A 142248-nucleotide genomic window follows, 5' to 3' on the forward strand; every position below is an offset into this window, starting at 1 on the left:
TATCACAGTGAAACTAGATGCCTTGCCACAGTTTAATGCGAGCGGAAATCAAAAGATTATTTAATTTGATAAAAAATAGCACATAGAATTATATGGCTCATTCTCTCATTTGGTACACTGTGTGAGCTTTAAAGTTTAGTAAAGAGAAACCAGCACACATGTAAAGCAGCATGGTTAGAAAAGACCGTGTGTCCTTAATCCAATAGAAACCAGCTTTTCAATTGCTACACAGCACAGTGCCAATTGTTTAATAAATAATAGAGACAACACAGGTTACTTTTAATGAACAGTGTCATGTAAGCAGCCTTTATTATGATGGACTAGGTGGACTACCAGGTAGTTTTATAAATGCCACGGCTGTGCCCCGTTTCTACAACTAGAAGCAGTCTGCTTCAAACAAACAGCCCGGCTCCCCCACACATGAGCACTTGGAGATACCAGAGCTGGCTGAGAACCACCAAGAAACTGCTCGAGCCCGACGGTGGAGCTGGAGGGGGGGGGGGGGGGAATCTCTGCTCTGCTAAACTTGATCTGCAGCCATGTTCCAATGCAATCTTTCATATAGAATAACAAGGAGGAGGTACGGGATTGCCTCTCATAACACATACACCCCGCTCCATGTCTTCATATTGCTCATATGTGAAATGTGGGTGGAATGTGTCCAAACTGGCCATTTTCAAATAAGAGCAAATGTTGTCATGTTTCTAAAACTAACACTTCACCCACAGATCGATAAATGTAAGACTGGATTACAAACAAAGCCAGAGCATGACACAGGGCCCCAAAGGTTCAATGTGTGTCGAAGGTCTTTGGTAATTTGATTGATTTCAGAGTTGTTGGCACCACTAAAGTTGAATACCAAATAAGGCAGGTCCTGCATTACAAACATATTTTGAGATCGCAAATCTATTTTATTAGTCGATGCCATGGCCAGTGAGAATACTCCATTCTGATTGGCAGGTGTGGATTAACATTTAGTAGGCGTGCTGTGGAACCAGACACGCAGGTGCTTGTTGCCATTCTCTTGTATACAGTCGCTGAGGATAAACTAGTTGCTGGACGGTCAGTAAATCACTCCAAATAATCATAGGCCTGCCCGCTTGTGGAGCCAAAATGTCTCCATCTATACTTCTACATGTGTTAGATACAAAAGCTGCAACACGTGGGTGTGGAGCATTCGCAGCTGTTTAAAGGCACCTTTGACGGAGCTGTGCAGAGTGACAAAAGTGAAATAATGAGTCACGTGAATTACTTTTGCCGCTGGGTAATTAGTAAAGTTGTGCAATTGAATTATGAGTAATTGATTTCAAGATATTCCACCATTGTAATAGACTTTGCGGAGGCTCATCGTGTTAGTATGGAAAAAAATTCCTGCAAGAAATGTTGATTAATAAAATTACCACAAACTGACACACAGAAAAACCAGAGAGGACATTTGTGCCCAGGCTGGTTCATCCGGCCGAGTCACAGTGTCCTCACAGCATGTTCTGAAACGGCTCACTTTAAACAGGGACTTGCGGTGCCATTGGTTGTTACAACAATATCAGTGAATTTATATTCAATGCATTTTGACGTGTTTGAAGGCGCTAAATAGGTCATTCCGAGCATTTATATTGACGCTGCATGTCTCTCAACATGGTGAAGGCTCTGATGGAGCTAACAGTGTTTACCTGAGGGGGAACCGGACGGTGGACAGCACACACAGGGAGACATTACTCCTCTATATCTGTACATAGATAGTTGTTTGCTGCTATGTTGATGCTCTGAATGTTGTATAGTGAAGACGCTAGAGGCTGTGGTCATTTTAAACCCTCAGTCCTGGTTAACATTCACTTCCAAAGACACACTGACAATCTTGCAGCTTTAAAAAATAAAGATGCATGCTAATCAAGCACGTAATTCCTCTATGGTGGAAGTAGTTGTAAGTCTGTGCTCCAAAGCATCAGAAAAAAATCAAATAATCATAAATCCATCACTAAACCAGAGGGGTGTAGTTAGGGCTCCACCAAATCCTGCTGGTTTACACAGAGCGTCATCGGTAAGAATAAGGACTGGCAAAGCATTTCATGTGTAGAATGGCAGTTAAAGCAGCACAAGGCAACAGTTCTAAAATAGCACGACGACACCTGCTTCAGGAGCAATTTGCTCTCCAGGCCATAACTTCCCACACACAGCCTTTCATAACCACATCATATCGTAACAATAATTATTATTGTGCCACGTTCCCGTTGTCACATTTGCAAAAGGATAACAAATGCTATAGCACTGTGCTCTCTTTTAAAAGGCGTCCACATGTGTTATTTTAACATCAGTAACTGATGACCACATTCATTTTGAGACATTACCATGGTTACTCAACAACAAAACCACTGCTGGGATGATTGGCAGCCCGACCAGACTTCACACTGCATTTTACATTTCGTGAAACTGACAGGGATTCATAGGAAAATCTTCTGGCTTGCTTCCCTTTCCGCCTAAACAGAGCTAAATCTGTCTCGTGTTCTCACTGTGACAAATGGTGGATGGGAGTGAGAGCAAAGTGGTCTCCAACAAGGCTTTACTCTTCAGTAAAGCCAAAAATGCCACAGATGCCAGGAGACAAAGCAAAGGGGATTATGGGAGATGAAGTCACTAGCACTAAAAATACCAATGCGAAATGAGACAAAGGCTATCAATCATCTCAACCGAGGTCTCATTGTTTTTGGCAATTTTACCAAGCTACCTGATGATAACGTGATGTTTAAATGAAACAGTAGAACCTCTAAATGAGTGTAAGACTGCATTTACGATGAGCATTTGGCTGTATAAATACAATTAAACTCAGCCATTTTTATACACACCACTCAGGCAACACTTTCCACTTAGAAACGTAGAATATAGCATGTATCTGCAAGCATATTGCTCAATTATTACATTCACATTTTAAAAATCAAAATGATAAATAAAACGATTTATTTAAATTAAATGTTATTACTTAATCCTTTCAATAATAATTATAATAATTATTATAATGATTATCACCATAACTATCTCAATGTTTCAAAATATATTATTGACAAACTGTTAAATACACGTTAATGTTGGATGCGATTATAAAATACGTTATATACTTTAAAGTTTAACCTAGTAAGAGCAGGTATTAAAGGGAAGCGTTACATGGGGAAGGAAGTGTAATTTGATATAAGGCCTGAGACACATTTACATTGTTTGATCTTTATAAATGGATAACGCGATGGCAGACAATTCTTTTCTCCAACTGTAATTATTTTCATGTGTTTATGATAAATTAATGTTTTTAATACAGTTGAACGAGTCAAATCATTGAGAATGCCTCATTGGTGAACTAGGTTTTAAGATGGATTTTCGTTGTAGTTGTATATATCCTGTACAGTACATTCAATAGAATAAATAAAACCCACAGAACTATTTATATTTCTTATTTAGATAGAGAATAATGTGTTTTTACTTTTTGTTAAAACCCATTATGAATGACACTGTGCATATCTTACCCAAGAGTCAGTGGCAGTTTTTCCACATAATTTCAATCTGTGGGTTTATGTTTCGCCTGAGTCTCACACTGTCTCAAACTTACAATCTCCAAGATCTCCGTTTCCATCTCCATGGCGATAAGCGGTAATTGCACATGTGTTTTGGAATCTCACATCCCAAAGATCCAAACAATGTCCGCTTGTGATGTTCCCAGGGAACGTCGCTACGGACACCATGTTCGTAATGCTGCAGATGAACGGGCTTTTCATCAGTGGGCCATAGGTTGAGTCCCATTGTGTTGGCTTATCCGTCAACAGACAGTGACTGAGCAGATATTTATTCAAAAACTTTGAGATAATTACTTCAAACTGATTATATACGATAATGAGTAGGCTAGTCTAAGAAAATGCAACAATGAACTAGTCTTGCAGCCTTTAGTAGGTCACAAGAAGGCAATGGCAGCAGCTAGATGCAACATTCTAAATTTACAGGCAAAAAATCTCCAGTGGTTCCAGTTGTTTATTCTCTTCTTCTTCTCTTGGCAACAAACTAAGCTTCAGGCAATGGAAGTACCTCCCAAATGGTTTGCACGAGAAAAAAACCCATTTCCTTCACATATCAACCCGAGGACGAGGACGATGACGACGAGGACGATGAAGAGGGTCTATGGGTCTCGCCCCCCCTCAGTTCCGAGAACCCTACCAATGATGTCGCTTCCTTCTCTTTCTCCTTCCTGCTTCCTGTGCAGACGGACCTCTGGGCTGGTCTAAACTGCCATGTCACCTTCTTCGCTGTCGCCGACTGCTCTGCCGATGTCGCCCGTTTCACCGGCGTGGTGACATGCTGGGTCGTCACGGGACCGGCCGATGTATCTGCCGAGCCGTCGGTGACCCCGGTGACCATCCCTGCATTGCCGTTGTTGTTTTTGTCCTGTTCCGTGAAGAGCTCACTCAGCACTTCGGCTTCGGTGGTTTCTCCAAACAAGTCCCAGCCAGGCTCAGCAGGCAGCCGCTTGGACCGCCCTACGTCGGCAGATTTGTTCCCAGCAGCAGAGATCCTGGGATCGGAGTCGGACAGGTCCGAGTCCCAATCGCTGTCGCCTGCCACCGAGCCACAACCCAGCACTGACAGATCAACAGGGCCGGATCCTGAACTCTCTGAATCTGACTCCCTGGAAAAACAGACAGAATCTGTGTGGAATAATTGAACCATAGTAATATTGGATTGTAGTGACCAAACAAAACAACTCAAAATATTTTTCTAGTATCTTCATTCTTCTATTTATTAGAATGGTGTTAAAATGACTACGTTCAAAATTGCTACATAACATCTAGACTCTGTCACAGGCAATATTCACATTGGAGAAATTACATTATTACTAGTGCTAATATTTCATACTGACTTCGTAATGGAAATGAGATGACTGATGGTTGTGAAAGCATGCTTTTGCATGGAAATGGAATGAGCATCAAACACAATATCCTGCATTCTGGAAATATCTCTGCATCAATTTATGGTGGAAATGTGTTTGATTATGGAAAGGAAAACAAAAAATTATGGCAGCAAAAAAATTTAACTATAATTAGCATAGCATTGCGTAATGTACCTTAGCTTAGCGTAACATAGCATAGCGTAACATAATGAAATGTAACGTAAAAGAGCCTCCAGCCAAGGAAATCGCCTTGATGGAATAAAACTCACAATGTGTCCACATAAACGTAACTTCAGCCCCGCTGATGAAGTGCCAGACTGTACACCCCACCACCACAGATAGCTGTCTTATTGATAGCCGACAGTTTCAAGCGGTTTATATGCAGAGAAACTGTGGCCGTTTTAGGAAATAAGGACAGAGGCCTGGACTTTAGTGACCTCATGGCTGTTGTGCTGTATTAAATATTGGTAGATTTTTAATATGTCTTCCCAAAATATTGCAAACCTAGCCCTTGATGCTAGTGCTCCTTCTAACAGCCCAGTGCCCTCCGTCCTGGTCAGTAGTTCTCCCCTTCCCGGTTCAAAACATCCTGGGTTGAGCCCTGTCTGCTCTTCCTGAGATGTCTGAAAGTCTTCCAGAACCTTTTTAAAAAAAATGTTTTTATATATACTTTATTGATGTTAATACACAATATGACATACAGGGATCAAAGAACAAGTATTTCCATTTTTGTGTATGTGTTTTACAATAGTAAAGAAGAAAACAGGAAAGTAAAACAGAAAAAACAAAAGTAAAGAAAGAAAGAAAAGTTAAGAAAGAAAAGTAATAACAAAGGCAAAACAAAATAAAAAAAGAGTTATAATAATAATGAATAATAAAACACCCACCCACAGACCCACCCCCACACATGGCCTTCACATTCTTTCACATAGTTTGCATAGTACAATATTGTAAAACTAAAGTTAGACAGATATGGGAAGGACAGAGGAACGGATACGTAGATACAAATTACCAGACGTGCCTCATTCAGTAGGCAACACTGACAGATTTTGAAAATATGAAATGAAAGGTTGCCATTTCTTAGGCAAGTTGTCATTACAGCCTCTACGTGCATATTTAATTTTTTCAAGACTCAAGAAAAACATCACATCCTGACTGAGATGGTGAACTTGGAGACTTTCAAGCAAGAAGTATTCTACAACGTGGCAGAAGAGTGTTAAAGTCAATAATATCCAAGTCTTTGGTACAATATAGGATGGGTTTGGCTGGGATTCCAAAGATTGCCATAAGGGGGCACGGTTGTACCTAGATACTAAAACTATAGTTAAAATATTAAAAACATAGCACCAGAAATGTCCAAGTTTAGGACACGCCCAAAACATGTGTAATAAATCTGCTTGAGGATAATCAACGGTTACATCCTGCGTCATGGCCTGGGAATATTTTAGCTAGTCTGTTGTTGCTAAAGTGCATCCTATGGACCACTTTGAACTGAATAACACCAAGTCTGGCACAGGACGTAGATGTGTTCACCCTCTTCAGTGCACCCACCTACCAATTCTCTGTCAGGTTCATATTCAACTCACTTTCCCATTTGGTTTTGATTGTAGAAAAGGTATCCGTTGTAGTTATGATCTGGTTGTAAACTTTAGAGATTCGCCCCTTCTGAATTGGATGCGTGTCCAGTAGGCTTTCCCAAAGTGTTTTGCATGGGAGGTCGGGGTATGACGGGAAGAGCTTCATTACTAAGTGGCGGTCCAGGTCACATCTCTTACAAAGAGAGGCGAAGCTAGAGAACTGGCCATTGTCATAAAGATCCCTGAAACACTTCAGTCCTCTTCTTTTCCACTGTGAGAAAGTTTTGTCCACTACAGACAGTGCGAATAGATGATTATTACTAATCGGACCCAGAGAAGAAGTGGTTTGAAATTTAAAGTGACAACAAAATTGAATCCAAATTCTAAGTGTAGCGAGAATACCCGGGTTAGAAGAGTGGCTGAACAGTTTTATCAGAAGAGATGAGTATACCAATGCAGGAAGAGAGGAAGAATAGCATGATTGAGCCTCCAAGAGAATCATTTACATACAACAAAAGGTCATCTGCGTACAGTGATACACAATGTTCTATCCCACCTCTTTTGTTTTGATAATCTTTTATAGCCATGCTTCTTCCTATTTATTTGTTGGAAGAAGTGTGTTCTAGATAAGTTTGATAGCTTATATGTATTTATATGCCTTGGAGAGTCAGTCTTATCAATAAAGACTACTATACCTGGAAAACCCTGCCTCTGTGTCCTATGTTCTGCCTGGGCGTGACAACATCTTTATCAGAAAGCAACACAGGGTTTAGCATGAGGGACAATCTTTCTGATTCAGGGTGAAGGAGATGTCTAATTGTAGAGGAGCATGGTCCGAGATAATAATGGGTAAATATTCCACAGATTTAACGTAGGGTATGAAAGCTCTGTCTACAAAGAAGTAATCAATTCGTGAAAAGAAGGAAAAAACTTTCGAGCTTGGGTTAGAAAGCCTACAAGGATCTACGCATCCGTTGTCATTCATAAACATTGAAAAGGATTTGGACATTTTGGTGGGAGGAGCTCTTCTAGAAGATGAGCGGCCAGGTTATGGTCCATTACACAATTTAGATCACCTCCAAGCACCAGTTGTGTGTATTTAGACTTGGAAAGGAGGCCAAAAGTCGGTTAGCAAAGTCGACATCGTCCCAGTTAGGAGCGTATACATTAACCAACAAAACAGGTATAGTGAATAGAGAGCCTGTGACTATCACATATCAGACGCAGGAGTCTGAAACAACATTTGTTGGAGTGAATTGTATTTTTTTGCTGACTAATATTGCAACCCCACGTGGCCTGGTATCAAAATCTGAGTGTTTTTTAGGTGTCCATTTACCCCTTTAACATTCCATGAGATAAATCTGACAGAGTTATCTCCAACCCTCAGAGTATCAGAGGAATTGCTAGTGTTAGCCATGAACAGTTTGTGGTTTGGAGTAGAGGTACAACAATATGAGTGTTAGAGAAAAGATTGTGGTTAGATTAAAATAATGGTTGGAAAAATGAGAAAGAAGAGCATATCTGGTTCTGCCCTTCAGTTCTGTCCTTGTAATAACTGTATTCATTAGTTTGTTTCCATTACAGTGTAAATTGTAGGCCAAACCCATATTACCCCAAAACCCAGAATAACAATACGAACGATCCTAGGTCTACTTCCCCAAACGAAGAGAACAGCAGTAGAAAACTAATTGTCCAGTGCATCAAATCACTCACTACCCTAGCCTGAACAAATGGGTGGCTCCTGTACAACAGTTAATCAAAATGGATTAACAGGTTACATTTTATAATAAACAATGTCAGTATTAATCACATTGAGTACAGATACTAACTGACAACATGGAGAGGTATGATGACATAATAGTAACAGAAATATAAAAGCTGAAATCTACCAGTGTAACAAAATGAAGCAGAACAAGATGTCAACAACCGTCCCACACAAGTTCAGTCTGTTCCGACTGTTACTCACAGTTTACCAGATGCTGGTCATAGAATGTTTGAGCGCATCCTAAAGCTAAATTAACAAAATTGCTTTGAAATGCTGTTTCTGTTATTTTTCTCGGACCCCTCACTTAATAACACACAATGGAATGCACTAGAGCAACAATGAACACACACACACACACACACACAAAATACACATACCTGCCGCTGTAGGGTGTGGTTCCTGCAGGGCCGAGAAGGAGGCAGGCGGGAGCGGCCAGGTAGACAAAGCTGTCAGTGCACAGGAAGTCTCCTTCCTCTGGTTTTTGTGGGGTAGGATGAGTCGGCTTGGCAGTCCATTCTGTATTTGACTGGTCAAGGTGTGTTTTTGTGCTTTCCGAATGGTACTGCGCAATGTCGTGTTTTATACCATAGCTGGGGACTTCTGTCAGTGTGGCGACTTCACCCAGGGAGGAGGCAGGCCTTGCAGACACGGCAAGGTAAACAAAGCTGTCCGATTGGACAAAGGGATCTAAGTCCCCGCAGTCTAGTCCTGAGCTTCTGATTGGCTTCTGATAGGGATCTAGAAGGTGTTCGATTGGTTGTTTTGAGGGAGACAGGGGAAGAGGGAAGTCACTTCCCATGAGGGTCACTTTTTTCCAGGGTGTTGCCTCTTCACTTTGTGGAGTATTTAAAGTCGTGGAGCCCTCAATGTTTGTCTGGTCAAGTTGGGTCCTAATGATTGAAACCGTTCCTATCTTACCAACCCTCCTTGCACTCTCACATTTCCCTCTGTCACCATTTCTCTCCTTCTGTCCACGCACTGCCTCCTCTCTTCCGCCATCACCTCCTACGTCCTCATGCGCGGAGGTGTTGAGAAGGGACGGGTAGCACCACTGTAGCTCTGCACTCTCCTCCCTCCCCCACTCCTTCAACCCGCCGCCCTCGTCCCCGTCTTTCTCCAGCGACGTGCTGCTGCTGCCCAAGTCAGAGCCGCTAATCGGCTGGTCACTGTCAGAGCCGGCCTCCTCCTGGCTCTGGTTGGATAAGGAGAGGAAGACGCCACTGGAGTCGGACTCCAGCGTGAGGTTGGAGTCTGGAGAGCTGTCCTCCTTAGTGGAGCTAGAAAAAAGACAAGGCAGTAAAATGACAGCTGGATCCCCATGTGCCACCTGAATTATAATGCTCTCTCACTCTCTCTCTCTCTACCACTATCACTGATGCCATCAGACTTGTCATAACCTACTTTTTCGAGGTCAAGGTTATCGATTTGTCTTAGTTCCCCTGCAGAGCCCTTTGATAAAGTCTTTGATTTGAATACTAACCCAGATTGGATGATGGACACTTCAATATGGATACATAAGCCCTCTAATTATTTGAGGACTAGTTGCTTTCACACCTATTTAATTTGTTGCAAATCATTTGGGACTTTCATAAATTACAATTGTTTAAATTGATGATTTTATCTTGGCTTTTACCGTCTTTTAATGGCCAGTAAACAGGACAAAACTGTCCTGCTCACATGTAACAAATGCGCCTGTTCTCATCCCAAACTATGGGCACACACTCTGCTCTACCAGCATGAGATGTTCATAATAATGAGGGTTATGAAAAGCAATGAAATAGCAACATGAAGCATTTGGTAGTCCATCGTAACAAATGTATGAATGTTCTCCCGCTGAATCGGCCACATGTAGAAACACATCACTTAAAAGGTGGAGTCAGCGATTTCAATCCAATACACTTTTTGTTAAACTCAGCGAATATCCCGTCACGGTCTGTGAGCTGTCAGTTCCCTGTGAAAGCTGGCAAACAATCTGGTATTCCTCCACAGCCCTGGCTGGAAGTGGGAAACCAACAAAGGGACTCAGACCAAGCCGCATGACACTATTCTAGCCGATCAAGAACATGATTAGGGCAGGGGGGAAATGTGTAGAGGCAGTGGGAGCGATCTGGATTTGTTTGGGTGTTAAGTACAGTGTGAACAGGTTCATAGTGATCACAGTTACAGTCATCAACCGCCTATATTGATCAAAAAGCTTGAACCGAATCAATCTTATACAAATGCTGTTCAATTATTATCAGGCCTCCTTCGCGATGCCTCTTGCCTGGTGGGCCGGCCTCCTGCCATGGCCCTGCTGTTTTTTTTCTGTTTTTTGGGGAGTTTTCCCAAAATGAGGTCCTGGGACAGGGATGTTGTATGTGTACAGATTATAAAGCCCTCTGAGGATAATTTGTAATTTGTGATTTTGGGCTATACAAAATAAACTGAATTGAATTGAATCGAGGAGTGCACTTACATTGTTCATTTTGGGTCTTTACATACATAATAAAACATAGAAAAACATTTTAAAACTACTGTAGGCTAAAGTTAATTAATTTTTTTGTTTGGTTGTTTGACTTTACTCCCTTGATACTTTGCCTCGCAGTAACTGGATTTTGTGTGTGATGAACCTTTAGTCACCCAGGATGTGCGTAAACTTCTGTTGGAGAACAGAATCAATGCTGACCACAACATGGAATTACCTTGTGCCAACAGTGGAAGTTCCTGCAGATGTGGTTGACCAGTCCACAGGAGGTCTGTCTGTGTCTATTGCTGGTGAGGCCATAGCACTGAGCTCCAAACTGACCTGGGATCTGCTCACCACTCCTGGAAAATATAGCACAGATTCAACACAGTTAAAAGATGAGATTTGGGAGCTATAATCAAAACATCACCATTCATGTTACTTCTGGTCAATCCTTTGGATATTTGATCACAGCCAGTGGATCAGTGTTTGCCATCGTCTTGTGGCTGTGGTCACATTGTGAATTTTTTAGCTATGGCCTTTCTGATGTATAAGAAAAGTGAAGGTTTCTGAGAGCATAACGTTGTCAGTTACAATGCCGGAGTTAAAAAATCCTGATCTAGGTCATATGGTGGAAAATACGTAGAGCTGAGGTAGAACAAGCAAAAAGCAAAACACACAAACCACGCCTCAGACCCACGACAATCAAGCAAACAAATAATAAATAAGGTGTGATGGATTGGAAAAAAATTAAAATGTGCTTGTAAACTGTCTACTTGTGAAACATTCTGGTCGTCTCTCAACTCCAACTCCAATTCCAGTATCGCATCTCAAGTTGCTAAGCGGACCATAAACAAGCACTGGCTACACCGAACCCCAGAAATAGAGGTCGTTGCCCCTGGAGCGTATCTATCATCAGACCGATAACAGATGGGTTCCAGATTGACATTAATAACCCGTCGATGAGGCTTATCCCAGTTATACATGATAAATACTAGTAACCCAGTTACTGTTGACCACATTCTATAAGCACTGTGATGTTTGCAAAAAGAAACACAGACAGTACAATAAGTCCTGCTCACATTGCTCTCCATTGACTCGGTAGTGTGGGAAGGTTCTGTTAGCAAACACCATAAACATTCCTATAGACTGCTGTGTGGTGGGATGCACTGCCAACAGGGTAAAGAACCCACAACTAAGTTGTTTATAGTCTAACAAACCAAGAGCCTTTAAGGAGACAGATGTGAGGAGGAAGAATGGGAAAACTGGGGGATCCATGACGGTCTGCCAACAGTGCAGCAAGCATTTTGTCCAAATGTCAGTTTTAGGCTAGCTATATTTCTTTAAGTTGAGCTAAAGCATTTATAACATTATGCAACTTGTGATATATATGAACGTGAAAGCTATGCAGTATTATGTCTGCTCACACATAGCTTGCTCACACATAGCTTGCTCACACATAGCTAACATTAGCTGAAAATGGGCAGCCTCTATCATTACTGAAAGATAAAACTCTGTTTCTTCGTCACTCCAGATGTTCGTTGCTGCCATTGTTCTGTTACGTCACTTGGGTGAAGCTGCACCTCTGCATATGGTCAGTGGGGCTTCAGAACTATAGTACTTTGCCTAGCCTATTTGAGAATCTCATAAACAGGATAAGGGCATTACAAAACAGGGATAGAATATACTATATTTATTCCTGTGATCCTGACAGAGGCTATCCCTTACCAGGCTCATAATTCCTTTCTCAAGTCATATCACAGCACTGTCCTGATAATAATCAGGAGAAATACTGGAAAACAATGCCTTCGCCTGGCAGCTGATTAATACATGAATTCACAACAATAAACAGTTGCACTTTGCTGGTAATTCACAGCCAGTAAAATCACAGACAAACAACCTCGATCAACTGCTGAAATCAGGAAAGCGTTCCATACAATACGACAACACTGCTCTTTCAACGGGTCACATAATGTAATAAACATTAAAAACATTGACAAACGTGAATTAATGGGTTTCATGTATCGATCTGTGAATATGATGATGAGATGGTTGATATTTCAGCTTATGCATTTATTTGTATCAGAACTGTGGGCATAAACTTGTGGGTAAGGCTGGATTTCAGCTTGTCAATTGTGTTTTGTCAATTAGTTTGAATTAAGGTGTGTCCTGCATTGTTAACTGATTGTGTGACCTTGTAGAGGATTATCACCAGTAATAGTTTAAATTAGTTTACAGTATATTTTGCTCAGTGGTCCATATTGGCAAATTATGTTTGATTAAATTAGAGCAAACTAATTTACACAGAAATCTGTGACCAGGTTTGGTTTTTGAAGCAAAGGGTTAGTTTATAGTCCCTGGGAAATGTAAGATTATAAGATGTTAATGATATGCAATGTGTTATTCTGACTGAAAATAATATGGGAAAAAGGAAAACAATCATACACAAAATGCAACAATTGTCTACCTGTGGAGACAGCAGCTTTCTCCCTCTGTGGCCCAGGGTGTGTTTGGTACATGTCAGCTCTCTGTGGCTCCAGCAGTGTTTGGTAGACATCCTGGGTGTGCCTGTGGGGCTTAGACAGGTCTAGGTGCTCCAGGTCAGAGTCCAGCTCCCTGGCTCTCCTTTCCAACTCTGTCAGGCTGAGCTCCGAGGCTGCCGAGGAAGGGGGGTGGGAGCCCCCAAAGCCAATCGGGGGCCGGAGAAGAGGCCAACGTTGCAGGGAGCCCGAGAAAGAATCTGTATCACCAACTCCAACCTCTCCCCCTTTCTCCCAGCCATCCTCCCACAAAGTATTGACCATGTCAAGGACAGTGTCCCAACCCTCTATCCCTTCCTCTCCAAATGTGCCTCCTTCTTCCTCCTCCACTTGGCTTTCTTCTTTCTTTGATTTAGCCTTCTCCAACTCTTGTACCTGCCGCTCTTGTATTCCATCCTTAGTCTTCATTCCTCTAACCTCCACTTTCACCCCGATAATTTCTACATCCCTTGCCTTTTTCACATCTTCCTTTTTGTTTCCATACTCTTGCACCTTCACTTCAACCCTTCTCTCTGACTTTTCTCGTTTGGTTTCCTCCTCCAGCCCCTCACTCACAGTAACCCCAACTTTCTCCTTATCCACTTTCTCTTCCCTTTTCGCTTTCTCTTCTCTCCTGGCCTTGTCTTGCTTCTCTTCCTTCCCTGTCCTCTCTTCCACCTCAGTCTTCTTCTTGCTCTGCTCCCTTTGTTTCTCCTTGCTCCTGGATATCATGGATTCCTCCTGTTCTCTGCAGACCCTCCAGTGCTCCAAGTTCTGCTCCTTTAGAGAAGCCCTGCCCACCCCACTGGCCCCTGGTCCTAATTCCGGATGGGAGGGCTCTTTAAGTGAGCATCGGCCTACCATACTTGAAGCATTCATAATGGTTGATAGCGGGTTCTCTGAAAAGTGGCCTGGTCGGGGGAGGAGGTGGGCATGAGGGCGCCTCTTCTCCAATGCTGAGAGGACAGAAGGGAGTGGGGGGAGAATAGGCAAGTTATGGAGTGCCCCACCCTGCCGAACAGTCCTCTTTCTGACCATGATTCGGCGAGGCCAGGTAGACTCAATGCCCTCCGGTGGGCCTGTTGACTCAAGGTCTGCAAACCCTCTACTTAGTCGAGGGCTGACCACGCCTGGTCGGAGTCCTGTGGCTGTGCCAGGTCGAGACCGTGAGCTGGACTTGGATGATTTGGACTTGTGGGACCTGGAACCTCTCTCTACATGGCTTGATTCAATTGTAACGTCTAAAAGCTTTTTCTCAACCTGATCTGCAGGGACAGTATCCGTTTTTTCCCCAGCCACAGTACTCATCTGGGCTTTATCTGTAGTCTTGTTGCTGTTCTGAGTTTCATTGACAAACCCAGTCTCAGTGTTACTTTTAGTTTCTGTTTCCTTACTGACAAGAGCCTCAAATACTTCCTCAGGATCAGCTGTAGGAGCAAGCTTAACTTCTGTATCAACTTGAGCTTCCACTCTGGACTCTGCTCCTGAACCAACCTCATTGTTAATGGTAGCTTCCCCTCCAGTGTCTGTTCCAGTCCTATTCTCCTCCTGCTTTGAACTGGCTTTGGCCTCAACCCCTGCCTCTATCTCTGGCTTCATTCCCGGACCGGGTTCATCTCCAATCTCAACTGTATCTGCTGGCTCAATCCTGTTCTCATTGTCAGTCACAGTTGAAGGTATAGTCTCAGCAAAAGGTTCTGCCTTAGCCACACCCCTTACATTTTTTTCTCCACTCCTTGTCCCTCCCCTGTGTCCCTCCTTGTTCACAGCTGGAGCCATATTTTCTATCCCAATCCCAGACTGAACTTTTCCTTCCAGATCCCGTCCCCCTGGTCGTGTTTTCACCTGGGAACCCATTCTTGTTTCAGACCCATTTTTTATGCTAGCCCTGGACCCGTTGTCATATTTGTTCCAACTTTCAACTCTATGGTGTTCTTGTATTCCAGCCCGGATTTCAGTCTCTGACATGTTTCCAATTCCAACTTCACTTATTAACCTCGCCCCACACCCAGATCTGCTGTCAACTAACACCAAACCCACACTCCCATTGTCAAACTTTGAAACCATACCTCCACCTACACTTTCGGGGCCAACCTTAGACCCGGGTCTATTCCTACCCACAGCTCCCGTGCCCATTCTGGGGGCAGCATTGGGTGAGGGGGAGGGCTGGGGGAGCAACAGGGGTGTTGTGTCTAGAACCTGGTCGGACTCTAAAAACACGGAATCTCTGTCTGAACGCAGTGGAACTGGTCGACCATATCCAAAGGTCCCAAACGTTGATGTTTCCCTCCTCTCCCTTTCTCTGGCCCTCTCTCTCTCCAGCCTCCCCCTCTCCCGCTCTCTTTCCCACTCACGCTGAGCCCACCCTCGCTCCATCTCTCTTTCTCTCTCCCTCTCCCACTCCCTTTCCCGCTCATTTCGGCCCCATCCTCCCCCTCGTTCCCTCATTTCCTGCTCGAGGTCATGAGCAGACAGTTGGACCAGGGGGGCACGGTAGGGGGACCGTCTAATCTCCGGCGGTGGTGACAGTCTGAGGCTCTGGGTTTGGGAATAATGCCTCGGCTGGGTGATGTGGGGAGGTGAACATCGCAAACTCTGAGACTGACTAGGGCGAGGTTTGGCAGGGGAGAAAAATACCGGAGTATGGTAACCCGAGGAGAGAGGTGAGCCTGAGAAGGGGGAAATGAGAGGGGATGCAAGAGAGGAGGACTGGCCCCCAGGGGGAGGGTATTGCCCAGGGTTCAGATACCCTCCTCCCCTGTCCATCATTTCGTTTGTAGTAAGCTCCAGACACTCCAGGTGTTTCGGAGGTGTTAAGACTTTCCAGGAATGGCGGCCATCTCTGCTGTCTCCATGGTGATGAGGGTGTTGGTGATGGTGATGTTTCTTGGTTGAGGAAGACACTCCAGGTGCTGAGAATGATGACACGGAGGGAGAAACTGATCGGTTGAAACATCCTGGTGAATGGCAGCTGCCACCATCGACATCCTGAGCACCGAGCTTCAGTGAATCGTAGATGGCTCTTTCATCCAGTCGTCGAACAAATGAGGGGTTCGGAGTTAGAGAGCGGGGCTGTGGATCGAACATGTCAGCCGGAGACCTGCTAACCCTAAGGGAGCCGCTTGCAGAGTAGCTAAAACTCCCCTCACCTCCAAGGTCTCGCCTAATGGACCCTCCTGGGTGATGGTGATGGCTGTCAATCTGTTGATTGATGCACATGGTATCGTAGATGGATCGTTGGGGTACGTAGCCGTCTCCGTATCCTCCTTCCAGTCCCCCAGCTCGCCCTCCCACTCCCCCATCCCCAGGTTTCTCAAGGCAGCAGGAGCTCTTCCTGAAACACCCGGGACGGCTAAGAGGCTTGCCCATGATTGGTCGGATGGCTGATGGTGGGAGGGGTTGGTGGGAGACGCGTCTGTAGTTTGAAGAGTGAATTGTGAATTTGGTAGTTTTACTAATACAAAAAAAATTTGCTCGCAAAATGTATTTCAGAATCTGCTGGATGCATGGCAACTGGTTTTGAGTGGGTCATGGCAAAGTAAAAGAAATGGAATAATGTCCAAAAAAAAAGAAAAAAGTCTTGTTCTTTGATATTAAAATACTGAGGCATATTGCAATATTGTGATTGTGTTGCAAAAAAATCTACTTTTCAAAAGCTCCATGACATAAAAACAATGTCCAAATTGAAATATTCCAACCAGAAATTGAAGAAAAACATGAAGATACAGTATAAGACAAAATATGTCCAGTTTTTATGTCCACAGGGTTACTGTTCTTAGCTCAACTTCTCGCCCCCTCTCTTCCAAGCATGGCTGAATTTGTATTTATTCTGGTTGTTTATTGTTCTGGCTGTCCTTTTAGGGCCAATTAAGTCTTTATCCAGTGGAGCGTGAGTCAGTCAGACACAAAGCCACTGAGTGCAGTGGATGCAGCATTGAATCCAGTCAAAGCTTCTCCTCTCATTCTGGCTGTGTTTGTTGATTTCCATTGTCTGTCTGTGGAAAACAAAGCAAACAACAAAAGATCTGTATGGGAGACAGCTTGAAAAAGTCTCTCTATGAATATTAATGTAGGTGTATAGTAGCATCAGTATATTCAAGATATTAGTTAACAATCACTGATATCATTACATGTCCAATTGAAGGGGTTGGCACTAATTTAAAAAACAAAACTCAGATTACATTTCACTGTCAATCAACCTGGGAAAACTATTGTATAATGTCCTCAAATATGAGAACGTAACCCTGATGATGTCATCAGAGTCATCTCAAAGTCTTGTTACAAACTTTAAATGGGAGGTTTGATCGAACAAGGAGGGTCGACAAAAAGACTATTAAGATGCATTATGTGAATTATATGATCCAGTGTTGTTTGGAGCCTGACCCATATTACGGAGTAAAAGTAGCAAACCAATTCCTCAGTCTATTGATTAGTATCTCGTTATTTGTATAGTATATATCTCAATATTAATATTGAGTTTCAGAATCACTTATCCTAAATAATGCAATGAGGTCAAACAGCACTATGAACTCCATCCATCAGTGAGTTACCAATAATGCTGAAGGGTGAAGCCTTGTGCTGATTGGGGGAGAACCACGTGGATTTTTTAAATTGTTTCTTTTAAACCTTTTTGGACTCAAACGGCATTCACTTTTTGTCATTGGAAGTGAAGCCATCACTTCAAAAGTGCCCAACTGTATGCTTCCAGAGACAGAACTGTAGCCCTAGGACATATTACATATCACTTAGTAGGTAAGACAATATACCATTTTTTAAAAAGGATGAGTTTAAAACCAAGCCCCTATTAGCAAATCCCTTTGGTCTTGTAGAAGTTATATTTAAGAACATATAACATACCAGCTGAAGTTGAAAGGGTTAGAAAAACTGTCCACAGTCAACACAACAAATGATTACAATAAAAACCTCAAACAAGTCAGCAAGCATTTTTAATTTGGAAAGATGCAAATACGACAGCCTGCACCAAGCAGCCTTAAAGCACCATGCAAATGTGGTGCCAAAAATAAAGTCAAGGTGACGTCAATATTCCCTCAAAGCTGTTCCCTCCATCAATACGAGAAATCAGAAGCTGAATGACAACATGTCATCGTACGACATTGTGGCAATTTGGTGAGATGCATTCCTGCTTTAGATATCAGACTGGTTCATCTACAGCTGTGAGCCCCTAACGCCATAACAACAGTACTTAGTCAAATGATTAACTCCAAGCATTAGCTGACAGGAACACACACACACACACACACACACACACACACACACACACACACACAACCTTGTAATGGCACTGACTAAATTAACCAGTTGAGAGGGGAATAAAAGTTGAAAGAGGAATGAAAAATAAATTACTTGTTCAAAAACTCCATTGAGTTATTTTTCTCACATAAAGAGAAGAACAGATTGACATTCACTTATCAGAAAAAAAATCATCTTTAGAATGCTTTCCGCTACAGTGCTGAAGTATCCACACTGATATCCATCCCAAATGTAGTATCAAAGAGTCACAACTGTCTAATTTGCATGTATTAGTGATGCCTTCCTCACAAATTAGTTAAGCTCCATCAAAGGAGCCTATTGATAGTTGAGAATCATTCCTGGTCTCTCTATCTCGTTCCCTATCTTTTCAACGTGCCTTCGTTCTTCAGCATCCTCTCTCCCCTCTCCTTAGCTCTCTCTCTCTTTCATCACTGCCGCTGCCACCTGCTTTACCCCCCCCCCCCCCCCCCCCGAATCAATAGAAAAGCCAGAACCTTATCAACATGGTCACAGTCATTAAAAGGCTTCAGTCAATCCAATCCGTCGATCTCAGTCCCATCCTGTTAGCGTCTTGTCATTCTGTCTCAAATCGGCGTCCTCATTTGTTTTTCTTACCGGCATCTCTGCCCCTGTCGTCTCTCTCTCTCTCTTTCTCTCCCTCTCCCTCTCTCTCTCTCTTTATCTTTGCCGTTTTTCGCTTTTTTCCTGACGTTTGTCTCCCTCTCTCTCCCCCTCTTTCTCTCCCCTCTCGCTCTCTCTCTCTCTACTGTGAATCATGCCTTCTGTCAGAGGAAGGTTTTTTTGACAAGCTCTCTCTCTGCCAACCAACACACCAACGCAAACCCTCCTCCTCCTCCTCCTCTGCCTTTCACTCTCTCTCCCTTCTCGCTTTTCTTCTCCACAATTTAGCCTGCCTCCACCTCTCGTTCTTCTCCATCTATCTATCCATCTCTCTCTCTCTCCTCCCATCTACACTCCACACAGCTTTGGGGCTTTAAGAGCTTTGGAGCTGTAAAGAGACCAACTTCTCCTCTGTAGCTGCTTTTCTTTTCTCTCTTCCTCCATCTCATCACTCACTCCTCATCTCACTGTGTTGCTACCTTTCTATCCCCCCCCCCCCCCCCCCCCTCCTGGATTTAGTTTGACCTGAGTTTGTTCACTTGGGAAATCATCACCATCAGACATTTTGGAAATGAGGTAACGAAGGAGAAGAGGAATGAAGGAAGGATCTATTTATCCATCTATTTATCCATCTATCCATGTTTCAGTCTCCCACACACACTTTTCTTCTCTGGCTCTCTCCATCCCTCTTGTAGCCCTCTCAGTTTGCCCTCTACCTCCCACTCTTCACCTCAGCGCTAATGCAACACGCAGCACTGTGGAGGCGGCAGGGAGAGTGAGAGAGACAGAGGAAGAAAGAGCAACAATGGGCATTCACATATACCGTGCAGTGCAATGTAAGCAGCGCCGTCATCAGCAACATCATGTCACCACGCACGGCTGTGGCGAAGAACGGGTTATGTTTTTAATCGTTAAGAGATGTTACTGTGATGCAATCATAATGCACCTTTATGGTTACATTTGGTGCAAACAGAAGAGGAAGAACAGACTTTCTAGCAATGAGTGCCACTTACAAAAACACAAACTTCAACATTCTAAGGAAGGTGTGCTGCCCACATAGTTTGATGGAAACGTGTAGAGATTAATCTCTTGGAAATCCAGTAAACCATAGCAGAAAACACAATATCTTCGATCATTTAAATGACTGAACAACCATGACAACTGGGAAGCTGCATCCTCTGAGGAAGCAGCTCCAGCTACTAAGTGGTTCTTCTTCACTGCAATGTCTGCTCTCTTCAAAAGCAACCTCGTGACAGACAATCATCATTATATGTGTTGGCTAATGTTGGCCATGTTGTATTATTTCAAAATCCTATTCAGGAATATCAGAGCTTTGTAAGAGGATGAATTGTGCAAAATGTGAGCGTCAGTCATCATATTGCTGTTACACCACCTCTAATACACATTTCTATGCTTTTTTTATTTGCAGGATTGCTCGTCTTGTGGTAATTGTGCATGTGTTTTCTAAATTTGGGTTCAGAATAGGTTTATGAGTTTTATGAAAATGATTAAAAAGAAAACAAAAATAATAGGTTTGGAATTTGTTCCAATCTCTCAAAGTTTAAGATTTGTGAGCTGAAACTTGAATTGGCCACATGGTGGTGATATTTCATCCACATCTGCAACAAAGATTAATCCAATACATTGTGGACAATCAAATGCCACTGAAATATTTTAACTAGTGAGCCACTTTAACTATCCTGCTAACTAAGATTAAAAAACAACAACAAGGTTCCTTAATGATTAATATAAACGATGATATTGATGATGAAAAGGATGAGTATGAGTATTATACTTATTTAGGTTTGCTAATCAGAGTTATAACAACAAAGGTGTTACATGTGTCAGAAAGTCTGTACGGACAATATGCATTCAAATGATTTAAATAAAATTGAATAAACACAGGGAAATACTATGAAAATACTACGAGACGTCTAAAACTCCTGGGTTTCAAGTGCAAGCTGTACCTCGGTCAAATTGGACGAGTCGTTTCCATGACGTTTCGTCTGATTGACAGAGACGAAGACTGACTCACACTCCCCTTTAGTATGCTTGTTCGCTATGTGAGCTCAACTGGTATTAACTCTGAGTGTGTGTGTGGTGTGTGTGTGTGTGTGTGTGTGTGTGTGTGTGTGTGTGTGTGTGTGAAAAAGACAGACAGGAGATAGAGAGAGGCAAGCAGAGACAGGGAGAAAGATCTCAGTCAACACCCTGAATTGTCTGAAAGAAAAGCAGTGAAATCTGTGGCTGTGATTTTGTTCCTTTCCAGACTGCACAGCCTGGTGTGTCTACACCGGGCAGCTGAGCATGTTGTGCTTGATAAGACCAGCAGCTGTGAGAAGATGAAGCCTCACAGTTAGTATTTCTTACTGGTTCTCAAGGTCTATTTTGCCATTGAGGGTAAATGTTTGACCGTAAGCTCACGCCTTGTTCACACCAAACGCCAATAACATTTTCTCCTTGCATTACTTCAGCGAGTTTGACACCAAACGGAACGAACCTTTGCCCTGAGTTACTTTGAATCATTAATGTTCATTTGCGTCACTACGCGATAAGCGGCAGAGAGGATCTCCATGTCGATTCCAACAAGGTTTTGTCAACCATGTAATAACCAACACTGTTGCTTTTAATTCAATTCAATTCAGTTTATTTTGTATAGCCCAATATCACAAATTACTAATTTGCCTCAGAGGGCTTTAAAATCTGTACACATACGACATCTCTGACCTTTGACCTCACATCGGATCAGGAAAAATTCCCAAAAAATAACCTTTCACAGGGAAAAAAGGGAAGAAACCTTCAGGAGAACAACAGAGGAGGATCCCTCTCCCCGGATGGACAGATGCAATAGATGTCATGTGTACAGAATGAACAGCATTTACAAAGTTACATAAACACATTACATGAATATGACAATGTATGAATGGAACTCCAATCCATGAAACAGAAGGAGGTAGAGAGGAGGGGGGGCGAGGCGCATCAGCAGGGGCCATGGCAGGAGGCCGGCTCACCAGGCATCAGACACCTCCAGGTCCAATGGACCCTATGAGACGTGAAGTCACAACGACTCCGGGGAGGAAGCAGAGTTAATAAGGTGCAATGGAGAGATGTAAATTCATCCATAAGGAGAGAGAGAAGAGGAGATAGGTGCTCAGTGTATCCTAAAACATCCCCCAGCAGCCTATAAGCCTATAGCAGCATATCAAGAGGCTGGACCAGGGCAAACCTGATTCAACCCTAACTATAAGCACTATTAAAGAGGAAAGTCTTAAGTCTACTCTTAAATGAGGTGACTGTGTCTGCCTCCCGGACTGAAAGTGGAAGCTGGTTCCATAAAAGAGGAGCTTGATAACTGAAGGCTCTTGCTCCCATCCTACTTTTTAGGACTCTGGGAACCACAAGTAGCCCCGCATTTAGTGAGCGCAGCTCTCTAGTGGGGCAATATGGTACTACAAGCTCCTTAAGATATGATGGTGCATCACCAATCAAGGCTTTGTAGGTGAGGAGAAGAATTTTAAATGTGATTATTGATTGTACAGGGAGCCAGTGCAGAGCAGCTAATACAGGAGTCATGTGATCTCTTTTCTTAGTTTTTGTGAGTACACGAGCTGCAGCATTCTGGATCAACTGGAGGGATTTAAGAGACTTATTAGAGCAGCCTGATAATAAGGAATTGCAGTAATCTAGTCTGGAAGTAACAAATGCGTGAACCAACTTTTCTGCATCTTTTTGGGACAAGATGTGCCTAATTTTTGAAATGTTACGTAGATGAAAAAATGCAATCCTTGAGATTTGCTTAGTCCCGTTCAAAGATAATGCCGAGATTCTTTACAGTGGTGTTGGATGCCAGGGCAATGCCATCTAGATAAACCACATCACCAGATAATTGATCTCTGAGGTGTTCAGGGCCCAGTAAAATAACTTCAGTTTTGTCTGAGTTTAACATCAGGAAGTTGGAGGTCATCCAAGTTTTTATGTCTTTGAGATATTCTTGAATTTTAGCGAGCTTGTTGGTCTCCTCTGGTTTGATCGATAGATATAATTGAGTATCGTCTGCATAGCAATGAAAGTTTATGGAGTGTGCTTTGTAGCTACATATTGTCGAAGTCCCAGCTATGTCCGGAAACCAAACAAAGCTGTTGTGTCGAGGTTCATTACATCTTCCAGAGGTGCCCGTCTTCACTGCATCCAGCAAGCGGTATGAAGGGTTCGGGTTTCATTACAGACCAAAAAGATGCCGAAATAACTCCGTTATGATACCGATTTGTAAAAGGTCTGAATTCATGCATCCATAAAAAGCTTGTTTTCGGAATGCAGTATGGCTCGATCAGGGCTCGGCTATGCTAAGATTGTAGCTGCTCCAGCAACACTCAAAATGATCATCTGCATAAATATGGACGTTTTTGTTTCTAACAGTACAGAGCTTAAAGTACACAATAACAGTTTATATTTGTATGGGCAACCTTGTTTGCCTTTACAGTCTCTCTCGAATTTATGTCCATTAAGTCTATTTTTCCATTTTCTGCCAGCCTGTCCTCAGTGTGAATTCAATTCAGTTTATTTACAATCTCACATCGGATCAGGAACCCCGCCCACACACAAAAAAAAATGCAGATAATCTAAATAAGAAAGGTCAAGAAAAAAGAAATATACACATTTCATTAGCATGTAAGAAGGGAAAGGTTGTCAAGAGTCCGTGTTGTGAGGATTCATCTCTGTCTTGTACATAACACATTTCAGTATCGTCACGAACCGGGCCGCACAAAATGTTCTGGCTAGGTTCTGGGATCTGGGTATATGCGTATGTGAATGTATATGAATGTATATGGCCTCGTATATCTATATGGCCTTGACTTAATTATCGCCCTCTCCAGCACGAAGAAAACCAACACAAGCTTTATGAGCAGAGAGCTGCGCAACTCATTCATTGTTACTCATTTAATACCATCGGGAAAATAATTTTGAAAGACATTCAAATCCCGCAGCCAGCTCCTGGTAAACAAATGAATCACCTGAATCAAATGCTCAGGGTCTATTTCAGCTCCAACAGAAAATGGCGGCTGTATTCAGAAAGCAGATAAAAGACAAAGTACTGGCTAGGAATGTCTTCAGAAGCCCCGCGGCAGGCTTCTGGCACGGCATATAGGGACCTGGAACTGACACAAATAGTGCAGTTAGCTTGCCAAGTAGAGTGGCCATCGAATACAAAGTCTATTGAAATGTGGAACATAGACCGTTTGGAAACAATGACGTCAAGCATGTGATGGCCATTGGCCACCAAAGATGGTGAATGCAACCTAAACAAAGAGACGTTGTGATATGTGTGATATTAGTGAGTGGGTAGAATATTTAGTGGCCAGATTTATTCATACATGTATTTGGTGAAGAAAGCTAGCGTGTAACGTTACAGCAGCGAGAAGTTAGGAGCAAACACTTCACCAGCTGATCCAACTCTGTTATCTGTGGTCATGTTCAGAAGGTCAAACAGCAAGACAGAGACTCGGATCGAGTTTTAGAATTCAGTGGGAGTCAAAATCTTTTAGTAGCTTGCAGCCAAAGTGCCAACACTTGTTATCTGTTATTTTCTGATGACTGGTATCGATCAACAAACTCGCTAAACTGTACGATAAAATATGGTCACTAAATGAAAGACAAGGTTAACATAACACACTGAAAGATAGCCTACAATTCAAATTAGGTCTAATGAAAATAACTAATAAAGGCACTAATTGGCCTTTTAGGATTTGGATGTATTTCCCAGGCCTCCTTTTTTCTTTTTGAAAACGGCCATACTTTAAACATCGTTAGGTTCACAAACAAGGTTATATCTGACAGTATTAAATTCTTGGACGATAAAATACTCTTTCAAAAGAAAATTAGTCGGGGTGTTTGCCAGAAGCTGTTCATGACATACATCTGTGTTGAGTTCAGATGATGGTAACTATGGAGGAGAAAATCTTATTCAATTCAGTTTTTTTTGTACAACCAAAATCACAAATTTGCCTCAGAGGGCTTTACAATCTGTACGCATACGACATCCCTGTCCCAGGACCTCACATCGGACCATCATTTACTAAATGAACATCATGCTGTATTGAAGAAGACTTGAAACTAGACCATAAACTCATGTTTACTGAGGTAATAAATCAAGAGGGAAGTAGAGTCATTTTCTCATAGACTTCTATACAATCAGACTTCTGTTTTGAATCACCCAAGCCAAGGCTGTGGTTGGTTCAGATGTGTTGTGGCTACACCATTGTACCTCGCACTTCTATCATACACTGAGGCAGTCAAGATGAGCATTTTATGAGAACAGTTGTGACCACAGTTATATTTGAATGATCCAGGTTCCATCAACAGTGGTCATGTTTCATGGTGCGTAACGGGCCTTTGTTCTATAATAGTCCACCACCATGACTACTGTAACTATTGTGTGGAAGGAGCTCCCTCCAGTGGTTGCTCACCGCTCGCCACGTTCAGCCGAGCAGACTCCAAGCATGTGCGACCACCTCTGTTTGCACAGGAAGCAGCTGCACAGCTATCACACTTGGCTGCATTGTGAATGCATGGCTGTGTACGTGTGTGTGTGTGTGTGTGTGTGTGTGTGTGTGTGTGTGTGTGTGTGTGTCTTTAACCACAACTGCATGTCCACGCAGACATTAAATGCAAATATAAATGAACAGAAGGGAGCTTGGTGACACAATATTCAGGTTTTTGTTATCAGCTCTGAGTGTTTTAATGCCTGCAAAGTATCAAGTCACTCCTCCGGATTCTGATTCTTCTTGAAAAGCCTCTACAAGTGTCTGGACACTTTACACTGAAAGCTTCACACCAACATACCAGTCCAACCACAAGTGTGAGCTACTTGGTAAAAAAACAGAACTTGTGTCCGCAAATGAGAGACGGTGGGAACCGAAGACAAGACCACTAAAGTTGTGAGTTTTAATTGTGTGTAAAAAAAAAAAAGGGGGAGGTTAGAGAAGGCAGGGAGAGAGGGAAAAGGGAGGGGGGGGGACATCAAGTTGTACATTCCACAGTTTGAACGGGGGAGCATCTGGAAGTCTCTAAAGGAGAGGGGAGGAGGAGGAAAACTGAGAATCTGCTGAATGTAGGCCACATCGACAGACCTCGAGCAGGGCTGCGTTGTGTGTGTGATCCCGTTCGACTACGAGCAGCCGATGACGTCTATTGGAGGATTGCTTCACTTCATGGCTTAAAAAAAAGAAAACAGAAGTAAAGCAAAGTAACAACACTGTCAACAATGGGACCAGAAAGCATGACTGCATGAGAAGGAAGTTGCACGAGAGTCGGGCCTTGGACAAAAAAAAAGAAAAAGAAAGACAGAGACGAGAAGAGAGAGCAGGGGAAGTCTGACCAAAGACTGACGAGCAGCTCAGGAAGTTGAGGCAGAAACGGAGGGGAGGGCTGACAGAGAAGCAGAATTTCCCTTTGCCTTTTTTTCCCCTTATTCAGCCCTGCTCCGATTCAACAGCAGGAAGAAAAGAGGGGTGGGGGGCAGAGGGAAGGCGGAGTTCTTGATGGAGCAGAGAGAGAGAGAGAGAGAGAGAAAGAGAGAGAGAGAGAGAGAGACAGTGACAGAGAGCAGCCGAACAAACATTGTGTGGAAATATGATGGAAGCCAGCGTTGTTTGCAAGGACACAAGGTGAGTGTGTGAGGGGTCTGTGACAGTGTAGCTGGGGGGCAATACAGCGGAGGAACTGTACTCTGTCAAGACCTCGGGATGGGGGGGGGGGGGGGGGGGGGGGTTGTCGTAACTTCCATGGAGGGGAGAGGGGGGGGGGGGGGGGTTGAGAAGTTAGACAGCCAGAGCAGGAAAAACAGATGTGATGACTCACTGACTGATATTGAGGTCAATACATTTTCGCCAAATCAGAGTTCTGCGACATAACTTGCACCCGAGACGGGAGTAACCATTTTGTTCTTGACATTTGGAGCTTGTTTCATTTGGGGGAATAAGAGTAGTTGAAAGTTGTCAGTGACCTCCTGAAAAGGGAAGATCAGCCGGAAGTTTGAATGTCTTTAAACTTCAGACTATGTTTTTGTTGATTGTGTGATTTAGGATTCCTTTCTAGTAGATTATTAACAGTTGGACTTTGGGACAGTTAACGCGTTGAGGCTGCTGCGATTATATTTCCTTCTTTATGAATAAGGTTATTAAACAAGAACAATGACATTTTCGAAATCTATTTGGTGAAAGAGCTCGTGCCAGGATTGTGTTGCTTTTTTTGTTGTACTTTTATCGGAATGTGATTATCCGAAAGGTCATGTTAGGTCAAGCAAAGGTCTGGGGTGGATGAGGCATTCAGATCCCTTACTTTAAAGTTCTGTAGTATAAAAATACTCAAGTAATAGAAAAATGTCACTTTAGTAATAGCACTAAAGTATTATTAGCAAACTGTACTTCTAAATAAAAGTAATGCAGAATGATTTCCTTTTGAATGTTTAATAATGATCATAAGTAGCTTTTTGTTGCTGTTGTTGCTGGAAAAGGCATATATTTTTTTGCTATAAAGATCTAATTTTGTAATGAATCTTGAAAGTAACTAAAGTTGACAAATAAATGGAGTGGAGTAAAAAGTACAATTTGTCTTTGAATTGAAGTAGAACTGAAGTATAAAGTAGTAGTTTGAAATAGTCACGTAATATCAACTCCTATATCTATAATTTGTACAGAAGGTAATGCACTTAAGTAAAGTGATGGCGACTTATCCAAAGGATTGCAAAGAAAGCTCAAATCACACATTGAAAACAATTGCTTGTTGACTCTTTGGGTCCATTTGAATATATTATTTCTAACATCTTCCTGACTATAACAATAAGCGCTAAATATAAGAGTATGATGTCACCAAGTGGCAATGAAGTCCAATACAGTGTGTTCCAGGATGAGTGTGCTGAGGGTTTCACAACAGAGAACATTTAGCTGACCTAAAGCTGATTCTGCCCCTTTCCTGTGAGCGAGTGTGACGTCTACAGACATGTGATTTCCTCAGATTGGCCGGATATTCCTTTTCCATTCACAGACGAGTGATCTGACTCAAACCAGGATTCTGTGTGGCTTCAAGAGATATCCAGTGGTTCAAGCAATAAATAGTTCGAAGAAGGCAGATCTTAAGTAGGACGCCAACTCAAATATCTGGTCGTTTCAAGGGTTGGTTCACCCAGATGACATAAAAACACATCATCTCACGTACCTTGTGTGGTTTCTATACATCCAGAAAGTTCCTGTTTAATTTGCTCAGGTGTTGAGATTTCTGACAAATTTGTTTGTGATGTTTTTAAAAAAAAGAAATTATTTAGTTGAACCTTTATTAAAAAAAAAAAAATTCTAAAAGAGCTATGGTCCATTAATAGTCGACTCCATAAGGGTTCTTTCCTGTGTTTTTCAAATGGAAATGCCCACTCAGCTGTAAGCTAGTCAGTAAGGTTGTACAAAAAAACGGGAACACTAGCAATATCTGAGTCAAAGGTAGATTTCGAAATAACTGAAAGAGTTAGTTTGGATTCATTAAAGTAGGTTTGTATGTATGCTCCCCTGTTCTGTGAGTTAAAATTACAGGTTTTTTTTTTTTTCAATAGTCATGTTGCTCTGAAGAGAGCGATATAATGGTTTTAGTTACCGCTTACCGGAAATGCTGCCGGACGGCGAGGTAAAGCAGACGAGGACAGCAGAAACACAAATATTAGTAACCTAAAGAGAAGACCCACCTTAAAAATCTGTTAAAGTGTACTCTATATTTAGAATATTTTCACCACTTTAACTTGCCATCAGACAGTTTTTTCCAACTGGGAACTGAAGGCGTTATATATCGCACTCTGCAAATTGAATTGACAAAAAACGTACCCGGTTGTGCTCAGGGTCGTCCTTCAATCAGAGGATCGGTGGTTCGATCCCCGGCTCCACTAGTCCATGTCAATGTGTCCTTGGAGCAAGACACTTAACCCCAAATTGCTCCTGGAGCTGTGCCTATGGGGTTTGAATGAGTGTGGATGTTAGTTAGTCCTGATGGGCAGGTGGCTCCTCCCATCAGTGTATGAATGGGTATGAATGGGTGAATGATGTCATGTAGTATTAAAGTGCTTTGAGTGGTCGGAAGACTAGAAAAGCGCCGTACAAGTACAGGTCCAGAAAGAACATCCAGCGTCCTCCCGGGTCCAAAGTCCAAACTTCAGAAGTACACAAGTCTGTACTTGGCGTAGGCCTGATTGGTATTGAGAAGCTCGGCCTTGAAAAGCTTGACACAAGTATGGTGCATTTACCATTTACCTCTCAGAATGAGTTGCTGGTCTACCGCTGCATCAATTAAATCACTTTTTTGTGTTACTGTGTGACTTACAGATCTAACTATATTTCAAAGGTCAACATTCACTGTATATCTTCTTCACGCTTGAGATGGGGTACTGTGATTTGTGCTAGCTAACGCTACAAAAGGAGAAGTAAGCACTCTGAACAGAACTGGAGGCCACTGTATGAAATCTAAAATGGGGTGAAAGCATCAGACCTTGGGGATGGTCTTCTCTGCCACCTGAAGGCAAAGTAGAGTTAGTCGATTGCTGGTTGTTTTACGTGACTGACAATGCAGCAAAGAGTATGAATTATAAATATCAACATGACATTATTGTGAAAGTACCCTAATCGAGTTAAGCCACGTAACCACACTGCTTCCTATTGCAATAGCGGCGTTGCACTTGACCCTCTTCTACAGACAATTGTGTTGTTTTCCATCCCCCTAACATATACGTATAGATACTGTGTATACCAATGGGATACGATACAATTCACCCCTTATACGATTTCAGACGATTCAATGCGATACCGTGCAAATGGACATGATGCAATACAATTCCGTGAGGAGCAGGGCATTTTATTTTATTTCTTTGGTTCTTCTTAGGCAAACAGCAAATCATAAATCAATTTTTTTTTTAAATGTGTTTATCTAGTACTGCAATTCAGTACGCATCTCATTTCTGCACTTAAACACTTGGCATTTCCACAAACACGTCCGTCACAAGTCTTTGTTGTGAAAAAACAAAGACACTGGAGAACGCCACTGGATTTTGTCTAGTGAGCTGAGGAAGTCATAAAATAACTAACCGTCAAAAGAGTGGACAACCAAGACGTTTCACAAACCAATCACAAGGTGGCAGAGACCAAAAACATACACAGATCAACCTGAATCTAGGGGGTCTGCAACAACTGCAAAAAACACATCAAAGAGCCACACTGTTGCACTGGGTGACATCTTTCTTTAAACAATGAACACACACACACACACACACACACACACTGTAGTGAGTTTGGACCCTGAAGACAAAAATACTCAGGAACACGTGCAAATTTATCTGAAAACGCCTCCTTCCTGTTTGACTGATGTTAATCTAACACCTCAAATTTAGATTGCATTGCAACAGCAGACTGTCTTTCTGTTTTGTGCCATAAAGCAAAACACTGCAGCAGATTCCTCAAAGCAAATGGATGGCCCTCGGCCCTCCCAACAACGGTTTCAGTTATTCCCAGTGATGAAACACATCATGTGTCACGGGGTGAGCTTCAACTGTCACTTCAGTGGTACCGGATGCTCCTTTCTGGAGGCAAACTGAAGCAGAGACGAGATATAAACAAATTACTTCCTTCCCTGACCTTTAGCCTTTTTTCTCCTTCACAGCCACGCAAGCCCTCTGACAGGATCACTTGACACTCCATCCATCCCCTCTCCGGCCTCCGTCCCTCCATCTTCTCCCCTCTCTCCACCCTCCCTGCCCTCCTCCAACCCTCCGGTCCGGCCATGTCGACCCAAACCGCCCCCTCCTGCAGCGAAGCCCTCCCAGCTCCCGTCGTGTCCTCCTCTACCTGCGTCAACTCCTCCGACCCTTCCTGCCGCTCAACCCCCCGTCTCCAAACCCCCTCCTCCTCCCATCTCCAAACCTCCTCCCCCCCTCTCCTCCGTTCCTCCCCCTCTCTCCCACAACCCTCCTCCCCTCTCTCTGCCTACCCCTCTCTCCCCAACTCCCCTCTCTCCCCTGCTTTCTCTGCAGCCAACTGTCTCCTTTGATGATACTCCCTCCTTAACTCCTCTTCCCGCGCCACTGTTGCCAGCAATCCCATCCCCATCCTCCTCATCTCCTCCTCCTCCTCCTCCTCCTCCTCCTACCCCTGTTATCCCACCATCACCTCCAACTCCTCCATTGCTGAGTCCTATAGATCGGCTGGTTGCAAGTGTCTCCGTATGGCAGCCAAAAGGACTCAGCCAAGACCAAACCACGAGTATAATGGAGAAAGAGATGGCTGGGGTGAGACACACGCACACATACATTTACACATCGTTCAACTTGAATTTTGAATTAGAGCTTGTATTAATACCTCTCTTGGTTTTCGATATCTTCTGACAATCCACTGGAAGGCTTTAGCTTGTTGCACTAAAGAATCTCAAGCTTATACTGCTAATGAATTGGAAGTTTGACAACTAAACACTGTCTCAGTTTCCTCTAAAGACAGATTCTTTTCCAGGACTCATCCTATGAATCTACAGTTACACGTCGTTTTATATATGGAAACTATGGGACGTGTGAGAATACCAGCTTTTGAAACCCATATTGGTGGAACTGTAATTGCTGTTGTCAGCTTGTGCTATAGAAAAAAGTGATACGATATATCTGAAATTGTTGTCACAAAACATACTGTATCTGTTTGTGCACATACTTGATTCAGCACTTTTCAGTACATGTTCTCCATTCTGAGCTCAGAGTTGTAACCCCATGTCGCAGGCGTTCCTGGTTCACGGCACAGAGGACAAGGCCAGGACGCTGTCAGTACGCCTGCCTGATGAGCAGGGGGCGCCGCCGGTACACGACCTGATGGTCAAACAGCACAAGGCGTGTACGTGTTACACACTCATACAAAGAGCTGCTCTGGAAATACAAAATGCATATAAATATATATATATATATATATATATATATATATATATATATATATTTATATATATATATATATATATATATATATATATATGCGTGGCGGAGCACTGACTGCAGAGTAGTTGGTGATTCACTCTGAATATGTTTTCTGTCACAGTTCTCCACTTAGATGGTTCCTCCTTGATGTTTGATGACCTCTTCAAACTGATCTCGTTCTACTGTAGCAGCAGGTCACACATACTTGCACACACACACACACACACACACACACACACACACACACACACACACACACATATATATATATATAGAGAGAGAGAGATATATACACACATTACCACCATAGAAATTCTATGAAACACATCTACATACACACACACCGACTGTGTAATGTCATACTATCAAACTCCCTGCTTACACTAAATGCTGCTTTTCTTTCTTCTTTTTTACTATCAAATCGACCCAATAGAGACATTCTGACCATCCCACTGAGATTACCCAGCGCTATTACCACAGCAACTAAGAGAGAGGAGCTGGAGGTCATCTCTGCTAAGGGTGCAGGTAAATATATCAATGTCATTAGCACATTAAAGTTAGGTCAATGCTGCAGCAAAGAGCTGGAAACGACAATGGAAGATAGAAGATAAAAGAACTTGCATCAATACAGCTACTCAGCAGAAATGAAAATGTTGAAATACAAATATATGTGATATATAATGACAACACGTATGAACATATACAGACACAGAATGTATGTAATACATTCTGTGTCTGTATATGTCTGATAAAAGACATTTTATTTTGACACCGACTGCATGTGTTGTAGATTTCTGGATGTCCGATCTGAACCAGCCGGCAAAGGACCAGGACCTGGCTTTGGATCAGAACGACAACAGACTGTACTTGTATGTCAACCCAGTCACCGTGGAGGGGAGCGCCAACAAAGACCGAAACTACTCCACTACCTCCAAACTTGATATAGTCACAGCTCAAAACCTTACCTCCTCCCTGCAGAATGGAGAAGTCCCACAGAAGATCAGCACAGAAGTCAATGGTCAGGCCAAAACCACGCCCGCCCAGGACATTAAATACAAGCGCCCACCACCACGACCCCCCAGCCTGGGCACAGGGTCTGGGATGGGCCTCCTCTTCTCCTCTCCCCCCTCCCTTCACACTTCACCTCCAGCAGCTGAGAGAAATGAGGAAGGAAGGGGTGGAACGGGCGAGAAAGAAGAGAGGAAGACAATGTCCACATCACTCACGCCATCGAGGCCTCCTGTTCCCCTGCAGAGCAGAGCTGCTCCCCGGCTACCTCCTGCTCCTCTCCGTCGCACCTCCTCCAGGAGAAGCACTGACCGAGAGGTGGGAGAGGGGACGGAGAGAGAGAAGGGACAAAATCCTGCAAAGATAACTGAAAGAGAGGTGGGAGGGGAGGGAAGTAAATCAGGTCAACTGGATGAGGGAGTTGAACAACAGAACTGTAGCCAGCGTCAAGAGAGTGAGGTAATAAAGGACAGAGGAAACATAGTGAGAGAGGATGAGAAAGAGGAAAAAGAGGTGAAAATGGATAAAGAGGAGCTCAAACAAAAATCCAGCTCCCACTGTGCGCCATTAGTGAAGAAACCGTCCCGTCCAGTCCCTCCGCCGAGGAGGAAAACGTGTTCCCCGGATGCACCTGTGTGCCCCAACCAGGCGGGAGGAGGATCAGCCAATCAGACTGCTGGGATTAGAGTGCCCCCTCCCTCACCGGCGAGGCGTCCAGATGTGTCTTTGTACTCACCACAGGGGGGTACTGTGCTGGTGACCGATCCTGACTCCTGCTCCACCAGCAGCACAGAAGAAGACGGCGAGCCGAACCAGGAACAGGAGCCAAACCACAAGTAGGTCTGGGCCGGCTAGCCCTGGGCTCTGTTCAAAATCACATACCAACCTCCTGTTCATACTTAATTACTATTCATACTTACCTAGTATTCATACTAATCTACTATTGATACTAATCTACTATTGTTACTAACCTACTATTCATACTTTCCTAGTATTCATACTAATCTACCATTCATACTTACCTACTATTCATACTAATCTACTATTGTTACTAACCTACTATTCATACTTACCTAGTATTCATACTTAGCTACTATTCATACTTACCTAGTATTCATACTAATCTACCATTCATACTTACCTACTATTCATACAAACCTACTATTGATACTAACCTACTATTCATACTTACTTACTATTCATACTTACTTAATAGTCATACTTACCTACTATTCATACTAATCTACTAGTCATACTAATCTACTATTCATACTTACCTACTATTTGTACTAATCTACTATTCATACTAATCTACTATTCATACTTACCTACTATTTGTACTAATCTACTATTCATACTAATCTACTATTAATACTTACCTACCATTTATACTTACCTACTATTAATAATTACCTACTAGTCATACAATCTACTAATCATACGTATCTACTATTCATACTAATCTACTATTCATACTCATATAATAATATATAATATTACAATAGATATTTAACACTAAGGATAATCATTTTAATTTTCCTTAAAAGAATAACATAGTGGATTTACATGTGTGATTAGAAGATATCTCGTACTGGTAATGTGATCGTTACAGTCGTTGTGATGAGAAGACGTATTGCTTTAGTGTGAACTGTCAGCTGATAATGGCATAGTAGGCAGTATGCAGTACATACTGATTGATTATGTACACAGTACTGTATGCTACTGTAGAATGTGATTTAGAACACGTCCCTGGTTAAATTGACTCCTTTAGTTACTGGTTGCAGGCCTGTCAAGCTGTCCATCCTCACACTGCACATATATTAGGTCAGAGACAGTTCTCTGTACCTGTGTCACATGGGTTTTACCACTAGAAGACTACCACTAGGAGACTTCCACTAGGAGACTACCACTAGGAGACTTCCACTGGAAGACTACCACTAGAAGACTACCACTGGAAGACTACCACTAGGAGACTTCCACTGGAAGACTACCACTAGAAGACTACCACTAGGAGACTACCACTGGAAGACTACCACTAGGAGACTACCACTGGAAGACTACCACTAGAAGACTACCACTGGAAGACTACCACTAGGAGACTTCCACTAGGAGACTACCACTAGGAGACTTCCACTGGAAGACTACCACTAGAAGACTACCACTAGGAGACTTCCACTGGAAGACTACCACTAGATGACTACCACTAGGAGACTTCCACTGGAAGGCTACCACTAGAAGACTACCACTAGGAGACTTCCACTGGAAGATGACCACTAGAAGACTACCACTAGGAGACTTCCACTGGAAGGCTACCACTAGAAGACTACCACTAGGAGACTTCCACTGGAAGACTACCACTAGAAGACTACCACTAGAAGACTACCACTAAGAGACTACCACTAGGAGACTTCCTAAATTGACTCCTTTAGTTACTGGTTGCAGGCCTGTCAAGCTGTCCATCCTCACACTGCACATATATTAGGTCAGAGACAGTTCTCTGTACCTGTGTCACATGGGTTTTACCACTAGGAGACTTCCACTAGGAGACTACCACTAGGAGACATCCACTGGAAGACTACCACTAGAAGACTACCACTGGAAGACTACCACTAGGAGACTTCCACTGGAAGACTACCACTAGAAGACTACCACTAGGAGACTACCACTGGAAGACTACCACTAGGAGACTACCACTGGAAGACTACCACTAGAAGACTACCACTGGAAGACTACCACTAGGAGACTTCCACTAGGAGACTACCACTAGGAGACTTCCACTGGAAGACTACCACTAGAAGACTACCACTAGGAGACTTCCACTGGAAGGCTACCACTAGAAGACTACCACTAGGAGACTTCCACTGGAAGACTACCACTAGAAGACTACCACTAGGAGACTTCCACTGGAAGGCTACCACTAGAAGACTACCACTAGGAGACTTCCACTAGAAGACTACCACTAGAAGACTACCACTAAGAGACTACCACTAGGAGACTACCACTAGAAGACTACCACTAGAAGACTACCACTGGAAGACTACCACTAGAAGACTACCACTAGGAGACTTCCACTGGAAGGCTACCACTAGAAGACTACCACTAGGAGACTTCCACTGGAAGACTACCACTAGAAGACTACCACTAGGAGACTTCCACTGGAAGGCTACCACTAGAAGACGACCACTAGGAGACTACCACTGGAAGACTAGCACTAGAAGACTACCACTAGAAGACTACCACTAAGAGACTACCACTGGGAGACTACCACTGGGAGACTACCACTGGAAGATTACCACTAGAAGACTACCACTAGAAGACTACCACTAGGAGACTACCACTGGAAGACTACCACTAGAATACTACCACTAAGAGACTACCACTGGGAGACTACCACTGGGAGACTACCACTGGAAGACTACCACTGGAAGACTACCACTAGAAGACTACCACTAGGAGACTAACACTAGGAGACTACCACTAGAAGACTACCACTAGGAGACTACCACTGGAAGACTACCACTAGGAGACTACCACTGGGAGACTACCACTGGAAGACTACCACTGGAAGACTACCACTAGAAGACTACCACTAGGAGACTACCACTAGAAGACTACCACTAGGAGACTACCACTGGAAGACTACCACTAGGAGACTACCAAATGTAATGTAATGTAACTACCACTGGGAGACTACCAAATGTAATGTAATGTAACTACCACTGGGAGACTACCACTGGAAGACTACCACTGGAAGACTACCACTAGAAGACTACCACTAGGAGACTACCACTAGAAGACTACCACTAGGAGACTACCACTGGAAGACTACCACTAGGAGACTACCACTGGAAGACTACCACTAGGAGACTACCAAATGTAATGTAATGTAACTACCACTGGGAGACTACCACTGGAAGACTACCACTGGAAGACTACCACTAGAAGACTACCACTAGGAGACTACCACTGGGAGTCTACCACTAGGAGACTACCACTAGAAGACTACCACAAGGAGACTACTGCGAGGAGACTAGCGGCATGTCCTGGGTCTATTCATTCCAATGGGAAAAGGGAACAGAGATTAAGACCTATTTTTTCGCTCCATAGTCACCAGTAAATATTTGAACCATTTTTCCACAAGCCACATATCTTCCGAACAGATTTAACCAACCACCAGTATTATAATGGGAATGAAAAATGTAAGTTCAGAGCCACCGTTTCACCAAGCTGGCTTCATTACGTTTAAACTATCCGTCATCCGTAAGCGCTTAGCCTACTCAGGGAGGCCACTTAAAGTAAATCATAAGATTACCCGGCTACATTCACAGCCCTTAGTACATAGTTAAGTACATAGCAGATTGCACCTGGTTGCTTGCTGTATATTAAGACAGACAGGGACCATGTACAGAGTTGAAATCATCAAACATTCCAAGCTATGCGTACTAATTCATCTGTGTAACACTTCCCAGCACTGACGGTCTTAGACGAGACCCGACTGGACCTCATAATCAATTGGCACCACCATGTTGATCAAAGAACCCAAAGTCACGAGTCAAGCTCGACGGAAACACTGAATCAAACCCCTGTGGTGGAGAGAGTTGACCCACAAGTAGATGGGAGGAAGACTCACTTTATATGTCTCTTCCAGTCGCCCTGCAGAGAGCCGCAGCCCCAAGGCAGCAGTGAGGAGAACCCCCACCACTATTATGTTAGACCGAGCCCGCTACCGCCTGTCCACCGTCCTCACCGGCCTCATCAGCCACTACCGCCGCCTCACACAGCGCCTCGTGGAGCTGGCCAGGGACCCACTGACCTACTTTGGTAACCTGGTGAGTGCACTGAGAGGGGAAAAAGATCCATTTTGGATTTCAACATCCGGCTGATTTGGATATCTCTGGAAGAAGTCTAAAATACAAATGGAATGTTTAGCTTTCGTGTCTTGCATTCAGGTAAAAGAGCACCGTGCATTCACCTTGGAGAATATGTCCAAGCACTCCTCCTCCATGGAGCTGTTGCAGGAGATCAGACAGATGATGACTCAGCTGAAGAGTTACCTGCTGCAGAGCACGGAGCTGCAAGCTATGCTGGAGCCACAGCATCAATATACACAAGACAAACTTGGTAACTTTAAAACCTCTTTCAGTTGAATTCCTAAAGTGTTGTACCAGCTGTATGGGGAATATTGGAAATATGTTATGTCCTTTCTATATTTTACTTCTTTACATTAGCCTGTGAAAAGCCGTTGTGTCATGTCATCTATCTTTGCAAAATCTGAGAAAAAGACCCTGGTGATGTCACAAGGGTCTCAGTTTGGGTCTGTAAACTAGGACATTTATGTGCCACTTTAAAGAGCCGGAAGCTTGTTTAAGTACATGTCTTCAGCCCATGATGAGGTGGAAGAGAATACAATTCATTCATTAAAGGCTGTTCAATATTGTCATAACTAGTAACTGTCAATGTATCAATGTAATATAACACCTGTGCTGTCTAATAGAACACAATAGAGCAAACTTGTAGTAGTTGTAGGTTTTGTGAAGCCATTACTTCGTGCTTCGTTTTTGTCAACACGGTTTCACCGAAGGTGTCAATTCAAATACACGGTAATTTTCAAAGGCGTACTTAGCGGGGTTGTTGGAAAGTTAGAAACCGTTTGAAGTAATCATCCATGTGTGTGTCCGTGCAGAGAGCATCGTAGAAGCTGCTCTGTGTAAGAGCGTACTGAAGCCACTGAGGGAGCCAATTTACCAGAGTCTGGAGAGACTGCACACCAACGACGGCAGCCTGAAACAGCTGGCCCAGAACCAGGTAGGGCTGGACAGGATCACTCCTGCAGGAGACGACACACGGCTGCTGTGCAGTGCATTTATATCCATACCCGTAGTAGCAGTTGTGATACTGACGGTCTGTGTGTGTGTGTGTGTTTGTTGTTGTGTGTGTATCAGTCCGGCGTCCTGGGCAGCACCACCACGGCTTTGGGGGTAACCACTGCCGTCCCCGAGGCCTCTGCCATGGAGAAGATCAGCATCAAACTGAACAACCTCCATCTGGAGTATTCCCCCCAGAAAAAGATTGAGCTCATGCTGAAGGCCTGCAAGCTCATCTATGACTCCATGTCTGTCAGCAGTCCAGGTCAGACGGTCATTAACACTTGGACCCCGAATGCTATTCTAATATCACTATTGTTTTGTGACCCCACAAAAAAAAGGAGTAAAACAGGAAATAAACTTGCCACTCACCCTGATGTGTCCCATGGGTTTGTGGACGATGGTGGTGAAGCCTCGCGTTCTGCTTATTGGCCTTAGCCATCTTGGTGATTTGGAGTGACACGAGAGGGTGGAGCGAAGTAAAATCAAACAATGAATAGGACATTTCTAGGTGACCAAAATCAACTTTCATGAACTGAAATATCATTGTGAAAGGGTTTAAGTTGTAAGATTAAAAAAAGACAACTCACAGACCGGAAAACGTCTTGGAAGAGGCCTGTCAATCAAAAGGTAGGCCCACCCTAAAACGTAGTCTACTTTATGGTCCGTTTGATGGACATCATCTAAATGTAATTAATACTATTTATTAGCATTTGTGTCTCATTAAATTAGTTGTTCACACAGTCTGTGTGTACTACTACTACTACTGTCCAACTTCTATCTGTGGACATGTTTCTACAGTCATGTAAGCACAAAATACCAGACTTCCAAACCAAACCCTGCAGTCAAATCGGGTGCGTCGTCATTCCCGGTACCGCCATTTTTTCCATTTTCCATAGTCAATGGATCACTTTTCAGGAAACACGTTTGCTGCTTCCTGCTTGTGTTCCATTAATGTACTTCTTCAAGATGGCATTCACGACAAGCAATTTTGACCACTAGGCGCATCACGTTTTTTCTGGCCTCCTCACGTGCCAACGCCGTTCCTCGGGGTTTGCCCTGTGGTGCCCTCAACTGACTCAAGACAATCTTGAATGAAGGTAAATTCAATGTGCTGTTATGCTGTAATTCCCTGTAATTGTGTGTTTAGGGCGGGCCATGGCGCTGATGACTTCCTGCCTGTAATGATGTACGTCCTGTCCAGAATCAATCTTCTGCTCTGCAGTTGGATGTTGAATACATGATGGAGTTGATGGACCCATCGGTTTGCACTAGGAGAAGGTACCCAATAAATACTTCAAACTAGTTTTCCTTGTTGAGGTGATCTACGTGTATATCACATTATTGATCGTCTGTGTGTGTGTGTGTGTGTGTGTGCGTGTAGGTTCCTATTATCTAACCACCACCTACGGCGCTCTGGAGCACATCAAAACTTTTGACCAGCAGAGAACAGCAACACGGCAGCTCAGCAGAGAGGTTCAGGACTCCATCCACCGCTGGGAGAGACGACGCTCACGCTCTCAACCAGGAACGCATGTCGCAAGGATCTGTGCAGGTACACATACGCACACACAATCATCAACTCAACAATGGCACGCTGTATGATCTGAAAAGGTGAAAGATAATGAGGATTAGTGGTATTTGATGCTGCCAGTATTATAATGTACTGTGGCTCAAAGCACATGGTTCAATTCAATTCAGTTTATTTTGTACAGCCCAAAATCACAAATTACAAATTAGCCTCAGAGGGCGTTACAATCTGTACACATACGACATCCCTGACCTTTGACCTCACATCGGATCAGGATAAACTCCCAAAAAAACTGAAAAAAACCTTTCACAGGGAAAAAAGTGAAGAAACCTTCAGGAGAGCAACAGAGGAGGATCCCTCTCCCCTGGACAGAAGCAATAGATGTCATGTTTACAGATGAACAGCGTTGCAGAGTTACAACACATTCAATGATTATGACAGAAATTATGAATAATGAGTAGTAGGCATGGACCACGATCCAGATAACCACGATCCATTAAACAAAAGGAGGAAGAGAGGAATAAAGAATAAAGAGGAAAACACACTGGTAGATGTGTGACGTGTTGTGCTTGTATTTTGTCAAACAATAAATGCCAGCTGTCTCACACTCCCCTAAAGAAACAAGCGGAGATGTTTCCATACAGATACCTCTCAGTAGCTTCCCCTGTGTTTCTGTTGGGCAGGACTTTCTGACCGTGTGTTGTCCAGAGATTGGAGCCAGTCCAAGAACTCTGGGTGTCCTCCCCACCACCACGATGCAGCAGCTAGCTGAGCAGTGTGCTGCACACTTCGAACAAGGTAAATGTTTTACACTTTCACTTGTTCCAATAAGCAGAATTCAGTTCCCAGCTTTATATAAAAGAGGTGATTATATTGTGTTACTCTCAAATCTCAAAAGACACAGCAATTTGATGATGCACAAGTTGGGGGACTTCCGAGGGACAAATAATAAATAAAAAATAATAACTATCAACACAGATCTAGCAGAGGATGACATATCCTGACTGCAGGATCCCAGATATCCCACAATGCAACTCAGTACATCGTCAGGGTTACGTGACAAAGCTGCTTCAGTCACAGAAGACATTAAAATGATGATGAACTGATTTCACAGGTTGCAGTTCCCTTTTAATTGTTTAAGTATAAGTTAGTCACAGAAATTAACTTATGACCTCACGTATGGTTAGCTAAAGTACATAATTTAAGATAAAGATAAAGAGGTTTTATTGTCATTGTCACAAAGATAGACAATGTACAAGATAGAAATACACAAGGGTAAATAATGTACAAGATAAAAATAGAGGAATAAAAAAAAAAGAAGATAAAATGTGTGTGTTTGTTTTGGTAGTGCAATTGTGTAGTGTCAAGTGTGTCAAGTGTTTCAGTAAGTTAAGTTAGGTAACAAACACACTTACTTGATCCCAAACCATGAGCTCTCAATTAACCTAACCATCTATTTTGATTGCCTAAACCTTGCTTGTTAAACTATTTTAATTGTTATATTACCACGAACACTCAGCTCGAGAGACCATGAGAGTGGTGTTTGAGGTCGCCAGTGTCAAACATTTGTCCTTGACTACTGCAGCGACACATCACGCAACGCATCCTCTTACAGCGGTTCCCATGATATCTTAAAAAAATGTCACCCCTCATTTTTCAAGTCCAGCAACACGTGTCAATTTTGTGGGATATCTAGGAATTACAGCGGATTACTTTTCGCAGCCTGTATCACTACCTCGTTCTCTGGGTAACGTCACGCCTCCTTGTTTCTCTCCCCCAGACTCCTACATGCTCAGTGTGTACATGGATGGCGTTCACCAGCTCCTGGCTCCCACAGAGCTGGCCCTCGGTGTGAAGAACAGTTCCCAACCCGGAGCCTACTGTTTTGTCTACCACCCGATGGACCAACCCGTCCAGCAGCCCGAGCTCGGACGCAGCTGCCCCACTGAGCCGCCTCCAGCTCCCCCTAAGGAAGACTTGACCACAGCTGACCTTGCAGCTGTGGACCCTGTGGAGCCAGAGGTGGAGCCGGAGGTGGAGCCGGAGGCGGAGGTGGAGGAGAGTCTGATTAGCTTGTAGCCGGCCCAGAATCACAGCGGCACCTGCTGTATTACCATGGTAACTACATCACTGTGGCGACGGCATTACTGTGGAGAGTGTTGTTATTGCAGGCCTCACTTGAAATGCTGACTCCTTTCTTCTGAAATTCATTTTAGATGCATCACCTGACTAAAAAGACAAAGACAAAAGAGATCAATGACTGATTGTGTATCTCAACACGGGGTCTGGAACCCCGGAGACTGCAGGAGGAAAGGATTTTATAGAATGTAAAAAATACATGTGCATATATGATCATGTTTTCTACTGTTTCTATGCTATGATACTCAAAGCTACTCTCTCCTATGTTCAAGACTGTCTACAGAGGTGGACTGTGCGTTACTGAACATGGTTTAGAAATTGGTTCTGTAATTTCTGTTGTGGGGGTGGGGTGACAGCTTTATGGACTACAACTTCCAATTTCATTCCAAAGTATCCAAAAAGCATAATTTCATTCCACGTGTGTCTGTATACTAATACGGATTGAATTGTAAATAAACTGGCTTTTACAATTTGCCAATGCTCTTTCTTGTTTAAGCGGACATTTCTAGCCTAAAGGAGTACTCAACTATGTCTTTTCAGTGTATAATATCTCAGGAAGGGTTCCGATGTCAAACAACAATTCACAAATGCTTTATAGATCAGTCATAAAGCCATCAATAAGACCAACTTTTGCGTTGGTCTTCCTGCACAATCAAATGAGACTTTAGGCGACTAGCTAGCCCCACTGGTGTTTGATATCTGTGGGCAAAAACTTTGTTTTCATTTCCAAGTCAATGTGGCCGAGGTCTGATTCATTCAGGTGAATCTTGGAACAATTTTAAACGGCTCTGTGTCGCTGCAGAGCCGGCAGTACAGAAGATAAACGCCGGACGAAGCAACATGACTAGTGTGCGTATGGAGGTATATATATATATATATATATATATATATATATATATATATATATATATATATATTATAATAAGAGTTGCAGAGATCTCTTACAGTTTAGCATTCTGTGTGATCTCAGCTCAGCGTTACGGCTTATCACGATGACAGAAGGGTAGGCTAAACTGTAGCATAACATTTCCTCTCCATCACTGAAATGCTTTGCTGATATTGTAGCTCGCATCACAGTTTGTCTTAGCAGACCGTGGTGATGCCGGGGCTGTCAACAAGCGTTTAACATCGAAATACCACGATTCACTCAAGTTTCTCCAGGATTTGATCATTGATTGAATGCCATTTCAAACAGTTCGGTTTGATGGGAGTTGATGGAGTTTCTGATGAGAATACAGGCGGTATGAGGTGACACTACTTTGTGTGTGACGCTTGTTACCTTAACATCAGTGTGTCACACAGACATTGTTAAGGCCAGCTGCTTCCTGTCTGCAGGTCATTATTTCCAGCAAGAGCCATAATGAGGTACTTAAATGGCAACAAGCTTCCTGTCGGCCGAGAAACCTCCGATTCTCCACCACTTTTGATATTGTTTCCATTCTGGCGAGGTATCAAATACACTTGTGCGAATGGACACATCACATTTTTATTTCATCACTTCCAGTAAAGTGTGAATGTGTTAGTTTGATATACTAACAAGGTGTCTATGTAAAGCAGTAAATCTACAGATGCCTTTAGTCCACAGATGTTCCCATCAAGGTTGTCTTAGAGACAGTGGACACATGATGGAATCATTGTTGTGTCTACTAGATGCAGTGAACACATTTGTGTGATGACCTTCAAGTCTGTAACATTAGTTATTCACACTATGGTATGCTCAGTGACTACAATTCCTACACTTGAAAAAAACTATTGAGCCACTCAGACCTTTATATGTGCAATTAAGAATGGGGAAGTCCTGCAAAATTGCCATACAAATGCTAACAGCCATTTATTTACTATTTACTGCATGTAAAGATACAGCGGAGTCTACCTGAGCAGAGAATGAAGTCTCTCTCTTAACTTAACCTTTAACAGTACATAAACTTTTCATATCAGTATTTGTGAATAGTTTTGCTATGATACTTCACGATGCTGCAAATAAAAGTGTGTCATTGGGTATAAATTGTATCGATTCCAACACTGCAGGGTGCTGCTGTCCCAAGGCTTTGGGTTCGGGGTGGGAGCTGAGCTGAACTGAAAGGCACAGCGTTTCATTTACAGGTCCATCTCGGTTGAATTGTCTACTTTGATCCCTGTTCTCTAGCGCCATCATCAGGTCAAAATGTATCTGGTCTAATACTGTACCTTGGTTTATGACTAAATATCTAAAAAACAATAACCTCAGCTGTACATTGTGTTTAGTGCTAATTATCAAGTGTTAGCATGCTACCACTTAAACTTATATTATACCCGCTAAACATCAACACGCTAAACACTAAACAACACATTTGAGTGTGCAGTTACTCTTTATTGTCAAGCACAGTCTCACAAGCCGTTAGCACGGTTGTAGATTCCCAAATGATCCATGTGTTAAAGGGCAGGTGGAAACAAACACAACTCCAAATCAATTCTAATAAATAAGTAGCTGTATGCTAACAAGTTCGCCAATTCAAGCTTATAGTTGACAACACAGTGTCTAGTCAAGTCCGTTGTTGTAGGTTGAATTTACTATTACTTTATTTATACTCTTCCTGTACACCGTTAGTCAAAAGTTTCTACACCAGATGTCTAACTGACAGTGCTGTAGCTACATTTAAAGAAGTGATTCCTTCTGCATTTGATTCAATACCACGTCTCAAAGTAATGGAGGACTCCTGTGCTAACTTTAGTCCGTCCCAGATTGATCATATTGTCGATAGTGCTACAGGCTCACTGAGAATGACACTAGACTTGATAGCCCCACTGAAGAAAAGGACAGTGAGGCAAAGGAGGTTTGCTTCCTGGTATAACCCTCAGACCCGCAAACTAAAGCAAACATCACGAAAGCTTGAAAGTATATGGCGTTCCACCAATCTGGAAGAATCACGCTTAGTTTGGTAAGATAGCCTTAAAACATATAAAAAGGCTCTCCGTAATGCCAGAGCAGCCAATTACTCATCAGTAATAGAGAAAAATAAGAACAACCCCAGGTTTCTCTTTAGCACTGTAGCCAGGCTGACAGAGAGTCACAGCTCTGTGGAGCTGTGTATTCATATAGACCTCAGTAGTAATGACTTCATGAACTTCTTCAATGAAAAGATTTTAACTATTAGAGGCAAGATTGATGATCTCTTGCCCTCAACTAGTGCCGATCTGTCAGCAAGAGGAGTGGCCTTGGAAACGGCTGTATGCCCTGGTGTATATTTGGATAGCTTTTCTCCCATTAACCTAGACCAATTGTCCTCAACGGTTTCTACTTCTAAACCGTCTACCTGTCTCTTAGACCCCATCCCAACGAGGCTGCTTAAAGACGTGTCGCCTTTATTTGGCAGCTCTCTGTTGGATATTGTTAATGTGTCTTTGCTAACAGGCCATGTACCACATTCCTTCAAAGTAGCTGTAATTAAACCTCTCCCACTCTTAATCCAGAGGTGTTGGCTAACTACAGACCAATCTCTAACCTTCCCTTCCTCTCTAAGATCCTTGAGAAAGTAGTCGCAAATCAGTTGTGCGACTTTCTACATCAGAATAGTTTATTTGAGGAGTTTCAGTGAGGATTTAGAAAACACCACAGCACAAAGACAGCACTGGTGAAAATTACAAATGACCTCCTAATTGCATCAGATAAAGGACTCATCTCTGTACTGGTTTTGTTAGACCTTAGTACTGCGTTCAACACCATTGATCATGACATCCTATTACAGAGATTGGATCAGTCGATTGGCATTTCAGGTACCGCACTAAGTTGGTTTAAATCCTATTTATCAGAACGATCTCAATTTGTATTTGTAAACGATGAAGCCTCAATGACCACCAACGTTAATCACGGAGTTCCACAAGGTTCTGTGCTTGGACCAATTTTATTTACCTTATATATGCTTCCTTTGGGCAACATTATCAGGAAACACTCCATAAACTTTCATTGCTATTGTTAGGTTGTAGTGGATTTTATATACACTTGCACATGTAGATAAGAGAGGTTATGTTTTAAATTAATACATAAAGAAAGATATGATCATTAATTTGAGGAATATTCTGAGGAATGTATTATGAAGCATAAGAGAGGATCACTGTTTTATTATTCTGTTTGTTAATGACAAATGTAATGATTCATTGTATGATGCATGGGAATGAATGGATGTTTTATTGTTTAGACAGTAGTTAAAGGGATGCCGATTGAAACCTGAGATGTTGCTTTTATTCTGTAGGCAGGATAATAGGGTTTTATTCTGAAGAGGAACTTCCTGTCCTTGACCGGAAGTGTGATCTTTGACCCCGCTACTTTACCGATTTGAGGCATTCTTTGAAGTGGCCAATGGAACTAACCCTCAGGTGTGAACCTTATGTCTTATTCGCTGGTCAGCGTAGCATGCTGTGTCTCTGAAAGGTATTTGCATGAATACCTCCACTAACCAATGGGAGCTTAGCTCAGCGAATGGACTGCGAATAAAACTAATTGTGAGACGTGAATGTGGTCTCTTACGTGGTGACGCCAGACAGAAACTGTTGGCTACGTCAGGAGACTGTGGAAGTGAAGCCATGTGAGCGCGTCCGGGCCTGGACCATGTATGTATACAGATGACTCTTGTTTGTTATGATTAAATAATGATTATTATATATCTCTGGCTTCGGAGCTTCTTCTTCCAAGCACCAGGTAGCTCGAGATTCTTTGAACTCTTACACTATGCAGATTATACTCAATTATATCTATCGATCAAACCAGAGGAGACCGACCAGCTCGCTAAAATTCAAGAATGTCTTAAAGACATAAAAACATGGATGACCTGCAACTTCCTGATGTTAAACTCAGACAAAACTGAAGTTATTTTACTCGGCCCTGAACACCTCAGAGATCAATTATCTGGTGATGTGGTTTCTCTAGATGGCATTGCCCTGGCATCCAACACCACTGTAATGAATCTCTGTGTTATCTTTGACCGAGACTTGTCCTTTAACTCCCACGTTAAGCAAATCTCAAGGATTGCATTTCTTCATCTACGTAACATTTCAAAAATCAGGCACATCTTGTCCCAAAAAGATGCAGAAAAGCTGGTTCAACGCGTTTGTTACTTTCCAGACTAGATTACTGCAACTCCTTATTATCAGGCTGCTCTAATAAGTCTCTTAAATCCCTCCAGTTAATCCAGAATGCTGCAGCTCGTGTACTAAGAAAAGAGATCACATTACTCCTGTATTAGCTGCTCTGCACTGGCTCCCTGTACAATCAAGAATCACATTTAAAATTCTTCTTCTCACCTACAAAGCCTTGATTTGTGATGCACCATCATATCTTAAGGAGCTTGTAGTACCATATTGCCCCACTAGAGCGCTGCGCTCACTAAATGCGGGGCTACTTGTGGTTCCTAGAGTAGTAGGATGGGAGCAAGAGCCTTCAGTTACCAAGCTCCTCTTTTATGGAACCAGCTTCCACTTTCAGTCCGGGAGGCAGACACAGTCACCTCATTTAAGAACAGACTTAAGACTTTCCTGTTTGATAGTGCTTATAGTTAGGGCTGAATCAGGTTTGCCCTGGTCAAGCCTCTTGATATGCTGTTATAGGCTTATAGGCTGCTGGGGGATGTTTTAGGATACACTGATAACCTATCTCCTCTTCTCTCTCTCCTTATGGATGAATTTACATCTCTCCATTGAACCTTATTAACTCTGCTTCCTCCCCGGAGTCTTTGTGACTTCACGTCTCATAGGGTCCATTGGACCTAGCGGTGTCTGATGCCTGGTGAGCCGGTCTCGCGTTGGCCCTGCTGATCGCCCCGCCCCCCCCTCCTCTCTACCTCCTTCTGTTTCATAAATTGGAGTTCCATTCATACATTGTCATATTCATGTAATGTGTTTATGTAACTTTGCAATGCTGTTCATTCTGTACACATGACATCTATTGCATCTGTCCAGCTGGGGAGAGGGATCCTCATCTGTTGCTCTCCTGAAGGTTTCTTCCCTTTTTTCCCTGTGAAAGGAGTCACAACCGCATGGGCTGCCAGGAATGTGGATGGCGAGAAGAAGCACATGTGATCACCAAAGAAATTCAAGATGGCCGCTTGATGGCAGCCTCGATTTTTCGCTCGTGTTTTCGCGTTTTTATTTTGCTCATGTGTTTTTCACTTCTTTTTTGCCTGTTTGTTTAGGTTGCTAGCTCTGTGGTTACAAACACTAGAGTATCACCTTGAATATATGTAAACACTTGACTAACCTCAACTGAACTGAAGAGTAATTAGCCCGCTAGCCCCAAGACTTCCGGGTTTAGTCCAATTGCTGTCGGAGCTTCGCGGCTTTGATAACCTCCTGCGCCCGGACTGCATTGACATTCTGAAACAACATTGAATACTTCACCGAGGCCATCCTTCACACAGAGGCTCTGGCCGCATGTTCACCTACAACTTCACGTCCCAAAACTCCATCCCATCCCTGTGGTCCTGTCGCAATCGTACTTCCTTGTTACGTCATCACAACATACCACACGTGAATTGGTCCAATCTCCGTCCCCTTCCTCAGTCCTCACAATGCAACGTCACCTGAAACTGGCCTTGCTCAACACCCGCTCACTCAATAACAAAAGCCTCATTCTGAATGAATTCATAACGGACAGTAATCTTGATTTTCTCTGCTTCACTGAAACATGGCATAAACCCCTGGACTATTTCTCACTAAACCAGACCACCCCCACAGGATTCACATACACAGATAAACCTCGTCCAGAGTGGCGGGGAGGTGGTGTTGCTGCTGTCCACCGGGAGGACATTAAAACAACCACCATTCCCATTCCTGCCATTCATTCTTTTGAACATATTGCCCTCAAACTCTCTGGTCCGACTCCTCTGGTAATTGCTGTTATTTACCGCCCCCCCAAGCCAAACCCCTCCTTCCTCTCTGACTTCTCTGATTTTCTGACCCAGCTCTGTGCAATTTCACCTGCCGTTCTCCTCCTTGGTGATTTTAACATCCATATTGATGACACGGAATGTAAATCTGCCATAGAACTCATGGAACTGCTACAATGCTTCAACTTCACACAACACATCAACTTCCCCACTCACAGCCAAGGTCACATCCTGGATTTGCTCCACTGGTCTCACAATACTTCAGCTCTCCAGCCTCAACCTCAATATCTCCGACCACCTGGCTATCACCGTGGACATTGTCATCCCTATCCCCATCCCAAGAACCAAGCACAACATATTTCCCCCACAACTCTTTCAGCCTCTCTTGCCAGTACCATGTCGGCCTCCCCTTTCCCACTGTCTGATAATCCCTCCGATCTCGTAAATTACTACAATAACACACTCTCCTCCTGTCTTGATCAGCTTGCTCCCATTAAAACCAAAACTGTCTCATTCACTCACTCAGCTCCCTGGTATACTCCTGATCTCCACCACATGAAATCCCGTAAGTGCCAGCTTGAAAGACTCTGCAGGAAAACTGGTTTAACAGTCCATCTCCAAGCCCACTCTGACTACTTTCAACAATACAAAGATGCTCTCATCTCAGCCCGGACCACCTACTACTCACACCTCATACACGCTGGCTCCTCCAACCCAAAGGCTCGCTTCTCAACAATAAACAAGCTTCTCAAACCCAGGGACAACACCTCCAAATCCTTTACAGTCGACAAGTGCAACTCTTTCCTTTCATTTTTCAATACAAAAATGTATATAATTTACAGCAACCTGAAGACCTCACCCGCCCTTTCCATCTCTCCATCCGCCCTCCCCATATTCACCCCTCAGCCCCTTTCTCAGTTCTCCCCTGTCTCCCCTTTGGAGCTCTCTTCATTCACAACAGGAATGAGAAGCTCCACCTGTATCCTGGATCCCATACCATCTACTCTCACCAAGGAATGTCTCCCAGCCATCGCTCCACTCATCATAGCAATAATCAACTCCACCCTCAACTCCGGCTCAGTCCCCGACACACTTAAACTGGCTGCTGTCACCCCCATCCTCAAGAAACCTGGACTCGACCCTGAGACCACGAGCAATTTCCGGCCCATCTCAAATCTTCCCTTCCTGTCAAAAATACTGGAACGCGTCGTCGCTGCACAACTCAAAACCCACCACCTCATTTCCAACGATCTGTTCGAGCCATTTCAATCTGGTTTCCGCTCACAGCACAGCACCGAAATAGCCCTTCTCAAAGGCACCAATGACCTCATCCTCTCCTCAGACTCTGGCCACCTCAACATTCTCCTTCTCCTGGATCTCACTGCAGCCTTCAACACCATCAACCATAACATCCTTCTCTCCCGCCTCGAATCGTCCCTCAACATCACCGGAACTGCTCTCTCCTGGCTCAAATCATATCTAATAAACAGACAACAATTCATCAGCATCAACAACTGCACCTCCTCCACTGCTCCTCTGTCTCAGGGAGTCCCCCAGGGTTTGGTGCTTGGTCCTCTTCTGTTCATCCTCTACCTGCTCCCTCTTGGTAACATCATACGTCATCACGGTCTCCTATTCCACTGCTACGCTGATGATGTCCAGCTCTACATCTCCACAAAAGCCATTACCACTGCTACTCACTCCACTCTGACCAACTGCCTCACTGACATTAAATCATGGATGCAAACCAATTTTCTCAAACTCAACTCAACTGTGATAAAATCGGATATGATCATCATCGGCCCCAAATCTCTCACCAAAACCAGTCACAACTTCTGCCTCACCATTGACAACTCCACTCTGTCTCCCTCCCCACACGTCTGCAACCTCGGAGTCATGTTTGACAGCAACCTCTCATTTGAACATCACATCAAACAAATCACCAGAACCTCCTTTTTCCACCTAAAAAAACATTGCCCGTCTCCGCCCATCACTTTCCTCATCTGCTGCTGAAAATTTAATCCACGCCTTCATCGCCTCCAGAATTGACTATTGCAATAGTATTCTTTATGGCACATCTTCCAAAATCCTAAACAAACTCCAATACATCCAGAACTCTGCTGCTCGCCTGCTCACCCACTCCCGTTCCCGTGATCACATCACCCCTGTTCTCCAGAGCCTTCACTGGCTCCCCGTCCCACAACAGATCCAATACAAAATCCTTCTCCTCACTCACAAAGCCCTCCATAATCAGGCCCCCTCCTACCTCACCGACCTGCTCCACCACCACACTCCATCAGGCCCCCTCCTACCTCACCGACCTGCTCCACCACCACACTCCATCCCGTCGTCTCCGCTCCTCTGATGCCAATCTCCTGTTCATCTCACATAGGACCAAGCACCGGACGTGGGGTGACAGAGCCTTCTCCATATCTGCCCCCTCCCTCTGGAACTCTCTCCCCAAACTCATCCGAGACTGCACTGATCTTTCCTTATTCAAATCGCAAATCAAAACCCACCTGTTCAGAACTGCTTTTAATGTGTGATTGTTTGTTTTTGTTTTTGTTTTCTTATCAGGGTCCGAGTGACTCAGAAAGTCCCTATTTATTTGTTTTATTTGTTTTACCTGTATTTTAGCTATTCTTATTTTTTTATTTTTAGCTTTTAGGATGTTTTAATTATGTGAAGTGTCTTTGAGTATTATGAAAAGCGCTATATAAATTAAATGCATTATTATTATTATTATTATTATTATTATTTTTGGGGAGTTTTTCCTGATTCGATGTGAGGTCCTGGGACAGGGATGTCATATGTGTACAGATTGTAAAGCCCTCTGAGGCAAATTTGTAATTTGTGATATTAGGCTATACTGAATAAACTGAATTGAATTGAATTTAAATTTATTTCACAAGATTTTGTTGTCTCATTTAAAATATTCCATTGTTGACATCACGTAAGATAATTGTTCCCAACCCAACATAAATAACTTTTGTTCTGCCAAGACGACAGTAATGCCTTCGTCTTTGAGAGAAGCATCCATTGTTTTCTCAACCTGCCAGAATGAACACACACACACACACACACACACACACACAATAATGATATTCAGTAATAAGATGGCGGGCTCTCCACAACAGCACCATGACTAAGAGTCTTTGAAATAGGACACTAACAAGCGAACAGCACTTCCACTAGGGCTGCCCTCTTGCACGCTAAACTCAAAGTCGGTTTGATCTGGTGAAAGGTGTATATGCTTGCGTATATGTGTGGGTGGCTTAGGGGGGTGGGGCATTAAAACACTCCAGTCAAGGGTATATAAGTATGTACGTCAAGAATCCAATGCTTTTCAACCACTGTTGACCAGCGCACAGGCACTTAGAGAAGCAACCGGCAAAACAACAAAAAAGCGTAAAGTTTTTATCAACATTTCTTTCTATTCAGAGAAGACAAGAGAGGAAATACGTGGTAGATAGAAAGCAGCAACCAACAGAAAGTACCAAACTGCACATACAGTAGTTATTTCTGTCGCTGTGATCAGTTGTTCGCCCTGGAACAAACCTCTGCTTGTGGGAGGCCTGACCTTTAACCTCTGAAGTTCAGCCCTGAAAGGCTCCTTGCTGTTACAAACCTTTACCAGACAACACATCCACCTGAGAAGCAGGTAAGAAATCAGCCGGACTACTAACAACTTTAACAAATCTCAGAACCAACACCTTTGCATGAAGCTAATTTTACTTTAAGCTGTGTTGTATGTTAGTGCATTTTTTTTTCTTCCCACAAGAGGCTTAAGATAGTCGAACAATTGTGTTTCATTGACTGTGACTGACTGAATTTGGATCCAGCTGAGCACATACTAAACCTCTACGACTCTAATACTCAAAACAAAAGGCTATTTTCAAAGGGTGTTAGGATTTGTTACAGTCTGTATTGGAGTATATACAACGTAATTTGCTGGTCTAACATTTCTCAGTGAAATATTTTCTGAAAAAAAAGACACTTGTAAGTTGTGTCAAACATACAAGCACAGGTTCATTAAAGCAGCAGGGAAGAGCGGTGTCAGGGTGCCTCAATCATTTCTGGCTCATTTCAGAGCCCAAAATGATCATCAAACCAGCAGCTTCCAAGTATAATTTCAGTAGATTTTTGGTCTTGATGTTAAAAGAGCTTGGATAGAGCTCCAAGTGGATTACATAGAAGTTATGACATATTCAAAGCCTATTTTATTTAATTTCAAATATACTGTATTCTGAGTTGTTACAAAAAACGAGACATCAACCACATGGTTGAGAAAGTGCGTTATTCAGAACCTTCTAATTTAAAGAATCCTAACTTAAATGGTAGCAATACGGTCGCCTTGAATTGTAAAAAACATACTGATATGTATTATGATGAAAATAGGTTTCTGTTTTTCTATTATTTTGTTGTTAAATCGGTTTGTAAATACACAACTCAGTTAATATGTAACTTGCAAGGCACCATCTTTTTTTCTTCTTTCTTTTGTTTTTTTTAGGATGTCTGAGCTGCTTGCTATCCCCCGTATGTCCTTCCTGTTGCTTTCCATTCTGGGTTTGACCTTGATGACATCTGGCTTCCCTCAGCCTCGACTAACTCTCAGGTGGGAAATCACTCAATCTCATCAAGGCAGCAGCAAATCTGAGTGTTAATGGCACATTGGTTTGGAGTGAATACGTACCATAATTACAGACCACTGAGACCTAACTTTATTTTCTCCTTAATATGTTGTACTTATATTGATATTCCTACATACAATGCAAGCAAATATGTTTCTCGAGGAATAATTCAGTTTAATATGATCTTATTCCAGAAGACCTGATGATTCAGAGGAACCGAAACGAGACGACTGGGATGTCATCTTCCCCTCCATCTCTCTCCGTGATTGGAGCATTCAAATGATGTCTATGCCCAGCCTCGGAGCTGATAGCAAGGCAAGACCGATGAGGGAGGCGTGGCTGATTGCCCCTGAGAAGGCAGAGGCGAGGTAACTGCATAGTGAGGGAAAACGTCAAAGGTGTTGCGGCAACGTGTAGCAGTGTATGTGCCGGTAGTTGCGTTAGCCGTTACCGTCGAACTCTGTATGTGTGGGCCTGGCAGCACTTTTAGCTGTCTCTTCCTGTCGAATCTGGTACTAGGCCTAACTCTGATTTCATGTCCTCCTTTATTTACTTCGGTAATATTTCATTCAACGAGCCATTTGAGTGGAGAGTTATGAGAAGATTGATCCCACTCTTATATCTGCGAGCTAACTATGTAGTTCAACCCGGAAGATGGTTAGCTTAGCAGAAAGACTGGAAACAGGGGTATTAAGTTCACAAATTAACATGTTATATTTTGTTTAATTACCACAAAAACCGAATTGTAAAATATGACTGTTATGTGTCTATTTCTTGGCAGGGGTGGATTCTGTTCACTTTAGACGGTTCCAATCTTCATGCTAAGCTATCCTAACCTACTGCTGGCTGTAGCTTTGAATTTAACGAGTGGTATTGATATTATCCAACTCTGATAGCGAATATGTGTATTTCCCAAAATGTCAACGGTATGTAAGAAGTAGACGTGGCATTACGTCACCCGTTGGTTTGTGGACTTCTGTTTTGAAACCTGGAGTTCAGTTTTCAGATTTACCGTTAATCCAATCCTTCTCCTTTGATTAGACTGGTAAAAAGTGGGCAAGTAGACTTTAGGGCAATCCCGATCTGGAGTTCTGGAGGACTGTGGCTCCCCACACACAAAAGTTGCAGATGGATTGATGATTGGATTTCATGACATAACTGGTGGGAAATATTTGGTATTAGCTTATGTAATCACATCATCAGACATGCGTATTGTATTTTGATATAAAAATACAATAATCTATGTTTTTGTAATTCCTTTGGGTGCACAATAAGACTACGGTAAGCGATCTAAAAAAGACTTAATTTCACGTTGATTTTTAAATTTAAATTGACAATTTAAACTACAATTGCATGTGTCATGAGAAGACAAAACAAATGTGAGTAATACATTGAGTGTGGAGACTTTGGTACCTGGATGGTTTTCTAGTCACTGATCTTGAGGTCTTTGGTCTGCGTTTCTCTAGCGCGGAGAGGGCGTGGCCCCCCGAGTGGTCGTCTCAGGGCGCCGGTATGGTGAAGAGGAACATGGTTATGGCGGATGACGCTGCTTTCAGAGAGAAGAGTAAACTCCTCACCTCCGCGGAGAGACAGAAGTGGCTCAACTCCTACATGCAGAAACTACTAGTGGTGAATTCTTCATGATCATTTTACTCTTTACAGTCCTTCAGAAAATCAAACCCCCTCTCTGCATCCTGCACTGGCAAAAAGCTTTTTGAAAGAATACCCCCGGGTCTCTGGGGCTAATGCTTAGTCCATCAACTCATGAGACAAGAACGTTCGCTTGTACACATCAAGTCATTAACACCTGCTGTATTATTAGTCTATCAACTTAACATATTATTCCTACTTTTTGTAGCACTTTCAATATCTTATAATGCAGAAATACATGTGGTGTTATTCAATTTGATGAATAAAGAGATGCAAATAATGTTTTCAATGACTAACTTGTGTTTGACTTCTTTCAGTTGTACGGCTGAATTTAATACTATTGTTATTCTTTTTAGTCATCCATATGAATATTTAAAGATATATTTAGCTTTCAAATAAATATACAAAACTTATAAAATAGTGGTTTAAGACTGCAAGACTTTCAGAGAGGGCGATGAGAAGATTGATACAAATCTCATGTCATTAAGCATTAAGTACTGATCTGGAGTCAGGTTGGGGTTAGCCTAGCTTAGCATAAAGTCTTAAGAAAGGGGGGAAACCACTCTGTTTAAAGTATGATTTATGTATGGATTAAACAAAGGAGAAACATGTTAATTAACGACTGCGGGTTTTGCAGGTATTTATTTCACTTTGGACCGGGCCAGGGGAGCTGTTTACCCCCATCTTTATGCTAAGCTAGGCTAGTCATGTGTCAAGTGTTTCCCAAAATGTCTTATACAATGCATTCTTAAAACACTTTTTAATTATATAATAAAGAATGTAATTGTATTTTGTGAGATTAATTGTTTAAAAAAACCTTTGTTTAAGACAAGTTATTATCATTTTTGTGAAAAATAAAATATCTGGTTTCCATCCGAATGTCGAGTGAATCTTTGGCAAACTAAAAACATGAACATCCATATTGTGTTTATTTCTGAATAAATAAAATAGGCATTTTGAGGATTAAAAAAAAGTCTGTGGTGGTATCAACACCAGTTCGTCCATCCTGCCAATCATCTCCTGCAGCTGCATCCTATTGGCCAGTCTCTGCCTGTCCCTCCTCTCCAGCAGCAGAGCCTCTGTCTGAAGCAGCAGCTGGGCAGCCTGAGACGCTGGGAGCTCGTCCGGAGTCTCGGCCCTGCCGTAGGTCCCCTCTGCTGGCTGGCTGCTGTGTCGAACTGGCCTCCCGGTCTGGAGCCTGGCTCGGTAGACCTGGGAGAGGGAGGGCTGGCAGGGGAGAGAGGAGAGAAGAGGAGGGAGACAAGAGGTGTCCGATCCACCCTGCGACCTCCTCCTTCCTCCTCCGTCCTCAGCATCCCCTCTACCTCTCCTCTGTCCTTTCTGGGGCATAAACAGGAACATACACCACACAAATATCATTACAAATCAAGAACAACACTACAGTCAATGTATCTAGTACAAAATGTTTTGATAATATTAACCTTTGCCATATGTTCTTATTTATATTGTATTGTGGAGAAAGAAGTAGTTTAAGAGTGAGCTCTCGGTTGTCCATTCGGTAAGCCCCGCCCACTGCTGCTACTCTGCAAACTGTCAGAGCTATGTTACCATGGAGTCCACACTGTCACTAACTGCACTCTGTGAGAATATTATGTAGTTTTTGGAAAAACAAAAAAGCGATGTCAGAGAGAAGCAGACCCGAAGGGTGTACAATATGTGATATATTTAGGAAGTGAAACTGACTCAGCAGTGAAAACAACAAAAGATAAAAGATAGAAGCTAAAGTCTACAGATCCCAGTGTAAAAGTGAACCACCACATCACCTGGAGATCAAGACAGAAGACAATGAAATGAAGGAAGAACTCTGTTCCATTTTATTCACCATTACAATCATTAAAAAGCAAAAGCAGCAGGTGTAGACATGCAGCATACCTTCTGTAGCTAGCATAGCATAGTGCTAGCACTAGTTAAGGATGTGCTGGCACACTCTGCTAACGTTAGCTCCACAGGTCTTTACGTAGAAAGGTAATGTTAAAATCTGGCTAAATTGAATTTGTAATTGAACAGCCCTGTAATGCACTAACGTACTCTGAAGGTATAATGGACATACTTCATTAAGTAATTATATTGCAATATGTTGTGTTTCAATATAAATTGCTCTTTCCTTACTATTTAGTAAGGAACACTTATAGCACTTTATTCAACTTGTTTTTGAGTGGTCAACAGTCTTCATGATGCGGTGAATAAAAGTTTAAAGAAATAGTTCAACATTTTGAACGTGTATTCATTTGCTTTCTTTGCATGAGAGAGAGAGAGAGAGAGAGAGAGTATTGTTAGAACAAAGAGGGAAGGCAGAGGCAGACAGTCTGGCTCTGTGCCAACACCTCTATGTCTCAGGAGGAGGCCTGGACTCTATGGTTATAGGAAGAGCTTTTAATAAGGTCAACAATGAGGAGCAGCAGGCCGATCCAATAGCATCCATCTGACGTCAGGGCAGCGCTAGATTCTCGATCTTCATTTTTAGAGCTCATTTAGTTTGGCCGACATGCACCTGCCCGCATCCTTGAGGTCTCTAAAGGAAGATTCTCTTTTGGGACGCGCCAGCCAGTATGTGTGTGTGTGTGTGTGTGTGTGTGTTGGACACCTGTCCTGTAGGCAGCCTCAACAGCATCTCCTCCAATTTCTCCAGCCCCCAGTTTCCATGGTGACACACGCTTGCGCTCCCATTGGGTGCATCATATGTAGGCTTCTCAACGACAGGATTTGTCAGATGGCAATCCAACACACTGTCCTACAAAACACACACACGCACATTTTTAGGCACACATGGCTGGCTGGTAATTATAAATCAATATACAGGGTCAAAGAAAAGAATATATCAGTGTCCAATTTCAGTTACACGTGACAAGAAACTACATGGCACATCAAGGAATGTGCACCTACAATTTTGATTACAAAGATTTAGAAGGACTTCACGGCCGGCATTAGAATGCGTCTTCAGCGACCACTTATCGGATCTCCTTTCCATTCTCCACATGCAGATAAACACCACGTGTGTTGTAGGTTTTAACCGGCTTGTGCTTCAGAAGATCTCATTTACTTATTTGTGCCGAGCAAATGAAGCTCTTAGCTAACAATCGACTGAGAAAAAAAAAGAAAAGATTAACTGTACCACTCAAAAGGCAATGAGCAGCTTTTATAAAAGGGGAAATGTTTTCTTGCTTTTGTTGACGTTGGAACTAAATCAACACACCTTAAATGTCAACATGACAACTTTGACCAGTCCATTTGTTTTACTCTTGCATGACACACAATGCGTGTGTCATGCAAGAGTAAATCATCACCCAATCATCATCATCTGAGGGTGATGATTGGATCTTCAAGTGCCAACATTTTTCTTAAGAGGAATTTCCACCGGATAATGCGTACTGACAATATTCTATTTCCTCACTTGGAGGAAAAAGGCGTTGCGGTCATTCGTTTCCTCTTGTGATCCGATAAACCAACATCGCGTGCTGATGCTCGGTGTGAACCGGGCCACTGCTGGAACTCACTTCTGTGTTGAATTGTGCTGCTCGGTTTCACTCACCATCCAGGTCCAGAAGACTTTCTCCACCCGTTTCCAGTTCAGATATGCTTCTAAGAGGTTACAGAGCTGCTGCACACAAACACAGTCCTGTAACACACACACACACACACACACACACACACACACACACACACACACACACACACACACACACACACACACACACACACACACACACACACACACACACACACACACACACACACACACACACACACACACACACACACACACACACACACACACACACACACACACACACACACTGTCAAGGAAGAAGATGACACAAAAACATTTGATTTTATTGGCCTAGATAACATGATTTTGTGGCCAGATAGCAAGATAGAAAATGTTTAACACATGGTTGTAAACAGAGAGGAAATTGTTCAGTTATGTAACTCTAACTTAAGGCAGAGCATGATATTGGTATTTCCTTTTAATAACGGCAGTGCACTCTTACCTCCCTTAGCACGGCTGAGCGTTGATCAGAGGAGGAGGAGGAGGATACAGAAGAGGCAATGCTGGCAAAGAAAACCTGAGAAAAACATGGATTTCATAGAACTTAACACTTATATATCAGTTACCTAAGTATTATAACAACTTGTCCTTATTTCCTGAAGGGTTTAAACAGCCAGTGTGCTGGAGAAAAAGTCTTGGCTCCGGTTCAGATTTGAAACTTCTGTCCTTTGCACACTTCCTGCGCAAAACATTTGAATTTGCTTCAACCCAAGCAATGTTTCCTGACATTATATTTACAGAACGACAGCATGTGGAAAGGTTGGTAAAGACGAGATGTTTCTCACAGCGTGGAGCAAGTGAGTCCGCTCCTCTTGCATGGACAGCAGGGTCCGCCCCTGGCATCTCAGGCAACCAATGAGCCAATGAAGTTTCCTCAGAGATGCAGAATCCGACGGGAGCTTGTTGGGGAGCGGACGGTTCACCTGACGGAGAGACATTAAGTTATACACTAACACTCAAACAGAATTAGGTTTAGCGCGGTGGCATACTCACAGGTGGAGGCGTGAGCAGGGTCTTGTCCAGCCGCTGCACTCGCCGGGTCAACAGCTCCTCCAGTTTTCCTGTAGCGAGCAGCCAGCCCAGCGCCAGGAGGAGGTCTCTGCTGGAGAGTCTCCCTCGCTCCTCTCCTCCTGTTCCTCCCCAGCTCCCATACATCCAGTCCGCATGGTAGCCAGTCTGCCAGAGGCCTGCCGCCACCAGCTTCCTGTTCTCTGTGGCTAAACACAGATGAAGAAAACACACCGTTTTCATCCCACCAACAGATGGTAATCGGTTTGGTCCTGGATATGTGCAGAGAGCGGCACAGACTTGTTTTGTTTTTGTTCTATTCAGGTCTGCAAAGAGTAAACGTTAGAACTCAGTCCAAGTCAAGGAGTGCAGTGGTAATCAGTGGAGTTAAATAAGGTTTAAACACGTGGGTGCATGATCATATCGGTTGTGAGCAAGAGTCACATGATGATGATAATGATGATGATGAAGATGATAGTCACACAGAACAGACTTCTTGGAAGTCCTTGACAAACAGCATTCAAGCCACAGAGGGATCAAGGTGACTTACCTCCTCCTGGCTGTGCAGCGGCTTCCCGGGAAACAACGCTAGATGTCTGAAGGAAGCTGGCGAGAAGCTGCCAGAACTGGTCCTCCTGGGAAACAACAGCAAGCAGGAAGATGTCTGTGCAGCACGTCGAACATGTGCAGCACAGGCCTACTAGGAAGAGTACTGCCACTACAGAGCACGGGACACAAGCATGTGCTGCTTTAAAAAGGTGCTCCAAAACTCTGCTCCTTTTTAACACCCTGTTGATGTCATTGTTGTTTTACTGGTATCGTTGTCACATGCTGTCCCATGAAAATAATTCACCATACCGGTATAAAAGGACTTGTTTGGCTATTGTGCAAAAAGAAATCATCACATTAAAACAGCGTTATATAGTTTGATATAGGCTACTCATAGCTAACTAATACAGTTTAAATTAAGTAACTAGGAACTACAGCTGTAAAATAATAATAACACATGTAGTCTTACTTTAGAGTTAGATTCAAATACAGTTACATTGCACCCTGACAGTGACAACCGACCAGGAACGTACCACCTCGGGTCCCCCGCCGAACTTCGCCCGCCGGAAGTTGTCCGGTGACGGGACAGGTTCCAGGCCGGCGGCCGCCAGCAGTCTGCACAGAGCTCCTATCACCTGCTTCACTTCCACACTCACAGCCGCTGTTCCCCGCCGCATTACCGCCACAGCACACCGCACGCGTACGGGCAAACCTTCTATCCACTCAGCTGTTCCACTTAGTCCGGCTTAGTCCGGCTTAGTCCGGTAGGAAGTAGGAACTGCTTTTTATTAGACGTATCTGCAGGAAGTTTCTACCGCTCTGAAGTTGAACTGTTGATTTTTCGCGGCGAAGACAATAACTTCCGGGTCCGATGGCCGTTGCCATGGAAGCTGTGACTGATATCTAGGTGGACCAATTATAAATGGGGTTCCGAAAGCGGTAGGTTGGACTTACTTTTCATTGGTGCGCGAGAAGGACACGAAATGACTCGCTAGTTTAATGGTGTATTTCAAGTAACAATGTTCAACTGATACACTTCAATAGCATTGAAGTGTGCTTTTCTGCTGTTGCCTCTCTCAAAACAAAATACAGATCTAAGCTCAACTAAGCTTGAGTCTGCAACCCCATTTTTAAAAGCTTTGTAGATAATAATAATAATAATAATAATAATACATTTATTTATACAGCACCATTAAAAAGAGTTTACAAAGTGCTCTACATCGAAGCAAGGTAAAAACATAACATCAGATTAGATGAAAGCAGGCTCATTGCAGCCACTAATACTGATAAAACATGATGGATTACACATATTTGCACTAATTCTGTTTTGATTTGCACAGGTTTGCACATTATTATAATTATCTTGAAAATATATTTAGCGCAAAACCGGTTAATTGCAGCCACAATAAGCATTTGTTGTGCAAAATATTAGTTATTTTGTGCGCAGCTAGAACTGTATTTGCATTTTTCTAACAAAGTGATTGCACATTTTATTTGTTTTTGTCTGATGCAGCAATCTGGTTTACTTTAAGTGATGGCAACTATCTTTATTACATTATTTGAAAAAGAACAGATGCATTCACAAAGTTGTTATTTCAATAAAAATTCAGTTGGGTGTGAATATTTTTCTTCCTCCAAAGTGGGGCGTGTCAGAAAAAGTTTGAGACTCACCATATGGTTATTAGCAGAGGCTGGATAACGTTTTGCAGTTTAGTTAATGCTACTGGAACATGGGTGTTGAGTTGAAAGTTGAGCTAATAGTTTTCTTCTGTTCTGTTTTTACAGATTCTTGTGAAGATGCAGTGGACGTGTAAATATTGTGAATTCTGAGAAAAGGGGTTACAGACAGAACAGAAGATGGACCTGAGGTGGAGTCTGAACCTGCCAACCACGTGATGGTGGGACGCTGGCCTGCGCTTTTCACAGATCAGGTATGTTCGAGAGTTATATTGCTAAGGTCTTTTCATACATCCATCTGACTTTTTGGCATTATTTGAGGTCTCTTGGCATCACCTCACGCTGGTAGTCTTGAAATGTGATACTGGAGCATTCTCTGTACCTTACAGGTGTGCATGGAGTTAGTGGGCAAGAAACTCAAGCAAGAATGATACGAAAGCCTTGATCGGCACAGTCTTCGGCTCATGATATATTTCGATCTAAAAGAGGGAACGTTGGGCAGCTGTTGGCAGAGCTTTCTAAACAGACCACGGTGAGTACATTTCCATTACGCATTTGCATTGTTTTTCACAGCTGATGTAATGACACACAAAGTGCTACTGTAGTAGTTACAATCAAAACTGTGTTTGGTTGGTTCAGCTTTCTTATAGACATTCATTTCTTGTCATTCCAAAAGACTACAGAGCCAACTGATATTCGGACACTGGTGCAGAGGGGGCTTCCTATAATCCTTGGGGACAATCCCACCGACTTCTACAAGCCAGTCTTTGTAAGTAACTCTTACTTTCTGAAAGAGTATCTAGTAGGACCATGACAGCATATTTTACAACTGTCACCATTACTTGATGAACCCTGTGAGCAGTTTTATAGAATGAAGTTCACGCCTTCCCTTGTGCGTCTGATTCTAGGCTACATGGCATAACATTATTGATAGTTATTTGATGAGTAATGTCATTGTGTTATTACATTATTATTTGTAAAGGACTCAGATGTTGAGGACTCATTCCGACACATTGAGATTGGGATCCTCCTCGTTGAGAAAGAAGGTGCTGTCGGCTCATCTTCCCTCCATCTCAGTCCAGTCTCGTTGAAGGAGAAGTTGTGATGGACAACATTCAAGACCTGCCAAAAGCTATATGTGCCTTCTGTTTGGACTTGCATATGCACTGCATCTGAACTACCCCAAGTCTATGAAGCTCACATTCCACTTCATCCAGCAGGTACTTCTTACGTTGGGCCACAGTGAACTGAAACCAAGGTTACAAACCTTGAAGAACCAGCTTGCAAAGTAAATAATCAAGTGCAGATCATGGCGCAGCTGCAGCAGCCAGGGGTGAATAAATATAGGTCTGTATATCTGAAGTGGTCTCAGAGGGACACACACACACACACACACACACGCACACAAACACATGTAAGGTGTTCCCATTTAACAATGTTTTTGCTGTGTCTCTTTTTTCTACCTGTCTGAGGGCAAATATACATTCCCGTGCCAGTGTGTTGTTGTTAGGATTGTATTTCTGCAGTGGCACGTGGTTTTAATCCCCGTTTCTCACCAAAGACTGTTTGTAGTCAAAAGAACGTTTCACTTCGAAGGTACTTATTTTTAATTGTTAGAAGTTTATGTTGTATGAGTATGAATGTTCCACCACTTGTTTTACAGTGTATGCTCAGGACTGCAGATTGGGGTTCTCTTTCGATATGTTTAACCCATCCTCTGTCCTGCCAAGTTGAAATTAAGAATGTAAATGTCTGTCCGTCTGTGAATTCACAAGACGGTTACTGTGTAATGCTGCATTCCTTCTCGACAAGTTGGAATTGCTTTTCTTTGTGGGGGAGCTGTGTGGAGTCAGTGGGGAGCTGGTTCCACCACTGAGGAGTCAGGACAGCAAACAGTCTTGGATACAGGCTTTGGTTTTAATCAAATTCATCTTTTATCATAAATTTAAAGAAACAATAAATGTTAATAAGCACCAATAGACAATGGGCATCTTCTCCGCTGACCATTTGGCTAACAAGCCGGGGTTCAGCCGACTACCTGTTGCAATACTGCCATCTTCTGGTCCCACTCAGTATCTATGTTCCTCACTATTAAACAATCCTCATCAGTTTGTAAAGCACCGTCTTCCCAGATTACTAGAGCCCCACTCCGGTCTACTATTCAGCTCTCTTCCTCTCATCCCTAGTCTTTGCATTTCCTTTTTTATTTGTCCACTTTTTCATTTCCTATGATACCTATATGAGCCGGTAACCACATAGAAATAACCTCAGTGCTTTGTTCTTTTGCTCTTGATTGAATTGACATTATTTTTAATGCGGATCGCGTCGAGTATTTAGACACACCTGCCTTCAGACTAGCAGGTGCAGACATGGAGTCACTGCAAATAAGGACTTTGCCTGGTCTGTGTTGGTCAACCCATTGTAGGGTCAAAACAATTGTTCAAGGTTCCCCTACCTGTCCTCAATCCACTCTGACACCCTACTAATATCTGTTGTTTCTCTAAATAATACATTCATCCTTCGTTTACCATGCGTTCCATTAGTTTACATATATGTGATGTGAGGGCAATTGACCTATAATTTGATGGTTTACTTGCATAATGTTGCGGCTGGATTTCTTCCTTGGTCGATGCTGACTAGTCTCTTAACCTGATGCTGTATAAATGTGTTTCTCTTTCCTATCTGACTGCCGGTGAGACGCCACAGGATACTCACACACTGGACCTCAGTAATCAAACACCCACAGAACACAGAGAGGTTGGATCAGAGTTCACTTCACGTAGATTTATTTCTAACCAACAGTTTCACAAATAAACCTGAGCTGGGTCCGGTATTAAAGACAACAACCTCCCTCCACATCTGTCTTTCCCAACTACATTAGCATATTATTATAGCATCGCACTCAATGCAGGTGCAGCCTCCGACCACTCCCTCATTACATATTATTTCTCTTCCCTTAGTTTAATTCCTGCCCCAGTTCAAGCCGGTTACTCTAAGGAATGTGGACGTCTCCCCCCCCGTCACTCTTATCGTTATTTGGTCTGAACATCCCGGCCCTGGCTCTACAGTCTCCTCTCTACCGGTTAATACTGGACCAACACAAGGCCGCTGTGTCTGTCTACGTCTGGCGTTCTTGGATCTAATCTTCAGGGAGAGAGAACAAGTTTTAACACACGCTACTATATGTGTTGTGGACGCACACAATTTGAAACTGTGACTAATATTCTTTATTAGTCAGTGGTGATCGCCGGCTCCACTAGCCCATGTCGACGGTGTGTGAATGTTAGTTAGTCCTGATGGCTCCTCCCATCACTGTGTGAATGTGTGTGAATGTTAGTTAGTCCTGATGGCTCCTCCCATCACTGTGTGAATGGGTGAATGATGTCATGTAGTGTTAAAGTGCTTTGAGTGGTCAGAAGAGGAATGCGCTATACAAGTAGAGGTCCATTTACCATTTACCCTGCTGTCAGGAAGCCCCTGAAGGTTCCTAACTCCCAGCAGGACCTGGATGTTCTCCTGAGGAGAAACAGAGCAAGTAAGCACAGAGCGCTGTGAAATATTATATCTTCATTGTTATCATCATTATTATACATTATTGTAGTCGGTGAATTTACCTCAGAGTCTGAGGAGGGCTGCAGATTAGCGGGGTCCTGAACCGGACCAGATGGATCACCTGACCGGGCTACTGCTGCACTGGTGGATGGGCCTCGAAGAAAGTCCCCAACATCTCCTCCTCCTCCTCCTCCTCCTCCTCCTCCTCCTCCTCCTCCTCCTCTTCCTCCTCCTCCTCCTGCGACTCGATGGCAGCAGCCTCATCCTGAATGTTGGATGTTCCATCTCAACATCAAGATGAACATTAGCAGAAATCCTTCAAGATCATAAAGAAATGATGAAGATCATGTGACACAGTCGTTGTTTGAGCTTGAAATCTATAACAGAGGAGAACAGTCACATTACAGTATGTTCTTCAGTACTCGTGTCAGTTTGTAATAACAAGTTTTTTTATCAGAGCAAACTTCGTATTCAACACTTTGAATCTTCTTTAAAGAATCTTTAACTATCTTTAACTTCTAATAACTATTATGTATTTTTCCACATGAACACTTAACTATCTTTAACTTCTAATAACTATTATGTATTTCTCCACATGAACACTAAAACACAACAAGACTTGTTTGAAAAGAAAACTCTCCAAGGTCATTACAACTGTTGACTTATACATATGAAAACACGGGACACTTTCTCTTGGCTTAATATATCATATTATAATAATATAATATATCATATAATAATATAACAATATAACATTATAATAATATAATATATCATATATAATATACTATTATAATATATAATGATATCATAATATAATACTGTAATATATACAGTAGTATATAATAATATATAACATATAATAACAGTCTTGTACAGTGTTTTGTTCTCCATGTAAATAAACAAATTTGTTTTGCAAACCCTTCATACAAAGTAACATATTTTTGTTAAAGACTTTCTACAACCTAAAAACATGAAAGACAATTCAAAAATATGAAACAGCCCTCGACTGTACGAATCAAGCTTGTGTGGCAGGCGTCCCCAAACGTTTGAGCAGTCGAGTGTTATGAACGGCATGGAAATGAAAAAGTGTCAAATAAATCACACGCAAGCCTTATTGTTCATGCTTAGCTCAAGGATTCAGTGCTACTGGTGTTCAGAGCATTCAACTCATCACAAGTCCATATTTAGATCACGTGATGTGAGATTTGAGCTATAATTTCCTTACCATAAATAATTAAATTGAGCCACGTAAAATAACTAAGGCCATTAAATTCAATATAATTATTATGATGAAGCAAAATATGTAGTATTGAAAATCAGTGATAAATACCAAATATCTACCAACAGTAACACACCCTGCCCATGTAGGTTGACTATTGCATCTTTCACTTTCATATATTTGTATACCAAAATAATTATTTCTGAATTTTCAGACTCATTATTGAAGCAGTGATGTTAATATTATGGAGGAATGGCTGAGAGGCCCTTTATGCTCAAGCCAATAAGGGTTTGATTTGAGTGTAATTCATGTTCAGCATATTTTAAAATTACAGAGAGCATCTTTAAATGTAATAGAAGTGTTTTTAAACACCAATTAATTGTGAGATAAGTAGAAACTTTAGTTCGTATGATGTTTATTTACAATATAATACAATGTTATATTGTAGGATGAAGAATATAACGTTTGTTGCCACTCTGAGACTTTTCATGCCGCCAAATACAACAAGTGTCAAGGACAACAGAGAAGAGAGAAGGTGAATGAATGAATACAATGTTTAGAAAACCTGAATCTGACATTGAAGCGCATTAAAAGGAGCTCCTTTGTCTTCTTCGTTGGTTCTCAGAGTAAAGATACAAGGTGTTGGAGAGGAGCAGCAGACTGAATGGAGACGATGACATCAAGGTGAGTAGAGGTGGGCCTAAAAAACATGATCTCCTGTTTACAGCTGCAACAGTCAAATTACATGATTTTCATAATTAAATGATTGTGTCCGTAATATATTGGTTGTTTTTGCATCTCCATTCTCACACAAAACACTGGAGGAGCAGTCATTAAAATAATGGCATCATTATATAATATAGTAATAATATAGTATGCCATAAATACATCATACAAAATATCCCATTATCATGTGTGATAAAAAGCCATACAAATTTCAAAGTAAAGTATGCCACACAAAGTATCATAGTAGAAGAATAGACATTTGTTATATTTCTTTGACAGTTGATGGTTCACACTTCACATACATTTTCATTTCAATGATAACTGTCATGAAGGTATAGGATTTATTGCAGGGTTGTTTTATTATAATTAGTTTAAGATGGGTGTAAATGTGTATGTGGGATTACTCCTATTTTACATGGTCAAACTTGACTAATTGCTCCTTTAAAAAACAAAAAAAATTAATTGTAAATTATCACAGAATTTTTATCAGATAATTTTATTTTCCAAGCCAGTAAGAAAAGAAAAAAAACTTTTCTAGACAGTGCTATACGTCTTCTCCCTATTTGCTGATCTGCACCACTGTCTTTCCGCGAGCATGACCCTTCTCCATCTTCTCGAAGGCCTCAGGAACCTGGGAAAAGCAGAAAGTGTCCTCCACCACAGTCCGAATCTGATAGAGAGCACACAGAGGTCAGTCAGAGGTCAGCCAGAGGTCAAACGAGCCCCGTTTCTCAACTATAGTGAATTACAATATCAGTGAGGGACGATGATGCCTTCAATGATACAAATGAACCTCAGGTATTTGTGCAGCACGTAATAAGATAGAGGGGTGTTATCTGCATAGAGAGTGATAATCCCAGTTTAACTCACAATGTAATCACACCACAGTATCACCAATACTTTGTTGAAGTGCCAAATCCGAGGGACCAATGAACACTGGTAGACTTTGTGTTCTGTGGACGTGAACGCCAATGTTTCTAGCAAGGGACGTTTCACTAGAATCTTTTGAGAGGGTGAAATGTGAGACATTAATCTAACCATCTAATCTAAATGGCCAGATACTACTCGGGAGAGGCGAGAACATTTCTATTTGACTTATTTATTGGTCATTTGTGTGGATTGAATCATGCTAATCAATAGACATCTTTAGCCGCTTTGCTGTTTGCTGTGCAAGCTTATGGTCAATGGGGCCGACTGTAAGATCGCAATGCCACAACAGAAGATTTAAACAACCAATGGGGTTAGCTCTGCTGTGCCACGTGGGTACTTTGCAGAGCAGCCTGTCTCTCAATCTGGAGGAGCGAGCGTCAGCCCGCTGCTGTGTGATGGCCACAGCTATTTAATAGATAGCTGTGGCCGAAGAAAAGGCACGAGACGGTGTCTGAAACTGATGCTTCAAGCCAAAAGAGCCCACTTTATCCCCCGATGTGCATGTGGTGATACACTAACTGGTGTCAGTTCATTGCCAGTCCCTGAACAGTTTAGAGAATACATCTGGTACTGTACCTGTCCTGCATCCACCATTTCCCTTATTTCATCCAAGACAGGGCCGCTAGGTACAAAGAACCCCCAGCGGTAGTGAACGCCTTTGACTAGGTGCTACGAGAAAACAGAAGGAGAGCAAAGGCATGGCAGCAAATTAAAACGTGCCGGTTCTTTACTGCTGGCAGTTAAAGGCCGGAAGTCGTGTTGAACTGATCAAGTTACTGTGAGACGTCTGAAATTTCGTCTTTTTACCACTTATTTTACCCTCTTCCTACTTCCAAGCAGTATGAAATTGTTAGTTCTTGTTGTAAAGGATACATTAATAATAGTAATAACCATGGGTCTCCTTCAGGGCTTATTCAGAAACGAGGACACTGTGACAACCAAGCCAGCTGTCGGCGCTCTGGCTTTTCCTTTTTACTAAGAGAGCACACAGCGTACTACTTACTGTGTGTGTGTGTGTGTGTGTGTGTGTGTGTTTGTGAGTAAACCAGGAGGTGAGTCCTGGAGGTGCACACTACTTCCTGTCTTTAAACCCACACGCTACATCGCTCTCATAATCCTTTTTACGTACACTTCTGCTGCGTCAGTCTAAGTATTTGATCACAGACTGTTGTTCTGATTGGGGGGTATAGTGTGGATGTTAACGAGACAATGCAGCTGTAAATTCACTCAGTCTTACTTATATATTATATTGTTTGGATGAGCTGAGCCCCATCACAAGTCTATTGGAGTTCAGCTTCAAGCGGGAGAATGTGGGCCACGTGGCGCTTGTAGCTGTGACCAATCTTTGAACCAAGAAGGAAGTAGAGGTGTTCAGACTCTACGAACAACGTGAGTCAGTTGACACTGTGGTTAGGACTTGAGTGGAAAGACATGGTGATGGTGATGGTGATGGTAATGCACGGATACGGATACGGATACGCACACACACACACACACACACACACACACACACACACACACACACACACACACACACACACACACACACACACACACACACACACACACACACACACACACACACACACACACACACACACACACACACACACACACACACACACACACACACACACACACACACACACACACACACACACACACACACACACACACACACACACACACGGCGTCCTATTCTAAATGTGTCCAGACCATAACACACCCTTAATGTTCTGCAAAAGCATTAATGAAGTTAGAGGTAATCACACTGGTGACGGAAACTGAGAAACACTGTCGCCATGGTGACTGGAAAGATATCGCAACGCCTGTGGTATTGATGAGCGGATCCTTCTTTGTTCTTCTCAATGCAGTTTTTTTTTTTTTTTTTTTTAAAATCAGACTCCTAAACTGTGTGACTCTAATCACGACTGCTCTTTTTTTATAGTCTGTTTGACTCTAAAAGGACCATAATTTACTAAATAAACATGCTGTGTTGAAGAAGAAATATTGTGGAAAGTCTTCCTCGAGGAACGGGGGGGGCTGTTAGCAGATTAATGCTGAAAAATGAGATGTTAAGCAATTACATACGAGTGTCATCTCCTCTCAATACATAGTCTGTTTGGAACTCCACACACGTTTGGCCATGTAGTGTACGTAAACGCCGCCTAGCAGAACCGATGATGTTCTGATGTTTTTACAGGGTCAGACTGGCAATAGTAGCGTGCCACATTTCTACCTAATATGTCTTTTCCTGGAAGAAATCAAACTAGGACATCTCTGCTGAATTAAATGTAAATACTCCTATTCCTACAACACCTACTAGCAGCAAGGTGTAGCACAGTGTTATTCCATCATGATCACCTTGAGGGCTTTGGTGGCCACCGTGGCGGCATTCTGCATCATGCCGTCAGCAATGCCCAGCCTGTCGGTGTTCTGGAGGAACGGTGTGACAAGGGTGACAAACTTGGCGCCACACCAAGGTTTTAGCAGAGTCAGCGCCCAGCGCTCCGTGTCTCCCCCAACGTTATCCAGGATCAGGTCGAATCTTGAGGGGGAGAGGGTTTGTGACAACAAGGAGACACAAGCAAAAAGATGAGAAATGAGTCGCTCGGCAGCGTTAAAGACTAAAATAAACAAAAGGGAGAAGTTGTAGGTGAGGTAATAAAAAGGGGGATTGGGAGGGAGATTGAGTCGGAGTGCGATTAAGTTAGTTAGAAAATTGAAGAGCTCCCACACTAATAAGCCGACCGCAAATAGAGGGACTGGGTTGCCTTGGCAACAAGGGCTTGTCACACACGCAAACACACACGCGCACACACACAATCCTCTCACTTCTCCAGCGCACCGAGCGGCTCCTCGACGGGCCCGGCGGTGTAGTCCACCACGTGGTCCGCCCCCAGGCCCCTCACAAACAGCTCTGCATTCTGGGAGCAGGTAACGGTCACGTGGGCTCCCCAGGCCTTCAGCATCTGGACGCAAATTAAAGTATCAGCTGTTTTGTTGTTGCATCATTTGACGTCCGACTACAAAACAAGTACACATTTAAGATTATTTGCATGCGAGCAGAGTGTTACCCAATTGTTTGAGAAGCACACAGAATGTATAGACAATGAGATCGAGGGTCACGTCTGTGTAATGGGGGTTACAGGCAAAAGCGCGTGGCACCATCTGACACCCGACGGGGGAAAGAGACTTTTCATGACACCGCTGTGTATTTCACTATCTGTGTATGATTATATGTTTTATTATAGGCTCTTCTGGCCTTGATCATCCTCCTCTTCATCTCTTACCTGTATAGCAAACGTTCCCACTCCCCCGGACCCTCCGAGGATCAAAATCCTGCAGGAAAGAGACAGGAGGGGAATTATTATGCATGATTATTATTATCGCCAACGTTTTCTTCACCAATGTTTCCGTGGCACATCGCCCACAGGCTCATTACAGGAGCAGGATAACGGGGGCGAAGTGGAGATGTGTGTGTGTGTGTGTGTGTGTGTGTGTGTGTGTGTGTGTGTGTGTGTGTGTGTCAGTGTTTATCCATCCCCTCACCGCTTCTTGGCACAGTTGTCCTTACTGAGCCCACCAGTGTTGACCAGTGCCGACCAGGCAGTGGATGCCGCATAGGGAACGGCTGCTGCCTCTCTGTGGCTCATGGACTTTGGTTTGTGGGATACCTGAACACAACACACATCAAGACATCAGCGTTGGGACATTTACTTTTGAAATGTAAGAGGTTACAAATGACAAGTCGCCCCTTTTCAAAATGTCATGAATAGTATTAGAGTATTATTACAAATGTTTCAGACTTGTCATGTTCTACCATCACAGCTACATAAATAAAATGTGACACCAAATTGGATCAACAAATAAGGAAACCCAACACACAGAGAAAGAGGCAAACCTCAACAACATTGAACAATACCTCGTTGGCACTCAGCACCACGAACTCAGCCAAGCTGCCCTGCTTCCACGGTGGGATGGCCGCCCACACCTGGAGGAGACAATCATCAACCACAGACCCAAACAGCTGATGTCCACATGGCTGTACAGTTAGTTCACAGTCGTTTAGTCTGTGGGAAGTGATGAATCAAATCAAAAGTAGCACATGTGTAATGTCGAACAATGAGTCACTCTATTTGTAGTGCTGATGTCATGAAGCCCCAGTTCAACCTCACACAAACACCGGGGTCCTTAAGACTAAAGTGCCATCCAAACACAAGTGATAAACACAAGCTCATGAAGTGAACTTTAAATATGAAGAAAAAGACTCATAGTGGAATTATGATGTGTTTGAGGGGCAGTTGAGGATGAGCTAAAGAACCGACAAGAGCTAAAATCATTCAAAATAGAAATACACATTATATATTAGGCCGGCAACACCGTTAGTCTCCTTATCAGTTAATCCGCCAACTAATTTCTAAATTAATCGTTTGTTCCATTATCTAATGAAAACGGACACATTATTACCTTCAGCTTTTTTTTCATTTAATTGTATTGCACTCTTCGTCTGTACAACAAACCACATGCAAGACAAAAACATTTCCGCACAGCCTCACCCACTCTGATCTACTCTGTTCAACGCGTGTCTCACTATATGTCATGTCATGTTTGGCCATGTTAAACCCCCAGTTGCCAGTCAAACCATTCAATAATGTCATTTGTACTTGGATACAAAATTATAAAGATTATTTTTTTGCTTAATTTAATTGAACTAAGTTCATCTTATTTATCTAAAAGCAAAAGTTGATACAGTTTGCCACACAGGATGTAACAGCACTTCGCGTCACGGTTCTCCAAGGCGAGTGGAGGTGCGCGGGACGCAAGCGGTTTCTCGAGCACGCGCCTCCCTCCGCCTGCTGCTGCTGCTTTTTTTGCATTGTTTACCTCATCCCACTCTCTGAAGTACTTCACGTCCAGGCCGCACTCCATGATGACCCCGGACACGTCCCTCCCCAGGATGAGGGGGAACTCGCTGCTGGACTTGATATTCAGAGGGTCTCTCTTCATTGACAGGCTCGCGGACCCGTAGCCATCTGACGGGGAGAGAGAGTCTCAGATTGCATGTCGAGGTCATCAAAATAGAAGTACTTTTTTGGGGGGGGGGGAGACTGTTAGACTAACAGAAAGACACAAAGATGATCGGAGACACCAAAGTCTCCTGTTCAAGTCACTGCAACTAATGATTATTCAATCTGCTGATTTTTTTTTCTCAAATCATCTACTTGTTTGATCTGGAGATTGTTAGGAAAGAAAGTGAAATATTTTATATATATATATATATATATATATATATATATATATATATATATATATATATATATATATATATATGGTGTTTTAGTAAGTACAATTTTAGTAAGTACAATTTTTTTTTTACAAACGTAAAAACAGATAAAAAAAAAAAAAGATTGCTATTCGATTGGTAGGCCGGTACTTTTAAGAAGAATGGCCACAGACTAGTTCACAGTGTAAGATAAGAGTTAATGCAGTCTCCAAACTCCACTGAGCAACATAGTAATTGTATCCATCATTGTGGGTCCTACAATCTGTCAGACATCTTGGATAGTCGATCTGGTCAGGGGGTTTTGAGGAGGCAGGAAGTTGGTTTATGCAGGCAACACCTGCTTAGACAACGTTTCAGATGAAATGTGTGAGAACTGGCACTATGTGTGGAAGTCGTTGAATGACTTTAACTACAAAGGCGCCTGCGGAGTAACCTGAGGAATCGGGGCTTTATTATGAATCTAATATAATCTATTCTTCTGCAAAAAAGAAGAAGTGATCGGTCACATGTAGGGTTGCTTTTAACAAGTTACTCTGGTGACAAACATGCTTGTGTTCAGCAGGGATGAGAGGACAATCCGATGTTCAAGTAGGACGGGAGCCTGGGCCTGGCCTCATTGGTCCGGCCTCTTTCGCGATGCCTCCTGCCTGGTGGGCCCGGCCTCCTGCCTCCGTGGTCCTGCCTCCTGCCATGGCCCTGCTGATGCCCCCCCTCCATCCTCTCATCCTCCTTCTGTCTCATGGATTGTGGAGGTATGGATCGTGGTCCATGCCTACTACTCATTATTCAAAACTTACATTTCCACTTGAGCGACCTCAAAAACTATCACTGCTTGTTCGCCCCCCACACAGTGCTGTAACTGGAGCTGTGTGGTGGAAGATTCATTTGAAGCCACATATAAACCACAGCAAGCGTCAGTCTGGGTCTCTGCATCCTTTACATTACATTACATTACATTTAGTTGACTCTTTTATCCAAAGCGACTTACAATCATGTTACATTCATACACTGTAGACACAGCTACAGGGAACAATGCAGGGTTAAGTGTCTTGCTCAAGGACACATCGACTAGCGCGGGGATTGAACCACCAACCCCCTGATTGAAAGACAACCTCACTGTTGAGTACCTATTTTGCGTAAAAAGATGATTGGGGGGGTCCACTGTATTAATTTCGTGGGATATGCAGTCACGTGTCACACGTGGACTCCATTTGTTGCTATTGCATTCCGCCTCTGACACATCTGCTGCCACTGTCAACATGCACGCTTGTCACTCACCTCTCATGCGGACGTCAAGCGGGTTCAGTCCCGCTGAATGCACTCGGACAATGACCTCATTGGGGTAGTTGATGACGGGGAAACCGGCATTTTTGGTGAAGCGCAAGGCTTCATTGCTTCCATATTTGTCAATGACCCAGGCGGGCATTACAGTCATGCTGCGTGTGGTCGTACTGACCGGTCCATTCGGACTCCCGTGGCAGCAAACCGCTGTGTTCACACGTGGTACTTTACTGTGGCGAAACAAGCGCCCGCAGGACACGACGCGTCTCAAATGACTCATCTTTCACCACCTAAAAGCTTAGATACTGTCGGGTGAACTGGTGGAACTGTAAGTTAGCAATCCCGTCCGGCCACTATGCTACATAACAGTCAGTTGGAGTTTTCTATAAGCCACGAATTACATTCTGTCTATAAACGTGTGTGTTCTTACGTAAACATGTCTAACGCTGTAACATAAATCCAAAGTATAAGGTCATTTCAAATCGCCGTCCTTATCCCTGAATGTCCCGTTTCCGAGACCGGTGTATTTGAGCAGCCCCGCCCCCTCCGTCTTCCCACCAATCGGAGCGCGGGTTCTTCAGCGGCCGTCCAATCACAAAAGGCGCTGTTCAACGTTGATTATCGAAACAAACATGGCGGCCCGCTGGTGCCGCACACCCTGCAAAGGTTGTTGTTAATTTGAGAGGTTGTCACAGAATTACTTTAAATATGCTCGGCCTGACGATACGGGAGGTTAGTACGACTGTTTGCGTGTTCTCAGAGCTCACGTCGACCTGTTTGTGCTGTCAATTCATAACTAACCTAACGTTAGGAGAAGAATATGGATTGTCTGATACGTTTACTCCCTACATATTATCTGGCAACATTTTTAAAAACGTTATATCTGGTTGTTGTGTTGTCTGCATAACGGGGGACATTGTATTACACACTTGTATGTTGTGTAGTAGCTTTATGACGTTACCGTCAGCTACGTTGCTCTCCAAAGCTTCTATCGATATATGCTCGTGCACTTATGTTGTTGCGTCAAAATAAATAAAAATGATCCTGTCTCTTTCAGAAACAAAACATATGACACAACTTAGTTATTGAGTAGTTAATTTATAAAGAGATATCTTCTTTTTTTTTTTTTTACTCGTACGTAGCAGTAGGTTTATTTAGGCTTTAGTACAAAGTACTAGCAGATAAATGTTTCCTACCGGTGTCAGAAGTATTGGAAGAATGACCCCATATATTTATGACTCATATTATTGGAATTATTAGAATACCTACAAATTATACTTAACTTAAGATATAGGACTTAAAATGAATGCCGTGCCTACTACTTTTCCTACTATAACAAGTCAAATTGTCTATTGAGTAACTGAATAACTGATCTCCAGGTGTCTGCGGCGCTCAGGGAGGGAAGAATCTCTCCGACGGAGCTTTGTAGGAAGTGTCTGAACCGCATCAAGAGAACGCGGCATCTTAACGCTTACATCGCTGTCACGGAGGAGCTGGCCCTGAAGCAGGCTGGAGAAGCAGAAGCCAGACTGCTGCGAGGTGTGCTCGCGTGAGCCTGTATTCCCACACATTCTGTGCTCCAGAGTCGTGGGTGTTACTGATCTCCTTTTTGGTGTTCAGGTGCCCCCAAAGGTCCTCTGGATGGAATCCCCTTTGCAGTCAAGGACAACTTCTGCACAGAAAATATCAAGACCACATGTGCTTCCAGGATGCTTAAAGGTCCGCTTGAATCTCGGTGAAAGGTACCGTGTCTTACATGTTCTAATGATAACCCATCGTTACTTGTGCTTCAGACTACACCCCACCCTACACTGCTACAGTGGTGCAGAAGCTTTTGAACCAAGGGGCTATCCTCATGGGGAAGACCAACATGGACGAGTTTGCTATGGGGTAAGGCCATTGTTATCATTGTCAGAAAGAGACTTTTTTTTGTTTTGTTTTTTAAATATAAGATTACCGGTTGTCATCGTCTTATTTATGTATTTGTCGCTCAGTGCGGGCAGTACCGACGGGGCTTTTGGCCCAGTGAGAAACCCCTGGAGCTATGCTGCTCCCTACAGAGAGAGGACAGGGGCGGCGCCCGACTCCGACTGGGTCGTCACTGGAGGAAGTTCAGGAGGAAGTGCTGCCGCTGTGGCCTCGCTCACCAGCTACCTGTGAGGGGAACACATTCACTGGAGCTGGAAAACTGTTAGGAAGAAGACAAGAAAAACAACTTCAAAATGGTGTTCACAAATCATAATGTACTGTTCTGATAATTACTTGGCAGGGCTCTGGGTTCAGACACAGGTGGTTCAACCCGTAACCCCGGAGCACTGTGTGGTGTTGTGGCCCTGAAGCCCACTTACGGTCTGCTGTCCAGACATGGTCTCATCCCCCTGGTCAACTCCATGGACGTCCCTGGCATTATGACCCGCAGTGTCAGTGATGCAGCCATAGTGTTGGGTAGGAAACTCTCCATGACCTGTCATTGGATGAATGTCGAGCTTCGTCTTGATTATGGTTATTCTACATATCCAGATCTTTCTTTGAATTCAGTGGGACTTAAATAGAGGACGAGATAGTCGAGATACACAATTCTCAACCTGCCATGTAAACAATGCACAATGTAACATGTTTTAAAAAACCGTGCCCCCCAATTGGGGTGAAATTTACACATTATGGTTAAATTGTGTAAATATTACAATCAACATGAGCAAATATATTGATGTTATACATCAAATTAAACAACAGAACCTGGGCTACAATAATCAGTAAGCCATTTCAACAGAACTTAAACACCAACTAAAAGAATTATTAAAATATCATAATCATAATTTTGTCAGGAGTCAGCCCACTCAGCACGTTTTCGGAACTAGCAACCCGTAGCTCGGTGCTATCCGAAAAAGCCAGATAGCAAAGAGCAAGACGATTTAACACAGATTCTAGATATCTTTACAAAATCATTCACCAAAGCATCACCGAGATATGAGCCAAAGAACACAGCAACATTACCGTAATCGATTTAGCGCTTACAGTCGTTTTAAAAAAATTGTTTTTCTTCTTCTAATCAACAAAGACTGCTGGATTTGGATCTATTGAACACCATAAGTAATATACAAGTGAAATATATCGTTTGGTACATGAGAAAATTCCAATTGCACAGATTGTGCCCAAATGTCCATTTTGCATAATGTATCTGTACTAAAACCTCTAACTTTGTTCTGCTTCACTTTGCTCTGCATCCTTCCAAGAGATAATCATCCTTTTTTTTTTTTCAAGTTTTTTAATGTTTGCTATGTTTCATCTTTATTTACTCTTAATCAGTAACAAATATACTAATATTTACACATCTGAACAAAAGCTCACATGGTTTGCCTTTTATTATAACACCAATATTATTCAAAAAGCCTTTGTGGTTGCTGTGATAGACCCTTTTTAGTTTGGGTAGGTTGGTTTTTAAAAGGTTAAAGAACTATCCATGTAAGGGAAAGAATATGTGACATTGTCAATCAGTGTTGCAGTTCCATATTGTTGTGCATTTGTCATCCTGGGATCAAACGATGGACCTAACCGGGGTTGTGCTGTGTCACACAGGTATCCTCCAAGGCCAGGATACGAGAGACTCAACAACAACTGCTGCTCCCTCATCGCTGACGGAGCTACCCGAACACTTTGATGTCAAGAACATCTGTGTCGGCATTCCTCAGGTGAGTTTAGCTTTTCTGTGTTATCTCAGCACCTACTTTTTGGTTTTGAAATATACAAATCTTTTTTTATTCTTTTCCTAAATGTGAGCTGTTAGTAACTTTAGGTTTTGTTTTAAATATGAAAGGCTCGAAGATTACTGCAATCTTCAAGCTATCGGACACAAAGTGTATGATGCCGAACAGACTTGTATTGTGTGTGTGTGTGTATATATACATAAAAAGATTTGAGGACGTCAACAATTTGAAAAATGGAAAGAAACAAACCATTATTTTAGTTGAATAAAACATACAAAATCATCAATTTGACTGGCGAAGAAACTGTTGGTATTGTTATGCTTTTTGTTGTTGATTACATATTGATTTTTATTACCATATACACCAAGACAAATTCACTGTAGAGTTTATGTACATGTAGATGGTTTTGATTTAAATGAATAATTACAATTATTTATTTATTAATATTATATAAAAAACACAAATGCATTGATTCCCTTGTCCTCCCTGTGGCTTCATGTATGTCAGGAGTACCACGCCCCGGGGCTGTCTGAGGAGACTCTAGCACAGTGGAGTCGTGTTGCTGACATGTTTGAGAGGGCGGGGGCTCGGGTGAAGCGGGTATCCCTCCCCCACACCCAGCACTCCATCGTGTGCTACCACGTCCTGTGCCACGCGGAGGTGGCGTCTAACATGGCCCGCTTTGACGGCCTCGAATACGGTACGAAACCAGTGCACAACGCGTTAAGGGTGCATCGTGGAGCATTTCACACGTAGGGTGCTACATCGCACGTTAGATCACACATGGATTTTTTTTACTGTAGCAACTGAAAGCCGTCTCTCTTCTGTCAGGCCATCGTAGCGAGGAGGACAGCTCGACGGAGGCCATGTACGCCTCGAGCCGCCACGAGGGCTTCAACGATGTAGTGCGAGGGAGGATACTGTCTGGGAACTACTTCCTGCTCAAACAGTAAGGCGACATCAAAGCTGCTTTGCACCCTTCTGAACTAAACACCAGTGTGGAGCTGGCAGTGTGCCACTTTATCGTTTTCACCTTTTCTCCTTCACCTTTTTGGGCACTTGCCAAGTTGTCCAGCAGAGCTGGAAAAAAAAAAAATGTCAACACACAAAGCATTAACTGTCTTCATCCCCACCCTTCGTTTTTTCCCAAGGAACTCCGAACACTACTTTGTGAAGGCCCAGAGAGTGCGCCGGCTGATCGCAGAGGATTTCAAGCGCGCGTTCGGCTCGGGTGTCGACGTGCTGCTGACGCCCACCACCCTGGCTGACGCGGCCCGGTACTCTGACTTCACACAGGAAGACAACCGGACGCGCAGCGCGCAGGAAGACGTCTTCACCCAGCCTGTCAACATGGCAGGTACAGAGAGCAGAAAGGAAGTGTGGGAGGATTCAGGAACTTGTATATTCTGCATGAACCTTTCACGCACAACTTCTTCAGTTTAGTCAGTGGTTCTTATTTTGCACCCTATGAATAAAGGCTCATTGGATCACAAAGGGATCGAACTTTCCTTCAACCCGTTTTTCTTTTTTACTTCGCCCCCAGGTCTGCCCGCCGTTTCTGTGCCAACCGCTTTATCAAGCCGGGGCCTTCCCATTGGGTTACAGCTCATAGGCCCCGCCCTGCAGGACAAGAAGTTGCTCGGCGTCGCCCAATGGATCGAGCAGAGGGTCGGGTTCCCCTCCATTAGTGACTGTGGAGACCGAGGCAGCACCGGCCAAAAGAGAGCAGACTTCAGCTGCATGAGCAGAGCTGTGGACACAAGGGAAGCCACTGTTGAAAGTCACACGTGATGGAAAACAAGGGATAGACTCACTGCTCAACAACATGCATCATAATTTAAGTGCAGGGACATTGTGTTTAATCTGTGACCTGCTGCCGTGTGTGTTGTCTGAAGCCGGTGCCATTAAACACATGCAAGACGGGTCATTTGATAGTTTTATTATTCGGCATTGTCCATGTGAAATTGAAATGCGTCCAGTACTTTGTTTTATGACCTGCTAAACTAATAACATTCCCATTAGCTTCAGCTGTTCTATGTTTAGTGCTCATTACACGTGCTGAACATCAGCATGCTGCTGACATGAGTGTGGACTTTAGCATTCAATTCTAAAATTAACTATTCTAGTAGTATATATTTATCAGGTCAAATGAAGATATCGCCGTATACATATATTATATCCTTATGCTTTTGAGGAAATTCTTATACTTCTGTTTCATGACGCTCTTTAATTTTTAAAATCTTCACATCATTTTTTTGCAGACATTTTGTGGTATTTATCAAAAATAAATTAGCATTAGTGTGAAATTGCAGAGGAGTTAGGTAACGAATCAGCATGACCAAGCACCAGCAGAGTCTTTTGCTTGCAGCTGATACTTTCCCTGAAATACTTTGACTGTCCCCCATTAAACTGCTCAAGCTAAATCAATCCAGTCAGCTAATTACAGTCCTGGAAACTGACCTAAACTAAAGGTGCTAAGCTGAGGACTCCAGCTCTGCGTAACCCTTTACTCTACAGCCTGTTCCAGTCCGGATTAATCCTGTTATTCAACAGAGGTTTATTCAAGTGCACAAGATAGAAAATAGTTTTTCACAAATAGGATACATCATTTTTAAACTAAACTTTTACACAGTTTTTGTTTTATGTGAATCAACACGGTCTTTTGCCCCAAAAAATATCATGTTCATAGTTGCTGGACCTTTGATGACCTTTTTTTTTTCGTTGCGTAGATCACATAACCTTCACGGAAAAACTCACAAATGATTATCTGATCATTATATTTCCCTCTTCACTTCTGTGACCCAATAATTTGTTCCTCTTTTTTTTTTTTCCCCTTCTCACTTCATTTCATTCAAATGTATTTAAATATGTGCACTGCAGGTAAATGCCAGATAACCGCCGCTTTATCTTAAATAAGGTGTTGGAACGACCCTCAAACTGGTGGAATCGATACGCACACACTTGAATCTGTGCAGAGAACACTTTCTTTTTAACTTTCGGTCTCAAGGACCTTCATCAGAGCGCACGGGGTCCAGCTGGGATGGCAAAAACGATTCACACGTGTGCGCTGCAAAAAACTATTTCTCAAAACGCGTGCCGCCTACATGACTTTGTTTCAAGAACAATAATATTCGCAGTGCACATGCGTCGCGTGCTTTGTTATCACTTGTTTTAAGATGAATACACATCAGTGGGAGAGGTCCCCGTTTCACCCTCTCTCCTGGTTTTGTTAAAGTGCCCATTGAATCCCCAAATCCTGTTTCTATATAGTCCAGTTGGACATTTTTAGGGACTTCTCTTTTTCACTTTCTTAAAGTTTGGGCCGAGCTCGGCTAACCGTTGCTCCCTTGCTTCCAGGCTTTATGCTAAGCTGGGCTAATCACCTATCTGGTTCCCCAAAAGTGTTTTGGTGACAAAATTGAGGATCCTTTCTGCTCCTCCGTGGCGAAAGAAGCCATGGCACTGGTCGAAGTCCTTCTACCACACCAAGAAAAAGTTACAACATCTCGAAGAGAAACATGTGGCCGCTGGAAATGCAGAGCTTTTAAGACCCATACAATGCGCCACCCTTGTTGTGTCCACTGTTTCGCACCGCGGCAGCATGCTGGGTTCTTGTTTCCCTTTGACATTCTCCTCTCCCAGCCCCGTCCCTCCCTCCCTCCCTCCCTCCCTCCCACCTGCCCAGCTCTTTCCAGCGCCTCTCATTTGATCCCAGCCTCCCTGTTCCCTGTCCTGTTGGTTTGGGGGGGGGGGGGGGGGGGGGGGGGGGGTTATATAGAGTGGAGTCTTTCTTGAAAAACCAAGCAGGCGCTGGATGTTGAAAGAAAAACAAGCAACAAGTGCGTGTGCCCCGTTTTGAACCAGAGGAGTAGCGACACGGCTGGGCGTGGCCAGGTCAAGAGATCTCCTCCCAAACACAGAGGTCGGTTCCCTTCAGCTCGCTGCACCTTCCACTGATTAACTTCTGGTTGCATAAGTTTAGAGAGTCTTTGGATGGCGCTCAAGGTCGAGCATCACCATGGCTTTCTAAATTTGCGACTCGTCCACGTCCGCTTGGATATAGCAACCAATTCTCTGTATTGTAACGTATGTGTGTCCTGCTCCGGGAAAAAGGGGAAAGGGGAAGCAGAGCCCACACACAACACAGTGGTCACTCCGTAGGCGTCACCGAGGCACGCCAGACGGAATAATGTCCCTCACCGATATCGGTAGAAGCCTTCGGCCTTTTATCTCACCCTGTAGTTCGATCGTTAGGATTCCGGAAATTAATAGCATACAACGATTTAAATTAATGAAACAGTCTCTGTGTCACATATAAAACAGTTCTAAGTATTCAGGAGTTTTCTACACAAGGTGGCTCTAGTGAAGCTTTTTCCACTGAAGGAAAATGAGCTAGTCTTTGTAAGGGAGAAGTTAGGGAAGAACATCTGAATTCTCTCAGCTGTGTAAAAGCTGATATACCCCACAGCGTATACCTCCTCTCCTCTTCACGTGTCACACTGGCGTAATTCATCCGGACTTCTCTAGTCGATTACAGGAGGTTTGCTGCCTTATACGGTAATATGAGTTGCAGGATCCTATTACATAGGTTACATAATACAGTAAGGATTATACAAAATATATTAATGTATAGTGTCTGTACTGGTTATATTTAAGAGAGTATAATTTTAGACTTTGATTTTATTCTGCGATCACTCAACAGTGTGTTTTTCTCAGGACAACGACAAGCCCAACAAAGTAGTTTGGTTTCCGTAAGTGACATCGACTGTTAAGCTTCTGTGTGTTCAGCTCCAGCGTAGACGCACATTTTCCTTTTGGCCGTGACTTCAGAGGCGTCGATAGTGAGCTAGTTCTAGGACACCAGCACGAAATCCAAAGTCCGCAGTGATTCACTTCAGAGCTCACTTTGACAATTGGTCAAATGAACAAAGAAATCAACTGCTGGTATCACAAGACTTGTTTTAAGACACTGAAACACCTCCAAATTCACCAGAAGGGTATTTTACTGAAATATTTTATGTCGTAAAACAAAAACATAAAAATATCTGAAACAAACAAACTGACTGAGATGAGGCAACCGGGAAATATCAAAATGAATCATTTCTGGGTTTCACACTTCCATATCGATCCTTTCCTCTCTGCAAGCTATCCCACCTCCACATGTGTGATATTGTGCCACTTCCAGACATGGAACTTGATTATTGGTATTCGTACAGCACTTTTCTAGTCTTCCGACCACTCAAACACTACATATCATTCACCCACTCTCACACTGATGGCCCATCAGGACTGACTAACACCCATCCACTTGAAGGACGAGCCCTCTCACACTGAGCCAGTGGCCCACTGAGTGTCTCTTAATGTAATGTGTTTTCTTTTTGGCATTCAGTGACGTTGGGGCACAGCCCTAACTGTTTGTTCCCATCGGCTGAAGAAAGAGTCACATTTTATGACACTTGGTGCATTCACGTGGCCTGTAAATCAGCTGCCCTATCTCTCCTTTCTGTGTGAAGATCTGAGGCTAATGTGACGAACCCAAAGGGCTGCATTGAAAGCAGTGAGAGGGAACAGGGACAAAGGCTCCCTGACGTTCAATCTGCATTGCTACACTTTGAACTGAATACATATCATTTATACGTGTGACAGACACATACTGTAGAACGACATGAGGACAAAAAACAGACAGGATGGTTCACAGACGGTTGACACAGGAACCAAATAGAGAACTGACGCTATTTGTTCCCTATTCAGAGTCATGCTTGATTGATTATTGCCGTTCTCATGAAGCGAGTTGGCATTTCGCAGCATTACAATCGAGGTGTCGAAAACAGGAACAGGGAAAGAGGATGTGTCCAGTTTGACTACGGCCCAGCGCCTCCGGGACAAGAGCAGTAACATATCTGTGTCCAACGCTTAGTTCCGCATTCGTGCAGGGTGTGAAGATGGAGCATAGCCCAACTTCCCCGAGGCGACGATACGCGCCGCGAAGACTGCCATCGCTCTACGTAATAAGTGGAAGCAAATTTAGCATTAGTGGGACGCTAAAAGGTTATACAACCTTTGCATGAAAGTATGATTCATGGTTTTGTTCCAAGCCTCTGACGCCTCCACGACGAGGGAACACGGGGTCAGCATCGACGTGTTCCTTTAGAGACAAAACAAGTGGACACGCTTATTTCCCCTTCAATGCTTTGGATTGCGATGCGCTTTCTTTAAAACACATGAAAGACAACAGAGCTGCTTCCTGTCCCGTTCCATGCAGCCGCTGAGCTCGCAGCAGGCTTTGAAATTAGATCTCACACATGCACGCGCACACACACACACACACACACAGTGGATGTGTGTAATCACATTTGCCTAATGGTATGGTGTCTATCGGTTGACAGGTTTATCTGTGTCCCATCACTCATTGGGCAGGATGTGGGCGGTAGGTATTCGGTTTCTTTTGTTGGTTTAAATGTTCAAATAATGTGCCACTTGACTGAAACTATGAAGTGTTGTGTTTCTGTTAGCTTAGACTGAGCCCTTCATACATACACATAGGTCGGTCCTCTTTGCTACAGTAGCCCAGGACGTTTTTACATCCCCTTAAGACCACCGTATGAGTTCCACTATATCCTTGTCGGCCTGGTGGCACCAAAAAGAACTGTCCATTTCTACCTGGACACCATTAGTATCCTGTTATCAGGACAGGGCCATGCTGCTAGCATTTATTAACCAGATATCTACACCACTTCCCCAAAACAGTGACTGACTTTGAACTGTTGGGCGTTCTCCCACGGTCCTCATTTAAATAAATATACACAGCCAGTAGCGGTCAGGTGTGGCATGCTGGAAAGCCTCGGACAAAGTTTTTGCGATATCGTTTTCCAGCACACGATAGTCTGACTTATTGAGAAGCGTGACTGCCGAGAAGGTGCCGAGAGAGAAAACATGCAGAGAAGCTTGAACCATTCAGGAAAGACTGTTGTAATAAAGTTAAGGGCAAAGGAAGCGTGAGGGGTTGTCCACCCCCGATGACCTTCTCCCTCATGGCCTTTTTTTTTTGCATTTGCTCCCAACCCCCAAACAAAACAGCCATGCCTGAACCCAGAGTCCTCCTTACCTTTCAGGTGGAGGAGGGCCTCGAGCGGTCACACTCCGGCGGTCAACTAGAGGAGAGCTCTTCTCCTCGATCACCTGACCGCTCTCCAGTGGCATTACAGTTTCACGACTGCGCTGCAGGAATGTGGCCAGTGCTCCGTCAGGCCTCTTTAGCGCTGGGTTATGTGGTAGTCTCTCTACCAGAGAGGCAAGATGGAGATTCCCAGCTTCTAAAACACACGCTGAGGTTCCCCGATAGAGACAGGGTCACAGCATAAAGGTCCCGATCCAAGTCTACCCTTGGTGCAGCCAAGATGAGCAGGACAATGCAGCCATTGTCGCGTGACCAGAGTGGGACGCGGCAGCAACAGGTGAATTCCAGCAGTTGCTCTTTCCCAGATCACCCCACCCCCCTTTTTTTAAAATGGCAAAGCCAACCTTCAAATGAGCAGCAATTATTAAAGCAAGTGCCCACATCCTCATGTAGGGAGGAAACCAAGTCAACTGTTGGAATTTGTGGCAGACAGTAAAAATTGTTTGCTTGACCTTGTAGTTTCACATCAGGGTTGAATGATAGGCGCCCCAGTACATTGGCATTTGATAAGCACAATTACATGACAAGTATACTTGTGATTTCACAAGTAGCCTCAGTGTACGTGCACTGGAAGCTATAGAGTTCAGTTAAAGCTGCATTAGTGGCGAAAATAATGTTCGTAAAACAGATTTGAGGTCACAGAACCGTAACTTCATTTTACACGTTAGTGCCGAACAGCCAAGGAGAGAGTAAGCAAGATAAGTACATGGGTGGGAGGGGAATAGGAAAGTTACTACAAATTAGCAGTTAATCAGAGGACCAAGAATGCAGGTTCTTTATCATGCCTAATAGCGGCAAACATTTGGCTACCTGAAAAAAGCAAGGCAGTTTACATTTAGGAGACAGGCATCAACTCGAGCAAGTCAATAAAAAGTTTGACAGTCTTAAGATACAAAGCATAAAGAAATTAAGTGTTAAAAATAGCTAAGACACTAGTCCGAGACTTAAACTGCAGGAAACGGTTAGACCACGAGAGTAAGTGACACATTTAGGTTTCCAAATTGCCACAGTAGGTGTCAGCGTTGAGAAAGTGACCTCAGCATTAAAAGTGTAACGCAGACAGAAGGATTTTAATCTGACCGCCTTACATCTGAAGAGAACCCTTTTAACCAGGCCACCACACCGGTTTTACCATAAATAAATAAACCGCGTTTACAAGCATGTCCCTTTTTATGGAGACACAATTAAAGAGTCCATGTAGTCGCTTATAATTGAACGATTTTATTAGAGTTACAAAAATGTTAAGATCTAAAAAAAAAAAAAAATCAGTGCCAGAAATGTAACTTTTCTAAACTTGCTTACAATAATTAGTTTGGCCTTTGCGCCTGGAGTCAAGCATCAGAACACGTATGATCATTTAAAGAGCGCAGTGCCACCACCACCATCATCATCATCATCATCCACCTCATTTAAACCAAGAGGCCGGCGGGTGCCCGGACAAGAGGGATTTTCATACAGTCCCTGCGGAGCGCAGCAGGGCGCGTCCCCGCGGTGCGTAAAAAAGGTAAAACGAAGACAGAGCTGTGAAAGAGCGCGCCGCTTCAAAACCAATTCCAAAAGTTAGAGAAAGGAGGAAAGAAAAAAAAAAAAAGAAAATCTTTGGGAGTAACGTCGCGTGCCCAGTCCAGCAGTGTTGGCAGTGCGCGTGGCGCCATCAGTCCGGTCATTAGGACCAGCTGTGGAGGAAAGAGGCCGCAGCGGCCAGCAGGGGCAGCGTGAAGGCGTCGGTCGTCCCGAAGCCGTTCCCTTTGGACGGGGTGGTCACGGTCACGGTCACGGTCACGTTGCCGGTCGTAGTCGTGTTGCTGGGAGAGGCTGTCGTGTTCTGGCCCTGGACCACCTGCAACGCACAAGACCCCCATCATCATCATCATCATCATCATCGGTTCTTTATACGTGCACGGATCAACAGAACACAGATATGGCCAAGGACACAAAGGAGATGTCCAAGATGACAACATTTCAGTCGGTGGAGAAAAGTTTGTGAAATGTCCAAATCTTTTAAATTCTCTTACGCAGGGTTTAAGACAGTTTGACATTACTTAAACCAATCTAACCGGACAGCAAAGTCGTGTCCCAAGGGATCAAATTCAAGTTGTTTATCCCTATACAAATAAAATAAAATAAAAACCAAAGACCATTTGGGTTGAGAATCAGCCTATAAGTGCCACTCACTGACAGATAAAAACAAGTCTATAAATGCAGTGAAAGGTAAGAGAGCAAAACACAGGTCCGTCCATCTCGAGCCGCCTGGTCCAGCAGCGCCCCTAACCCCCGGTAGAAAGGTCCACATCCCGCTCAAGTGAGAGGAAATCACAACGAACCTGCGATGAGATGAGATGGAGAGCCAGCAGGAGAGCTCCGAGGAAAGCGAGACACATCTTATTCATGTTGGCGGGGAGAGAGGTCGAAGTCTGGGCTCGCTGCTGCGCTCGGCTCGGCTCGGCTCAGGTCCTCTCGGTTAGTCGGGGGAGTCAGATGAATGACATGGGAGAGGCAGCCGCGAGCTATATACCCCCACTGACGTCATCAGCCACTCAATACCACCTGCTGCATAGCCGAGCGTGTTGCATTCATGCGCTATCGGAAATGTATTGATAACACGTCAAGCGCACGTAAACGACTTTAATTTGGCCGCAGATTATTCCACGAAAAAATTGTCATTGTCATACATGTTCATGTATATACATGTTAATGTATGACAATGAACATATTTTCGTGAAATAATCTGCGGTCTGTAAGTAAGAGTTTTATTTAGTGTGTGGAGCTGTAGTTAGTCATTGTGTCCACTGGGTGCTAAAACTGAAAACATTACTCTAAACGGGAGACAGAAGTCCGCTCCACCTTCGTCAAGGCAGGCGCACGAGGAGCGTTCCGGGGAAAACCGTCAAAATAAAAGCACACCGCTGCTAATGGTCTGTTCATCACTGCGGTCAGGTGAGCCGCCGCTTGTAATGTAATGCACCTCTATTCATGGTGTTACGGTACGGAGGCTTGTATGGCCCAAGCACAGAGATAGACCATTATTTAAGCAATGTTTTGTCCAATTTGATATAAGTCAAAAACAACATTATTTTGGACATTATATTAAATAATATTTTAATAACATATGTACTGTTGTACTGTTTTTAATTGAAAGTCAGCTCAAATGCAGTGATTATATTCATAATTTCACAATATTATGTGTGTGAGGCTGTGTCGATAAAGCCTCTCAGCGTTGAGACGTCACTGACGTCATGCCGTTGTTGAATCAGAAACTATGGAGGATAAGTTGATAGTCTGGAAGTGGCCCTCATCCAGACGCAGTTCCTGGAGAAGCTGTACGTGTGCGGCTACGGATTTAATATATAATATTAATACCAGGAACCAGACACGAGGGCGTTTGGTGTTCCGAGGTTTGTGGGACTTCCACAAGATGTACAAAGAAGAAATATTGGCTATTTGGTGGACGGCGGAAATGAACAGTTTTTATGGCGATAAGCCACTCATGAAATGAAATGAAAGCTATTATATTAAGTAAGTAAACAGAAGCAGTGTTCGGGGTGTATGTGTCGGGGACTTTTATTGTGAAGGGAATAACGGAAAGAGAAGAGAAGTAATGTTAGAAGAATAAAGGCGGCTCAGATGACTCAACTAAAATTATAAATATGCTCCAACCGGACACCTCAAAGCTATTACTTTATCTAAGACCGTGTTTTGTAAGAGGTTTTGTAATTAATTTGTGGCGGACCACTGGGCAGGTCACGTGTATCACAGCCATCACGGGAGACAGCGCCTGTTGATATGGATATTCCTCGTGAAGTTGTGTGTGATTGACAGTTAACCTGAAGATTCCATGGTTGCCATGGTTACGACCTATGAGTGCCGTCAGGGTGCCGAGTATCACGTGTGATTCTATGGCGTGTTCTGTTCAGAGTTCCTCTGTTCACAGAATCATCCAACCTTCACTTGATCAGTCAGAAAAGCAGAAAAGCTTACAGTATATGAGCAACTGTCATCAAATGACAATAAGAAGACTATTAGGCAGTAGTCTACAGATTCAAAGTGTTTTCTTAGATTTTTTTAAACAAAAAAAACAGAAATCAGACTCATATTAATTTTTATTCTTATTTATTTGTGGTTATTTATAGTTCTTACATTTTTTAAACAACTATTAACAATTATAACTTTTTTATATATTATAACATTATTATATTATATTATATTATATTATAATAAAAACGTAATAAAAGGGCTATACATAGATTAATTAAATTCAATTTACAACAGTGACTGACACTGACTGAGACACTGACTGACGAACAGTGATAGACTGACTAAAAGAGACTGACTGTCTGACTGAGAAAGAGACTAACTGACTGAGACAGAGACTGACTAACCGAGACACTGACTGACGAATAGTGACTGACTGACACAGAGCCTGACTGGCTGGCCGAGACTGACTGAGACCGAGAAAGTAAATGACTGACAGAGACTGACTGCAACAGAGACAGTGGCTGACAAACAGAGACTGACTAACAGAAACTGACTCAGAGAGACTGACTGTCGGTGACTAACTGAAAGAGACAAAGACTGACTGACTGAGACGGGCACTGGCTGACAGTGATTGGCTGACAGGAACTGACTGACTGAGACACTGACGGACTGTGACTGACTGAGATAGAGACAGAGCCTGACTGACTGAGACAGAGACTGACAGTGACTGACTGACAGTGAGGGACCGACAGACAGAAACTGACTAACAGAGGCTGACTCACAGAGACAGTGACCGACGAATAGTGACTAACTGACTGTGACAGAGCCTGACTGACAGAGACAGAGACAGTGACTGACTGAGACAGAGACTCACAGAGACTGACTGACAGTGACCGAATGAAAAAGAGAAAGACTGACTGACTGACACTAGCTGACAGAGACTGGCTGACCAAAACTGACTGACTGAGACACCGATTGACAGAGACTGACTGAGACAGAGACAGTGGCTGACTGACTGACAGAGACTGACTGCAACACTGACTGACATTGTCTGACTGAGACGGAGACAGTGGATGACTGAAATTGAGATGGACACATTGGCTGACTGAGAAAGACTGACAATGACAGAGACTAACGATCTGACAGAGACTGACAGACTGACACAGTGACTGTCTGACTGACTGAAGGAGACTGTAACGAATTCCTGTCGGAGGGCAACACAGAGGATTTCGCTCTTAACGTTTTTTATTATTTATATTTTGTGCTGGTTGGATTTCCGCTTCCCGAACGCTCCGGTTCTCTGCTCCACCAGAATCTGCTCCCCGCCTTCTCTGCTGTTCCTTCGCTACTCCTGTTCTTATCGGGAAGAGACACCAAAAACAGACAGAGACTAACTGTCTGACTGAGACAGAGACTGACTCGCAGACTGACTTACAGAGACTGACTGAAAAAGACAGTGACTGACTGAAAAAGACTAAGACTGACTAGCTGAGACAGTGAATGACAGAGACTGACTGACACTGACTGACTCACAGAGACTGACTCACAGAGACTGATTGACTGAGACAGTGACTGACTGATTGAGACAGACTGACAGAGACAGTTACTGACAGAGACAGAGCCTGATTGACTGACAGAGATACTGACTGACTGACTGAGACTGACTCACAAGAGACTGACTGACGTACAGAAACTGACTGAGTGAGACATAGAGACTGACTCAGAGACTGACTGACAGTGGCTAACTGAAAGAGACAAAGACTGACTGACTGAGACAGTGACTGACTGATAGAGACTGACAAAGACTGACTGAAAGAGACAAAGACTGACTGACTGACACTGAGACAGAGACAGTGGCTGACTGACTGAAACAGTGACTGACTGACTGAGACAGTGACTGACTGATTGAGGCTGACTGAGACAGATGGACAGAGACAGTTACTGACAGAGACAGAGTCTGACTGACAGATACTGACTGACTGACTGAGACACTGACTGTGACTGACTCACAAGAGACTGACTGACGTACAGAAACTGACCGAGTGAGACATAGAGACTGACTGACAGTGACTAACTGGAAGAGACAAAGACAGAGACAGTGGATGAATGAAACTGAGATAGACACAGTGGCTAATTGACAGTGACTGACAGTGACTGACTGACTGACTGACTGACGGAGACAGAGTCTGATTGACTGACAGAAACTGACTGAGGCAGACTTTGGCAGCGGGGTGTGGTTAGGCTCAGTTGCAGAGGGGAGGGAGCAGGGGTGTGGTTCAGGGAACAGTGCCATGATGTGTAATCCGCCTCAGCTGGGGTCAATTGAATGTTTGTCTCTTCAATATAAGAGCCGTAGTAGCTGGAGAAAGAGAGGGGACCAGACGCTGACCAGACGCTGACCGAAGCGTTCAGAAGCAGAACGGAAACGGAAGCTTGAAATAATAAAGCCGGTTACTTCCGAAATATCGTGTGTTGCCCTCTTTTGTGGGACTCACACCTGTTACAGTGGAGCCCAACGTGGTGCCTGGCATATGGATCACGAGGAGCAGCACGCCGAGATGCCGACGCAGCCGATCGTGGCGCTGGGGCAGATGCTGGCGGGGATCTGCTTTAACAGTTATAATATTGTGAAATTATTAATATAATCATTGAATTTGAGCTGACTTTCAATAAAAATGGATGCCGGCCCACATGACCGCAGTTGTTTATGGGGTCAGATCAGTTCTCCACTGTAACCACTGGGGGCCGTGAACACACCTTATTCTGAACACACGAGACGTTCAGATGAGAATATATTCATGCACACAACCTTACAAAATAAAACAGCTCCTTCGATGATAATATTCTGTGTTACTCATATTCTGTCCACCCCCCACATGTATGTTATGAGATCTGATACTATCAATTCGAACTAAACAACCAATAATAGCTACATTAATTAATGTCATTGTTTTAATAATAATCCGTACTTGTTACAATATTGTTAACTTTCTGGTTGAGAAGTATGGTGTTGAAGAACCATAGTGTGACCACTGGTTCAAACTTGAACTGTTTATTATGGATGAAGATTATTATTATTTGTATTACATTTATTAGTAATAATGAAAAAAATAATACTTGAAATAATGAGAATCCGTTCTTATGTCTGTATTTTTCCAATTAAAGACTGTGGAGTTGTAGTTATTAACTTTGACCACGAGAGGGAAATGAAAGATCTGATTCTCAAGCACTCCATCCATCCATTTTCAATACCGCTTATCCTCATTAGGGTCGCAGGGGCGCTGGAGCCTATCCCAGCTGACATAGGGCGAAGGCAGGGGACACCCTGGACAGGCCGATTCTCAAGCACTGTCAAGCTTTAAATAATAAATACGTGCGCTTTTCAAAATAAAACCACGTTTTTATTTTACCAGAACATAACTTTTGATGTATATAATCTTACAGAAGAACGCAGTTCAATCACAATTAATACTATTCACTATTGTGTCCCTCGATGGTGGATCGATATCATCCTCCAGCAACCGCTTGCGCCACATTAGTTTTAAATGCGAACTTGTTTAATATTTGACCCAACGCAGTTCCCGTAGTTGTCCTCGCTTCAATTTCTTCCGGAAGAAACAAAGCATTGCGCAAAGGGCGGAATGTAACACCGCCGTAACTCCACACTGTCACAACTCAGAAACAAGCAAACAGGCTTCACTTTTCTGTCATTTTCCTTGTCCACGGAGCTGCTTCATGCTGCTGTGCCGGGTTTCGGCAGTAAGCCAGACACTCACGAGATGGGGACGGAGGTCACACCGGGGAGGCGGCCTCCTCCACCGGGCTCTCTCCTTCAGCTCCAGCCGCTGTCATGTTGTAAGCCCAGGCGAAGTCAGCGCTAAGCCCGCAGAGGCAGGCTCTGCTCCGGGGCTGTACCGAGACACGGTGCTCCTCCCGCGGTCCGAGTTCCCAATGAGACTGACTGGACAGAAGCTGTTGGACCGAGAACTCCAGATCCAGCAGGTAGGACGCACCTACTGCACACGTCAAGTTCATCCCCCCACTGCTCACTGCGGTGAACTTCACACATTGAAAGCGCGTGACTCTAATTATGTTAAGTTACACTCTTGAGGGTTTACTCTTCAGATCGGCATGCACCCGGTGCGCCGAGAGGCAAACAGACAGACGCCTTTCTGAATTAGGCAGACTGAAAATAAAGTCTGGTGGATCTCGGCTGAAGTCTTGACTTCTGCTCGGTGTCGCATCACAAGTGACGTGTCGACCTCTTGGTGCGCGTGCACACTTGGATAACTGTCTCACAGTCTCTCGATGGTTAAACACTGCTACAGAGAGCTCGATAGCAATAATGTATTGTTTTTGTCACATGAAAAATATGAATTCTTGCCATTATCTGCAGGAGTGCGGCTTTGCAGATTTGTACTCCTGGCAAAGAGAGAGGAAGGCCAAGAAGGAGTTCTGCCTCCACGATGGACCCCCGTATGCCAACGGAGACCCACATGTAGGACATGCACTCAACAAGGTGATCCGTTAACAGCCTGCTTGTCATGTTTCAGATATCCCCTTCTGTTATGGTGCATGATGACTTTTTGACAGCTGTCAACACCGATAAGTCGTTGTTGTTGTTGTTGTCGGAGCTCTAAGCTTTCTGGGTGGCAACGACACTGCCAAAATAAAATAAACATGTCTTGCCTGGTCCAGATCCTGAAAGATATCCGAAACCGCTTTGAGATGCTGCGGGGGCGGCAGGTCCACTACATCCCCGGATGGGACTGCCACGGCTTGCCCATCGAACTGAAGGCTCTGGGGGAGTTGGGGACCAGCGGCCTGAGCCCCATGCAGATCAGACAGAAAGGTAGAGAATGACAGACAGCTGGACGGGCGGGACTGCTGTTAAGTAAATGTTTTTCCGCAGCTGCTGTAATGTTTTCCTCCCATGCAGCGCGGCAGTTTGCGGAGGGGGCCATAGCTCGCCAGAAGGCTGCCTTCCAGCGCTGGGGGTTGATGGCGGACTGGGACCAGTGCTACTACACGTATGATGGGGCCTACGAGGCCGCTCAGCTGAAAGTCTTCCAAGAGATGCACGGCAAGGTGGGCAACGATGCTCTATTCTGGAAACACTCGTATGGCATCGTGCAAAGACTCAATAACCTAGTTGATGTGCCCCGTAGCTGTTAAGTCGCTTTGGATAAACGCGTCAGCTACGTGAAATGTAATGTAGTATCATACTAGTTATTGTAATAGGGGATTACTGCACAGGAATGGGATTCAAACTGAATTTAGAGCCTAATATAGATTTTTCTTCTTTGTGGTTTTCAGGGGTTCATCTACCAGGACTACAAGCCAGTCTTCTGGTCCCCCTCATCAAGGTACCTGAGTGGGTTAGCTGATGCAGAGGTCGCTGCATAGAGGCCTCAGTATTTAGAATCTATTCTGGATCAGCATCTGTGGTCCGCTTTGATCCGGTTTCTGTCCCCTGTAGAACGGCCCTGGCTGAGGCCGAGTTGGAGTACAACCCTGAGCATGTGAGCAGAGCCATCTACGCCACATTCCCCCTGAGCACACTGCCACCTGAGATGGCCTCAGAGGGTAAGAGAGAGACACACACACACACACAGAGTTAATTCAGCCTTTGATAAGATTACACTTCTGACTGTGTGTGTGTGTGTGTGTGTGTGTGTGTGTGTGTGTGTGTGTGTGTGTGTGTGTGTGTGTGTGTGTGTGTGTGTGTGTGTGTGTGTGTGTGTGTGTGTGTGTGTGTGTGTGTGTGTGTGTGTGTGTGTGTGTGTGTGTGTGTGTGTGTGTGTGTGTGTGTGTGTGTGTGTGTGTGTGTGTGTGTGTGTGTGTGTGTGTGTGTGTGTGTGTGTCCCTCAGCAGGATTAGAGAGTGGTGTCTCTGTGTTGGTGTGGACCACCCAGCCCTGGACCATTCCTGCCAACCAGGCCGTCTGCTACATGCCCAACGCCCAGTGAGTAGCAGCAGCACACCGTTAAAGTTATACAGCGGCCATCTCTCTGCACACACGACTACGCGCTGTCGTTTTTAATTGTTGATCTTCTAATTTTTTTCCAGATTGATTTGATTTGAACTGTTGAGTATAATAATGAAATAATGAAACATTTTCTTCAATTTGTCTTCAGGCATTTTCTGACCAACCAGCGGTCTAAAACCCAAATAGGCAAGAAAATCAGCAAATATTCCCTTTTGGAAAATTGCTTTCATAAACATTCTTAAAATCAATTATTGCCGTATGACTAATTGATTAATGGACAAAATCATCTCAAGCCCAGATATTATGTCATCTTGAGCCAAAAATCAGCGGTGTCCCTGAAACCACATTTCCCATCAACCCTGTGTTTTCTGATACAGCCCACATCTGTATTGAGGATTACCAGGAGCTGAGAAACAGTGGAGGGACAGAACAGTCTGAGGCTGATACCGGAGTTTAGGAGTTAGAACTCTTAACTTTTCAAACCTTAAAGCACTCGGCGTCCTCGTTGTTTGCAGGTACTCGGTGGTGAAGAGGGCGGACAACTCTCAGCTGCTGTTGGTGGCCACTGAGCGCACAGCCAGCGTGGCAGCACTGCTGGCCACAGAGCTGGAGAGCATAGGCACCTTCACAGGTAACACACACACAACCAACGCACACACACACACACACACACACACACACACACACACACACACAGTTCCAACCATAACCACCCCGATGTCCCTTTGTTGCAAGGCTCCCAACTTGAGGGCGGGATCTGCAAACATCCAACAATTCCTGACAAGGAAGTGCCGCTATTGCCGGCCAATCACGTGACTATGGCGAAAGGCACGGGATTGGTCCACACGGCGCCAGCTCACGGCATGGAGGACTACAGTGTGGCGTCGCAGTTCAAACTGCCCGTGGTACGTTCATTTACAGCTTGTCCCATTCAAGACCAGAGGCGAAGCGTCTCGGTGTAACTGTGTGTGCTTTTCTTCTGCCAAAGGAGTGCATGGTGGACGAGGACGGCAAGTTCACTGACCTGGCCGGCCCTGAGCTACAGCATCTGTGTGTGATGACAGAAGGCACTGACAAAGGTACAGCACGACAAGGGAGAGAGGGGACACACTTACTTGGCCCATGTGGGTGCGTTGCATGCGTTGTTTAGTTTTCATATCTCTGTCTGTGCTAGTGATCTCCATGCTGGCGGAGTGCGGCGCTCTGCTGAAGGAGGAGCAGTGCGTCCACAGCTACCCGTACGACTGGAGGACCAAGCAGCCCGTCGTCATCAGGCCCAGCAAACAGTGGTTTATCAACACGGCGTCGCTTAAAGACAAGGCCAAGGTAAAGCTGGAAGGCATATTTTTAGTTTGTGTTGAGCTCCCTTTTAATTTGCTGGAGAAAAAAAAAAAATGCAGCCTGTTACTCGTGCAGATAATGCGATGATGCATTGTGCTCTTCCAGGAAGGGACTCACTTCCTATTTCGGGTTTGTTCTAAAGGAAGTAATACCTCTGTCTGTCTGTGTGTGTGTGTGTGTGTGTGTGTGTGTGTGTGTGTGTGTGTGTGTAGGAGGCACTGCAGAAGGTGCGTGTTTTGCCAGAGTCGGCGAGGGGCAGCCTGCTGACCATGCTGGACAGACGGACATACTGGTGCATCTCCAGACAGCGAAGCTGGGGCGTCCCGATCCCAGTCTTCTACCACAGAGAGACTGGAGAGGCTCTCATCAACAAGTAGGCTGATATGCGCACGCACGCACACACACACACACACACACACACACACACACACACACACACACACACACACACACACACACACACACACACACACACACACACACACACACAAACCGGATTGGGCGCAAGCTTTGATACGCGCTGATATTCCGAGTGTCTGTCCTACTCGATTACTTCTTTTCTTCGTCTTGTATTTTTGCTGTAGCTGTCTGATTTTATTTTATAGCGGTCCTGACATGTTTTGTTCCTGGTGAAGCCCTTTTGTAAATGTGTTTTTTTAATTATTATTATTGTTATTATCGACTAAACCTTCTTACTGTCTCTGCAGGCACACCGTGTCCCATCTAGCAGAGCTCTTCAAGGAAAAGGGCAGTGACTGTTGGTGGGAGCTTCCTATTGAGACGTTGCTGCCAGATCAAGTGCTCAAGAATGTGAGTGTGCTGCATGTGTGACGTGTGACAGTGAGATCAAGAGGGTGGGTGAGGGCCAAGTCGTGGGTTGAAGCGCATCAGTGACGCCTCACATGATATTGGCAGTGGTGCGGAATAATCCCTCTAATATGATGAATATTCTAATTATTAATGCCTCTGCTTACTGAGAGCTGTTTGGCATTGATTAATTATTTTTAGTTCCCTCTCTCCTGTCCACCTCTTAAAGAAAGGTACAAATAAGTGAAGATTCCCACTCGGCACGATGTCATTCGTGAATGTTTGTTGCTATAACAACTGGCAGAGCTCAGAAGGACGCATTACTAATGTTTTAAAAACACTTTATCAAACCTCTCAAAGGCCATGATCAAGCTGCACTAATCAACATATTTCATATTAGAGTAGTCCAACTGGCTTTTTTTCTTGACCTAGCTTTGAATATGATTATTTACATTGTGCCAACGGACTAATCGCCACGTTCTCCATCGCGTGTCCTTCTCAGAGTAAAGCCGGTCCAGTGACGGACTACGTTCGTGGAGAAGACGTCTTGGACATCTGGTTTGACAGCGGAGCTTCTTGGGCTGCTGTTCTAGAAGGTACGTGGAGTCCAGTTCATTTCCTGGAATGAAATACTGTCACAGCTAAGGATTCAAGTTTGACTTTCTTTAATTTGATTATATAGAACTGCTAATAACCTCTATACCAACATTCTTTCTCTCTAGTTTTCACAATCTTCAAGGAAGTTGATATTGTACATAGACGTGATGATGTTGCTCGTCCACTTTTCCGTCTCATCATCACGTTCTCAGAGCAATGACATCAATGGCTGCCAGCTTTCCAAATGCCTTTTAATCAACTCTCCAGTCATTAGTTTTATTGGAGAGAAAGCTACTTACACACACTTGCAAAGTGTATTGTAAGTAAAAGCTGCCCTCAAACACGGATTAGAAAGGAAGTGCAGCCTCAGCGTACCAGGGTCACTGGCTTTGCGTAACCTAATCTAGCAGCGAATCTTCAAACCATTCAAAAGGAAAAAACGCTTTTTACAGCAGAAACTGAGTTTTCCTGGTAGCCTTGATTACCATAGTTACTTTCTTTTGTGGAACTGTGGGAAAAAAGTGTTTGCAGGTGAAAAAAGTGTTTGTTGTTGTAACGCTCCTTTCGGCCACAAGAGGCCGACGTGCGCCACGCCCCGTGTTCTACGTCGGACTAAAAGCATTCCTGTTTTCTTCCAGGGGAGTTTTAATTTCTCCATAAAAGGTAAACACGAGTTACGTACAGTATATGTTGTATGTTAGCACGTTATGTAAAGAAAAAGTCACCGGAGGAAACGGGAATGCTTTTAGTCCTATTTGGAATAGCCTCTTGTGGCGGGGATTAGTATTACAACAACAAACACTTCTTTACTTGCCAAAACCTTTTTATTTTCATCTGTTACAACAGTTGTTATAACAAGTGAAAAATATCTAACTCCTGAGATTATCCTACCAAAACCTTCTTAAGTCGTGAACTATCGATACAAGATAAAACTATTCATATCCCACTGAGAACATTTGTTGTTGGGCTTCTGTGGGCGCGACTCAATGTACGGCAACTAACTATGTGTCCATGACCACTCGCAAATCCGAGACCAAGTGGCTTTGTGGCGGCGTTCACAGTCGCCGTTCGCTTTTGTGTTGTCATTCTCCAGAGAAGATGGAGGGAGACGCTGAGGAGCCCGAGTCGCGTCTCAGCTGGCTCCCCGCTCCGCTCCGCAAACCTCTGGCCTCAGGTGGTCCGATCACCGCCCTCCGCTGTGTCTTTGTCCCTCTCCGTCTGGGCTTCTTCGTCCTGTTTGTCTGTCTGCTTGCAAACGTCCTCCAGGTCTCTCATCTTTCCTCTCCTGCGCCCAAATACTGGAGGTCCTTCAGTCCAATTCAGCGTATTGATTAACACTCGTTAAAAAAAAAACACGCGTTTGTTTTTTTCTCTCTGTTTGGCAGTTTGTTTGTTTTTCCAGGAATGGCCTCAAACTCTGAACTTCTTTTCCTTTCTTGTCTGGTCTGTCGGATGGATTCAGGATGGAGGTGGACGAGGCTGAAGGCTCTGTGCCTGTGATGCCGTGGCTATTTTTGGCTGTTTGGACAAGGCATGCTTATTGGTCACCTTTTTGAGTGCACACATGCTAAACACTGGCTGGTCTCTCTTGTCTTTTCCAGACGTTTCTCTCCTCTGGGCACTAACCGTTTCCTTCATGGAACCTGTGTGACTGTGGAAATAACTGACTCGCTCCTCTTTTCTCTGCGACCCTAACCCTCCAGAGTCCGACTCCAGGGCAGACGCGTATGTGGAAGGGAAGGACCAGATCGGAGGCTGGTTTCAGTCCTCGCTGCTCACCAGCGTCGCCGTCAGGAACAAGGCCCCTTACAAGTGAGCCCCCCCCCCTCCCCCGATTTCATTCCTCAACCCCGCCTCCCCGGAGCAATGTAGGCCTTCTGGTGACTCTTTGAAGTGTCGAGTATTATACCGCTAAAATAGTTTACGAAAAAACATATACACTTTACATTTTAATTCAACTTAAGAGTAATAAATACACTATCCTGTTTTTGCGTTTGTGTGTGCAGGTCTCTGGTGGTCCATGGCTTCGCTGTCAGTGAAAAAGGAGAGAAGATGTCCAAGTCTCTGGGCAACGTAGTGGATCCCGATGTAGTTATTAATGGAGGGAAGGTAGGTCGGTGGAGAGATGCTCAGTTTTGATTTGTTCATATGAAGAAAAGAACAGCGTTCTGCGATCATGAAGTGTTCCTCCTGCACACCTTCTCCTCATGCGTCCCGCCCTCTTCAGGACCCCAGTGTGCCGGCCTACGGCGCGGACGTGCTGCGTTGGTGGGTGGCGGAGTCCAACGTCTTCTCCGAGGTTCAGATCGGACCCACGGCGCTCAACTCGGCCAGAGACAGCATCGGCAAGGTACCAGCGGCGCGAGGACATGGCGCAAAGTGGCCCGTTACTTGTTCCAGGCTTTCACACTCCCGTGTTTAACCTTCTCAGCTGAGGAACACCCTGAAGTTCCTGCTCGGCAACCTGCAGGGCTTCGACCCGCGTGTGCAGGCCGTGGACCCCAAAGAGATGCACTACATCGACCAGTACATGCTGCACCAGCTCCGCGAGTACAGCATCAAGGTGCGTCTCGGTGCACACCGTGTGCCTCTGTCCCAACAGTATGAGCCGCTGACTGGAGTGTGTGTGTGTGTGTGTGTGTGTGTGTGTTTGTCTGCAGGTGACAGACGCCTACAGCGAGTTTGATGCCGGCAGGGCGATCCGTGTCCTCCAAGCCTTCATCACCAGAGATCTCTCCAGCTTCTATTTCAGCATCATCAAAGACCGGTAAAGGCCACCACACGAGAAGACGTGCTTGTGTTCCTCCAATCGCTTCACTTTGCTTCAACCCCCGTGGCCTCATTAGAGACTTTTTGGGCTTTCTTAATTTTTCTATCATTTTGGCTGGGGTAAATGGTGTGTGTTTTAAAAAAAAAAAAATAGTTTTGGAAGTTCAACCTATTATAAGTACCACGACTATTCCAGTAGAAACATCATGACCAATGATGTTGCTAATCAAAGAAGTCAGTGAAAGTGGAAAATAATATGGCGAAACATATAATTTCACAGCAGTTTTTGAGGCAGACATTTTTGTCTTCTATGGCATGAGAGCAAGATGTTCTTTTTAAGTATCTTTCTAAGCTGTCGTGTCTCTCCTTCTGCCTCTTCAACAGGTTGTACTGTGACCCCGAGGACTCGCTGGGCAGAAGATCATGCCAGACGGTTTTGGAGGAGATTCTGGACGGGGTGACCCGATCCATAGCGCCCATCCTGCCACATCTCGCTGAAGAGGTGTACCTGCACGCTCCAGGACACGACGGTGCGTGTGTGTGTGTGTGTGTGTGTGTGCGTGTGTGTGTTCTCAACCCCCTCTGAATACGCTCTGTGTTCTCTTGCAGGAGGGGAGACTCTATTTAAGAGCGGCTGGATCAAAAGCAGCTCGGTGTGGCGGCGCCCCGGATTGGAGGAGGCGGTGGAGGGCGCCTGTGCCATCAGGGACTCCTTCCTGTCTTCCATCCCGGGCAAGAATGCAGCTCAGTACGACCTCACCATCGCCATCGAACCCGGTTTGCTGTTTGAGCTCATGGAGGTAAATAGAGAGAGAGAGCACAAAAGACACTGGGAATGACTTCACATGTTCAAATGCTGAGGCAACGGGTCAATATTTCAAATATAGTTATGGTTTCCAGTTTAACTCTTTTTAAAAAAAAAAGTATTATTGTATTTTTTTTTAAATAAAATGTTTCAGCCACATATCATGCACTAGAGCAGGGGTGGGCAAACCTTTTGGTTCAGGGGCCACATTGACTTTTAAAATTTGACAGACGGGCCGGGCCAGTATCAGATGGATGGAGAGCAGGGGCGTTTGTAGGATTCCAGGAAAGGGGGGGCTAAGCCCCAAGGGGAGTGTCACCCTTGTGAATGGGGCCCCTGACATCCATTGTTTCTGACAGTTCATAGATTGGTTCAATCAGAGTGTGAATTTGCTCAGTAGTTTTGCTTACATTCAGTATATGATAACACAAGAGACAGAATTTCAGGGTCATAGTGATATTTTATGCTCATTTGGACACCATCACTGAGATAAAGATGAACTAGTTCAGTGTCAAATATGTCATTCAATGGAAAAAAATATTATAATAATCTATATTAATGCAAAGAATAGAGAGATGTCGATAGTTATTTCTTGTATTTCGAATTCGCTCGTTCACACTCGCTCAATGGAGACAGTTTCTAACTTCCCTTTCATTTGCCTCAAGTAAACCTGAATGTAAGCAGGAAACAGTTGTTAACAACTACAGACACATTCTGTAACTACCTGGACTTACAGGTAAACCTGAATGTAAACAGGTAACACTCGTTAACTGCAGGAGCGCGCACGCGCAGCCCCGAGGGTACGAAGCGTTACAGCGGTCTTTACTATAATTTATAATTCATAATACTCAGCGGACCGGATCAAAACGCCCAACGGGCCGACTCCGGCCCGCGGGCCGTAGTTTGCCCACCCTTGACTAGAGTCATGCACACTAATAATAATAATAATAATAATAATATAAATGTGTGATAAAATATTATATAAAATTGTTCCAACTAAATGGGTTGCAAATCATCTGTATAACAGGCATTGATAAATCGCCTGTTCTAACTTTATAACAAGGTGCAACATTAACTGATAAGGCAACACAAGTTAACAATACTATCGATCTATCATAATTGGATAAGATCAAAATATAACATATGCGATGTTGGAAATCCCCAAATGCTGCTATTTCCATATGGTCCGTCTCATAACCTTCCTCCTCTCCACTCCCAGTCCCTCCAAGAGGAAGCCACCTCCACCTCCTCCCAGCTGGCCGAGCTGATGACGGTGGCGCGGGTCAACCTGGCCAGCGGGCTGCCCCGGGACCTGCCCCCAGATGCCCCGCTGAGCCACGGCACCTTCCTCATCAACCTGGAGGGTGAGGAACGGCTGAGCCAGTCCAGAGGCCGGCTAGTACAGTCTGCACCGTGTCTGAAGAGACCTTTCTCACGGCACCGTTGTTATTACACGTGTTATTACACCAGTGTAATATCACGTGTCCGGAGGGCCCTGTCTCGAGAACGGGATATCTCAGGAGCGTCTTGAGCGAATATCCACCTGGACTCAAGGATTGAACTGATTAGAATTTGGAAGTCAAAGGTCACTGTGAAATCACAGAACTGAAGAATGGATACGCTAATTATGATAAGCTCACATACATGTCTTAATAGGATAACAAAACAACAAAAAAAGAAGATATTTGTGTACAGACGTGCATGTAAACTGATACTTGTCTGATTGATTGATGTTTACAACCACAAGGTCGTAGTTGTAGTTCCCATTGTGTCAAACGGCTTCTTATTCTATTTAAGTTGTGTGATCATAACTCTCTCTGTCCGGTCAGGTGGTGTCATACGAGAGGACAGCGCCTACAGCATCGCGGCGGTGCCCACCTCTGCCGCCAGGTGCCCGCGGTGCCGCCGCTACACCGCAGACTCGGCGGACTGCCTGTGCCCGCGCTGCCAGACCATCGTGTCACAGGCTCACTGACTAAAGCCACGCGTCCCGTCGCCGTGACGACCAGTGAACATCGCCTCGGCCATTTTTGTTCCCCTGCTCCGGGTGAAGTTCCTCTTGAGGGCTGAACAGAGAGCCGGTTTCAGTCCCCGTCGCCATCGGCTGTGTTTTCCTTCATTTTGGCCGCTGCCAGGCAAGAGAACCTGCAGCTTTGGGAAAAGTGTCCTGAAGAGCAGATAGAAAAGCCTTCTGTCTCAATGCTCTTCAGGCCTAAATGTATTATGCACTTACAAACCACAAGGCCGAATGTCCATGTTGCGTTTTCTTGTTTACCCCGCCCCCGAGCACCAGTGACCTTTTTTCCAATTGACCCAATGAGGCGAGGGATGAAGATGAAGATGTCTGCTCACTGTGGATGAAGATGAAGATGTCTGCTCTGTGGATGAAGATGAAGATGTCTGCTCCACACCATCCGATAAGAGCACGAGCAAGATGGCTTCCCGTATGTTTAGTTGGGAACACTGGTATCTTCTGAGGATGCCGTTCACGTGGCTTATCGGTTGCTTTTTTAAATGTGTAAATACGTGGGAAAGGAAAGCATTATTGTGAGTGTCACTATGTGACAACAGTAGAGAATCTATATTGGGTTTGCAGAAGTTCTTGTAAATGCTTACTTCTCTATAATAAATCTGGTTCCATGGAAACGTTCCCATAAAGGTGTATGGAAATAAATGTCTCTAAATTATAAAAAATGGAATACTATGACATTTTCATGATATACTATGCCTATTTGAATGGCATTTTTTATGACCTAATATACTGACCTTTTTTATTTCAACATGCTGCATCATAACCTTTCTGCATTCTATATAATATTTTTACCACATACAATAAGAATTTTTTTCTGAACAACATATACCATGACCTTTTTAATGAGGTATCGACATGCTATAATATTAAAAATATTTAGTACATACTTTTTATGCCATACTTAAAATAACATTTTAAAATAAGACCTTTTTTGGAATACTGTGACTTCTTAAGTTAAGGACTTTGTAAGGACTTTTTTGAACAAACTATTCAATTACATCTTTTATGCCGTAGTTCTTATTTCAACATATTAAAACTTTTTTTTGACGTAATATGCCTCGACTTTTTCAGCGTTTCGACACAATATGACTTGACCCTTTTTCTTTCTTTTTCATAAAACATTTTTAATAACTTTTTGCTTTGTGACATTTGACATTCTTGCTGCCATCTCATATTTCTATGACATACTATTTGACTTTTTATGATGTCATTTTGACAAACCATACTAAGGTTTTATGACATTATTTGAGACCAACTTTTTTTACTTACAATAATACCCTGACTTTATGACCACATCTATAGCAAAGTTATTGTATTACTATATTAACGTCTCAACTTAATGACTTTTTTTATTAACAAACTATATCATGAGTTTTTCATTACATACTATATTATGACACTATACTACAACTATTTTACTTTTGTTATGACCTAATAATGGCATACAGTAACTCGTACAAGACACTTTAGAGAAACCTCTTTATTCTGCAATGGGTCAGCCCAGTGGGAACAGCTGGACTACAGAGCCGGAGGTTTACAGGCACAGCTAGTACTGTCTGCGTATATATATATATAAATAAAAAATAAGGTCCATATTTCTTTATGATACATCTCTTGTCCGTGAGAGGGAAAGATAAAGAGGAAGGAGAAACGTCAAACAGAAGTCGATATGGCACAGTTAGGACACCAACACACTCGGAGTGAACATGATGGAGACGTGACAAAGAAAAGACATGCCCCGTTCCTTAATAACCATCTCATAAACATATTCCGACAACACTCTTCAATAACACAAGTATCCATTATCATTTATGTCACATGCGCCAAAAATGTGGATTAAAAAAGTTAAAAGCCTATCACATCCACCCACGGCCGACTACAGTTAAGTCGTGTCGCATCACCACGACGACGTCTCCGTCTCAACGGCGGACGAGAGGGAGACGGACGTTCATCAGCGTCCTCTTTGTGGACTGTCTGTCACACGCTGATGGGACTTCTGGACACCACAATACTGAAGTGTTTTGATTAGATAGGGGTGTGGGTGTGTGTGTGTGTGTGTGTGTGTGTGTGTGTGTGTGTGTGTGTGTGTGTGTGGGGGGGGGGGGGGGTCCTATCTGCAGGCACCATACATACAACACCTCCCTGCCTCCATCAGTCTGCAGCACACATTTTCATTTCTTTGTTGTTTCCTTCCCGTCGCTCCATCACTATGACCACTCCTCAAAAGGTGACCACTCCCCCTCCCCTCTCAGGTTCAGTCCTCAGTGGTGAGGGCATCCACAGCCTCAAGAAGGTGCAGGGCCAGGCTGTACTGGGCGTGGTTCTCCGGCAGGATTTCAATCAGACGGCCGACCAGCCTGCTGGTCTGGGGCAGGGGGACCAGGGGGCACCGCAGCTCACTGGGGTCCTGCAACACACCACATATACGTCCCATTGTTAAACAGGCAGCTGGGCCTTCCACTGCAAAACTCTATGGACTATTTGCACCTTTCATTTTGTGGTTATGGCTGATACTATTCAGCTATGAAGGCAAAACAAGTGTCGTTCAGCTGATGAGGAAAAGTGCTGGATTTCAAAGCATTCTAAACCAAAACCTATTAATTAGTATTTACATATTATTTATGGATTATGTTTCTATGACTTTACTTACGTCCTAAGGACATTATTTTTGATTACAGTGAAAGCGATTCATGTTGCTGGACTGTTTGGGTCCACAACATGTTGAACCGGGTCTAATCATCCTCGGGGTCTGTTCGGGTCAGGGTCTGACTGTATTGGGTTCCCTTCTAAAACTCAATTTATGCCCGTTTGCTTTGTGTAGTTTTATCCACAAGTCTGTGTCAATCATTATTTGCTGCAGCCAGTAATGTTGTTGATTTGAGGATTTGGGGTTCTGGGTGCCTCTTTAACGACCAGCAAACATTCCGGATGATATGAAATGTCTTTTGAATGTGTCGGATGACATTGTTTGGGTGCCTCACCATGGCCTTGAGCCACGTGCACAGGGTGGGGGGCAGGCGGGCCAGCAGCTCCATTGCAGCTTGCGTCTGGCTCTGGCTGTGGAGCAGCGAGTAACTCAGCCTCTGGCCCGTCAGCACCAGCAGCTGGGAGCCCAGCACGTCCTTATCCTCCACCTCCAACATCACCTGGGGGATAAGAGGCCACACACGTCAAACGAAGCCCGGTCAGAGCATTGGGTATCGAGCACTGTGATCAGATTTGTAGTTTCTGTCTGAAACAAAGAAAGCCACATTGCCTCTTCAGCCCGGAGGTCGAGGCCCTGGTTGTAGAGCTCGCAGACGATGTGCCGCCTCAGGATGTCGGGGTTGACCTGCAGCAGGGAGCCGAGCTCCAGACACAGCGAGGGCCACCAGTCGGCCTTGGGGCCACCAGAAGAAGGCGGAGGGGCTGAGCTGGAAGGATCCACTAAAGCCTGAACCCAGCCGGTCAGCACCCGCAGGAGGAACTGAGACGGAGCAGGAATGTGTGATAGATGGAATAAGATGCTTGAAAAAAAACAAAAAAACACATAATTTTCTCTTGAGCCCGAGATGTGAATCCACCTCTTACCTCTTGTCGCATCGAGACCAGGCCCGGGTCCATGTCTCCACTGGGCATTAACTGGATGGTCATCAGATCTCTGAAGAAAGCATTCTTACCCTGGGACCAAGCACACAGCATGGCCTTCATTAGTCCCTTCTATTTAAATTATCCAGATTTCATCAAATGTGTGATACCACAGGGACACATTCACAAAAAAAAGAGGGCATAAAATGTAAATGTTTTTTAATAAAATAAATAGCACTGTGTGCATCAACTTGCTGTTGCAGAGAACTCGATACTGCAGAAAATTAATAACGAAACCGATTCAAATATTGACCATCTATCTATGATGCGTCAATATTTTTTACAATTATATTGTGTGTTAGCAAGTTGTGTAGATAAAAACATGACTGCTTCAGGAGGGAACGTTAGCCTCTTGTGGCCGAAATGAGCATTACAACAACAAACACATGTCAATCAGTCCATCTCCTCACCTTGCTGTCAAACAGACTGAGTGGTTTGACCTTCAGACTGAAGGTCATAGCAGCATGTAGCAGGGAGGCCAACAGGCAGTGGTGTTGCACCAGCGGGTAGTGGACGCCCCTCTGCTCCAGGGCGAGCTCAGCCAGCGACGCGGGGCCCTCGGCCCCGCACCACGCCTCCTCCGCAGACAGCTCCGGAGGGGCAACGTCCTCCACCGCCGAGTCCGCCTGCGCGTGAAGAGATGGTAAGGAGAAACAGCTCGTTGTGATCATAAATCACAGTTTAGTTCACAGTCAATGCAGTCGAGTGCAGATGAAAACACATGCGCGAATGCTAAAGTCCCCCCCCCACACTCAAGAATGTCATTTGTTTATTGCTCCGTCTCGGTGATGCTTGAGCTTCACCGTGACGGGGGGGAAGCTTTTCTGTGCTCAGCTGAAACGCACAGTTCAACACAGATGAGTGTGCAACCCTCAGGACACAAGTGGGACTTGGGAAACTTGAAACCTCCAGTGTGCATGCACAGAGAACAGACTTTTAGGGATACATTATATCTAACAATTACACTTTTGAATGTTCATATATTCTAGATTAAATTGTAAGAAATCTTATTGAACTGTGTCGAGGAGAAACACAGATCAGACACACATCCTCACTGCAAGCAGCTGGCTAGCCATCACGTATAGGTGTGGTTAGTAGTGGTTGGTTTCTCCATGCTTTTCCCCTGGAATATCTTTACTTACATAATAATCAATAAAAGACAAATGGCTCTGATTTTTAACCAATACTCCAGTCACCTCCATGAGGATTTGCAGCAGCTGAACACAGCAGCCCAGGAACGACGTCACGGCTTTGTCTCCCATCCCGACATCCTGCACACACAAACACACACGTCCTTAAAACGTGCAGCTAAATGCTGGAATTGAAACACTTTGCGTCTAAAATAATCGTGTCAAATATTTACGTACTTACCCGTCGACACAAGCGATCTTTGGGTGCCTTCCCCACCTGGGAAAATGAGGTGTTAACATTTTATATGCAGCCTCACAGACTCAACGAGGCCTTCCATCAGACACACTCTGTACTTCATGCGTACTTCATGCGTACTTCATGCATACTTCATGCGTACGTATGTGTACTTCATGCATACTTCATGCGTACTTATGCATACTTCATGCGTACTTATGTGTACTTCATGCATACTTATGTGTACTTTATGCATACTTATGTGCACTTCATGCGTACTTATGTGTACTTCATGCGTACTTATGTGTACTTTATGCATACTTATGCGTACTTCATGCATACTTATGTGTACTTTATGCATACTTGTGTACTTCATGCATACTTCATGCGTACTTCATGTGTAGTTCATGCGTACTTCATGCATACTTAATGTATAGTTCATGCATAGTTCATGCATACTTCATGCGTATTTTATGCATACTTATGTGTACTTCATGCATACTTCATGCGTAGTTCATGCGTACTTCATGTGTAGTTCATGCGTACTTCATGCATACTTAATGTATAGTTCATGCATAGTTCATGCATACTTCATGCGTACTTCATGCATACTTTATGCATACTTCATGCATACTTCATGCATACTTCATGCGTAGTTCATGCATACTTCATGCGTAGTTCATGCGTACTTCATGTGTAGTTCATGCGTACTTCATGCATACTTAATGTATAGTTCATGCATAGTTCATGCATAGTTCATGCGTATGACCTACCTTCTCCGTTAGGAAGGCTGCTGCTGAGAAACGCTTGACGATGAACGTACTCCACATCATCGCAGAAATACCTGTGAGGAAGATTCAATATAGTCCAGTGACACACGAGTGGTGGTCATTTTCAGAAGGTAGCTACCGATTAACTAAGTGGGGACATTAACGTCGCTTCTGCTAATAACAGTACTTTCACTCACATATTTAAACTGTAATTTTTGCATATTTGAGGAAAACGCTTCCAACTATTATAGATACAAATACTATTAGATGGATTAGATGTTAATGTATTGAAATATTTGCATGGTGGAAGAAAAAAAGAGATATTGAGCCCCTCACCTAGTTGGATATGTGGACTGGAGACTAGCTTCAAGTGTTCAATAGCCAACCAGAAGTATCGGCCCTCCTAGGAAGAGAAGCAGATTTAAGAACAAAAGGTGATTGAGTATTTGTCATCCATGTTTTCTTAAATTTAGGAAAACCTGCCGTCCCCCCACTTTGGTGAAATTGGCTTGTTGCAGCAAGCAGTGATAATATACACCAACCTAACTGAAGATAAACACTGGAATGGCTGTCTTACTTACTTTTGAACCATCATAAACAAAAACACATGTGTGTGTGTGTGTGTGTGTATATCTGTGTGTATGCGTGTATGACTGTGCACCTCGGGGTCTTTGTTCCACTGCACTACATATTCCCAGCAGCAGTGGGCGAAGAGCAAGTCGGGTGAGAGGGAGTGTGGGAACCGCTGGCACACTGCCACCAACAGCTCTGGAAAACATAGAGGTGGTTGTTTGCTTCGAGGTATAAAAGATGCTCTGAGGAATCGTGTGTACCGTCATAACATGGCTCAGGTCATGCTGTATGAATCTACAAAGGCTATTGACCACATTAACAATCTACTTCACATGAGAGACAATGTCTAAGTTCGTATCCACAATCTGGTCCTCGGTCCTGACCTGCTGTCCTGTCGGTGTCCTCTGGGCTCTCCTCCTCCTCCTGCTCATTTCCTTCTCCTCCAGCCCTCTGCTCCAGTTGGTCACCCGCCTCTTTGTCTTCTCTCTTTTGGAGAATTTCCTTCAGTCGCTCGGGGGCCAAGTTGTGTCTGAACACCCACTTGGAGACACTGTCGGCGATGCCCCCTTTACAGACGTCAACGACAACAATATAAGATCACTTTTATGTAGCCACACCCAGAATATCACATAAGCCCCGAGACCGGTGAGAACAAAACATTCTGGGGATCCATTTTATAAGTCTGATCTAAATTGTTTTATCCTTTAAAAAAAAAAAAAAGAAAAAGAGAAAACTATAAGAGGGAAGTGAAAAGAAACATAAATCAATCACATAAGAGGCGTAGCTAACAAGAAAGAACCGCCAGCACTGAGGAAGTTCTTCTTTACAGCTTACCTGTGCCTCCCTCGAGCAGCGTTTTGATGGAGCACTGTGGTGCGGCGCCCCCTGCTGCTCCCTGAGGAGGAGGCACCAACAGCAGGGTCTGCAGCACCAGCACGTCCTCCAGCTGGCGAACGCACACCACCCACTGCTCCAGCTCGAGCGACACAGCCTCCCACTCCGACTGCAACTGTCACACGCAAACACAGAAAGTGGGCGGAGTCGGCGAGTGTGGTTGATAATATGCCGAGTGGGGCAGTACCAACTGGTAAATAAAAAGATCAGCCCGCGGGCTGATGAGTGCACTCCTGTGTGTGTACTGTGTGTACATCTGTGTGTGTGTGTGTGTGTGCATGAGCATGAGCATGAGCCTTCCCCTACCTTGCTGTCAGCTCGGCTCGTGGTGCTCGCCTTGGCAGCGCGGTGAGCAACGAAGGCGGCCAGCAGAGCGGCCGCGGCATTGTGGGACTGGATGCACATGCAGCGGACTTGCTGCCACCAGGGAGAGATAGACTGGGGGTCCCACGACTCCTCAACTGCCCCTGAAACCAGGAAGAGGAGGCGTCGACGGTCTTCTTCTCCTTTTTAAAACTTTTTTTTTTGTTATAAATGGAGCGACACTTTTGCAAATGAGTCAACACACACCTTCCATGTTGCTGAGGGCGATGAGCAGCGTGTGCAGATTTCTAACAGCCTCTTCTGGCTTCTGGAGCACCTCCTTCTCCCTTTGCAGCCACACACTTAGCAACAGAGACTGAACGGAAGAGGAGCAGGTGGAGAAGGGTCAAACGGAGATATTCAAAGTAGTGGCACGCCTCTACTTCTATACGCCTCTACTTCTATACGCCTCTATACTTTCAATTCAATTCAGTTTATTTTGTCTAGCCCAATATCACAAATTACACATTTGCCTTAGAGGGCTGAAGGAGGGACTGCTGTCATTCCCCTTCTTTTTAAAAAACAAAACAACATATCATAATTGTAATCGTCCATTTCATCAGCTGTTTAATTTGCCTTTCATCTGACTGCACTTCACCTCCATTAGCAAAACTCAACTTAATTTCAGCCAATCTTTTCCTCCATCTTACCAGCAGCTGCTGTGGACTGATGCCGGCCTGCTGCAGGGTGTCACAGACTTTATGGGGAGGGCTCTTTCCACACAGACACCCCCAGAACATAAAGCTCCCTGCAAAGGACACACAAGAGCAAAGTCCTCAGTCTGGATGTGTGCGTCAGTGAGACTTCTGTCCACCAAAAGCTTATTTTCTTGTGTTAACCCTACCTACCCTATTTGTACTCATGGAGAAACACAGCAATAGAATTCCACTTGTGTGAGACAGACACTACCAGCGTATCAACCAATCGACACTTCATTACTCGATACTTGTGCGTCATATACTTTTTGATTGCGTCGCAGTATCAGCTGGGATAACTGTGCATATGTTGCCATACCTAGATGATTCCATTCAGTTTCAGAGCCGCGGGTGACCGTCAACCCGCCGTCGTCGGTGCACTCCATCTGGGAGAGAAAGGCTTGCGCCGGCAGGGGGGAGTCGGGCGAGTCCTGGGCGAAGGAAACACTGGGTCTCGCGGTGAGCTGGGCGTAGCGTTGCAAGGTGGGGCCGACGCGGGACAATTCATCCTCTATGCCTTCGAGGGAGTCCTGCTGGGTGGGAGACCATACGTTAAGTGTTCATCATAGTTACGAGTAGTAAGGATGACTGCGTAGCAACAACACCACCCCAAGTGGTCGCTGCATCGTAGACCTTATGTCAGCCTATCAGATGTTATTATGTCTCGTGTATTGCAGTTTGGAAACGTCCACGCGGGTGCCAATAACAAGCTTTTCCATGTGCATGCGTGTGTCCTCACATTCTCAGAGCGGGCCTCTCGGTCTGCACCAGAGTGCAGGTTCTGGATGTCGGTGTAGAGCTGAAGCAATTTCAGCTGTGAGGAGCAGAGCTGGAGTAGCGCTTCATCCACCTCCTCCGGGTCTGCAATGAAGAGAGAGAAACCATTGGATGATATGTACGTGACGTTTTACACTTACAGTACTGTATTGCTTCTTAATAATAAACCGCTGCATTACCTTGCCGCTTCAGAGTTTCATTTAAGGCGCTTGTGACGCTGGTCAGACAGGAGACAGGAGCATTCTTGTTTGACAGCAGAGACTCCAAAGCCTAGAAGGAGGGAAGGTCGTCAGACATGTGACCGTTACCACAAAGTGGGTGTGTGAGTCAGTGTGTGCATCTTTGTTTGTACCTGCTTCTTGATGGCGGGGTGTTTGATATCCAGCAGCACACTTTTGGCTTCGCTCTCCAAAATGTCTGAAAAGGAGAAAAAAAAAAGATGAGCAGGCGCAGATTCAAACCTGCCTTCAGCTCGACCTCCTCTTACCAGGCTCCACCTCCCTGCTCCTCAGTATCGTCGTCAGCCTTTTTATCAGGTGCATGTCCTTGGCGCGCTCGCTTTTCTTGTCACTGAAACGGGGACGTCGGAGAAAGATGGGGTTTTAATGAGAAGAAGAAGACCGTTGAAAAACCTCGGTCGGTCCTGATTTTTGCACGAAATGCACTCACTTGACTCAACAGGAGCTATTATAAGTACGACGTGTCTATAGTTGAGGTACATAATACAAATATTACTAGAACATAGGGGCGAAAAAAGATGAACCGTGTCAGAAAATCATTAAGTTTAAACCGGAGTCTTAGATACAAAACTCTGAATCCGACTCAAATTTCCATCCATCATAAACCGATACAATAAGAAATAGTTCCACTTGAGCCAAACCGGTGTGGGAAACATATGACACGTCATGGGAATACCACATGAATGAAGTTAATCTGAATCGGATCTTATCAAAGTAGTGCTTTATTGGACTGGATTGATTTGCTGCATGGTTACATGCATCGTAGAGAAAACTGACTTTTGAGATATGTATTGGATGGTCCTGAGAGGGAAAGATACACGTCCCTACTGAGAATAGTCTGGGACACAACAAGTGAGATACAGTATGAAGTATTTACCTCTATTGAGTATCTCTGAGGTTCATGTATATGTCTGTGAACCAACCTGAGGGCCAGGTGGAAGGGGATGTTCACGGTCCTCAATGCTCCTGTGGTGGGATCCAGCAGACACACCTGCTGGGTGTGGAGCTGCCAGCCCTTACTGGTCACGCTGTTCACCCCCATCAGACGGTAGCCGGCGTACAGCAACCTGGAAGTGCACACGCACAAAACAACAACGCTTTACATCTATTATGTAGTGTGCTGTTCCTCAGGTTGTGCGTCCGAGTGTACAGTGGATTCTCCTGTGGTACTACATATGAAAATGCACACGAGCTGCTTAGTTTGTGATGCTCAGAAATAGCGGTTTCAGCGTTGTTTGTACCTGCAGTGTTTGCCAACAGTGAAGGCTCCGACTCGAGGCCCCTGCTGCATCCCCCACACCTCCAAAATCCCCCTGCGGGGTGCGTAGATGACCAGGAACAAAGCGTGGCGTCGGGGAAGGGAGGCAGAGGGGGAGAACTCCCGATCGCCGCGCTCCTCCGGAACCTGCAGCCAACCCAGCTGAGCATCCCGGTAACCTGCGGTCATGAATTGTTATTATGAAGGAGGAGGTTTGACGGGAAGCAGCTCTTCTGGACCACATGGATACTTTTCAAACCCACCAAGTTATTCCTTGGCCTTTCCTCACCTTTCCACATGCGGACGGCAATTCCCCGGGCCAAGTCCAGCAGTGTGACTCGACCAAAGTCATCCGTTACACCCGCGAGCGTGTTGCAGGGGGACAGACAGATGGACTCGCCGTGACGACGGGAGTCTGGGAGACCAAATCTGGGCAGAAGAGATTTAAAAGAAAGGACAACGGAGGCAAAATCAACAAGCTTCGTTTCGCCAACATCAATAAGACACAGAGGTCATTGATGCATTTGTGTCCAGATATCATGACTGTTACCTGATCCCCAAAGGCGTGACAGGCTCCACCTTGGGCCTCTGTTTCTGAAGCGCCTCCTCTTCATTCTTGTGCTTGTTCCAACCTAGCCATCCACTGGCAGGAACAACAGCAGGAGAGAGAGATGCACTTATGAAACATGGACAAAGAGACACATATGATGATGTAAAAAGACTGGATTAAGGGAGACTAGAGTATAGAAAGTGAGAGGGGAATGAAAGCAAGCTACCCCCCTGTATGAATGAAGCTGGCTATAATTCACAGTATTGATTGGGCTGCTTTGTGCTGTTGCAGCAGCACAGAGTTGTCAATACTTCTGCATTCAGCCCTTTAATTGTGTATGTGACAGGAAACAAATGCCCACACAGGGGCACGGAAACACTGTTTGATTTCATTTACACAAATGAAAAATTGGCGTTAGTTTTGTGCTGCTGCTTTGGTGTTATTACTCGCTCTCTTTGACGAGTTTCAGAAAAGTAAAATTACGTTTATGTTCAATAATGAAGCTCTTGCTTACATGCGCGCACACACACACACACACACACACACACACACCTGGCAGCGCTGATGAGGGCTGAGGTGAGTTTACTGGCCACGGCGAGGGCCACGTGAGAGAGGAGCGGCTGGGAGCTTCCCTGAAGACGGGCAGAGAGAGGAGTGATTCATCCTTACAGTCATTCTTTGTGGGAAATAAACGGCTCCGTCACTCACTCACTCACCTCCACAGCGTAGAAAAAGCCTGTGTATGGCCCACCTCCCACAGTGACATACCGGCTCATGGCGGGGGGGCTGCCCTTGACCGACGCATTAAACCCCCCCAGGATAGACGCATTCTTCATCTGGTCAAACACACAGAGCGTCATGACGCCTAACAGCAGGAGAGAGGGAGAGAACAGGGATCAGAGACGCAGTAGTCTCCTGTTCATCTATTCCATTTGATTTTTTTTGTATAAAATAATCTCTTCCTAGCATACGACTCCACTGCACAACACTTTTATATTGTCTATATAGAGTTCATAAGGTTAACAATCTAATTCTAAAATCAACATTAAAATGCTGCGCTTCTTCATTTGTTGTTTATTCATTGTGTTTAAACCCGGTATTCCTGCACAGTTGCAGATAGAGATCAGAATGTCATTAGTAGAACACAATTAGACTGTAGAATTAGATTTCAGTGGTGGCTATGTTTCTGACCATCCAAACATTTCCAATAACTTAAGAGCGCTGTGAAGTCCAAGCGTTTACTTTTGTTGTGATGCTTTCCCTAATCCACAACGAGTGTTTAACTGGATAACTAATTCAGCATGACCTCGAATCACTTTAACCCTGTGATGTAATAGGAAATCAAAAGATGGGGAAGCCACCATTTAGTCAAACATGGGCAATCAACCACTAGTATGAACAAAAACACTCTTACCAACACTACTGTGGTCCACAATGGTGTCCATGTCCTGCAGACCCCACTTCTTATAGGCCAGGGGAGGAGGTTGGATCACATCACTACCGGCTGCTGTCGCTGAATGGAAAAAACACAGCTGGTCATTTGGTTTCCAAATGTCTTGACAAGGAATTTTATCATTTATAGCTAGCGGGTATTTAAGGTATATACGCATTAAGATCACACACAAAGCCTGTGTGTGTGGTAGTTGTGTACACCTCCTTTGTACCTGAATGCCTTGTGGTAAACATTATCCACCCAGCCAGCAAGTGAAGAACATATATCTAGTTAGCACACTGTAAAATGCGGCTGGAAAACACACACACACACACACACACACACACACACACACACACACACACACACACACACACACACACACACACACACACACACACACACACACACACACACACACACACACACACACACACACACACACACACACACACACACACACACACACACACACACACACACACACACACACACACACACACACACACACACACACACACACACACACACACACACACACACACACACACACACACACACACACACACACACACACACACACACACACACACACACACACACACACACACACACACACACACACACACACACACACACACACACACACACACACACACACACACACACACACACACACACACACACACACACACACACACACACACACACACACACACACACACACACACACACACACACACACACACACACCTCTTGCCACCTGGTTCCGGCAGGCACGCAGAGATTGAAAGAGGCTGAAGCCGTCGATGGTGACCAGGGCGGCGGGGTAGAGGATACTTAGCTCTTCATGCTGTGGATGGATGAAAATCCATAAATATACAGCTGCTGAATAACATGGAGGGACACGGTCAAAAGCTCCTCAGTTACTAATAAACATGTTGTAGTTTGTTGTTATAGTTCGAGGGGGGAGGACAGACTATTTCTAACCGGGAGAACTAACTCCCAAGGGTCAACAGGGTGTTGCTAAGCAACCACCAGAGGCTGTGCTAAGGATTTTTTTTTTTGTGCAGATATCTTCTCATCCAACTCTTGACAAGAATGCATATATGTATTGTCCACAACGTTAAACTGCTCCTTGGGACCTGAACAGAGTTCTCATTCCCAGTGCTGATAGTGGGCGTGTTCAATGCGCGCATCACCTGCTCAGTTACTCCAGGATGACGGGGGATCTCGTACGTGCGACACTTGAGCCTCAACACGGGGTCCTCGTGCAGCAGCTGGGCCAGGAGGAGAACCCCGTTCTGATGAGAAACAACCGGCGTTACATTCAAAACGGACTTCATTTTCTCTTTCTGATGCGGAATATCTGAAAATGTAGTGCATTAAAAAGAAGGTAAGATTGGCAAGGTACCTCTGTGTAGAATCGGACATAGCCGGAAGTGAAACCCACAACTACACATGTCCAATCGGGCCGCCCCGTGGAGCTCCTACACACACACAAACACACACACACACGTTGTCATGTACACATACAGACAGCATTCTGCATCTCCTCTATTTCTTACATGAGTATTTCTTACCTCTTCTGGCTTGCTAATGGTATACATATGGAGCTGCTCACACACTCTCTGCAGTGAGAAGACATACACAAAGTAGGATGTGGTTCACTGTACAGATCTCTTTCTCTCAACATCCCACTTATGCAGAAGCTCATGTTTCAGTCAAACCAATATCCCTTTTCAATGTGACCCTGCTGTAGTTTTCCTAGTCACTCTATTTCCTGCCTGTAAGTTTCAACCAGTGTCATTTCCCTTTATCTCTGAGATACAATGCTAACCCATCAACAGTTGTGTTGTGATTGTCATTCCTCCTCAAGCTAATCTAATGTGACTCTTACCCTTCGTCAGTGCTGAGGGTTCCAGTCCAAGACACAGCCAAGGTCATCTCCTCTCGGCCGCTGTCATCTGTACGCCACTTAGCTGGAGGAATCAATAGCAAAGTATATAACTCCTCTGTGTACTTAAGAGATGTGTGTGTGTGTGTGTGTAAATTAAACCAAACAACTGCTTAATATCAAACAAATATACCCTAGCGTCCCATCAGGGGTCACACTCACGTGGAACATAAGCAGCATGATTGAGACTGACATGAGTGAGAGTGGAGCGACAACTGGTGCAGTTTTAGTTTTATTTAAACTAACTCTTCTCATCCCCCCCAGAAAAACACCCATGTCATTAGCTGATAAAATACATGTTAACATGATATTGGATTGGTGAATAGACTTGCGTACTCTGCGATATCTGATCCAGCATTTTAGGCTTCATTGGAGGCCTTTCCGATACCGGAACACCTCTAGTTGTCATATAGCTTATTACTAATGCAGCACAAGCTAAATTTAGCGCCGTGACTGCGTCGGCACAGCTTGCTGATGAAGGCTACTATTTAAAATGTGCCAGAATGCGTCATAATTCAACCGCTTTGCATAAAATCAAACCGGTTGAACCGACAAAACCGTCAACCGACACAGCTCTGGTGTGTGTTTGCGTATCTGACCTGAGAGAAAGACAGCCTTCTGTTCGCGGGCCACCACCAGCAGGTCGGAGCAGGGCGACAGGGACACTACACAGTCCTGCAGCCAAGGGGCCCTCTGCCCTGTGGTCTCCTCCTCCACCTGTGGGGCAAAGAGGAAGGTCAGTGGGAGGGGACCTTTTTGGGCCATATGAGGGATAACCAATTTTAGCGCTTTTGCGCTATTGTCAGTGTTTATTGTCTTTTGTTCTGACAATGTTTGACAATGTTAGACCGGAGAATGAAACACAAGAGGACAGACCGTTGTGGCAGAAGAGGCTCCCTCGTCTTTGTTTTCTCCACCATCCCATGTCGCCTCCCAGTCCGAAGAGTCCCAGGACAACTCATTTTCTGTCAAGGAAAAGGGGAATAGGGAGATCTAATTCATAATTTGTGACGTCATGCTGACTTTTAATATGACCCGGTAAACTTACTGACACTGTTCTGGTATCCAACACGTAGCAAACATGAACAGTGATCTTATGTTCCAAGAGAAGTGACTAACTAAACTGTTATGGGGGGGGGGCAGGATGAAACCCCGTTGCCATGGACATACATAATGCATTAAGCCTTGGTGCAGCGTGTGTGTGTGTGTGTGTGTGTGTGTGTGTGTGTGTGTGTGTGTGTGTGTGCGTGTGCGTGTGTGTGTGTGGGAGGGGGGGTCGATGCGCCAGCGCTGCAACATTGAGGTGATTGCAGAACCCGTCAGTTTGAACGCATCCACATGGAATGAAGACTTGAGGGCCAACAAGTGCTCTTTCTGTGCCTCTGCCCTCCCTCGTTGAGCCTCCTGCAGCATGGCTCCAGGTGCCTCCTGTGGGATGACTCATAGCACCAAAGGGCAGACCCCTTTCTCCTCCTGGTTTCTCCTCCTGGTTTCTCCTCCTGGTTTCTCCTCCGGGCCTCCCATCGGCCTGCTGCTGGTGTTGTCAGCAGAGCTCAGATGAAGCCCGGTCCATCACTCTCTTTTCAAAGTGATGTGCCCGTGTTACCAGTCAGATCTTTAGGAACAGTTGTTCTTAAAAATGAATTCATGTAGGGTTTTGTTTTTTTACGTGTCAGATCCGGGTTGCATTTATAATAATATTGATTATAATAGTTTATGTTTTACCATACTTAAAGAACAGAATTGCACGAGGTAAAAAGAAAACAGCCCTGCTCTGCATAAAGAGGGCGGTTCCTTGAAGCAGTCACCTGTCACCTGTCACCAACACCTTCAGGATACGGGCAGACAAACACCGACCCACACACCCTTCAGCCGCCTTCTCCCACAGTCCTTTAAGCGTGTATGTTTAACTCCAGAGGGAGTTACGGACACCGCATCGCAACGTACCTGTTGGATTCTTCTCCTCCGCTGGCTCGGGTATCTGGCTCAGGAACAAGTAGTCCCGGACCGTCTTGAGCTCCTGGAGCCGACAGAACTCCAACAGGCTGCAGGACATTTCTCTCCCGTCCCGTCAAGTGGAGACACGGGGAATCAGCCAGTTAGCCCCCGTGCTAACGGTCCAGCTGTGGAAGATAGCGGCGGAGCTCAGCACTTTGAGTCCGTTTGCGAGTCCCGCTGTCGCGTTAACTTCGTGACAGCCTGCTCACGAACGACCGTGTTACTTACTCGTCTTAAACCGGCCCCTAAAACAAGTGTCAACGGGAGCCTGGTTCTCTTATTTCCCCCCCAACGTTTGCCGTTTCCACCCTAATTCTGGTGTGTTGATGACACATCGTTAGCATAATAACACAAGAGTGCTTCCGGGTCCTCGGTGAAAGCAGGGTGGATATTTTCAAAATAAAAGCATTACGCTGCAATTTTATTACAAAGAAGAACAATTTTATGGAATTGGAGAGATAGTTTTATATAGTCCGTTTATACAATAAACATGTATTTGAAAATGACGGATTTCTTGGTATTTGTAAAGTGTATTGGTATATTTTGTTCACTAGAGGGCGGTAGCGAAACATGTTTGCGGGTCACAGCTCCTGTATTGTAGTCAAACTCCAAACTCAGTGATTTAAGTTCCATTCATATAACTATTCTGGTTGCTGCTTTGTGAAGATTTGGCAAATAATACAAAATAATGTACTTTTTTTAATGTACATTAACCATATTTAGGGTACACTGCATGGGTGCAGTAATGTTAAGGAAGTAGAATGAAATCACAAAAAGAGCAATTGATTTCATGCTCTTATTATACTTGTTCTAAAGTATTGTTATCTTTATTGTTTTTTATTATTATTGTTTTATTGTTTTATTCTATGTCTATGTTTATTATATTTTTATTATTATTTTTTTACAGTCTATGTTTGTTGTTTTGCACCTTTCACCGAGTCAAATTCCTTGTATGTGCAACATACTTGGCCAATAAATTATTCTGATTCTGATTATACACCCTATTGGCCAGCGCTGCTCAGACAGAGGGTTGGATAATGAACCTACAAATCTAAATCTAAAAAGTAAGGTTGTTTACTGTGAAAATCAAATTTTGCCTGGGATTTTCTTATTGTTGTTTTTTAGGTCAACAAAATAAAAAAATCTGTTCTTTCAAAGTAGCTTGTACTTGGACTCTCTTGAACACATCAGAGTATCAAGACTACAGTCTTGCGGGGTCAGAGGGCAAGGTTACTACTCTCTCTCCTCTGTGAACGCACCGTAAGGCCGGCAGTCAACATGACCAGCTGTTAGCGTCATTGTTCAACCCTGCTCAGTGTCCTTTTTCCCCATCCTCTCCAGCACTCTTTAAAAAGCAACGGGAATTTTGCCAATGTACTTCCTGCAATCCCCCCCCCACACACACACACACACACACAAAACACACACACACACACACACACTTACAGTAAACACACTAATGCAAACTTACCTCTGGGGGGTGCCCAAAAGTTTCCGGTCCGGAAGGCCGGACACAGAAACTCAGGAAACAATTGGGTGTCAGAGAGGTCCTGAGGCATTGCTTATTGCGCTGTTGTTGCGTCGGCTGTTTCACAGTCAAAATAAAACAAATCTCCATCTGGTTCCCCCTCTTCCTTTGTTGGCAAGGAAGTGAGCTGGCATCACTCTGTCCCAGGACGGCCGTGTTGTTGATGCACAAAGAGATGGCATTGATTTATTCAGACACCCGTAAACTCCAGTACGACCTTGGGCTCTGAGGATTGTTTTGTATTACTTGTTTCTCGGAAGTTATTCAAAGAAATGACTAAGTTATGCACACGCATGCCATTGAGATTCAAATGGTGGAATTAGTGTAGATTGAATTAAGGAGAGAATCTTTTTTTGGTTATTGTCATGTGACACACAATAACGGCCTACATTGAAGCGATGTGGCGGCCGCGTGCTTCGACTTTGCGTGTGCTCGCCGACCGCTCCCGCTGTAATCTCTTCACAAGTACACTCCACATCTGGGAAACACAAACTCTGGAGGAAGCGGTGCAGTGTGAAATACGGAGGCCGGCCCGCCGGCTGGTTCCAAGGACCCCTTGTGTAATCGGACTCCTGAAACGAGGAGTACACAGATGCACGCCCATGCGGTCTGGAGACACACAGGTCACCGAGAGTGCAAATTAAGCCTTGTGTCTTAAGCCTGTGGAAGAAATGAGAGGTTCTGAGAATAATATGGCATAGTCACGCGCTTGCTTTGGCTCGTGGTGGCTGGCTGTGTCGTGCCATTCAACAGATCTGTGCAAAAAATGTCAGCAGCTCATCGCACCGACGGTTCATTTTCCACTTAGCTTTTTTGCTTTTGGTGGAAATCCTAGTCCTTTTGCATTCTTACATGTAAACATTGTTGATTTATCTTACTATTTTATATAAATAGTAGTTAACAGGGCTCATGGCAAGGGTATATTATATATCCATAACTGCGTACCATAAAATGAAATCAAAGTCTAAAGGCAACTTCCCCAAACTCCATATTAGTATTCTTTGAAACTGAAAAGCTTGCATGGAAATGTTACTACTTTTTCCACTTTTTTAATATGCATCTTACAGAAATGTGTTTATTTTATTGATATATATTGCAATCAGCATATCCAGATGTGTTAAATGTATTCTGTGTGCTGGGGAAGTTAAGACAGTAATATAGATCCAAAGATCAAACAGTCATGTGGTAACTCTTTTATGGCAAATAAAGTCTGTTCTGTGAACATGTCTGCAGTGGAAGCGCCGAGATCTTCAACAACAATATGTTGCTGTTTTATTTCTCAGTTTTACTGTACGGTTTTCAACGTTTAGTGTGGCTTTGGTGCAAGTTTCCAGATCCTATCAGTAGAGAGGGAGTCAGCAAACAGAGAAGGAGGCATATTGTCTCAGATAAGCAACCGCCGCCTGATCTCTTGTAGTCATCTAATCTGGCTCTGAAATCCCCTGACAAGACAAAACCATCACTGCTGACGTAGTGAAATGTATGAAGCTTAAGTTCTGTGAAACCCAAGACACGAGACTCTCTGATCCCCCCCACCTGAGGTCATAAAAAATGAGCATGACATCCATGAGATAAGTATTTCATGTACTGAAGCTCCTTTTTTTTGGGAGCGAATCAGCCCTTTGAGTGCCGCCCCACAACCAAATGTCAATTTGCCCTGTCCCCGAGGCGTCTCCCAAACTGCATTTGGTGATGTGTTCTTGATGATGAGACGAGCATGCCGCGTACTGTAGTGTGTGGCGTTCACTGGACCTTGCAGGACGTGCGTCATGTACAATTTGCTTTAAAGTTCACAGTGTCGCGATTTTTTTTTCTTCTTCAATTGACCAACTTTCATGGCAGCACAGTTAGTCCAGATGTTATTTCAGACGCATTTTGTTGTTCATTAAAAACAGTTAAAGGAATTGTGATGTACAATTATGAAGTCGGTAGCCCCAAAATGGGGCAGACGCCATGATTAGAGGCCCTAAAAATCTATTTCCGTGTTTTGAGTTATGTCGTCCATGAACACTAATTTAGCTGCCACGGTGCAAACAGTTTGGGTTGTTTCAATTGAGAGATTCGATTTGGTCTGTGCTCTTCTCACTGGTTAGAAGTGGGTGGGGTCGGAGGGCATCGGTAGCCGTGGTTACTGCGTAAGCGATGTGGCCTCAACGTCGCCTCTTTGATTCCATCGGAGCGTGTCACACACGGCTCCCTCTCGCTCCGACTCTAACCCGCCACCAGACTCTTCGTCTGGCTCACGAAGATGCAAAATCACAGACAGCAGAAAAAAATAAATCTCATTTCGAACTAATCTGAACCCACGTAGTCGGGGTGAAGCAGAGGTTTTCAGTGTCAAAGGTCAACGGACAAACATTTCACTTTAAATGCCGAATAATTACCTTTGAACATTTAAACCCTGTAACAGTTTTTCTCGGGCGTGTTCTCTGTGAATGTTCAGCAGCGCGCGTCTCGTCGTCGACACGCGTACGGCCTTCTTCTAAATAAACCTCTGTCTGCACAGGAAACCGCCCGGTTAGGTCGAGGCAACAAACTGACTTTCATTAGGTGAAGAGAAAGATCGTAGTTTGGGTTACAAGAACTGCGGAAGTCTCTCTTTTTCGCTGCTAAGTGCTCCACTGTGTTCACAAAGCTTACTGTGTCTGCCCGGATCCAATCACATCAGTGCACAAAACTATAATTTTTTTTTTAAAATATTTGATTCGTTGCAATTGTAGCTCAGAGGTGAAGGCGCTTGAGGACCTTTCTTTCATCCGTCTCGCCACCTCGTTACCGTCCGACTGTAATAAACAGACTCCCTCACACACCCGTTCACTTTGGGATAATTAAACAACGGCCTTCAGTATTCATCCTAATTTGTGAGGAACGTGACGACGTGAAAGGGGGTTGATTTATGTGGTGCTTGGAATCCCACAGTAACAGGAGACATTCTGGTTTCCACCCGGCTCAGCACATTTTCCACAGCGAGCCCTCTCCTTCGTTGGGTTCAGTAACCATCATCAGCTAAGTTAACATTTATAAGGGCAAAGGTTCCCTCGCACCACCCATTCTAGTGAAACATTGACGGTGGAAATTCAATGAAACATTGTTCCACCGCAGATTTCTTAACTGCGCCATCAGACTGGGAGGCAATAACATTGAATGTCAAGACAGTTATAAAAAAAGGAAATATCAATGTGCTTTCTGTTTAATTTCACATTTTTCTCAATGTCAGTGTTTTATAGATTTCATTGCGTCACTTTTGGTGGAACCGGGGAGTGGTATTCTGCCGAATCCATTCTGGCATCGACGTTCAGTTTTAGCCCATGCCAACAACAACAACAACGCATGACGTCATCGCATGTCTTTTTAGGCACACCGGGATATGTCCAGAGCGTGGCTCCATGCTTATTGAAATCCAGCCGCATTCCAATCATTAAACCAATACTCGAACGTAGACAGGCACAGATAAATGTGCAGAAATCCCCCTCGAATGTTATTTCTCGTTATTTTGCGACGTTATTGTGCGTTTGCATATCAGCTTTCTGCTCCCTTTGCGGTGGTTCACTGGTACGACAGCGTGGCCTTGATGACTGTGTGCATGATGAGCAATGCCAGGTGTCCCTTGGATTAATAAAGAAAAAGTGAACTCACGACGCAAATGTTGTAAGGCAAGGCAAGTTTATTTGTAGAGCACATTTCAACAAGGACATTCAAAGTGCTTCACATAAAACCATTAAGAGCATCAAAACATAATGCAAAAGAAAATAAGATTCAATAAAACAATTAAGAACATTAATTAAACATACAAAAAACTGTCAAAAAGCAAGAAATAGAATAAAAGTTGAAGTTAAAGAAATAAAATGCAGTAGTGAGATGCAGAAATTGATTGATATCCTTGAATCTGGGTCAATTAAAGGCAACCGGAAACAGAAAAGTCAGAAAAGGGGCTGAGGGTCTCTGGGGGTCTCTGAGGGTCTCTGGGGGTCTCTGAGGGTCCCTGGGGGTCTCTGAGGGTCTCAGCAGACCTGCAGCTTTCAGGGATTTTAAAAACTGAACGCTGCTTCCCCGTGTTTAGTTCTGAAAGTAGACCCGTCCCAGACGACCTGAGGGGTCGCGATGGTTCATAAGATGGTTGCAGAAGAACTTCACAGGTATAATACATGTATTTGTACAGGTGTTTTGCATTCTTAATTACATTTTGAATTTACTCCAAGGCTGTTATTGTAAGCAACATTCAGTAATACAAGTTTGACTATGCAACACGGATACATATTTAACACTGAAGGAGGAAGCAGGAAGGAAAGACAGAATCTGCAGAGTGTGTGTGTGCACACCAGATATCTCAAAATAGACAGGAGTGCATATTCCATACTGTGTCCAAAACATTTCCCAGTTTCTACGCCTGTCAGTGAACGGGTGAATATGCAGCAGCATCTCTGATCACAGCGTTTTAACCCTTAACATGATGAAACCACAAAAAGGTTCCTCTGAATGTGATGGTCCTCGACATCCACAGCTATGTGTCAGGACTCTGAGCTCTGATGTTGGTTTAAATAAATGTATTAAATATTTCATGCTACGTAATTTGGCACGCTGGCAACGTACTGCAGGGAGCTTTTAACTGGTTATGAAACCAACCATATTAGCTATGGATGCCTCTATATGGCCTATGTAAACAAGACCATCAGAAAGAAGATTGGCTCAGTCTTATAGGTATTCCTTATGCCTGCTAAACACGCGGGCTAAACACTCTACAAAGTCACGACTGTTTGCTGTGCTGGCTCCTCATTGGTGGAATGAGCTCCCCATTGACATCAGGACAACAGAAAGTCTCTACACCTTCCGTCGCAAACTAAAAACACATCTTTTTCGACTATACCTTGAATAGGGAAGGTAGCGCCGTGGTAGCACTTTAGTAGCACTTAAATGTCTCTTAGTGATAGCACTTTGTAGTTTAACTTTATTGAAGGAATTGTACTTTCTCGATTCTTGTTGTTCTGAGTTTGTACTAAAAATCACGCCCTCTTTTAACCACACAGACTGCCAAAATCAACACAACATTAAAGTTCCTTATTGAAGCTTCAAGGTATTAATGGTCAGAAATGATGTAAGGTAACGTTAATAAACCAAATGTTCTTCTTTTTGGTTTGAATTCATTTTTTCCTGTGTGATTGATGTCTCAATACCAGAAATTCATTTTGATGCCAATGTTTTCCTTGTATAAAAGCATTTATCAACTTTTTATCAGCTTTGTAAGACAATAACTGCAAAGTGAGAACAAATGTAGGCTTATTCTGTTTAAATAAGTAATTTTTTTTCCAATGATCTGTTTTATGGTTCAGACACTGATTTCCCCTTTCCTCCCATACCGACCTCCTGTATCTATACAGCACCACCTGTTTCCCTCTCTTACCCGTTCTTAAAGTGGATGACCTCTCTCCAGGAAGTAGCCCAGCTCCACAGACAACTCCTGAAGAAACAGACATACAGGGATAAAGAAAGAATTAGAAAGAGACATTTTTGCATCCCATATTTGAGCGCACCACCAACGGGCACAAGCTCCATTCCAAGTGGACCCCCCTGGAGAGGAGGCGTCTGCGGACACCACTTTGCGTAAAGGCACAGGGAGCCTCGGATCAGTAGAGGGGAGCTAACGCCTCGACACATTTCAATCAGGGAGAGACCAGTTAGATAAAGAAAGGATGCATGTTTATTGTTAACAGATGATATGAAATGATGAAGTCTCAGAGTCTTTGGCGCTTGGACTCTACGGGGAGATTTTAAATTGAGGGCCGACGCCCCGATCAGCAACGATAGACTCCCCCCCCCCGGAGTCCAGACCTGGTGGTGTAGCTGATGGATCCGTGAAGACTGGGCGGAGATGGGGAGGTGGAGGGGCGCGTAACGGCAACATGAATGACCTGAAGCTAGAGAGACAGTCATATTTAAAAGAGACAGCAGCGAGATGATTGGCTAACCGTTTCCGTGTGCTTATTGGATAGAGGGGATCAGCTGATCTGCGCAGCTGGTGTCATGATTGACGGCGCAGAACGATGACAGCAAGTAAACAATGAGTGAGCATGTGTGAGAAATGATTGGCAGACATATGAGGAATACATGGCGGGCTTGAGGGGTTTGGTCTTCCTGTCTGAACTTGCGCTTATAGCTCCATTTGGTGAAGGGGGGTGACAGGCCGAACAACAGCACCAGATGTCTCTGAATGCAAACCTGCCTGTTATCTGCACTATTGCTCCTCTGTGAGATATAATGTGAACCAAGCACCTTTTCTTTAGAATAACAAAATAACTGCGGTACCAACCGTTCTTCCCCTCCAAAGCTCAACCCTGAGACAACATCTGGGAACATGGGCCCCCTTGCAAACCACAGCGACTTCTGAGCCGGTGGAGGAGAGGGCCACTCTACCTCCAGCTGCTCCGCCACACGGAGGTGAAGAAAGACCTTTCTGTCTTGAAAGGTGTGTATAGTGCATCTGAGCTGTGAGTCCACTGACTTCTGGGACTTCCTGTATCTTGCTGAGTATATTCTTTAAAGAGGTCTCTCTGCTATATTACTACTGTATCTGCTGTATTTAGTTATACTAGAATGCTAGTCTGTACTGTCTTTCTAATTTGAACATTTTGAGCTGCGATTTCTTGCTTTTTTACACAAGTGGCTGAAAAGTCAACCAAACCAGCTAGGATTTAAGTATTTGCTCTGTAATCTAAATCTACTAGGGACTAAACTTTATTCTACATTTTACCTTGAGGTAAACAGATCTGTGTCCTTAATCAGTTTGGCAAGAATTTCACATTCTAGCAAACTGAGACTTCACTGTTCAAGGATCCCCTGCTTACCAGTATCGATCGCTAAGTGGGCAATTCCTTCAACGACCTGTGGGCTAGCTCGACACAGCTGTAACCAATTACCGCCAACTCGGGTGTATAACCAGGTTGGGGCTTCATCCGCTTCAAAACATTGGTACTTGCGTACCGTGCTGCGAACAGATCGGGTCCGGTCTACATCCAGGACATGGTCAAACCGTACACCCCAGCCCGTTCACTTCGCTCGGCTTCTGCCAATCGGCTTGTAGCTCCTTCACTTCGAGCTAAACACTCTACAAAATCACGACTGTTTGCTGTCCTGGCTCCTCATTGGTGGAACGAGCTCCCCATTGACATCAGGACAGCAGAAAGTCTCTACATCTTCCGTCGCAAACTAAAAACACATCTCTTTCGACTATACCTTGAATAGGGAGGGTAGAGCCGTAGTAGCACTTAAATGTCCCTTACCGATAGCACTTTGTTGTTTAGCACTTTAGTAGCACTTAAATGGCACTTACGGATAGCACTCTGTAGTTTAACGTTATTGAAGAAATTGTACTTGCTTGATTCTCGTTGTTCTGAGTTTGGACTCATGGTTTAATGCACTTATTGTAAGTCGCTTTGGATAAAAGCGTCAGCTAAATGACATGTAATGTAATGTAATGTATAGAGGGGTCTTCAGTTTAGGTTGCTAAGTATGAACCTGAGAATGAGCATATGTTCCCTTTAATTCAGTTTCATCAGCTCACTCAGGTTTTATTAAATGTTTATTTACATGAAATATACAGTTTTGTTTGGAATTCACATGCAAACTTTTTCAAACATGAATAATTTAATCATTTAAAAAAAGAAACCAAAAACACAAAGAACCACAACTGTACTGGAGTTACACACACAGGAGCAACATTAAGAAAACAGCTTGGGGCAAACCGTTAAACCAAGATAACCTGTTAATAATCTGGAGACAGAAAAGTACCATATAACAATGTATTGTACTGTATCACAAGACTGAGCCAGAGAATCCAGGAAAACTAGTGAAAATGAGCCAGACAGAGGAAGCCTCACAAAGATTTAAGTGACGGTCCTGTGATATGGGGGGGGGGGGGGGGGCGCTAAAAACACCCAGTGTGAAAGATACAATGACTCACTGAGAAGATTACAAGTACATTCAACAGATGTTACATTGTACTGTGTATCCCGTTGCAGTGGAATTAAAAAAGGCAGTTCCCCAAACAGCAGTCAGCTGTTCGGCCGAGTTAGGAGTTAAGAAACAAATCCTACTGATGATGGACTATATTTACAGTATACTATCCCTGAGGAGTTCCAAATTCAAAGTAGTGTACTATTACACTGTTTCAAGTTAACGTGTGCAAAAGGTGGGGCAGGGCGACTACGGGCCCTTCCAAAAGTCAGACTGTGAAAAGCAATGGACATTATGATATTTCAGTCCCTCGTGTTTACGCTGTCGTGTACACACGGACCAAGGGGGAAACACACTGTAGTAATGGAGGGCGCCGATACTGCCGACTTCGCGTCTCATGACATACGTCAAGAAAGCATTGATCGGTCACAAGTTGACCTTGGCTTAACCTCGGCCTAAGTGAGAGCCTCCAAAGACAAACATGAGCGGCAAGGCCACGGCCCGTCCCGAGCAGAGCTCTGTTTGTGGCTACCGAAGGGCTTTCTGCCAGTATTTACATGACAAATAAAATGAAGCGAAATGATGCAATGTCGTAGTCGATAGCACAGAAAACACAACACGCCACTCGACACATCAACAATTAAGCGTTTGTGTTCACTGAAGCAATATGAGGGTAATCATACTGGGAGGATCATTTCCAGAGCTGATTTTTTTTCCTTCTTTTTTACAGCAGTCAAAAAGGCAAACAAATCATAATTTTGAAGTGTTCCTCTGGCAGAATATTCAGATTTTCCATAAATTCTTCTCTGCTCATAAAATTAATGATTTTTCCAAGTTTATTCAGTTGGTTCTAGACACCCAGACGTCGCCATGCGTCACTGTTAACCTCTAGTGCAGTCAAAATAAACAGAAATCTTAAGACACAACTAGTCAGCAAGGACATCACAACAGAAACAAACAAATGACATACTAAAGAAAAAGAAAAAAGGAGAAATGGCCCTCGACCCCCTTCATTTTCTGTGAGGACAAATATTTGGCTCAGGTTTGAAAAATAAAGTCTGCACTGAAACAGACTTTGAACTGTCCTCATTTGGTGGAATTGTGCAATGGGAGACATATACACCCATGCAGCTATTGAATAAAAGCTACTATGTCCTTCATTTGAATAAATATTATAAACACACCAATATGGTGAATATACATAGAAGAAACTATGGGGAATCTAATACATTTCCACATACAAATTATCATCAGCCTGTGAGTAGAAAAAAAAGCACTCATGGTAAATAGCTCGTTTGGACATTGCAATAAATGTGTAGTTTCTCAAACGACATAAAAAAGGCATGAATAGAGTAGATGTTTAATACTCATGGTTACATGTCACGCTCTGCCGTCCATATTCATCGAGACGATTGTTCAAGGGTTTATCGGGACAACATGATGGGGATTTCCATTTCTCAGCTATAAACAGCACATTTCATAGAAATTTGATCGTGGCGTTGCGGTAATCATCAGACCCCCAAACGTGCAATGGGACTTCTGAAATCTATTCAAACACTTCACATTAGAATACTTCAATGCCAGCCAATTCAACAACCCGTGACCAGGAAGACGTGTTGACTTTAGACAGCGCAAGGCTTTGTGATATCTCAAGATTCGGTATTTTCCTCCTTTGCATATTCCTCCACAAGTTTCTCATAGGAGTGGCTGTGTTCTGAACCGTCACTAGTGAACACAGACCCTTCAGATTCAGAACTATGCTCCTCCTTGGAGTTTGTTTCAATGTTTTCATCACATGTAGTGATGGATAGTTTTGCTTTAGAATCATCGTCCTCCTCATCCTCCTCCAGGTTATTGCTCAGAAAGTTCTCCTCATCTATAAAAGTAATGTTTGCATTTTGGAATGTGAGGGGATGGTACTCCTTTGAGTCCCACGTCCTTCGACCACCTGCTCCACATTCTCCCACCCCTCCGTCTTCCAGTCCTACGTCCTTGTCCAGCTGGTTCTCATACATTTGGCCCTGGTCGAGTTGTATGTCACCTTCTACGTGGTCCTCTGTTAGCAGCAAACCGTTGTCTGAGCCCAGGAGGTAGTTTTTGGACTTTGAAAAAGCAACAGTGACTCGGTCACTGAAACTATAGCGCCTCTTCTGGCGCGGCGATCGGTCCAGACTAAGGATGGTGTGTCCATTGAACATGGGCGAATCATTGCAGCTCATGGACCGACCAATATCTTTACTCACGGTGTTGTCATTGCCACCGTTGTTCCTGACATCTTTTTTGGTGCCAATCTGTTTAATCAAGTCATTGTAGCCTTCCTGCTTCTTGGACAGGAAGCTGAAGATGTTGACGTCATTAGGAGTGGGTGGCAGACGGAGGGCAGCCTTGTGAGACTCTTTGTAGTGCCGGAGCTCATCCAGAGATAGCTTGCGCAGCTTGCGGCGCTTCTTCAGTGCCTTGTGGGCCTCAATCACCATCCGCACTTTCCAGTTGAAGAACAAAGAAAGCCAGGCCAACCCCAGATAAATCCACACTTCCACAAAGTAACGGTACAGAGTTGGGTATTCTTTATTTGGTTCCACACCTGCAAGGACAAACAAAATAGTCCATTATCATTTGAATCTAAAGTCACGGCCTGGTTTAATCGGTTTAATCCACAGAATTTATTTCTCAGCTTACCTGCAACCAAGTCCCCAAAACCAATCGTGGTCAAGGTGACAAATGAGAAGTACAAGCCTTCGATATATGTCCAACCCTCTTGTGACATAAATACAAAAGGTGGAAGGACTAAATGCACCAGCACACCCCAGAGGAGAAATATAGCTGTGCAGGTAAATTGAGCCTTTCTCTGAAAAAAGAAAAAAGAAATCATTACTTCAGGCGCAGGTTTTGTGATACAACAGAAAAATTAAGTGGAAAGAACAGCTTCTTTCAACTTACCAGTGAAAATCTTTTCTTGGTTAGATACTGGCCCAGGTGCTTGGCTCTGCCACCGAAGAACTTTCCCAGCTCACTGATCCAGGAAAGACACAAGGGCACACCAAAGAGGCCGTAGAAGATGCAGAATACACGCCCTTTTGGTGTTTTGGGGGCAATGTTCCCATATCCTTCAGAAATCGAAAGTGAAAGCAAAGTGATTAGGGTTGGGATGTTTCAACCAACTTTAGAGTGGCTTTATAGTAGGAGATAGAATTAGCGAAAAACATGCCACCAATACAGGTTGTCTTAATCCAAGTCCATCTCCTCTGTGTGCTGTACCTTTGTTTTATAAACACTTTGGCAGCAGTTGTCTGGAATAGACTTCGTCCAAATGGAACAATGTAAGACATTGCTTCGTCTCAAGTCCCTCAAGTAAGTTTTGACAACTAAAAGTACTGCCTCTTTTCTCCCATCAGAACTAGACCCCTCAACGTTGAACATACAGAAAGTACTTACCGATAGTGGTGATAACTGTGGCGGCAAAGATAACGGCATTTGGCCAGTTCCAGTTGTTGAAGGTCTTGCTGCCAGTTATAGTGACCCCCTGGCCTGCAGCTTCAGACACCACCTGAGGACAAAGAAGAAACACATCGGAGTATGAGATTGATTCCAACTTACAAGACAATTTAACAGAGGCCAAATACATTGGGTGCTATCAACTGGCTTTATAAGAAACAAGGGTCCCATCTGACTAAAGCGTAGTTTATACTCGGCGTAATCACGGCCGGCGCGGGGTGCAAGTGGTCGCGGCACTTGGTCGCGCACCTCTGATCTTTTAGAACTTGCCATGCGCGATCACGTGACTGACAAATGATTCACTAATAAAAGCACTATTTACATATCCGGGGATATTATAAAGAAGGCCTATTTGCTTTTTTTTAAAAACAGGTTTTAAAAATCCTAATTTGAGTAAATTGCCTACAGGATATTTAACCTTTGTTTCCTATTAATAATGTTGTTTGCGAATCCGAGATATATGTCTATTAAATACAATTCTTCCTCGACATTGTGAAGGTTGGTTTATGGCTTTGTGCTGTTTACACCTGCAGTCTATTGGCGTATCTATGAGCTACGCTTGTCGTCCTCTTCACAGTTATATGTTGCGCTATGTTATATGCTGTTCAGAGAATAATGCAGTGCACAGCGCAGAAACGCCTGCAGAGGCTCGCGCTACGGCGCCAATCGCCAGTATAAACAAAGCTTTAGCTAGAGGAAGACAGGAAGTTTGTTGTGTGTAAGCTCCATTTATCTCCACCACATCCTTCCTGTGATATGTAGATGGTTTCGCCAGTGGCACTGATGAGGTGCAAAGACATCAGGCACCCTTGAGAATCCCCATCGCCAAGAGGGCTTTATGGTGCCGACCAATGCTTGTATTGGTAGGAACACAGGAAGGCCTCGCCAGCTATTTCAGAATCCCAAGATGATGCTTTGTTTAAACACTTACTAAATAATTCCTCACTGGCTGCTCTTTAAAAGTTTGTTTTTCCTTTCTCAAGATGCAAAATTGCACTGAATATATACAAACAAATTCTTCAGGAAAATAAGGTTTTGTGTATAGTTTGTCTCTTACCCCCTAGAGCATGGGACGCATCAGATCACTCCTTACAAGGAAGTTCCATTTAGTGTTGACATCCAAAGGAGACAGAAAATGCTTCATCAACCATTCCCAACCATATGTGTGCCTGAACAGCCACAACAGAAACTGAATCTCCCCCCTGTTGGGTATTTGCAAACACCCGGCCATGTGTGGTGGGACAATGCATCCTGCCCCCCCCCCCCCCAATAGTTCTTCTTGTCTCCAACTGTGCTTGATGGGGGGGGTATGCAGGGGTCAGCACAATTCGTATGAGCCCTTAATCACTGGAAGATGCTTGGTTCTTTAATAATAACAGGTCTGTGACAGCTCTGCTCTGTAATTACCAGCACGAGGGAAGGCCAAACAACACAGTCGGGCTTTAGAATGACAGCAGTGGTGTGATGACCGAGTTTGTGTTCCAACCAGGGCCAGAAATTAAAGAGTGAAAACAACAAACGGTCCTGCTTACGCACTTCCACATTTGACATGACAGCCCTCGTGAATCCACTATAATTACTGGTTACATATTTATGCATGGGGAACCTCATTATTGAACTAATCTTACTGGGCTTAAACTGATTACAGAAACCTTTGAAACCCCACAACTGCATTTCCCCGTTGGCCTAACGAACCAGTCAACACGACAGCACTCCAACTGTGCCCAATCGGCTGCATCTAATATACAAAAAGGAAAGGTGCGAATTATCGCAATAGTAATCTCTTCGATGTCATATTTTCACATCAAAATGTTCGTGCAACAATTCTTTTGTACAAATGGTAAAAAGACAGAAGAGACACCACAGGGTAGGGATGCACCGATCCAAGACGGATGCTGACTCAAAAAGATAGATGGTTTATCAGTGACAGCGGGGCCGATCTATTCAATTGGGTTCTCTGTTTACATCGGACTACAAGCGTGCGTACCATCATCAGCACGCCAGGAGACATGCTAGCTGTTTCGGAGGTATTTCAACGAAGAACACGGCCATTAAGTCTCAAATGAAATGTCTCAGGATATTTTCTTTGACAAAGTTAGGAAAGCAGTCTTTAAGTCAATCCTTGCACAAATAGGGAGGATCCCAGTCTCTTCCACGCAGCGAGGCACACAGCGTGTTATTCAAACAATGGGATCAGATCAGTACTCTTTGTCTGCGCATCCCGACCAAAGGAGAGTGAGTCAAACCAAAAGCAGGTAACTAAAACACGCAAGTTCACTCATCACATCTGCCCACAGAAGAGATAAAGGGCATCGCATGTACTTTATGTTTCCAGCACTGCGGCTTGTACTCATGGAAAGTGATGAGGCGAGTCTCGCCACAAGAAAGTTAATTTAGAATTCAAATGACAGACTTTTGGTAAATCCCCTTAATACAAGCAACCATTCATTCATTCACTCCCTGACATGACATTGTATCACCATTAACTAAGACTGTAACATTTTTAGGTACTTTTCTTTTTTGCTGGGTGGAAATATAATTTAAAAGTGACAAATGTTATGTTGTGAGTCACGTCTGTGGTCTGTGTGCTCGGCTCTGTACCGTCCTCCTACTGGTCTAATGAGGGTGTTATGCACATGTTCACAGTCTGGCTGACCAACCCTGATTCGCAGGAATACAATGAGGGCAGAGTGCAAGATACATCACGTCACGCAAGTAGAGGATCTTCACCTCTTTTAAGACTTAAGGTGAACGCATTAACTGTTCTTCTTTGAGACGATCTACTCCAGCACTACATGGAATAGGCTTGGCGACGCACAAGGTCCTCAAAAGAATGAAAAGGAAATCTACTGGTCAACCCATGGTCACTTCAGGTCACAAATAACCCTGAGAATGAGACAAAAAGGCACCAGCACCGGGGGAGAAAGATACAACAAGACTCTGGTGTCAGACTGAGCCAGAAGCAGCTCAGGAAGAGGTTGTTAAACTGGCTTCTCGACATGCCGGGCCAATCCACAACTGCCAGGCTACATGGACATGGATATCCTGACGGGTCCATGCATGGGAAGTGGCAGAGCTCAGTAGAATCGTGGAAGACGCTTTTCTATAACCAGTGCATCACAAAAAAAAAGAAAATGGAAAAAACAACATTAAAATAATCCTGCAATTTTGCTGCCGAATCTCTCCAAATGGTGTTAATCTAAACATCAAAGTTGCATTTTGTGTATGACCAATGAAGGCAGGACGTCTGAAAATGTCGTATTAAAATAATACCACAAAAACAACACGCCGCAACCCCATTAATGATTAACGTCAAGCTCACTCACTCACGGCCTTGTTGAGGTAGAAGACTGTGGCAGCAAGATCTCGTGCTTTTACAAAAGTTATTGAACACTTCACGCCGCTGATGACCGTAACGTCATATCATACAACACACACCTCAGTGGAAATACCAGCCAAGTGAAAAACCTTTTCCCTATATATGATTGGAGCAGGAAACAATTAGTTGATTGACAGAAAGATTATTGGCAACACTTTTTGATAAGTCGAAAAAAGCGAAACATTTCCCATTGCTTCCAAAACACACAATCTGCACTAAAGGTTTTTGTGCATATTGCAGTCTATTGATTGATTTAAAAGAACCCAGTCATTGCAGCAATAATACTTTACTCATTGAGCATACAATACAAAACGCTGACTTGAAAACTCACAATGTGGTGCCTGATGCTGACACTCTGAAAGCATTCCTTTGCTTTTGTGGATCTGAAAACATTGCCAAGCATGCAGGCATCTGTCACCGGCCCACTCTGATAAACAGAGCACAGTGATCGCCACAATGACCAAGCCAACTGTTATCAGGACAGCTGGCGGCCCAGCACACCCACCACAGCTGCTCGTGTGCAGCATTGACCCGACTTGCAGTCGCTTAGGCTCCTCCAGGTCGTTACATGTTGATTTCTGAGGCAGCGGATAGACGGCTGGCAAACAATACGCTTGAGAAACAATGCTCAGATATCGTTGAGTGCAAAAAAACACAATGGAGAGATGGGAGGACGAAAAAGGTGTGGGATGCCTTCTTATCTTCACAAAAGAACGTTACGGAGAAACCGAAGCTGATTAAGAAAGAGTACAGACAACTTGTGGCCATTTTACAGCTTTTTCTTTATTTGGTAGCTGTACAAAAAATTCCCTGACAGTGAAAGGAGTCTTCCATCTGTTAAGCAGAGCCTTTTGCACCATTAACAGATTTGTGAGTGGCTGCTTTAATTCCCCGTGAGGTTGACAAACTTGCCTCATTAACACAACATGTGGTGTTTTTATTCATTCTTGAATTTCTCTGTCGGCCCTATAAACATTGAAAGATCAGTGTTGGTATGCTGACGTAAATGGTGACATTCTCACATTGCACTGGCAATATCATTAATCAAAGTAGGCATACAAGGCAACAGGGCATCACTGTCTTTCCAATTAATTGACACCCTTGACATGCATTGCTACCTTCTGAGCCTTCAGTGGAACTCTTTTTATTTACTTTTCAAAAGCAGGATAAAAGACTATTTCAAGCGAGCGGTCCCTGGGCACATGACTATCCCCGCGAACAGAGGCTACTTCATTGGGCCTTTTCAGTCGGACGAGGGGGCCAAGTTTCCTTTTTTACGCATGTGACAGCCGAGCGAGCGCTGAGCAGTGTTTTGCAAACTCCTTCTTCTTCTTCTTCTAGGTCACACGTGGTCTTTAAGTCATGCGCGACTTGAAGCACAATCAAAAATGCCGTCCGCAAAACCAAAAATTGAGAGGGAACGACTTAAGTTTTAAAATTTCATACAATGCCTCGCTACGTATGCATTGGACTTGTAATAATAGAGTGGGGCACTGTATTTAGGGTCTTTATTTCATGTTTTTACTTCAAATATCAAATTCATTTTGCTTTACGTCAGAGTTCGCAACGATTGGTTGATTGAAAGAAGATGTATCTGCATTGACTTCTATTCAGTCCAAAAACACAGGGGGCCATGTCCATATACCACGGCTGAGTCCTCCGAGTCACACCCGGGGCCCTTAGCTGCATCCCCTCTCCCCCTGTTCCATTCTTTAGCTGCACTGTCAAATAAAGGCCAAAAAAGACAAAAGAATAGGCAAAAAAACCCATCTACATTCAGTTTCGTGCTTTTCACATGTGAGAACGTGCATTTACTGCGTCATACATAGCAGCAGTCAACTGAATATCTTTGGGTTTTGACAAATCACCAATCAATAATTAGCAGCACAACCTTTTAAGCATGAAATAACCATGTCCATGCTAACTGTTACACATCCATTGTTATTTGCAACTATTCTGCCAAGAGACAGCCTATTTATTTTATTTTTAAATAAATGTAATGATGTTGGTTCTGTATTGTTGGAAGAACTAAAAACAAACAAAAGACAAAAACTAATTAAATATTTGTACATTTTTAAATGTATTTTTTTTGCAGAATCAGCTCAACACTCGGATGGAGGCATGATATGTACACACATGCGTTCAAGCACAGTTCAGGCACACGAGGCCCGTCTACTTGACTAAAGCACGCGTCCCCTTTCAGCCCGAGTCCACGTGTGCTTCCGGGCGCCGCCGCACAGCAGACGCCGCTCACGCTTCCCGCTGCGACCCGGGACGCTCGCTTCTTGTTTGCAGTGGAGCTAATGTGTGCAGTCCTCGCTGAACTTTTACAACAGCTCCTCAACAGCCAGTATTCATGGACCATAAAATCCAATCTGTAAACTGTGACCACTTCAAGGGTCCCATAGTTAATAGTAAACTCCTTGTTAATAAAACAGCAGAAGACTAACTTTTACAAGAGTGTCGCCATCTCTCGTTAAGCCAGTTTATATATTTTAATCGTTGACTCTGCGGGCTAAGTTTCCACAATGGAAACATTGGAGAATCTCTGCTGCTCACGCAAATAACAGTTCATAGAAGGCAACTCAAGGGCAATATATTGGATGTTTACTCGTTTTAATATACAGACTCCAAAGCCTTTGCAGCAGGTGTCTCTGCAGACTGGTGGGGTGGGGCGGGGCGGGGGAGATGTGATTTGATCTGATCTTTTGAGGGTGCTGTGGAACCCCTTTGTCCTTTGCAGGAGAAGGACAGGTTTCAGTTTCACAAAGACTTTAAACAACTCCACAGCTTTCTTTTCCCCAACAACTACCACAACTAAATACTAGTCCAAAATCTAACTATAGATATTCCCCAGACTACTTTAAAATACAGATGTGGCCATTGCATTGGATCTGTCTGGAACAGAGATGCCGTGAATGGGGGTGGGGGTGTCACGGCATATCCCTTTCCACAGAAAGGAACAGCAGAAGGAAGCAGAATGGGGGGATGGTGAGGGGATAATAAATCTCCCTAATACTGACGTGGGCCTGTGAAGGGGGGAACAGGTTGAGACAGGTTTCTGGTCATACTTGAAAGAGCAAAAAGCCCCCCCAAAAAAAACGAAAACAGAAAAGGAACCACCGTCTGGTGTTACTCATGCAGGAAACAGGATCCCTCTGGAGGTGGCTCAGTGTAGACTACAAACACATGGATCAAGCCTTCTCTTCTTCTTCTTCTTCTTTGGTGAGGTACTTTGAAAATCACATCTTCTCCTCGGACTCAAACGGACCGAACTGAGGCCGTAAAAAGCGTCTTGATAACGGATGAAAAGTGGACAAACAACATGCCATGGGGCCAAACACCTGTGCAATCGCAGGCTGTGTTGACTTACCATGTGTTCACCCACCGTGCAGCCACACAGGCAATGGCACCGGCTTGAGGAACTACCAGTTTAACGAGAAAAAAGTGCAATGGAACACCAAGTACTGAGGGTTACAGATTGACCCTCAATGCCCCGTTATCACAGGCACCGCTCCAGACAGACTGTCTGTCAAGGTTTACAACAGAAAATAAACTCAACCGGACAATAAAATAATCATCATCAACGAGGAACCCGGCCAAAGATAACGTTTATGAAGGAATCTGTGGCAATTTCGAGGGGAGGAACTTTGAGTGCTGATCGCCTGTATGACTTGTTGCTGTCATGGCGTTTGAACTCTCAAGTGTGGCCATGGACTTAGAACAAGTCATTTTCTCAGGAGATTTGACAGTGTCTGGAGAAAGCTTATGCAGCAGTTCACGAGTCAGCCAGCAGTTTACGAGTCAGCCATCAGTTCACGAGTCAGCCATCAGTTCACGAGTCAGCCATCAGTTCACGAGTCAGCCATCATTTCATTCAACACCCGAATAGGCGATTGCCATGGCACTGAAAATACACCTGCAGCGGTTCACACAACTGTTACAGTAGGATGCGTTTCACGGAGTCAATAGAAAACAAAAGTGTTCAGTGGACGAACCATACCTTTAATATTTTGTCCAAATCATCTTTCGTCAGACAGGGATAGTTCTTAAGTATTGTATCCTTCTCAGCAGTGTAATTCCTTGCAGCCTCCTTCCAATTGGGCTCCTCCAGGACTTGAAAAATCGCTGCCCCAATGGACAGGTAAAAAATAATGGCAGAGGTCAACAAGGGGCCTTTATCTACCATACTTATGTACAACGACTCAACTCTGAGAGCGCGGGGCAGGAGGGGAGAAAAGAGAGAGAGAGAGAGAGAGAGAGAGAGAGAGAGAGAGAGAGAGAGAGAGGAGGGAGGGGGGGTAGATAACAACAATACCCGGAGTTATGCGCGACTCATTCTCAGCGCTCACGAAATGTTTCTCCTTCCGCGCGGGGGCTCTGAAAGGTGCACGGAACGCTCCGCGGCAGACTGCATTGGGGCCCGAGACGCAACGGGGTAGAAAGTAGTCATGAAAAAATCGGGGTGGTGGGGGGGGGGGGGGGTGGCTGAGCGCGATCGGAACCGCAGTAGTATTCTCTCTCTCCACGTGCGCAGCCGAAGAAGTACTGCCCGCTGAAGTTGTGAACTGGGAGTAGGGGAGCGGGGAAGATCCGCCCAGAAACCGAGCGGGGGGGGGGGGGGGGGGGGGGGGG

The 142248-nt window shown here is 44.0% G+C and overlaps 10 protein-coding genes across 15 annotated transcripts; 4 read left to right on the forward strand and 6 right to left on the reverse strand.

Moving 5' to 3' along the window:
• Positions 1-3047: 3047 nt before the first annotated feature.
• Positions 3048-9331, reverse strand: LOC117751697. The gene is made up of 2 exons (XM_034563652.1): positions 8641-9331; positions 3048-4660 (listed from the first exon to the last, which is right to left on the reverse strand). The coding sequence occupies exons 1-2, from the start codon at positions 9060-9062 to the stop codon at positions 4108-4110; spliced, it is 975 nt and encodes a 324-aa protein (XP_034419543.1). The 5' UTR covers positions 9063-9331; the 3' UTR covers positions 3048-4107.
• Positions 9142-29028, reverse strand: LOC117751533 (zinc finger CCCH domain-containing protein 13-like). The gene is made up of 5 exons (XM_034563450.1): positions 28981-29028; positions 13174-16640; positions 10945-11068; positions 9273-9540; positions 9142-9153 (listed from the first exon to the last, which is right to left on the reverse strand). The coding sequence occupies exons 2-5, from the start codon at positions 16592-16594 to the stop codon at positions 9142-9144; spliced, it is 3825 nt and encodes a 1274-aa protein (XP_034419341.1). The 5' UTR covers positions 16595-16640; positions 28981-29028.
• rin3 (Ras and Rab interactor 3) lies at positions 26194-43106 on the forward strand. Its single transcript, XM_034562968.1, is given in 17 exon segments — positions 26194-26781; positions 30803-31427; positions 31902-32013; positions 32212-32284; positions 32524-32615; positions 32881-33934; positions 37747-37927; positions 38048-38219; positions 38782-38903; positions 39041-39233; positions 40118-40171; positions 40174-40229; positions 40231-40243; positions 40347-40477; positions 40479-40517; positions 41177-41291; positions 42274-43106. Coding segments are annotated over 17 exon segments (3366 nt in total). The 5' UTR covers positions 26194-26746; the 3' UTR covers positions 42573-43106.
• Positions 43107-54000: 10894 nt separating this feature from the next.
• Positions 54001-55764, forward strand: pth2 (parathyroid hormone 2). The gene is made up of 3 exons (XM_034525492.1): positions 54001-54104; positions 54315-54488; positions 55587-55764. Exons 1-3 carry the CDS (start codon positions 54001-54003, stop codon positions 55762-55764), a joined length of 456 nt encoding a protein of 151 aa, XP_034381383.1.
• A 916-nt stretch (positions 55765-56680) lies between these two features.
• Positions 56681-61790, reverse strand: tedc1 (tubulin epsilon and delta complex 1). The gene is made up of 8 exons (XM_034525690.1): positions 61429-61790; positions 60897-60981; positions 60332-60555; positions 60124-60261; positions 59781-59855; positions 59321-59407; positions 58376-58522; positions 56681-57111 (listed from the first exon to the last, which is right to left on the reverse strand). Exons 1-8 carry the CDS (start codon positions 61570-61572, stop codon positions 56734-56736), a joined length of 1278 nt encoding a protein of 425 aa, XP_034381581.1. The 5' UTR covers positions 61573-61790; the 3' UTR covers positions 56681-56733.
• A 5957-nt stretch (positions 61791-67747) lies between these two features.
• rtn4ip1 (reticulon 4 interacting protein 1) lies at positions 67748-76101 on the reverse strand. The gene is made up of 9 exons (XM_034525626.1): positions 75568-76101; positions 73890-74038; positions 72928-72996; positions 72555-72679; positions 72296-72344; positions 71838-71974; positions 71367-71550; positions 69579-69671; positions 67748-68742 (listed from the first exon to the last, which is right to left on the reverse strand). Exons 1-9 carry the CDS (start codon positions 75848-75850, stop codon positions 68632-68634), a joined length of 1200 nt encoding a protein of 399 aa, XP_034381517.1. The 5' UTR covers positions 75851-76101; the 3' UTR covers positions 67748-68631.
• A 98-nt stretch (positions 76102-76199) lies between these two features.
• Positions 76200-81197, forward strand: qrsl1 (glutaminyl-tRNA amidotransferase subunit QRSL1). The gene is made up of 11 exons (XM_034563424.1): positions 76200-76302; positions 76950-77109; positions 77191-77289; positions 77364-77460; positions 77565-77726; positions 77840-78015; positions 79147-79259; positions 79782-79974; positions 80106-80223; positions 80426-80631; positions 80818-81197. Exons 1-11 carry the CDS (start codon positions 76279-76281, stop codon positions 81063-81065), a joined length of 1596 nt encoding a protein of 531 aa, XP_034419315.1. The 5' UTR covers positions 76200-76278; the 3' UTR covers positions 81066-81197.
• A 12811-nt stretch (positions 81198-94008) lies between these two features.
• iars2 (isoleucyl-tRNA synthetase 2, mitochondrial) lies at positions 94009-105392 on the forward strand. 4 transcript variants are annotated; one of them, XM_034563675.1, is made up of 24 exons: positions 94009-94428; positions 94823-94945; positions 95125-95278; positions 95366-95514; positions 95743-95792; positions 95906-96012; positions 96298-96391; positions 96931-97046; positions 97151-97320; positions 97404-97494; positions 97590-97741; positions 97969-98129; positions 98464-98566; positions 99066-99159; positions 100254-100334; positions 100864-100972; positions 101167-101269; positions 101388-101510; positions 101592-101723; positions 101821-101927; positions 102314-102459; positions 102539-102729; positions 103954-104098; positions 104564-105392. In XM_034563675.1, exons 1-24 carry the CDS (start codon positions 94162-94164, stop codon positions 104707-104709), a joined length of 3114 nt encoding a protein of 1037 aa, XP_034419566.1. In that variant the 5' UTR covers positions 94009-94161; the 3' UTR covers positions 104710-105392. The 4 variants fall into 4 exon arrangements, with proteins under 4 accessions (XP_034419566.1, XP_034419567.1, XP_034419568.1 ...); XM_034563676.1 differs by having other exon boundaries at positions 96301-96391; XM_034563677.1 differs by lacking the exon at positions 100254-100334.
• Positions 105393-105909: 517 nt separating this feature from the next.
• rab3gap2 (RAB3 GTPase activating protein subunit 2 (non-catalytic)) lies at positions 105910-121623 on the reverse strand. 3 transcript variants are annotated; one of them, XM_034563329.1, is made up of 36 exons: positions 121493-121623; positions 121214-121389; positions 120143-120231; positions 119866-119983; positions 119210-119291; positions 118893-118940; positions 118724-118799; positions 118512-118613; positions 118063-118162; positions 117292-117390; positions 116594-116742; positions 116430-116509; positions 115878-115970; positions 115617-115756; positions 115311-115506; positions 114993-115136; positions 114318-114400; positions 114183-114247; positions 114010-114100; positions 113793-113914; positions 113373-113586; positions 113009-113106; positions 112566-112674; positions 112302-112462; positions 111936-112110; positions 111485-111667; positions 111190-111296; positions 110865-110931; positions 110532-110602; positions 109765-109800; positions 109590-109664; positions 108804-109019; positions 108337-108426; positions 108023-108232; positions 107748-107912; positions 107021-107173 (listed from the first exon to the last, which is right to left on the reverse strand). In XM_034563329.1, the coding sequence occupies exons 2-36, from the start codon at positions 121320-121322 to the stop codon at positions 107021-107023; spliced, it is 4116 nt and encodes a 1371-aa protein (XP_034419220.1). In that variant the 5' UTR covers positions 121323-121389; positions 121493-121623. The 3 variants fall into 3 exon arrangements, with proteins under 3 accessions (XP_034419221.1, XP_034419219.1, XP_034419220.1); XM_034563330.1 differs by having other exon boundaries at positions 105910-107173; positions 113373-113583; positions 121214-121595; XM_034563328.1 differs by having other exon boundaries at positions 106856-107173; positions 121214-121623.
• Positions 121624-130359: 8736 nt separating this feature from the next.
• kcnk5a (potassium channel, subfamily K, member 5a) lies at positions 130360-141903 on the reverse strand. The gene is made up of 5 exons (XM_034525706.1): positions 141617-141903; positions 134175-134286; positions 133680-133846; positions 133419-133587; positions 130360-133323 (listed from the first exon to the last, which is right to left on the reverse strand). Exons 1-5 carry the CDS (start codon positions 141800-141802, stop codon positions 132389-132391), a joined length of 1569 nt encoding a protein of 522 aa, XP_034381597.1. The 5' UTR covers positions 141803-141903; the 3' UTR covers positions 130360-132388.
• Positions 141904-142248: the final 345 nt, after the last annotated feature.

This window comes from Cyclopterus lumpus, chromosome 22 (assembly GCF_009769545.1).
Source record: "Cyclopterus lumpus isolate fCycLum1 chromosome 22, fCycLum1.pri, whole genome shotgun sequence".
NCBI classification, from domain to species: Eukaryota; Metazoa; Chordata; class Actinopteri; order Perciformes; family Cyclopteridae; genus Cyclopterus; species Cyclopterus lumpus.

Coding starts and splice junctions, on each gene's coding strand:
- LOC117751697 (XM_034563652.1), bottom strand. CDS start 9,062: ATGGGAAGTGACTTCCCTCTTCCCCTGTCTCCCTCAAAACAACCAATC. Junction 4,661..8,640: donor ACCACACCCTACAGCGGCAG/GTATGTGTATTT, acceptor CTGTTTTTCCAG/GGAGTCAGATTCAGAGAGTT.
- LOC117751533 (XM_034563450.1), bottom strand. CDS start 16,594: ATGGGCAAGCCTCTTAGCCGTCCCGGGTGTTTCAGGAAGAGCTCCTGC. Junction 11,069..13,173: donor GAAAGCTGCTGTCTCCACAG/GTAGACAATTGT, acceptor TATATTTTCCAG/GAGTGGTGAGCAGATCCCAG. Junction 9,541..10,944: donor ACTTCCACTGTTGGCACAAG/GTAATTCCATGT, acceptor TCTTTTTTCTAG/CTCCACTAAGGAGGACAGCT.
- pth2 (XM_034525492.1), top strand. CDS start 54,001: ATGTCTGAGCTGCTTGCTATCCCCCGTATGTCCTTCCTGTTGCTTTCC. Junction 54,105..54,314: donor CAGCCTCGACTAACTCTCAG/GTGGGAAATCAC, acceptor ATCTTATTCCAG/AAGACCTGATGATTCAGAGG. Junction 54,489..55,586: donor CCTGAGAAGGCAGAGGCGAG/GTAACTGCATAG, acceptor GCGTTTCTCTAG/CGCGGAGAGGGCGTGGCCCC.
- tedc1 (XM_034525690.1), bottom strand. CDS start 61,572: ATGCGGCGGGGAACAGCGGCTGTGAGTGTGGAAGTGAAGCAGGTGATA. Junction 60,982..61,428: donor TCGGCGGGGGACCCGAGGTG/GTACGTTCCTGG, acceptor GTTGTTTCCCAG/GAGGACCAGTTCTGGCAGCT. Junction 58,523..59,320: donor AAGTCTTCTGGACCTGGATG/GTGAGTGAAACC, acceptor TGTGTTTTGTAG/GACAGTGTGTTGGATTGCCA.
- rtn4ip1 (XM_034525626.1), bottom strand. CDS start 75,850: ATGAGTCATTTGAGACGCGTCGTGTCCTGCGGGCGCTTGTTTCGCCAC. Junction 72,997..73,889: donor ACTTCAGAGAGTGGGATGAG/GTAAACAATGCA, acceptor TGTCTCCTCCAG/GTGTGGGCGGCCATCCCACC. Junction 68,743..69,578: donor AAATGGTGGATGCAGGACAG/GTACAGTACCAG, acceptor GCTCTCTATCAG/ATTCGGACTGTGGTGGAGGA.
- qrsl1 (XM_034563424.1), top strand. CDS start 76,279: ATGCTCGGCCTGACGATACGGGAG. Junction 77,461..77,564: donor ATGGACGAGTTTGCTATGGG/GTAAGGCCATTG, acceptor TTTGTCGCTCAG/TGCGGGCAGTACCGACGGGG. Junction 79,260..79,781: donor TCTGTGTCGGCATTCCTCAG/GTGAGTTTAGCT, acceptor CATGTATGTCAG/GAGTACCACGCCCCGGGGCT.
- iars2 (XM_034563675.1), top strand. CDS start 94,162: ATGCTGCTGTGCCGGGTTTCGGCAGTAAGCCAGACACTCACGAGATGG. Junction 94,946..95,124: donor TAGGACATGCACTCAACAAG/GTGATCCGTTAA, acceptor TGCCTGGTCCAG/ATCCTGAAAGATATCCGAAA. Junction 100,335..100,863: donor CCGCAAACCTCTGGCCTCAG/GTGGTCCGATCA, acceptor CTAACCCTCCAG/AGTCCGACTCCAGGGCAGAC.
- rab3gap2 (XM_034563328.1), bottom strand. CDS start 121,322: ATGTCCTGCAGCCTGTTGGAGTTCTGTCGGCTCCAGGAGCTCAAGACG. Junction 113,915..114,009: donor TGAAACTCTGAAGCGGCAAG/GTAATGCAGCGG, acceptor TCTTCATTGCAG/ACCCGGAGGAGGTGGATGAA. Junction 110,603..110,864: donor CAGTCCACATATCCAACTAG/GTGAGGGGCTCA, acceptor TCTTCCTCACAG/GTATTTCTGCGATGATGTGG.
- kcnk5a (XM_034525706.1), bottom strand. CDS start 141,802: ATGGTAGATAAAGGCCCCTTGTTGACCTCTGCCATTATTTTTTACCTG. Junction 133,588..133,679: donor CCAAGAAAAGATTTTCACTG/GTAAGTTGAAAG, acceptor TTCTTTTTTCAG/AGAAAGGCTCAATTTACCTG. Junction 133,324..133,418: donor TTTTGGGGACTTGGTTGCAG/GTAAGCTGAGAA, acceptor TTGTCCTTGCAG/GTGTGGAACCAAATAAAGAA.